The sequence below is a fragment of the Brachyhypopomus gauderio genome, chromosome 3 (assembly GCF_052324685.1).
Source record: "Brachyhypopomus gauderio isolate BG-103 chromosome 3, BGAUD_0.2, whole genome shotgun sequence".
NCBI lineage: Eukaryota > Metazoa > Chordata > Actinopteri > Gymnotiformes > Hypopomidae > Brachyhypopomus > Brachyhypopomus gauderio.
This window is the reverse complement of record NC_135213.1, coordinates 24,477,055-24,621,233: the sequence shown is the minus strand read 5'-3', so window position 1 is coordinate 24,621,233 and position 144,179 is coordinate 24,477,055. Positions and strand designations below refer to the sequence as shown.

General features: G+C 43.0%; 3 protein-coding genes and 1 long non-coding RNA gene across 5 annotated transcripts; 2 read left to right on the top strand and 2 right to left on the bottom strand.

Annotated features, from left to right (window-relative positions):
• Window positions 1-18,126: 18,126 nt before the first annotated feature.
• Window positions 18,127-26,062, bottom strand: tmem26b (transmembrane protein 26b). 2 transcript variants are annotated; one of them, XM_077000593.1, is made up of 6 exons: window positions 25,631-26,062; window positions 24,993-25,089; window positions 24,684-24,779; window positions 24,096-24,301; window positions 23,592-23,671; window positions 18,127-19,538 (listed from the first exon to the last, which is right to left on the bottom strand). In XM_077000593.1, the coding sequence occupies exons 1-6, from the start codon at window positions 25,816-25,818 to the stop codon at window positions 19,288-19,290; spliced, it is 918 nt and encodes a 305-aa protein (XP_076856708.1). In that variant the 5' UTR covers window positions 25,819-26,062; the 3' UTR covers window positions 18,127-19,287. The 2 variants fall into 2 exon arrangements, with proteins under 2 accessions (XP_076856708.1, XP_076856709.1); XM_077000594.1 differs by lacking the exon at window positions 24,684-24,779.
• A 181-nt stretch (window positions 26,063-26,243) lies between these two features.
• Window positions 26,244-34,194, top strand: cabcoco1 (ciliary associated calcium binding coiled-coil 1). Its single transcript, XM_077000592.1, has 8 exons — window positions 26,244-26,376; window positions 26,726-26,811; window positions 27,100-27,269; window positions 27,422-27,569; window positions 29,159-29,231; window positions 31,046-31,159; window positions 32,198-32,344; window positions 33,850-34,194. The coding sequence occupies exons 1-8, from the start codon at window positions 26,290-26,292 to the stop codon at window positions 33,931-33,933; spliced, it is 909 nt and encodes a 302-aa protein (XP_076856707.1). The 5' UTR covers window positions 26,244-26,289; the 3' UTR covers window positions 33,934-34,194.
• A 9,508-nt stretch (window positions 34,195-43,702) lies between these two features.
• Window positions 43,703-114,130, top strand: arid5b (AT-rich interaction domain 5B). Its single transcript, XM_077000591.1, has 10 exons — window positions 43,703-43,768; window positions 44,057-44,311; window positions 50,433-50,667; window positions 66,416-66,646; window positions 89,505-89,626; window positions 90,698-90,899; window positions 93,364-93,416; window positions 96,287-96,384; window positions 107,329-107,524; window positions 110,020-114,130. Exons 1-10 carry the CDS (start codon window positions 43,748-43,750, stop codon window positions 112,153-112,155), a joined length of 3,549 nt encoding a protein of 1,182 aa, XP_076856706.1. The 5' UTR covers window positions 43,703-43,747; the 3' UTR covers window positions 112,156-114,130.
• Window positions 114,131-127,825: 13,695 nt separating this feature from the next.
• Window positions 127,826-129,540, bottom strand: LOC143510819 (uncharacterized). The gene is made up of 2 exons (XR_013130089.1): window positions 128,102-129,540; window positions 127,826-127,931 (listed from the first exon to the last, which is right to left on the bottom strand). It is a non-coding gene; the product is annotated as an uncharacterized LOC143510819 (long non-coding RNA).
• Between the last annotated feature and the right edge of the window lie 14,639 nt (window positions 129,541-144,179).

Below are 144,179 nucleotides of genomic sequence, written 5' to 3'. Positions count from 1 at the left end.
ATGTGTCTTGCTTATTAGAACCAAGAAAAATTGACAAATGCACAATTTGAGGAACCTGGAGCAGAATTTTGTAATGCTGAAAAGCGAGGTAGCTGCCGTATCCATCCCTTTAATCCAATTTTATGTGAAGTGACTTTATCGGTTTACAATTTCAGTCCAGCTCGTGTGAGCTAATCACATCAGTGAGTTGTTAGAGGAAAGTGCCAATCAAGTAATGACGGTGTTTATTGACTGAGCTGCCTGTGACTAACACTCTTTGGCCAAGATACACAGAGCTTTGTAGCTTCACATCCTACTTTCTTCAGGTGACATCCAAAGACAGACAGTCTCTCTTTCTCACAAGAATCCAAATATCAGCTAATTATTTCGGCCATGTAATTATAACTGTTGCGGAAATACAGATTTTGTTGTTATTTTTAATCATGAAGTTATTAGTACATATGAATTGTGTTAGGGGAGTCTGGTTTAAATTGTGCTCTGGCACTAAGACCACAAAAACATCAGAATAATCTCGGAGCTTTGCCGTCCATGTAATTTGTTAATAAATGCCTCCAAACAGATTATTTTGGTTTTCTGTGGACCTACGAACAACAGCACCACCTAAAGGTCAGAAGTAAAATGTGAATTGGCTAGAATGGGCTGATCTAACCACAAGCTGCAGATTCACACAGGCCTGTGAAAAATCACATGCCTGCTAGCGTCGTTTTTGCGGACTGCAGCAGCAGGGTCATACTCGCTCTTCATTTCTGGCAGTGATGGTAGAGGAACCATGTGGCGTGAACGTGAGGTGTTGGAAATCTCTGCCTGTTGCTCATTAACCAATCAGTTCATCTCCATCTGTTTACTGTTAACTAATTGCATACGGTAAGTGCTTCCAAGACAGATCTGCATCCATAGCAGTTTTGAGTAGCTGTTCTGCACGTGAGCCATTCAGCCTATCTGGCGAGTACGTATGTGTCACGCGGTGAGATGCCACATTATCCATGTGGGCTTTTTTGTTTTTCATAGCCTGTCTCGAGCTCCACCTTCCCTCTGTCTACATTCAGTTACCATTTTAAGCAGATGGATAGATTTATTTCTAAATAAAATGTTGAATCATATGATACATGTAATGCTTGCAATCCATTGTTTAAAAGGGATTTATTGGCGAACAATAAAGAACAAAGTTATAAATTACCAGTCATTTCAAACAGAGTCACTGGCCCCAGCCTGACTCCCCCTCCCCAGTGCCACATCCCCAGTTCAGATGCTCTAGCCTCCACTGGTTAGGCCTCAGTTGAGTGTGTAGCAGTGTTCTGGTTACAGAAGGAGAGGAAAGGGCCAGTTCCTAATTACATAACAACATAATCAGCAGAGAGAGAGAGATGGAGGTAGTTGTCACATTTGATGGATGGCCACCAGTTGTAGAACTCAGGGTTTTTAAATTGGCATGAACAGTTGTATCCAGCCCTACCCTCAAATTCTCAACAACATCTGTTGCATCTTTAAAAATAAGTATTTTGGGAAGGTCCAGAGAATAAGTAAACTTCAAGATTTAAGAATCTTACAGAGCTTTAAGGATGATTTTATATCCTGAAGCTCAAATAAGGCTGTGTGTGTTATCCAGCACTAGGAAAATAATAAAACTCATTCTTTTCTGTTGTTGAGGTCAAAGGGATATTTCTTTGATGCTGAAAGGGGCAGTGTTCCCTTTGTCGACAGTGGGTAAAATGTGTTGGCACAGAGACAGATTGTAGAACATTTCAGATCATTCAGCATGGAGGACTCCATAAATGTGAAGGTGCTGACAGTAATCCATGCAATGATGATTTGTTATAATAAGAAAACATAAATATGTAAAATCAGTAATTAAAAGAACAAAACTCTTTACATGATGTGAAATTTTGCAATTTTATGTATGACTGTCTTCACAGTATTAAGAATCAGTATCTGAATCTGGTTTATTGGCCAAGTGTTGTGACACACACAAGGCATTTGGTTCCAGTTGTTGAGCAATATGCACAATATACATACAATACACAGTATATAAGTAATATACACAAAGTGCAAGTGTAACATTGGTAGTGCCTATGTAATGGTGAAGCAGGATGTTATGGCTACCAGAGAAAGCAGATGGTACTCTTCAGCTATTTATGAGGTGATGGCATGAGGAAAGACACTGCTCATGTGACTGGGAGTTTTAGTACACTGGGTTCTGTAGTGCCAGCTGGAGGGGAGGAGTCACGTTCATGGTGGGCGGGATCTAAAATGGATTCCCCTGCCCGTTTCCTGGACCTAGAGGGAGGGCAGGGGTGTGCTAGTGATCTGTTCTGCTGTCCTCAGTGTTCGCTGCTGTCCGTTTTCTGTCCTGTTTAGCGGAGCTCTGAACCAGCGAGTGATGGATGCACACAGGACAGATTCAGTGACTGCGGTGTAGAGCTGACTCATGAGCTCCTCTGGTAGACCATTCTTCCTTAGTTGAAGAAGACCTGAGGTGGCAGACCAACATCGACTCCATCCTCAAAAAGATCCAGTGGGGGATGAACATCCTGCACCAACTGAGAAGGAATGGTCTGACAATAAAGTTTCTCCATGTCTATATGAACATTAGCTCTAATATTATTTACAGTCTGGGGAGCCTATGTGTCAGGATTCTCTTCTGAATGAAAACGTCTGGAATGTTGTAACAAATGCTCTGCTTTTCCCACTCTTTACATTTCTCTGTTCCCCTCAGATATATTTGTTATTTTTCAACACTCAGAAAATCACTTTGAAACACGTCTGATCTACTCTCTTGCCCAGTGAAAATCTCTGGACAGCTTCCCTATAGGTTCTAATCTTATGGACTTTGGACCTAGTGGTCTTCACTACTGTACTACTGCAGGCTGAAGCACCTCCATATGGGAGGGGCATAGCTCCAAAAAGGGAAGGGGGAGGGGTGACTGATTCCACGTGGCTGTAACTCCAAATGGGTGGGGCATAACTCCAAATGGGTGGGGCATAACTCCAAATTGGGGGGGGGGCATAACTCAGGGTGTTTCACTGTTGGTTACTGAAAAGTAAGTCACAAAGTAATGCATAGCCATAATTGGATTGTGCTAAACAGAGTAAATTCATTGAGAGCTCACACACAAGATTGTCTTGAAAGTAACAAGATAAAATCAATTCTTCAGCAACAGTGGAATATCTTAAAGACTGAGACTACACTTCCGTAACAGACTCCCTCTATTTTCATTTAGGAGAGCATCACTATGCATAAGGCAGACTGGTACATACCAACAGTTACCTTTAGAAAAGTCAATACTCACTGCAGGCTGTTTAATTACCTGTAGTGCCCCAAGCATATAATCTGGTGAAAACAGTTCCTTTACACATAAAGCAAATTATAAAGGATATCCAGGAATAAATTTATTGAATATTTGTATTAAATATAATTATATGAATGTTATTTTTATGTTGTCTGCTCAATGGGATATTTTGGACAGACACAGTAATCACATAAACACTGTATCAGGGTCTTGTTTCAGGACTCTGAATTCAAAGCTGAACTCTGGGTTGACAAACTTAGCTGTCAAACTCAGGGATTTTGATTTCAATTAATTGATTCAACTTTGAATTAATCCTGTTAACCCTGGGTTACCCACATGCATGAAGAGAGAGAAAAAAATCCCTAATCAGTGGAACACGGATAATACGATTCACCATGGTAACAGTAGAAGAAAAGGCTTCATCCTCCTATTTTGCCCCATTGGAGTTAGAACTATTCAAGAATGTGTATGCAGAATATGTGTATGTATTCAAGCAAAATGCAGTCACAACAGCAAGAGTGTGAACTGCTGCAGAGGGAAATTGCTGATTGAGTTATTACATGTGCATTAACTGAAAAAAACTTGTTTCATTTATTTAATATGTGTGTATTCATACTTGTGCAGGTGCAACCCAAAAGGCACACAACATACCTGGCAGCTTCAAACAGGCTTGTTTTATTACAACCAATTGTGATATTTAGTCTTTCCTACCTAATTCAACAGCTTTCAGCAGCTACATTCCAAATGTGATATGACCATCATTTATTTGTGCAACTCTCCAAATTTGTGTTTACTATATATGTTCAAGTTTGACCTTCATTACAGCCAATTGAAACAACATTGAGGCTTGACAAAGAGGGCGGGGTTCACCACCACCACCACAGGGGCAAAAGAGATGCCCACACTCCAAACTCTGGGTGACCTATTGCTGAAGGCATCCCTGGAGGAAGCTCATCAGACCCAACCAGCCCCAGGACTCAAGAGCCTGGTTTTTCAAATGAATGATATATGTATGTTCATCCTTTTGCCAGGGTTAGCTCATCCTTCAGTTCAACAACTTCAGGTTGCTGCCTATCCCTCCATTGTAGACATGACATGTAACACTGATGTTCTTGTAGCAGTAGAGTTGACTGCTTTTTCAGATTCTTCTTTGTCCTTATGACTTTGTCTAATTTAAAGTTAAAGTTATATATTAGGCATCTAAGCTTCATCTTCTAGCAGTTACAGTTACAGTCATTAGTGCAGTCTGTTGGAGCCTTCTTTCTCTTCTTCTTCTTCTTCCTCTTCATTAAAAAGTTGTTAATACTCTTAATGCTCCACAGATGTTCATTTTCATTACAGGAGTATGATGAAGACACCTTGTAAGCTACCACAGAGAGAGAAGATACAAAGAGGCCTATTGAGGCCTTTAAAAATAACATCTAACAGTTGATGATAGCATTGTACCAAAATAAAACTTCTCAACAGAGCAATGCTGGATATAACGAGTCTGTCCACGCCCATAGCACAACTTACCTCAGTAAGATGTTCAGCATTGGCCCATGACTTGAAACTAAGTAGTCCTGGCACCATGGAATTCAATGTCATATTTTGGTCTTCCTGTAGCTCTGTGTGGATCGGCTGTACAAAGTATACTTCGGGGAATGAAGTGCAAAATCGAATTTAGAAAAAGCAGCACATATGGCAGCAGATTGTAAAGACACAAATAGAAATGCATCTGCTAGAACATCAGTTAAAGGTGGTTGAGGTGCCCCAGGTGGGTGACTTCACTACTGCAATACATAAAGACTCCATAAAAATGAAACGTTGCTATTTTGTCTTAATTTGTCACAGGGGAGGTCAATCAGAAATGATGGTAGCAAATTGTGTCTCCAATTGCTCATGTGTCAGCGGGGTGATCAGCATGTTCCTAATCAGGTTCTTTATCTGGTCAAATTGGATACTGTTCTTCATTGTTCAATGTTATGGAGAAACACACATGCGACAGAAAAGTCACATGGCCAGTTTGGGGTGACCCTGAGCCTACAATTTGCACATTGTGCACAGATCCACTTTGCTTCCACATTACTGATGATGTGTCCTTAATCATCACGTGACCTTCCCAGTACAGAACAGTAAACAGGTATAACAACTGTATTGTGAAATATCCCTTCATTTAGAATACTAAAAAAAATTCCTCTTCATATAATGTCTTTGTTTTACTGAAGGTGCTATGATAGGAATGCAAGTGCCATCTGTGCAGCCAATCATACCTAGAAACCCTAAAATATAGCAAAATGTAACTGATTAGTGGTTCTCAGAAAGTCTCAAAATGTCACACTAAGTAAATGAATCATTGCTTAGACTAATGTCTTTAATTCTGGGGAATTTGTGTGTCTGTGCCTGCAGAACAACAAAAAAGTATACAATAAACATTTCAGTCCAAAGTAACATTTCTGAGAGCCCCACAGATGGTTGCCTTGGAAATGCTCTTCACATATGTTATTAAGAAAACTCTCAGCAAAAAAAAAAAAAAAACACATGAAAAATGTGAAGGCTGAGAATACTGCTCAGATAAAGGATCGATTGTGCAGTAAAACACTAATGCCTGAACAGATAATCATCAGCAAAACATTCAAGAAGGTTCTAATATCCTGATGGAGAATTCTGTGGTATTTGGTCTGAAGGTCTTAGGTGGTAACCTGAGAAACCTTGGTGGGGGCATGGCTCACAGCGCTAATCAGAATAGAAGGCCGATAGGGTCTGTACAGCGCTGAATGCTGCTGAAAGGAAGGAAAGAGATATTATCTGTGGTCAAGGCAAGGAATTGTAGACGTGAAGAGAGCCAGCAAGCTTAAAGGGAGAGCAACAAAACTTGAGACAAGACCAGAATGAACACTTGGCCTTGTAGAGGTGGCGAAGCTTCATTCAGCTCTTTGACCTCAAGGGGTTCAGGAATTATGTTGAGTTGGCATTTCATATTGCTTACCAGGTAAATTGGTGGTGGTAAGCTAGCTAGCTACGCAATAGCCAGCCAAATTATTACTGCTGGGGAATTTAATGTTACCCTTGTAATGTAATGTAATGAAATTAGCTGATTACTTTGCTAATGGTGTCTTTTTGACTTCAGAGATTGTACTTTACTTGACACACCAGGATAGCCATTATTCTCAGATCATTTCTAGTGCTACCGTGTCTGTCCTTATGCCAATAATGCTATATGTAACATGCATTCTCATCACAAAAAGCAGCGAAAGGAGAGAAATGGTGATCAACATTGAACTCTAACAAGCCAGACATAGTGGGTAGGGTTTGTTCTGTTTGGTCAGGAGGTGGCGAGGCCAGTGTAACATGGAGGGTGGGCTGCAGGGGCGAGAGGAGAGTACAGCCCAACATATAAAGCAGAGGGATTTTTATGCAATCTTGCATTAGGTGGCAACTACCTTCCTGTCACTGCAGTTTGTGGGCACACTCTCTATATTGAAGTTTTAAAGCATGGTGACGGCCTCCTGACCTCAGGACAGTACATTATGCAGAAAAGGAAACTTTTATTGGTTTGGCAACAGGTCTGTGAATTGAATGCTGGCGTCAGGTGTCTTGCTTTGGCAGTTCAAAAGAATTAACTCCAGTAAAAGCATGCAGATTTGCTCAGTGGGTTAAATCTCATTTTGACAGTGTGTGTACTGAGAAACTTCTGAGCATCAAATCCACATTTGAAAAACTGGAACTGGATAATTGTGTGCTGTTCCAGTAAATGCTTTTAGTGGGGTTTTCAGATCTGTGTATAGTTCCATAATTACTGCAAAAAAAATGAAAGTATTAAGAAGCACATGCTGATGCAGATGATTAAAAGTCCTGATGTTGGAGAACTCACGGGCAGTGCGATAGATTCTCCTTTAGCAAAGGCTTTTTTCGGATTTGCTCAGTGGGTATCTGTCTGGTTATATACTGTGTGTCTGGTTGTGTTTGTCTGAAGATCGTACAATAACCAGAAAGAAAGTTCATTCTAAAAAATATATATATATCCCCCTGACTGTAGCTAAGTGCCATCTGAGGCTGAGCAAATCTACTGCATCAAAGAAACACTTGCATCACAGGTTACAAGACAGACACATTCTAACATTAATATTTTTGTTTTATCAAATGTTTTATGAATGAATGGCCTACTTCAAAGAATCACAGTCCCACTGCTGATCTCCCTGTTCCATCATGTCGTATGCTGAACATCTCCAGCAAATAAATGGTTGGCATACAAATCCCAACATAGTGGTTCATAATTACCCACATTATACAAATCGAAGTTCCGGTATTATTCAGTTTGAAAGGACATAGCGTTTTATTGCCAGTACTAGGATAACTATCATTGGGACCCTCGATTAGGTTTTCCCTCGATTTTAATGTCCTTAATATTCTTATAATTTTATTATTATAATTAAATTGTAAATGTAACTCTCAAATGTATGTTATAGTCTTTTCTGTTTCTGCTATTATTGCAGACATTTGCTATTATTTCCTGATTATCTTTCAGTAATATTTTTGAAGATGCTATTGACTGAAAACAGCATAATGGGTACTAGAGCTTGACAGGCATAGCAACAGTAACTAAGGGGGTCAGGACTTAGCAAAGCATCTTAATGATAGCTAGCTAGCTTGCACAATTAGCCTAACTGATGGTTGTTGGGCTACTGGCTCATGTAAGGTTATGTTACTTTACTGCTGAGCTAAGTGTGGATAGCTAATGTCTATTCAGCCAAACAGACAGAACATCAGCTTGTAAGCTACACTACTCACAGTACTGATGATAGCAACACATATAGATAAACCAATACACCAGGGGTTCTCAAACTCCTTACACAAAGGACTTATTCACTGTTCTTCAGTATTTCAGGAGCCACAATGCAGATGAAATTAAAACACAGATAAATACATAGATGTCATAATGGATGCATTATTTGGGTTCTGAATATTTGTTGCTGTAATAATGCAGATGTGTGCTGTTTCTAATCATTTCCATTATCCTACCTCATACAGTGTTTCTCAGAAATCAGTGTGAACTGTGAGCCATTTTTATTATAATTATACATGATGCAAGTGTTCAACAGTGAGTCTAGATCTTGTTGGAGACTTGAGGTGTGTCAACCTCAAAAATGTTCACCCTCACCCACAGATGTAGATTCTTTCAAAAATAGCTGTTATTTTAAGTGCCTGTTTTTAAGTTTGCCTCTTTTTGAGTGTGTGTGTAGATCTCACTGGAGGGAGAGGAATAGAAGTCAGTTAACATGCTTGACTTGAATGTATTGTTAAAGTTGTGACATCTTTGCAATTCATCCAAATGCAGCTGGTAAATCAAATCAACACAATTAATTAATTAATTAACACATTAATGTCTGCTGCAAAAACGTTCTGGAAAAATCTGGTGTCTTTCACATGGACACGAAGCTCTCAAAATATCACTTCAACAGACTAGTCTGTAGGGAATGCAAGTTGTTGACAGTTTCTGAGTAGTGGGGAGATGCCAAATGTTTTCCTCCTTTACATATTTAAAGAGACCCATGTTTTACTTCAAATGCTTTTAAATGTGAATACATATCAGAGATGCATTTGCTTGTTTGCTTTTGAGCTGTGCATTAAGACTGAAAAGTTCTGTTAAGAAAGAAAGGTTAAGAAAGATAGGTTTACATTCTGTTTCAGTGAGTCATGGCACTATTTTGCTTGTGGATAGCATAAACAAATTGATTTGGGTGCATTTGGTGGGTGTTGTTTCAAACTTGATCTCAGCATGGTAAAGCACATCTTTGTAAGCATTAGTCAGCTCAGACAAAAATTCATTGCGTTCATTTTAATGAAATTAACAAAACATACCTAAGCTTTTATAATGGAACCTTACTTAATTACATTGCTTGCTGGAGGATCTTTGGCAATCAGACTGGTGGATCAGGTCATCTTTGGCAATCAGCCTATTGGTGGATTAGTTAAACATTGGCAGTCAGACTATTGGTGGATCAGTTAGTCTTTGGCAATCAGATTATTCACCACACTGTTTATGTGCACAATCATTTCTTGCAGAACCCTTCCTTCTTGGCGCATAATCAGTTTAATGCTCGTTAACGTAGCCCAGTGGAGACCAAAATCACCCAATTTGGTCAACTGTTCATAGATGTCCTATCCTGTTGTTCCCATGACACTGTGTAGTGCAGTAGGCCCCTCTGTCACTTCTAGCTTATCATTAGTTCCACAGATGAAAATCAGAAATGGTGCCTTGTTGTGCATATCCTGGCCTTCATCTAAACATTTTGTCTTAGTTTGCAATTGCAGATGCACATTGTCTCTCATTTCTTCTAGTATTTGTGTAATTGTTGATGTGAACCGACTCAAAGCACCAAACAAGTTTGTGTTCTCTGGGAAGTCTTCTCTTCTCTCCTCCTTGACAACCACAGTCAGTGAAAAGAATTTTGCTGAGTTGTCAGTACATGTTTAAGTGTTCATATGTTAACTGTCCCAGCAGTAATTTGCCTTCATGGCATGATTCATATTCTTTAAACAGTAGCTGGCTCCTTAAATATGAAAAAAATGCCCTTTCCTTGCTCCACACAACAAAGTAATCAGAGGTCCACTGTTGATTAAATATGCACTCAATCAATTATTCTTTTTTTTTTTCTCACACCCACCTAATAAATTATATGAGTTGTGTGAGGAGGAATAACTGAAGGTGAAATGTCATCCCATCTTCCCTCCCCAAAAGGACATGTGTTTTTATGTTTACTGTTGTTCCACTATAGCTAGTACTATAAGTTCAAAGATTTACAGTGTGCATTGCAGCTTTAGTTAAAGAGACTGGTAGAACGAAAGCATTGGACCATATGTGCTCCATTGGCTGTAGTTCGATTTCTGTGGGCAAAGCCGCTGGCTCTGCAGGATCTGAACATGCAGCGTCAGAGCAAGTTGGTGGGTCCACCATGGAGGGGCACACCGTCAGGCAGCGAGGTTGTTCATGGGTGAAGCCACCAATAGAGGAGCTGAACACACATATACACTGCTGGGTGGCAGAACCCTGGAGCCATGTATAATGTACACATGCAGCACTCTCATCAGCATTGACAGATAATATAGGATGTGGGAAGAGTTCAGCAGCAGCGGGTAAAGAGGACGTCTTCCTGAGACAGGAGGCAGTGAGAGAACTGTGGCAGTGGAGCAGATCAGGTTTAACATAACCGGGCCATTATAGAGACCATGATGGAAGACTGTAAGTACACAGCCTGTTCTGTGGAGTGAGTACTGGCAAATGATACTTGCTCTAGACAGCAAAGAAAAGTAAGTAAATCTTTATTTATATAGCACTTTTCTAGGACAAGTCTTAAAGTGCTTTACAAAGTGCTTACAAGTGCTAGGAAACACAATAAAAGAGAGATTAAAAGCAGGAGAATAAAAATAAGTATTTGTTTAACACATGAACTAGGGGTGAGTGCTTGATATCAGTGGGGAGATTGTTCAGCAGTTTCAGGGCACAACCTACAAAGGCCCGGTCCTCCTTTAAAGCTAATAACCTGCTATTTGAAGACCTTAAAAATACTCACATTATGAAGAGGACAGAAGAGCTCAATAATGTAATCTATGCTGGAACCTTGTTATAAAAAGCCTCATAAGTGAGCGCTAAGATTTTAAAATCAATTCTGTGACTTATAGGTGAGTAGTGGAGAGAGGCCAGCACTTGTGTAATGTGCTCCATTTACCGTGACTCATCAGAAGATGGACGTCTGTGTTTTGAATAAGTTGCAGGTGAACCACTTCTCTGTGATCTAGACATTTGAACAGGGCATGAATATATTTTCAGTGTTGATAAGTTGAAAAGACAGAAATGAGTAAGCCACTTAAGTAAAACTGTATAGTAAAACTAGGATGCCTGTCAAAGGTCACATCTTAACACAAGAGCTAACTGCACTTTTTTGTGAATGTCCTCCAAACCACAACTAGGACTTCTGTTTTGTTTTTGTTCATATCGACAGGATTTAATATTCTTCTGTTAACCTATAAAGTGTTAGATGATCTTGTCCCATGTAGTGATATATTGATTAATTATTAATTATGTGCACCATCCTGATTGCTCAGGAACCAAGGTTTTGATAACGGGAACATGTGGAATATTGTTGAATCTCCTTACCGAAGGGTGGATTCTGAAGCTGTGCAGTGACCTAATACCACGGACCAAAAATATGTATTTACTACCATGACCAAATTAATGAATAAATGTTAAAATTTATTTAATGATTTATATCACAATTATAAGCGTTACAAGGCCTAATGTGTGGGATGATTTGACTCGGAAGAGTAGCTCATTCTAATAGGTAAGCTTACTAGCATAAATGAAAAGGAAAACCATAAAACAACTGACTATTATATGAATATGAATGGACTACATCGCTAAAGTAATCCTTCCCAGTACAAGGTAGGACCAAGGGGAAAATGACGGCTTCTGGAGAAAATCAGAAAGAGCGCCGACAGAGGCTAATGAAGAGCACTAGCCATATCAAACCTTATATAGGGAGAATTCTACCAAAACAGACGATTAACGGCTGGCACCCAAAACAACATGTGACTGCAGGCTTATTTTGAGGATGAAAGAAGAACCTGTCTGTGGGCGGTCAACTGTTGAAATTTTTGAAGGCGGACAGGAATCGACGTGCTGGATTTGAGTGCGGATCTTGGCCTGGCAGTTGGCACTTACACGAGCTGGGGACCTTTCTCATGTTCAGCTCTAAGGCGTTCATTCAGCCGGCCTAGTTCAGGCTTCTCCCAACTTCTTTGGTTAGTGAAGTCTTCAAAGTCACCCACAATATCTGAGTGAACTCATTGCATATTATAACCCATCTCGCTTGCTGCACTCTCAAAATGCAGGTTTTCTTAGTTCCAAAAATTAGCAAGACTACAGCCAGAGGCAGAGCCTTCTCCTTTATAGCCCCTCAATTATGGAAAAGTCTTCCAGTTCCAATCCAAGATTCTGACCCAGGTCCTATATTTAAATCTAGACTTAAGACTCACCAATTTAATCAAGCATTCAGTTAATATACTACATATGAATGTATAGAGCTGGGAGGCCCCCTGTCATTGAGTCTTCTGGTAATCTGAGATGTTGAGGCTGTCATCCAGCCATGTCATGCATACACTGTAGTTGTAACAATGATTTGATGATGGATGGAAAGCAATAACTCAGTGAGCCCTCATGACTGTGGTCACCTCCTGGCTCCTCCTGCCAGAGCCGCATGCTAATCAATGGCACGTGTGCTATGCATATGGAAGTTCAATTTCATGTTTACATATTTAACCTGAATTTCGCATCTTGGTTACATGATTGTACAATGCCAATTCCATAAAATGGTCTGACTTGCCAGTGGATATGCTGATGCCATGAATGGATGTGCCAATGCCACCAGTGGATGTGCTGATACCACCAGCAGACACTCTGATGCAGACTCCTACCTGGTGCCCAACATCCACATGGTAGGAAATGATCTGCCTTGAAATAGAACTATAAATATGGCTAGCTGGGCTGCGCATGGAGGATGGTTTCCCTTTTGAGTCTTGGTCCTCCCAAGATTTCTTGCTAATCCCTGCCTAGGGAGTTTTTCCTTGCCACTGTCACCCCTGGCTTGCTCATTACGGATCTGGACCCATTCACTTGTAAAGATGCTTTGTGACATGTGTTGTAAAAAGCGATATATTAGTAAAATAAAAATATATAAATCTGCCTATAATCAGCATTTAAGTGAAAAGAAACAGTAAAACTGTGAATAAGATTGCCCAAAGGGAACATTTACAAACAAAATAAGACCCAAGATAGAACCGTGAGGCACCGCTCTGCTAAGAGACGTGGGGGCAGACATCACCAACAGAATGTATTAAAAGGTCACTCTCAGTGCTATACTTTGGACAAAACACTATTTTTTCTGCATGACAGGCGAAAGACCTGTTGGCAGTTGCAACAAAGCCAGGCCATTTACACCCCTTACATCTATAGCATCCCTTTTCACCCTGCATACTAATCACAATTCACTGAGTTGGCTCATGGAGTTCAGAAAGCCTGAAGCAGTGGTTCTACTGGCCGGGCTGTTGAACAGAAGTAGATATATACATGCACTGCTGCATCCAGTGTATAGTGAAGATCTCTGTAGATTTGCCGGGCCACTTTCACGCCAATAATGCTAGGAAACACTATAACTGTGTTCTTGTGGCCATGCATTATTTCAAGACTGTGTTCAAGTGGCATGAGTCATACGCAGTCTCAGACCAGACGGGAGCCATAACAGCCTGATGGCTTGTGGAGGAGATATTCTGTGTGAGATTCTGCAAATGGCTGGGTGTCCAGAAGATTCAGACTACACCACTCCACCCTCAGACCAGAAACCTGGTGCAATGAATCTCCTGGATTCTTCCCCCCCATTCCCATCCTCTTCCACTCATGTCTCACTCTCATTGTTAACCTCACTGACACTCGTGGACATTCTCTCCTTTAGTTGTTGCCACTGTGGGCATACTGTAATATCATAAAGGCAGTACAATCATGGTACTGCCGCTAAAGACTCAGTCCTGTCTCAGAGCACTATGGGCATATTGCAATATTTATGAAGGCAGTTTAATCTTGGTACTGTCTCTAAGGACTCAGCCCTGTCTCAATATAGATCCTCAATGTATTATCATGTGCAATATATTATCCTATTTATTATATACTCCATATACTTTATATTAATATTCTACTTGCACATTTGTATAACCACCTTGCACTGCTGCTTCATCATTTCACATTCCTATGTGAGTGAATGCAAATATCCACATTGGGGATAATAAATTATTATTCTATTCTATTCTATTCAATTCTATTCTCACTGTCCATAACTAATGCACACAACTAAAATTTATAGATAATCTGTTCTGTTCTATTTCTATTCATTTTTGTTATTATTAACATGTGTTGTGGGCATATATATAAATTACACAGACTACAGAGACCAAGCTAGTATTCCATATTCCTTACTCATAATCATAACTAGATGTGACGTGCGGGCAGGGCGAAGGACGAGACACGGGAATCCTTGCTTAGCGAATCAGACGTCACTTTAATAACAAAGATTGCGCAATAGTGCACGGATAACAAACACACTCACTCAGCAACTTCACACAACGACGAGCACAGGACACTGCGCAAACGCACATTAAATAGACAAACCACATTGGCCCCACGTGATTACGAGACGATTCACAGGTGAGAGATTATCACACGACATAACGATAACCACGGAGATCCACTGACGCAGACAAAGCACGTGGACAACGTTAACACACGCCCAAAAGGGAGGGGCCGGGGTCCTCAACGTGACACTAGAGCACATACACACTTACTCTTTATTTATATATATACTTACACACACACACACACACACACACACTCTCTCTCTCTCTGGCTTTTTTCTTTATATATGCAAATAAAGAAAAAGGCTGAATAAAGACATACAAGAGAAGCCTTGAACACAGTTAAGCGGAGAGCAATGCTATATTCCTTATGAGAACACAAAATTCCACACTGACACAGTTACAAAAGAGAACAAGGTGCTCCAAGAAAATGTCTTCGGTGATCAATGCTGTAGCATGTGAGGAAATATATGAAGAAAATATAAATGATGACCCTGAACCTCTTTAACATGTCAGTATAATCAGTTTCCACCATGTTCACAAGAACAACTGACAATTGGGAGGGGGGGCTATGTATGGGCAGCCAGAGAGGATTCCCAAAATACACCTTTCTGCATATGCTTATTAGTTCAAAGCTGAATGATTCATATGTTGTTTATAGTTGTCACGTCTACCAACGATCCCACATCTGGCCACCAGAGGACCTCATCTCCAGAATTCTAACCTGACACCTGTCCCTCATTACCACACCCTATTTATGGCCCTTCAGTTCTCCTTCTCATTGCGAAGTATTGCCAAACTTTTAATGACAGCATACCAAGCGTTTCCTCCTGGCATCTATCTCTAGTTTTTTGATCTCTGCCTCTGGTTCTTGTCTCACCCCTTGCCTAGCCCCTTGGAACCTTAGCCTGACTCTGTTTTCAGATGTTGGACTGTGTTCATCTGCTATATGATATATTTATATTTAGCAATAGCACTAATAGACATACGAAACAACACAATGACTGACAAGGGCGTTGACCAACACTCATACTTAAATACATAAACACAAACAAGACACAAGTGCAACACATAACATTAATTAACAAGACAAGCGACAGGTGACACGAATCACAGAGACAAACTAACAGAGGCGAACATACACACACACACACAAATGTAATCACACATAGGCACGGACGACCGTAAACACACACAGACGCCTGAGGGAGGAGCCAGGGGGCTGTGCCATGACAGTTGGTTATGCTGCTCTAATGAAAGAATATTTCATTGTGATTGAAGATGTTGATTGCTGATTCTTCTTCTGCACCAATGCTATAATAATAAACAATTTATATGAACAATAACTTGGATTAGAACATTAACAGGCTTTAATCATGTAGTATAATTTACAAGAAGGGCTACTCCCATGAGAAGCAACTCCCCTCAGAAGTAAATAAGTATATAATGCAAGTAAATTACTTCTGGAGTGCTACCATGCTTGAGAAAAAATACAAAAAATCCTTTTCACACAGGACATAATGGAATATTTACTGAAATGGCAGTTCACATGTTACCAGATGGAGTTGTCTGAATGCATCATATGGGAGATGCTACACCAGTCTGTCTGCTGAGAGAGCACTTCTGAGACTCCCTGCAATTAGTTTAAACATATGTCTTTGTCTTAAATGGATTTTTATCCACTAGTTCGTCTTTGTGTGTCATTTATTTGGTTTACTTTGTGAATATATAATTGTTTAGCCTTTAGATGCCATCCTTGTGCCATTTGTGTTGTTTTTAGTTACCTTCCCTGACTTCAGTTGTTCACAATATCTGTGTATAACTCAATAAACAACATGTTCATGAGCAGAAATGTGATCTCTGTCTCTTCTTTACACTTGATGCTACGTTAGTGTCAGAAGTGGGATAGAGTTGCTGAGCCTGATACAAGCAAGCAGCACACCAAATGACTGGAGAGTAGACAGAGCACAGAGCAGGCTGCAGAAACGGGGTACGGACCAGGTCAGTAGAGCAGCGAGGCTCAGCAGTGGATCCTGGCTTACTTCCAGTGCAAAAGAGTTGACAACTGTGGCAGAAACAGCAAGCATTCGTCTTCCATAATAGTGAAGGCTCTTGAGAGCCATAATCCACAAAACTGTGGGTGGTTAAGACTCTGCTATCAGATAAATGGCTGCTTATGGAGAAGCAGAGGCTTAAAGGAAACTCGTAAGCAAGATGATGGAGAATCCGAGCTGGTTCAGCTAGCAAACTTTGCATAGAGCATGTTCCACAGAAAGAACTGGTACTAGTCTACTTCCTGAATGCATTTCTAACAAAGAAGCTGTTATGGCAAGTGCACCTCAGTGCACCAGCCAGCACCCAAACATTGCCAAGGCAGAGCAAGCAGGAATTACCTTAGGTGATGAGATGCCAACAATGAACAGCAGTGCTACGTGGAGGAATAGATTCACAAGGAGACAATGTAGCAGAGGTGGTTGAGAAGAACACAGCGTCTCCCCACTGTCGTCAATGTGTTTAAATGTACTTATTAAAAGTGCTAAATATGTTATTTATTATATTTAGTTCATTTGTTTTAGGTCAACTGGCTATCATGGTGTGTTTAGTTACCTTCCCCCATATCCTCTGTTTAAGTTGTTCTTGTTTTGACTCTCTGCACCCAAAATGACATACTTATACAGAATGTACTAGATTAGATTCAGTACCCTCTGCTCAACCGGTAAAGCAGTAGGTTTTCAGTATGCAAGCATGCAGTATGCACACAACCTCAGGACATATGAGACAAATTAAAATGCTGTGAGCCTCCTTACTTCACATTAAGAAAAGCATTTAAGAAAAGCATTAGTTTTGTAGCGATTTTACAGTGCCTTTACAGTGGCACATTTTGATGCTCACAGCAGACAGAGGGTGTCGCGTTGTTTATTATTCATTTTACTATTAACTTTTTACTTGGGTATGTACATAACCATAATATTTTTAATTTCATACTATTTTTAATAGTCAAATTCTTTGTTAACTATTGGCTTGGTAACTCTGGGTATGTGAGCAAATATGTCCATGTCAGAGAGACCGGCTTATGCATTTCACATTCTATAAACATGTCTGTATCATATCACCCTGCTACAATTGTTGTTCCTATAAATAAAAGTCCAACCACCAAGCATGAAGAAACTTAAGTGGGACTTAATATCTTTATGATGACAGCTGATTTTAAAAATTTAATAAAAATGCACCATTATGGGGTTGTAGCTTCTGCAGACTGTCTGTGATCAGCGATCTTGGCCAAGTAGTCTAGTCTAGTGTTTTTACTTAATTATTTTCTTTTTCTAACTCATATATTTATTTGCATGACTACTTTAATTATCTGTAAGTATTCATTTCCTTTTGAAATATAAATTGCATGTGTTGACTGATACATGCATGCCACACATGCATCTACTACCATCTGCTCTCTAAAGCCCTTACTCCCAGTTTATCACAGTCATTTTGTGCTGTTTCATTCCACACGGCCTGTATCCCAGCTAGAGAATCTCAGTAAACAAGCTTTATTGGAATCTGATTCAGGCACTTTATTGCTTCTGGATGAAGCAATAAATACAGTCCAACAGCACTGTGTGATACAGTTTAAACCAAACCTCCCATGTACATGTTATGTGAAATACTGCCAATTAAAAGTGTTAAACCATGAACAAAGGTGTACAAAATCTACTAGGCCCATTTTCATCAAGGCCAAGATGTGACCTACATTTCTTCATACACTTCACACCGCTCTGCTAAACTACCGGTACATTACATTTTAGCATCACTCCCTACGGCCAACAGCCAAGTCAGTAAGAGAGGAGATTGTATTCATTTTAATAAAGATACAGGGCTAAACTTGGTAACCTGCAACTACACATGACAAAATGAAGCAAGTGCAATGAATTCACCACTTGTATGAACAGGGAAAAGGGTTCAAGTCTAACACATTTTATTACTGGTAACAGAGATTAGGCTCCTATAAGGATGCATAGACAGCTACCAAAATCAAAGTATATGAAGTCTTTAAAAAATTAATTAAACAGTGAAAACAAAAGTAAGTGCACATCATATCTTTGACATCTTGCATTGTCAGACTTCTCATTTTACTTCCTCACCATCTATTTCCTTTGAATTAACATAGAGAAGTAATCTACACCTTAACGTACACTTTAAACCCTTGTGTTAATCTTCCTTGCATTCTTATACAAACAATATATGAACTTTTCTGTGTCATGATAATATTACATTATACATAATAGCATGAAACAGATCTGCATCAAATTTTTAAATCTCTGTATTTGCTTACAGATGTTGTTTATATCTTCCATAGCTATTGAGGCAATTCTTTACAATTAATTAACACTGACACATTCCTGCTCTGTGTGGAGTTTGCATGTTCTCCCTGTGCCTGTGTGGGTTTCCTCCGGGTACTCCGGTTTCCTCCCACAGTCCAAAGACATGCGTGTTAGGTTGATTGATCACTCTAAATTGCCTGTAGGTGTGAGTGTGTGCGTGTGTGTTGGCCATGCAGTGGACTGGCGACCTGCCCATGGTGTACCCTGCCTTCGCCCGGAGATGCTGGGATTGGCTCCAGCCCCCCCGTGACCCCGACTAGCGGGATTAAGCGGTTGGATGGATGGATGGACATTCCATCTCAATAACATTATCTTTGTCTTGTCCAGAAACAGTTCTAGAATGTAATTTGATGTAGATGATTTGTGGATGGCATTCAAGCAAAACCTCCACTAGTATATGAAGCAACTTGCTCCCATTTATCACCGTGGGGTTTTGACAGAAGTACTTACAGGTGCATCTTCATCACTCACCTTGAGTCCCAAAAAATGACCCACAGGCGGTACACATTTAGAGATACCACCATGAAGTTTTTGAGTGTAAAAAAGACAAGCATTTGGTGGATAATCTGATAACGGATCATGACAATCAACCTGACCAACAGGAATGGGCCATCCTTAATGAGGAGGTCCTCAGCAGCACTCCAGAAGTCCCTTCTGTGGGTCAAGAGGAGAGAGCCACTCTGTGTCTCTATCTCATCATTTGCTTCTGGGTTCACAACTGTGGAGAGAAAATGGGCAAACACAAAAGCAGATGTATCAAAAAGCAACTGGGTCTGGTTAACAAATTAGTTTTTTCATATAAACTGGAGATGTAAATCAGTTGAAACATGTTTACAAGTGACATAGAAATTGTACAGTGAGACATGACTTTAGCTAAAATTAAAATTCTCTGTCAGACTGATAATGTTAGCTAGCTAACTAGCTTTCTGACAATGTAAGCTTGAGTTGTCTTTCAAAAATAATATAATTTCCACTGATCTACAGCCAGCATAAAAATGGAAGCAGGATTGTCGGAGACAATGGTTTATGGCAATGATTGGCTTAAATGAACTAACCTATAGGTTGTCATGGACAGTGTGATAGCAAGATAGCTAATGTTTTTTTTCCACTACATATTGTTAGTAATTGATTTATTTCATGCAGTTGAATATTCTTTACCCTGTAGTCCAAACAGCTGTACATGGTTAATGGGGACCAGTGTTGGGAACGTTACTTTAAAAAAGTAATTAGTTATAGTTACTCACTACTTGTTCAAAAAAGTAACTGAGTTAGTAACTGAATTACTCTATAATAAAAGTAACTCGTTACCAGGGAAAGTAACTATTTGCATTAGCCTACAGTAAAAAAAAGTTATATGCCAATGAATAAGGATTTTAGAAAAAGCAGTTTTCACAGTCGGTTGAAATGAGTAGATCAGAAAGGTGTTTAACTTTTGATATTTATTGCACATCAACAGACCAGTGCAGGATAAAATCCTTAAAAACCCAAATCTTTGAGAAAAAAAGCAAAAGTAAAGTTACACTATATAAAGTGTCACGTTGTGGGGGGGGGGGCCCTACCGGTCGCCCCCGGTTACAGCGGCAGCGGTTCTGTTTTTGGTCACGTGATGTTCGTCCCTCAGGTGGGCGGGACCCGTGATCCGTCTCACCTGAGGGTCGTTTGTTCGTCTATATACGTCTCGTCTTTGTACCAGTTGACTGCTGGTTATTATTTCCTTCATTTGGAACAATGCACGGGTTTTTGGTTTGCACACTTTCTATTAAACCATCCTCTTTCCCTGAGACTTGGCGTGATCGCTTCCTTTTTGAGTTGCTCACCCTGCCCGTCACAGAATAACCAGCCACCTTTCGGAAGCCGCCAGTCTCCTTTGCTTTCTCCTTCGTTCGTGGTCATGTCTCGTGGTAAGTGTTTGTCTACGTGCTGTGTGTTTGTCGTGTATTGTCTGAGAGAGTGTTGAGTCTGTCCCCACTCGTCCCGCCGTGTTTAACTGTTTGTGTAAAACCCGTAAAATCACACGGCGGTGACTAGAGCTGGGGACCGGTAGACTCCGCTCTCGCCCAGCGAAACTACCGGTGCCTCACATTGCGCACGTCCGTTGTCCGTTATCGTCTGTATGTGTGTGTGTGTATGTACGTTGTACTGTTTTGTTTTAATAACGACGCGGACGTGAGCGAGTGTGTGTGCGCCGTGGTGTGTTTCGCTGGTGGTGTTTGTGTGTGTATGTAGACGGGTCCACCGAGGCGTGCTGCGCGCTAGAACGCGTGAAGCCTGGTTTAAGCCTGGTTTATACTCGACGCGCCGCGACCGGCGCGAGGGTCCGCGCGGCGAAAATGACGTAATCGCTGTGGCTCCGCCCGTGCGCGAGGGCCTCGCACGCTGTCGCGGCGCGAGGTCGTGCACCTCTCGAATTTTGTAACTTCGCGCGCGCGCCGCGCTTCAGCGCGATGGACAAAGTCATGTTTGCCGGGTTCATACACCTATACAAGGTGGAATTAAAGCACTTGTACGTCACTTTAAAGGTCCATTTCAATATTTCCCAGCACGTTAAACTTAATTAAGTTAAATATTTATACATATACTCGAAATGAATCGAAATAATTCGCTTTTTTATCACATTATTTAATGGTTGTTTATTTTCAAAACGCCCAATCTTAACGTCTTCACGTTCTCTCATGTTTCGTCCTGGAATTACAAGAGGCTCGTATTTGTTAACGTAATTTCAACATTTTAATGTACTTTAGCCTAAATTCCAGCACTTTTCAAACCTGAAACACAAAGCAACATTAAAATGCGTCAGGTAAATGTTCATTCCCTTTTTTTTGAGGGGTGTTTCTTTATACTACCACATATAGTTTCGGACAACATTGCAAAGTCATATTTATGTTTGATGCCTGGTGTATATATACGGTCTCTGGTCAGGTAAAATGTTCTTTCACCGGTTTTGCAGGGGTTTTTTATTCTCCACTGCCACCTATCGCCACCTATCGTTTCGGAGAACACTGCAGCGACGCTCGCGAAAGTATAAACGCCTACACCGCTCGCGCAGGGTCGCGCGAGGTGGGCGGAGCCGCGCGCTACAGTCACTCGCGAAAGTATAAACCAGGCTTGAGACGCGTCTCCCGGCTCCTTTCGCCTCGCTCACCCGATATCCCGCGGTGACAGGGGTGAGCGACTGCGAGCCCGAGAGACACGTCGCTGTGGGCGTGACGCGCAAGCCGCTCGCGTATAGCTCTCTCTCTAAAGATCTGTGGATCCCGTTGGGAAAACGGTGAGAGAGAGAGAGAGCTGGAGTAGGCGCGTCGCGCTCCACAGAGCGCGCGCATCGGTGGGTCCTGTCCGTTTGTGTTCTGTCTTTGCGTGTTCGTTTTGTCCTAGAGTGTAGCGTGCTTTGTTTTATGTAATTCCTCTCTTGCACCCCTCTTCACGGTGTGTGGGGAGGGGCCCATTAGAGGTCCCGTGCCACTGGATGTGGCACGGAGGGCATCCTGGGTGCGTGTATGTTGTATGTTGTGTCTGTATTTTTGTTTTGTTATTCCCCAGAGGGGCCCCCCCTAAATATGTTTTTGGGGGGGAGCTATGGGGTTCCTGAGCCACGACATGTGGCTCAGAAGGCACTGCTCCATCAGGAGGCCTGACCGGTTGGGAGGGACCCCTGAGCAAAGAGGAGCCCCTGTACCCCTTTGTAGGCGGAGGATGCCTGGGGTGTAAGGACAGGGTGTCTCCTCATGCCAAGAAGGGGTCCCTTCCCCCCTGTGTAAAAGGGGGGTCAGTGGTCGGAGCAGTGCGCGTTTTGTGTTGTGTTGTCTGTGTGTGTGTGATGTGTTGCAGGTCGCTCCTGGTGGTGGACTGCGGTACTCCCGGACCTAGTGGGGTCTCCAGGAGGAGACCCTCTCCTTCGAGCTCGGGGTGACCAGCGTGTCCCTGTTGCGGATTGCCAGGGCCCTGGTCTCTGGCGCTCCTGGGTTGGGTGGAGGAGTCCACCTTGAGATGAGGGGCCCCGGGGAGGGGTTCACTCCCCAGGAGTCTGGGGTGACCCCTAGCGAAAGGGCAGGGGTCAGCTCCGAGCGAGAAGGTAGGTTCGGGAGGTGTTTGTGGAAGCCGTGGCCGCACCCCAGTGTGGCGGCCTGCACACATCCACACCTGTGACGTCTAGATGCGTCTCGTCTTTGTACCAGTTGACTGCTGGTTATTATTTCCTTCATTTGGAACAATGCACGGGTTTTTGGTTTGCACACTTTCTATTAAACCATCCTCTTTCCCTGAGACTTGGCGTGATCGCTTCCTTTTTGAGTTGCTCACCCTGCCCGTCACAAAGTGCATTTACATCTATTAAATTAAATTCTCTCAACCTGAGACAACTGGTTTGTTCACAACAGAAGTAAACTTAACAATAAAACCTCTATTCTTAATTAAATAAATCAAATACCCAGTCTGGTAGACATTCAGGAACTTCAAGTATTTTCTTAAATAATGCTTATATCGCCACCTTGAAAATGCAAATATTTCTTCGGCTTGCTCCTGACTCGCCATTTCTGCCTCTTCTCCGTGTCGTGTGTCACTGGCGTGCTTCGGCACGCGTGTAAAAACACTGGCTCTGATTGGCTACCATAACGCTGCCTTAGCCAATCGCTTACTGACTTGTTAAGTTAAACAGAACAAGAATTGAAAATTGTGTTTTATGTTTGTGAGCCTCTTTCTAGCATACATGTAAAAATGCAGTATTCAAATATTACAGGGTAACCAGGTATGTAGTATTTACATGTATACATACCTGTGAGGTTAAAGGGGAACTGAAGCATACTCCATGTCCATATCGATAGAACTACATACACCAACTCTTGGTTATTATTTCTGTTATTGAGAGAATCAGAAAGGGTTAGAAGATTATTAGCAAGGCTATGGTGTGATGTTAATCATTAGCAAGGCTATGTTGTGTTGACTCTATGGTCTGTTGTTAAACTTTTGTTCAAATGATCTTTCATGGACAAAACCAACATTAAACAACTTCAAAGTGGGACTTCAAAGTGTTCACAAATGTTCACAAAGATTACTCTAAGTCAACATTAAATGGACAGGATAAAACAAAATAGCTTAAGTCAGCAATATAGGGGTGTTAGAGTGAATTGATGCCTTGATTTAAATATTAAGTCCACATACGAATCATTCCATCCACAAAACTACAAATACTGTACATAGAACATGAGAAATCCCCATGGCAGGCAGGCTGGGTATGGGGCAACACTAGTGCTCGTGTCCAGTCATGTTTAGAGCTTACTTCACATCAGATAATGTTTCACTGGTGAATTCAAGGATGTCAGCAGATGTTCCAACAAAGATGAGCAGGAGCTGGGAGAGCTGGTCACGAGTGATGCCTCCAGTGGGCAAGATCCACTTTCCAACAATCAGCAGAATGATCACAATCTGATGTAGGGCCAGGATCCAGTCATTGGGACACACCGATGAAATGAGCTTTGCAGAGTTCTGAAAAAAATGCATGCAATTACAGTTATAGGTCCTGAATGCAGAAGGGATGTGCACACTGATGTGATGCACAGTGACATCATCCAAATATCTCCTATGTGTTGCTAGCAAAAAGCTACAGAAAAGCCACTCTGTGAGACCAATATGAGATCAGGTGAGAACAAGTAAGCCTGTGTGTCTCAGTAGCTGCTAGCTGTTTTTACTGAAGGGTGGGGGAGTGACATTTTCAGTTACAGACCAAAGGGAGGGTAAGTAAACCATGTTGCTATATTTTACAAACGTTCCATACAGGAGAAGCAAAAACTAGTTTACTGTTAAAAGTCTATACAAACTGTCTGCACAGGAAATCCAGAGAGCACTATGAATGAATGAGGCAGGGTACCATCAACATTTCCATGCTTGTACTGTTTTCATTTGTAGAATTCTTCAACACAGTTACAATGTCATTGATGCTCTCTGATGAATCAAGGCTTCTACACTGAAATAATGTAAATACTGAAATTATCGAACAATCTACTGCAATGTAGGAAAATGACACAGTCACACTTTAACAATAACAACACACAATACTGCATTTCACTTGGTATATTAAGTATTGCATTAAGCTAATTAAGCATATACTGCTTAATCTATGAAAAACTTTAATTAGTAGTGCATCTTTTGGAAAGATTCTTGTTGTACAAGATGTTACCTTGTTAGTATTGAGTGTATTTTGCTGATGATGCAGCTCAAGAATCCAAATGGTGGGTATAATACTGATGAGGAACAGGAAAACTGCAGGAGAGAACCTGTATGGAGTCAAGGCACTTTGAAGTTAGGTTCTATCCTCTATTCAGGCTAGACTGGTTCCCCCACTGCATCCCAAGGGTGTGCTCACGGCTCCAGGTTCCCCTCCCTCATGCCTCTACCTACATACACTATTCATTTGTTTCAATACAGTTACTGAATAATTTACTTTAGTTAATGAATAATATGACTTATGATTAATAACCACATAATTAATAAAATGTAATTATAAACACTTTTAGTTTAACTCATTAGGGTAAAGAAACAACCAAAACAACCACTAATGCTCTGTTTTCACAAACCAAACCCACCTTAAAATGAATTAAAACTCTAATAGCTTTATTTATTCAATAACTGTCAATAATTTAATCAGTTATTTTTAATACATAACGTATCCCTTATCAAAGCTCACTGAATTATTCATCATAAAGTTTTTTGGTATGCTGCACCCAGTGCTGATGTAGTCCATACACCATAACTTTATAAACCACAATCCTTCATTTTAAGAAAGCTTTTTTGATCAGATATTAGCCTGCCACTTACCACTTATAATCCTTCCCTTTTCTCCGCCTCAAAGTTAAAATCAGTTCCACTACGAGGGGTAAAAAAAGGATGATGAGAAGCCAGTACAGCGTATTATTTTTGACCCATGTTACTCTCCAGACACCAATGAGCGAGACTAAAATAAAGAGTGATCTAGTGATCACTGCGCAAAGAAAATTTACAAACATGAGTATGCGAAAAAGGGCAACTGATGGGATTTTGCAGAAGTGTGCAAACTAATTTTGCATTAACTTTTTATTCACTTAGCGGTACACAGCACGGTACGAATTACTCACGACGATGAGGAAAGTACGCTTGTTTTATTTTGTATGTACCGCCTCTCCCCCGTCTCCCCCTCTCAGTCTCATAGCGGCCATGACTTGTTCGTTTTCATACTAAGAGACACTTCCAAGGAAGAGTGAAACAAAATGCTAAAGTTTTGTTTTAGCAAAAACCCATTACACGATATAAGACTGCACATCAAATCACAGGACTTTAATATTCTCTCTAACAAATGCACATATTATTATGGATATGTGCGTGTTTTTTTAAATACCCCGAAACCAGTTCTCGTTTTCATTTTAAAGGCGCGCGCCGGTCGTGTAGTCTTCGCGCGACTACTCGTTACCTGGGCAACGGTAGCTGCCAACATTTCTGCCATGTCTGGACTTGAAAGGGGACGAGAGGGGAAGAAATCACATGAAATCTCAAAGAGAGTTACAGATAAGAAGGATGCTCTTTCAAACGTATGTTATCCCCCCGCAGACGAGAACATGTACAAGTTAAACTATAATCGATGTGAACGCTGCTGGTTTTATTTTCATTTGCAAACATGTCAAAGGGAGTTTTAACTGGACAGCTAGCTTAGCCAGCTAATGCCTTATACTAGTAATGGCTATGAGGCCCAGCATAAGGGCTTGCATTATAGCCAGACCTTTCACACATTTAAGCATTACAATGATTTATTCCTTTCGTTTTTGTTTTCCTTCTTTCTTTGTAAGTATTGTATTTGTATTCAGCTAAAATGGTAAAAGTTTAAAGAGCTTGGTAGGCAAGAGGTAAGTGTCTTTCTGATGTAGCTGTTTTGTATTCAAGGAAAGTGAGATCCTCCCCCAGTGGACACTTTTACCGCATGAACAAATCAATATGCTGTTGGATCTCTCTGTGGACGAGGTGCAGTTGTGAGTAAACAGTGTCCAACGGTTGTAAAGCAATTTCCTATTACCAAGTCCTGTCCTGAGGGCTACACTGAGCATATTCAATGAAGGCTAAATGTGTGTCATTTTAGGTCTAATTTGTAACATGAACTTTAGGCTATTCAGTGGTTTATCAGTCTATTTATTCTTTGTTTTCATTCTGTAGGCTATATCTCAAACATAGCCTGCATTTTAACCATGTGCTTGAGTAGGCCTATATTGGTTTAATCAAAATACAGTTTTCTGCTGTGGTTTTATCTCTCTTGTATTTAGGCAATTTGAGGATGTGCTCAATCTGAAAAGGCATCAGACATGTTTAAAGGAGGCAGTGCTGTTGGACTACTTTGTTGCAGGATTTTGGTGGGCCAAAGAAATGAACTTTACTTGTCAGCAAATCTCATTTATCATGGCCTTGTTACAGCTGTTGCTTGACAATATAAAAAGTAAATTTAAAATTATTACTTGCTTACACAAAGATTAGTGTGATTAATTAGAAAGTCATAGATATGCACTCCTTGTCATGAATTGCAGTGTTACATTACAGTACAAACTCAGTGGTGATTTCAACATATTGCCCTGGTTTGCTGTATTTCAGAACAGCAGATGTCATTTATTGAGAATTTCAAAGAGTTTACCAAGACACTGCTTGCCACCAGAAAGTCAACATCTTCAGTTGACACTGATATTAATCTGTTATTTAATATGGATCAAATCAGATCCATTACAGATTACTTCAAGAGCAGGTAATACGTCTTTCTTACTATCACATCTTTTTATTTAGCCTTCCTCTGAATAGCCTGTAATTATCTTTAAATAATGTGTTGGAATGATGAATATAAACGAGATCATTCTATTTTTCCTGCTCCTATAATTAATGACTGTAAGATAGTTGTTCCTTTGCCTATCGACAACAAGCAAATTTGATACTTTTTTGTATCCTTCATAATTAATACTATGCATAATTCATAAACCAGTGAACTGTGAATCATGTAGGCAATGCATCACAAGACTTTGTCAGTCTTGATCATGAAATATGGTCCCGTAGCTGACCTGCTAGAACAGGTAGCGAATGATGCTAGTAACACCAAGATCATGGGTTTAATTCCCAGTGAGCCGCTTTTTTTCTGAAAGCCCCAGGACACTCTTATTATTCAGGCTTTCATTTAAAGCACTCGTTTGTGGCTGGGTCTTATTGGGTCATGCCTGCAGTGTGCTAATGCTTTCATTGTGCTCTATAAAATGGTCTGTTTGCTGCTAGATGTTGAATGTAGATGAGTGACAGCACGAGCCAGTGCTTTTCCTTTGGCAGACCTACCATTAATCTTTTATGGCTGATATGCTGCAGACGATATTATTGGACTTTTAAATGGACCTAGAACATTTGGCCCTATTAAGTTTGATTAATTTCTTTGGTGTCGCTATAGCTATGATTTTCATTAATAATAACATGGCTTTTAATAATTAATATGTTCATAGTAAGTAGTTGTTTATTATGTATTATTTAAGTATATGAGTCATATTTTGCATGTTCTGTAAGATTAAATTTTGTTAAGATTCATGAGCCTCTGGAACCTGTTTCCAGGTTCAAGTTTCCAGGCAGAAACAAATTGTAGTAATTAATATTTTTCTTCTAACAAATCTACATTCAAGGTTATTTGAATCAATACTAGCTTTTGTTGAAGAGCCGAATTATCTCTGTTCCTGTTTATTATGTACAGACCTGATGTTAAGAGAACAATCAGTAAGACATTGTCAGTCTTGCATATGAAATTGCAGCTCACCTGGTAGAGCAGGCAGCTCATGGTGCTGATAATACCAAGATCATGGGTTTGATTCCCATTGAGTAGACTCACTGTCACACTAATAAATATGTAAGAGTGTCTGCTGAGTGTTAGCATTTATTAATTCTGTTAACATTAAATAAGACTATATTAAAAGACTATATTTAAGTACAGTAAACACTTTGGCATTGTTAGTAATTGCAGTTCAAATAAGGAGGAGCATTTGAAAAGCATTTTAAGTATTGCTTAATGCTTAAGTATATCTTTAACCTTTTCTGTTGGGTTAACATTATAAAGAAAGCTACTCTTTTGCTAGCTATGTTGCATCATCACTGTGAGATATGGTAACTGAAGTGATGGAAAGTTATTTGTTTATTTACACACAAATATTTGCACAGCAATGTAAAAAAAGTCCGCCTCCCGGTGGACAAAACCAGATAATGCTGCTCAAACAGTTAATATACACAAGGGCAACCTCCACCACAGAATTAGTTAATTTTTACAAACTCTACAAGTTTCTATCAAGGATCTTCAAATGCTTTGTGCTTTAGTCTTTTTCAGCACTACAGACTGTATGAGTTCCTCTTCAATCACCCAAGAGATGAAAGGCTCCTAGGAATGGAGGTGATGTGTATTGTCTATAATCTATAATCTATGTTTGTGTTGCTAAGCACTATTATTACACTAGTATGAGGAAGTGTCTTGTAAAGACAGGAACCTAAATAGATTTACTAAGGCAGTGACCTATGAGGACAGAGACCAGCCTTTCCTGTGTTTGTTTCCAGTGATATGCTATCACTCTTCCACAGTATAACACAGCTCACTTGCAAGAGCTTTCCTTTTCATTTAATTTACTTAGTTTTTACTGGGTTGCCATGGGCTGTATATAATAACTGTTGCTGAAAGTGTGCCAAAGCTTTTCAGAGACAGGAGCATACATTTGTCTTTTATTGTCTTTTATTTTGGGTGTTTCAAAGTGGATTTATTCTTATACTTATACTTGAAGCTGGCTCATTTAAATTTTTATTTATTTATTTAATATTGTCTTGTGCATTTCAAGACATAGATATGGTAAACTGTCTTAAGTGTGACCAAAGAAATAGAGAGTGTGTCAGTGGCCTCAGATATAATTGCTTGTTTCAGTTTATTTGTCATCATTTTAATCACCGTGCAGCCATTTAGGAACGTCACCCCTTTTAGAGGCTAAGCGTATTTGCCCACCGGTTACTTCTAAAATAAGAGAGCGCAGATGCTGTTTGTGAATTAAAAGCACCAATAATTTGCTTTCGCGTCTTGTCTCCGCGCTGGAGCCGCAGCAGAGCGCACGCTTGTCCCCTTGTCTCCCTCAGCTCTCCATTTTGCAGGTGGTGAGCAGCATTAATGAGAGCTGTCATCTCGCTGTTTGAAATTCAGCTCGAGCGTAGCTGGCTCTGCCTCTCAGCTGATTTGCTCGTCCATTATTAAAGTGCAATGATTATGTTCCATACACATTTTCAAAATGTCAGACAGGAGGAAAAGCATATTGCTAATATTTTTTTGTCCACGTGGCCATTAATATTCATGTTGTGGTGTACAGTTCCTGTCTGTCTCCTGGAACATAAAGTGGAAGCTCCTGAAATGGGGAAACTCAATACATCAAAAACCCAGCGTCGGAAAACGAGCGGCAGATTTGTTTAGCTCCTGAATGGTGCTTTAAACTGCTGTGAGCAAATAATGATATTTGCTGTTGAGCATCCTGCAGTGAAACGGGATCAGAAACCAAATCTAGGTCAGGCAATGCACCACAGATAGAATGGGTCCCGAATGTCACATAACACACGCGATTTTTATTTGTTTTGATGGAGAGTTCAAAGCACCGTTTGAATATTAATGTACTCATTTTTCCATGCTCTCTCTCTCTTTCTCTCTCCCTCCTCTCTCTTTATTGGAAACATTTTAGTGACTCAAGATGTTTAACAAATTACACAAAAGCAAAACAGAAGAATGAACTGCAGTGAGCGTTCTATTTTTTGTTGCATTAAAACGATGCCATTAACGTTAATTCATTTATTGCGGGAGATGAAAAAGCATGAATCATGTCAGCGGGAATAATGTGAGGCAATAGTGTAATGAAGGAGCATTGTTCTTCCTCTCTCCCTTTGTTTGACATTGTAATTATCCCCAATATGTAAACCATAGAGCCTTTGTTTTTCTTATTTAGCTGAGTTTGGCTTCTTGCTGCCAAGTGAACTGTAAAAGTGTTCCAGCCAAATGATGAGAATATGTAATGCAGGCCTAAATCTTTTCCAGGATCCTTGAAGAAAATAGTATTAGTGTAATGGAAAATGAACTTTGAGTACATTGCTTTCCTTATTTTTATGTAGACCGGACATGAACATGCTGTGCTATGGATATATGCTACAACTGACATGTGCAGTACTTTGTGTCTGACATTGCAGAGAAACATTGAGGTGGTTAATTGCACCAACTTTGCTGCTCCTCTAGAGGAGGGCATGCCAACAGACGTGTACTTCCGTTACATAGCCCCGCCCCCCGCCAGACCCCCTGATCAGGTAAAAGGTTTTTCTCTTTTCTTCCAAAGCAGCTGCTGAGCAACCTTACAAATATAGATACTGAAACATTATCCAAGCCATAGAAGAGAGGCCAGGCGGATCTGGGCGTGCGGTTTAAGCAGTCACGTTGGTAATGTAGTTAATGTTTTCTGGGCTCGTGATATGAACAGTGAGCGAGAAAATGTGTTTCACATGTGAATCATTTCGAAGAGGAAACATGAATTTGGTTCCAAGTATGAGTAACATTTTTCCTTTTCGGCTCAGATGGCGCGGCAATCCAGCTGGAAAACACAGGCCGCACTCCATAGCGAGGGAGTAGAGGGACTGTACTTCACAAACAATCCGCTCTCTGTCCTCAGGCCAAAATTCCACTCAAAATCCCCCTTTGATATATTAAAGTGTTGTTTTTTTAATATAAGAAGAAAATATTGTGTCGCATTTAGGAAATGTCTAATACACGGCATGCACACGCTGATTCTCCCGAAACAAGAATGTTATGAAAAGACACACCTGAAGTAGAAGCTGCTGAAAATACACTGTACTGTTTCCTTTGACATGCAGTTCAAAGCAAGGCCACAAGTTGGTGCTCTACTTCCTTTAATAGCTTTCTTATGAGGTCTTACACTAGAACAGATTTTCTCCTGTGTGTCAATGCGGTATTTTCCTGTATTATTGCCTTGGGTGTAGTTTTTCATGGTTGTTTAGAATCTTATCCAGTGAAGCCACAAGTATGGTGTGACATGAAAACACTGTTTTCCTAGTATCGAGTTTATATTCCCATAATAGATGGGTTATTTACATTACATTAGGAATTTCACATTACATTATGTATTTCACACTTACATATTGACCAGTTTTCCTGTATTTTGGGAATGTTAACAGCTATAGTTTAAAGGTTAAATAAGTCCAAACATGGGTCAGGTCTATGTTATCGGTTTCACAGCTGGTTTTATATTCTTCTTTGTATGTTATATACCATGCATGAGCTGCAGTGTGTTAGACCTGTATCTAGTGTATAATGCAGTTGAATGCCTTCAGGGGCTGGGTGAATGTCTGGAGAAGAACGAGGAAGGGCCTGGTGAAGGCGAACAAGACAAGATGCATGAAATCTTGGAAGACTTCAGCGTGGAAGATGTGCAAGAAGTTCTTGGCGAAATGGCTAAAGAGATGCTGGCCAAGCTGCAGGTATGCTCTACCATACAAGGAGCCCCTTCTCAAAGGAGCATAGTTCCCCTTCTGTAAGTAACGGCACCCATAATTACTGCAATGCGAGACGCTTTGTCCATATATTTAAGACTGCTCAGGCAGCAGCTTCCTTCTGAAGAAAAGTCTGTAAGTTAAGGAGATCCTCGGATATTGGCGGGAATGTCATAAAGAGAAAGGACCAAAGGGAGAAGCTGCAGGCTATGCAGAAGAATGATATTACTGTGTATATCAGGTCTGAGCTCATACCTTCTCTCAGACCTCCTCCCACCAAGTGATTATGCCAAAAAAAATGTAATATTAAAACTTGAGTAATGTTCCCCAGCTTAATATCATTGGTATTCTCCACATAACATGGACTACATTAGACAGCTCCTGGCAGATATTCTGATTAATTTTACGGTAGACTTAAGGTGGAATCGAATTACTGGGTGTGCTGCGTTGCAGAAAACAGCCCCAGCGGATTGCTCAATTGTGTCATCCCCATCGTGGGTTTTCACTAGCCAAACAATTTTGTTTAAGAGAGTATCACATAGGCAGGAAAAAATAGGGGGTGGTTCATTTTGACAGGATTAATGATTGTAGAGACACTTCATGGTTCATGAAGACCTTTTCCATCCCTCTGATAATGTATTTCATATGGTGGGCACTCTGTAATTTGAGAGGCCATTTGTAGGGTCTTGTGTCTGAATGATCTGCTGTAAGATTGGTGCTATTTCCATCAATTCTCCTGAGTTTACCCCACTTTAATGTCTGTGGAAGGTCAATTACATATTTCACTCAAAGCTAAATTTATCCTTGTGCGAAGCGACTGGTAAGACATCTTCCCCAGCTTAAGTAGATCACATTGGCTGGCTGTTGTGCTCTAGGTTTTTTTTTTTTTTGTTCTCATTTGTGGCTTTTCTCTGGGGAACGTGTTAAGTCATTGAACACTGTGCTTAGTATCACAGTCTGCTCCATCTAGTTTGAAGCGTTTGATTTTGATGTGGATTAAATCTGCCACTAGAACAGCTCCTCTTTCTCTGTTGAGCGAAGTTTAATAACATCCGTTTTTTTTCCCCCTCTCTGGGATATTTTAGTTGCGAAAGTTCCCAGGGGTGTCATAACTCATGTGGATCTCATCATACCTTATATGGTAGAAACTCTGAAAAAGGCAAATGCTGGAAATGCTGTGGGTGACTTCCCAACCATATTGTTACCATTCCAGATGTGCACTGGAGGCAGTTAATGGGCCTATGTGTACAATGAGAATCAGGAAAACAACATCTCCCCCTCCCTATTAAAGATTAGACCATTCAGAGTTAGCTATTTTTTTCCCTGTGGTAGACCTTTTTGTAAATTGTGTATACATATACACATAGTATGCAGATTTGAGTCAACTCTGTGACCTCAGTGTCCACAACCGCGCATCCAATATGTTTACCTTCTGATTTCAGCCTCCTGGCTGGGGGGTGTTATGGATATGTGCATTGTTTTGTGTCCAACAGGAAGATTTTGCGGAGAGGCTTCGGCTGCAGGAGGAGGCTTACACCGCCAGGTTAGAGGGTCTTAAGCGAGTGGCTTACAAATGAGGCTGCTGAAGACTGGGAGAGACGTCTTCTGCCAGCTCCTCGCTAATTAAATCACATAACCATCTCTTCCCCTGTTCTTTATAAAGCAATAGAATGTAGCATTACGAGACTGCTGAAAGCTCTTACATTCCTGAGGGCTTACACAATCAATAGAATATAATCTTGATTTACTGAAAATGTCTGTGTGTGTGTTTTTTTTCCCTCCGCATACTTGATTTATGATTATTTTTATGAAGTATGAATTGAATGCTTTGAATTATGTCAGTCTCTCCAATGTTGACAGCAGTTTGATTACACTTCTTTCAAAGAAAGACATTCATTCTGGATTCATTAAGAAAACCAAGGTAAAATGCAGAGCTCGAATATTCTGTTAACAGCCAGTGAGCAAACGGAATATCTAATTGAGTGGTTTATATAATGTTTGTGTGTAGCTTTTCCCACAAGTCATTAGCTGTCTGAAAGTAGCCCAGCACTATGGCAACGCAATGTAACTCACAAGCTAAATAGCTGAGTTGCCATATAAAGTGATGTATTATTAAAGCTGAATAGTGGCTTTTCCACTGCATTTGGGGGGAAAAAACAAAAACAACTACTTATAACTATAAATACACACCATGCTCTCGCTCAGAGATTGCTGATAAAATGCTTTCTCCCATTCTCTTTGGTCCCCCCTTTCCCCTCCATTTTCTCTACACAGTTCTTTTCCTTTTTCAAGCATATTGTTCAGCCGTATGTTCACTGGGTTGCCTCAAAGACACATTATTTATTTCATACCCTTCTGCTTGCCGAGAGGAGAGCTGTCTAATTTTGCCCAACAATATACATTTTAACATACCGTGATTTATGAAGTGAATAAACTTTAACATGCATGTTTAGTCGACACAATATCAGTTTACGTTAATATTCGCCCCTGTCTCTGTCACGCTCCTTTTTATGCCCTGTTGATTTAGCTTCTCATTAGCCAGTGGCCCTTTATGTTGACACAGTGGGGTAAACCAAGATACTTAGCTTGAATTCCTGAAGAACATGTTCGTGCAGCTTGTTGTTTGGAATCATTCTTTTTGTTCCCAGCCTGATTGATAGAGTCGTTACCGAGCCAAGAGCTCAGTGACCTTTTCCTTAGTTCACTGAGCAGATGAAAAACAGTCCCCCTGCTGGCCGCTGGTGCACATTACACATACATCACCTACTATACATAGATAGATAGCTTTCACCTGCTGTTAACATTGGTAAAAGAATGTTATGAGAGAAGATCTAGCTTTGTGGTCATTGTCTTATGAGCAGCATCAAAGCAGTGCTAAAGAAACAAGCTCTGCCAATGAAACGAGTTCCTTTTCAGTCCAGTGTGTAATCTCTGTCTTCAGTGGCCTGCTCTTTTGAGGCAGGGTAAACATGTTTTATGTGATATGTTTGCATTTCTCTCTTCAGCAGTTGGTACAGGCCTGTCTCTCATCACTGCCAATGGGGATTTGCTCAATAGTCAAATGTCAAATAGATAATATGTTTGCAGTAAAAGACACATATGTGGTTAACCATAAGACTAATCAAAAATAGATGTTATTATTCTTTTAAGTATTGTGTGTCTTACTTGAGCATTCCTAGATGTTATATATATAAGATTTATGTTTTTAATCAAGACCAGAAATCCACATGAATCAACTGTTTTACAGCAAAGATCTCCATGTAAAATATTTCGCAACCACCTTGCGTCAAACAACAAAGACTTTGTTGCTGACACTTCAAGACCCAGCCGATCATGCTTAGCCCTTCAGCGTCCTAACCAATGGATCATGATGAAAAATAGCAAGGTCAAACTGGTGGAAAAGGCTCCTGTCCTGTTTATCTTACCTAACTCCACACTGTATCGGTATTCATCAGCGTTTGGATTTAGGCTGTTTTCTTGTGTCTGCACCAGGCTAGGCATTGCTCCCAAATTCCATACTGATCATATTCAGAATGCTCTTAATTGTGATCAAATGCCTGAGTGTATACTTCCTGCTGAACATGAGCACATGTCTATACAGCCCTGTGAAACATAATATGCTCATTTCTCAAGTGCCTGCCTGTGACAGGCTCAGGTTTGCCAGCAGAACAAGACCTTGGTAAAAATGAGAAGGCCTCCAGCTTCAGCCATGATAATATGCTTAATGTCAGAGGGCGTGGAACAGCGTATACAAGAAAGAACGTTTAATCGTGTTTACTTGTTCTTCCCTAAGCAAATGATTACGAAATACCCCTGTAATTCGAAATGTGAGTCACAGGCTTTTTGTGGCCTTTGAATGACTACAGCCATCTGGCAGACTCAACACAATGAAGTCCAGAATACTGAATTGTAATAATTTTCCTTCCTGTTGAAAGTAATTCTAGTGTTGGATTCGGGAAACAAATGAGAAAATATCGTACATTTTTTACAGCCCTTTCAAGATTGCATATTGTCAGCACAAAATAACTCACTGTTGTGTTATGGAATGGTGTAACATTTAATATGTTTAGAGGGTAAGTTGGATGTAAGAGCTTTGAGAGTCCATCATTGGTCATGGACCTGGGACCAGATGTTAGATTTTCCTTGAGCAGAGGAAAGTTATGAGGGCAATCCAGAATGCCTTGACTGGTAGCCTTTTGACTTTCCACACATTCCTAAATTACCATGTAATTTAAGACTGTGTTTTCATTGCAAAATACTGGAGAGCTACAGTCAATTCACTGCAGTTATAGCCATGTTGCCGAACACAAAAATAATGTTTGCATTGTTGGGGGAAACCAGGCAAAACTGCCGTTCTGCGGTGGTAATAAAAAAGTGGGGACAATCACGCTGTGATATAAACTCTCTTCTGAATGAACGGGTTTGGCCCCGATTATTGCCCTGCTCTCATATCCATGCAAATGCTTCAGATCACTTTGTTTCCATGGAACTTTCAACTGCCGATCCCCATATCATTTACATAAAAATAGTTCCTCTTTAGAAACCCGATACTTTAACACTAACAACATGCTTCCTCTGTGTTTCAGCCAGATTCAGCAAGAATGCAGCCTGTAGTTCAGTCCCATTATCTTGTATGATAGTTTATATTCTTCTCAAGTCCTGTTAGGCGCCATTAACGTTGCTTACATAATGAAATTTATTGAGTGTATAAATCATTAATTCCTCTCTGTACAAGCTGCAGTAAAGCAACTCCACCTCTGCCTTCATTTTCTCCTCTTTCATACAATTATCTATTCCTCTGATTTAGCAGTGGTCTTATCTGGCTAGATACTCTGAATTCATATTTGCCCTTACTTATGTTAAACAGAGAAGAGCACTGGAACACAAGAGACAAAACAGTTGTGGAGGTCAGCTTTTATTGACATTCTGGTCCCTTTCAATTTATATCAAAAGAATGTAGTGTGTCTCCACAGAACACAATGAGAAATGTTCTTGCGTATGTGACAAATGTCACATCCACTTGCCCCTGGCTGCGACTCTGAAAGTGCTGCTGTGTAACTGATTGGATACACCTCTGTTTGCTCATATATCACTAAGAAGGTCAGAATTTTTTAGGTCAGGATCTTGCGAGCAGTACTTGGTTACGCTGATAAGATAAAATCACCCATTGTATTTGAAAGCATCCAATAGATGTGTTACATTTATTCGAGCCAAGAGTGTACACTGAGCACTTTATGTTTCCTGTCAATAAACCAGAAGCCCATAAAAAGGCCATTACAGCTGGAGCTAGACAGTAAGTTTCTTTGTCCTGTGATTAGAACAGTGTGGTGCTATGTCATTCACACTCCGTAATGTGACAAAACCTTAAGTAATTACAGTAAGTCTGTATATAAAGGACATGACTTTTAGGTTGTAATATCAACTTGCCAGGGTTGATATCCAAGTACATAACTGTACCACATAAGTAAGTTGAGCTGTTATGTTTGACACGGCCTCTGATCAATGCAAGGAGTCCCACATTTGCACTCCCGCTTGTCAGCAGAGATGTAGGAGAATGCTTGAAGCCTTTTCATCCATACTGGTGAAATCTGTGTGTGGGTGTTTGTTCATGTCATAACCGGGGACACCAAAGATGGATATTTGCTTTCAAGAAAAGTGGAAATAGTATATCAGGGTGGCTGAGACTAAGCACAGAACCCAAACAGGTGGAGTTTACAGCATAACTGACTTAAGATTTTGAAACCACAAACCCTGACTGTGCTGTTAGCAATGTGCGGTTACGCTGGCTTCCAGAGCCTCTTCCTCTGGCCTGGGTTTTTCTTAATCCATTTACAGTTACAGTAATGTTAAGATTTATATAATGTAAAGCAGTCTTGTGCCTCTGTGTGAGATGAAACGTGTGTTGTATAACAAGCCGAATAATGCATTTTTAATATCAATCCTAAAAGCACAGGGGCTCCTCTGTAATGAATTGCATTATTACATGCAGGAGTTTGAATTATGCAGAGGTTTCAGTAGGGCTTGCACTGTATGGTAATGACTATATCCACCGCCTGCGCAGTTAGCATATTCAGAATATGATCCATCATAACCATATCATAAAAAAATAAAACAATGTCTCCAATTAGCTTCATTTCAAAGGAAGGGCCTTTAAGCAGTAATATAATAGAATCCAATATGTGCCTGGATGATGAGGAGCAAACGCAGCTGAAGGAGCAGACACACATATTGATCTAATATTATCAGCCTGGTGTCATATTCTTCAAGGCACACATTGATGCTTGTCAGCAAATAGATTCATCTGAGTCCTGCAGTGTTAGGGAGAGACCAAAGGGGGCGCCAGTCATGTGGAACAATGTGTCCTCTTCTCTGTTAACCTATGATGTCTATGAGTCAGAAGGGTTGTTTTCACAAGTTGAAATAATTGCCCAAGACTAATATCTCTCCTGTCAGTCAAGTCAGTGCCATGTCACTGTACTCTAATTACTGATCTTACGTATCTGTTTGTCTTCACTTACAGTATTTAGATACTTGATTGCTTGTAGTATGACGCATCAAAAGAAATTTCAAAATCTTTTCCAAATAGGAGTTCACATATTATAAAAACAATACACCTAAATGTTTAACTGCTTTCATTGTACCTAGTTAAATGCGGTGTTGTTATATAATTTTGTTGAAGCTACCAGAAAATTACCAAGAATTCTGCTGTAAAGAAATACTCGAACTGTTCTATATAAGTATTCAAACGAGAACCGGCATGGCATAAAGTTCTCATTGAATTCCTCTGTCGATCCACAAATTAAAGCCATCCATCCATGTGTTAATGATAGCCCTCCGTCAAGTTGAGTTGATGACTATTACTTTCCAGAGCTTTGCAGATAGACCAAGCCCCATTAACAACAGTATTTATGGTGTACTTATGTGTGTTTGCATTTGCCAAGCCATATTGTCTCGAACTGAGGTATTCCTCTCTTACAAGCAGCAACCTGCCATTGGTTTCTCAGAAACCTGCAAACACGAATCAATTTCAAGAGCACAGATACCGAGTTGTTACTGGCTGTAATATCCTGTAAGAGACCATGTCGTTCTCATCATTATTGTATGGGGAATAGCAAAAGTGCTCTGCCAAATCATAATATAGAATTGCTGAAAACAGAATGATTTTATCTTGAGAAGGGAAATTAGTCATGAGTCATGTTGCTGAACAGTCTTTCTTCTTAATGACCAAGATCAAGAAGTAACGGGGGAAAGAAATTAATATAAAACACATGTGTCCTTCACATGAAACAACACTGCTGTTTGGTAGCGGAGGTGGATTTTACACTGCCAGGGAGAATTCATCTGTCCTGTAGTTTATGTTGAATATGGCCTGGAGATAAGAGTGATTGGTGACTGCCTTTGAGGAATATAATGATACTGCTATTTTTAGGGTGTACTGATCTATTGCATTTACTGGCTGTTGTCATTATGCTTGCCAGTTCAATATATCATCCTGTTTATTTGTGTCATGGCATCCAAACCAAAAAGGAACAGATGGAGCTTATAAGGATGATTGATAAGTAGTCTTAACATCCCAACCATCTTTTTTAACAGTAAATTGGTGCAGAGAGAGATTAGGAAGATTTGACTCTCATAGCTAATAAATAAATAAACAACATGGAATGAATCCAGAACACGGGCAGTCTGTTTTTATCTGATCTTTTCCTTATATGGCATTCACTGGCCTGGCATGCTGCTCTGCACATGTGCTTTAAACATATATGCATCTGCTACTCAGATCTGGCAGGCTGGTTTTTGGCCCAGCTAATGACTGTTCCATGGATGGCATGATTTCTATAACCAATTGTTTGTGGGTGAGCAACTGAAAACAGGCTTTATTCATTTCAAATTATCTTAGCGAGCAGGCATATAAGCTACTAATCATCAGTAGAGGCATGATAGCAGGACATACATGGTCATCAAATTTACACGTAAAAAAGATTTATATAGAAACATGAGATATATTTTAAAGGACAAAATGCTACAGGGTATTTTTTCTTAAGACCAAGATAAGCGAGCACTTTTTAAATGTCCACCTGCAATACAGGTAATTAATCATAAAATTAAATAGCTGTGAGTGTACATGATTAAAGATAAGTTTGCAGTGTTTTTTGGATGGAACTGAAATTATGGGAGAGGGGGAGGGATTGCAGTGTGTGATTCCTACCACCAGTGGCAGTGTGGAGCTTGTAGCGTTTTGTCATTAATTTATCTGTTATCTCCAAAGGGAAGAAAAAAACTGCTGACATGGTTTTTGCTCCCACCCTGTGAATTACTAACGGTTAGGTGAGCAGCATTTGAATGCCCTGAAGCAATCTCTTTAAATGCTTCTACTTCTAATTCAAAACAGGCCTTTGAAACCTGAGAGGACAATGTATAACTATATCACTTTTGATAAGTAAGAACACTAATGCTTCTCAGGGAAATGATTCTCTATACATACCTTTTCAACTTAAAAAAATAACAATACTGTCATAGAAATAAAATATTTTGTTTATTATGTTGTACCAAAAAAAGAGATGTGGATCAATGGACTGTTAACCTGGAGAATACTTATCCGTCTCGCATAATATATCGACAGAGAACACACACACACACACACACACACACACACACACACACACACACACACAGAATTCAATTTTTTCCACAAGCTCTCAAACTGCAAATGTGGCTTGGAGCTCAGAAAGAAGGATTAGACTATCAATCTACTCTACTCATATTGTCACAAGGCAGCAGAAATCCATGCAGCACAGCAGATACTAAAGCACACAATCTGTAAGGCAAATGATTCTGAACATTGTTGTCATTCTCATTCATTATAAGGACAGGCAGAGCGATCAGGAGGCAGTACAATATTTAGAACTGCTTGTAAAGATGGTGTATCAGCTTTTTAAGACATAAATACCCCAAGCAGCTCAACTTCCACATACTAAAATAAGAAATGTAACACTTATGACCTATATGGAGCCTACCTAGAAGAACAGATATACATAGAACCCACAGTTTAATCTTAAAACCTGATATTCTGGTGGCTAAACCTGTGTACATTCTTTGTGCAAATATACAGTAAATCAGTCTGTGTAGCTACATAACTGGCCTGCAGCGTTTTTCATTTTTCTTGTAAATAATTCTTTGATCTCAAAACACCCTGGGCCACAGCTATCGAAACATTTAGCACATCTGTAAAACTGTTTGCACATGCAATTTCAGCGTCATAGTCAATGATTACAGAATCATGACAAATGTCTCGGCCAATCAATGGCCCGCTTACTCATTTTGTTCCAGGAAAATATTTCTTGCGTGTGCCAAATGTTTCAGTAAGTCAGGGCCTAAGACGAAGTAAACCACTGCAGTCTTCACCTCGTGTCCGCGTGTGACACCGAAATGGCTTAGGTGTGTTGGAGATGATTGATGGTGTAGTAGAATGCTCTTGGTATTACCGCTCACTGTCTCAAATAAAGAAGCTTAATCATTGTTTGACATGACTGCGCCATCCCTTCCACCAATCACAAGCGTCAGCCATACTATCGCGTCCACTAAAGTATCGTGTTACAGTGTATTGAGTATTGATGGGTGTTATGCTGTTGTCACACCTAATATAGACAGACAGTTCTAAAATATTCATAACTATTGCTTACGCTGAGCTATTATGGAACTTTATCTCCAATAACCTATATTACAGTAGGAACGTTAGTCATTTTTACATAAGCCTATGTGAAACTTATTTTATATACGTTTCCGTAAAATAACATTTCCTGTAGCGACATATAAAGGTTTCTTTATAATCATTATTACATTTTGCTTTATCATTTTTCTATCGCTAATACGCCCACTTCTATTGTTTTTGGCAGACTTTTCAGAAATAGCTGCTTTGAAGGCAAGCTCCCTCCCCCAACCGGAGGATTACCACAATCTAAATATTCATATTTAACTTCACAATTTCTGAGGACAGAGTACGCATGCCCTTGTGCCTTTTCCACACAATGGTTAACCTATCATCTCAAGTTTCTTGTGACTGCCATACAGTCCATAATTACAAGCTTCACTCCTCGTGACTTGAGATAAAACATTGCATAAGACATAAAAAAGCTGACGTATATGTTACATCCTGTAATTTAGGCTATAGGCTACTTGATACACTATAACTTTTTCATGGTGTGGCACGGCTAAATAATTGCGTTTAAATCTGTGAGATTTATAAATTCATATCACTTTAAATGCACGGTGCAACTCATCGTCTATTCAGTTGGTTATTGATATAATACGATTATGTTTCATGGCTATGTTATAGGTTATCTTCATGCCATCACTGTTCGAAAGCGCGATAGCAACAAACCTATTTCGAGTTCCTCCAGAAACCGCGAGCGTAGGCTGTAAAAAAATACCTATATTCGCCTACTCTAAATTGTCATTGTGAAGTTATTCAGCTAAACACACACATCTCGATCACGAAACATATAGAAATAAATTCATCAAGATTATCTTAGAAGGAATAGGCTACATGGTTCGAACAAACAAGGACTATCCAGCTGTTTTTCAGAACCAGCCCTATGTTGGTTTATCATAATCAAAAACATAATGGCAGAAATTCAGAAAACAATGTTTCCATTGCGTATTAACAGTGAAAGCCTACGTAGCCATAAAATAATTCACGATGGCATAAAATGTTGCTGTTCTATGCTTTCTCAACCTGACCACAAAGAGCTCACTGCATGCTATCGCGGAAGTACGTTAATGGTGAAAGAGTTATCTTACAATATTCGTGCGAAAATAGTTACAGTAGCCTACAAACATACTAGAAATAGGAAGACGAGCGCCCCTGAATCTCTGCAGGTCTGCAGGAAATGTTCTTTCTATTACACATACAAACGTCCTCGACACAGGTCCTGTTAGAAACATAAAGCTATATTTTTACATTTAACGATATTATTAACATATATAAGGGCTTTAAAATATTGTTAGTAAATATTATGTTGGTTCTTTGCTTCTATCATTGTAGTGAAGTGTCATTTTGGAGCATAAAATGTCGACAATTTTTTCTGAAGCGAAGTTGACTCGTGAACAGCATGAAAGAGACGATCGTCCATATTGTATTTTGAATTTAATATGAGTATTTTTAGCATAATATGTTTGCAAAATGATGAGAAACGATACAATAATGTTTGAAAAAATATTAGATCATAAATGCACACATTTTTTGTCAGTTAAATTTCTTCGGTGTCGATTTCATATTGATGCTTGACGAACTACTGAACGCGCAAATATTGTACCCTTCCAGGACCGTTAGCAATCCATTCAAGCCAACAAGTTTGGAGAGAATGTTGAGTTTAATCAATTCAGAACGTCGAGATGGAGCCCAACTCACTCATGGTATTATTATCCACTCCGCTTGTTTTATTTCTCTTTGATTTTAGTGCAGGAACAAATCGGCTGCGTACATATATTTATCTGCATACTTTGATATTGAGTCAATGAAAGAAACTTTAAAAGTTATTATTTTATTATACAGTATTATGTGAATGTGTTTATGTCTTATACATTGGGTTTTTATATAATGGTTATGTGTAAAATGTTGTTAATATTTATATGACTTTGTCTTTGAATCGTACATATTAAATGTAAATGGTTTAAATTAATTACTTATTGCTGTTTCCGCAGTGGGTAGGCTCACCTTGTGGTTTACACGGACCGTACATTTTCTACAAGGCATTTAGATTTAACCTTGAAGGCAAACCAAGAATTTTGTCCCTTGGCGACTTTTTCTTCGTAAGATGTAAGCCAGAGGACCCGATTTGCATAGCAGAGCTCCAGCTGTTATGGGAAGAAAGAACAACTAAGCAACTTTTATCCAGCTCCAAACTTTATTTTCTCCCAGAAGATACTCCCCAGGGAAGAACTGTCAGTCACGGAGAGGTAATTACACATTTTTCGTGTTTCCTGCTTTCTGTGCGGTGTCCGCTTCTTCGTAACGCGTTTGATATAATTTAACACTGGTATCGATGAAATATGACCTATATGTTGCTTTCTGTCTATTCCGCTTTCTGTTCACTATGTCATTGAGACGTAAGATGATTTCCTTTCATTTAAGTCATTTGATCGTGTTATTCATACCATATCGTCCTTCACGCGAAACAAGAGAGCATATTATGTTTGATAACAGCCTGTACTCTATAGACCAATAATACCCACGTCTGAATTTCTCCTCTGGCCGTTGACGTATCAGTGTTATGGTATAAATTTAAAATAGCAACTTGATTGTGAAGACATACGGCGTGGTCGTGTAAAGTTGTCACAATATCTTTCGCATGTCTCATCTGATACAATAGTGCGGAAATTGTAAAAGGCAAAAGGTAGATCAGACGCCTCGTAGCGTGGTGCGAGCGCCTGACTGAGGTAATACAGTATTTCCATTGCTGTGATAGCCTACATATTGTCGATTTAGCAAAATAGGCAAGGGCGAGCATTTCACGCATTCTACGAAAGCTGAATGCTGTTTGAAAGCTTGCAGTTGTAGGCTGTACAAACATTACAGACGCAGTGCTAAATGCCCTTTGTATATACAAGATTAGAAGTATTGTACGTAGACATTTCCCAGCGCGCGCTCAAACGCTTTCGGTCAGTGAGAATTGATTAATAATGGCAAGCTGATAAAGCCAGCAGTTGGGATGCCTTAAAGGGAACGAGCGACATTTATGAAGGTTATTATGTCAAAGGGCTGCGGACTTGTTTCATTTTACAGATGCATAGTGCATATTCGAACATTTTGCCGAAAAGGAAAATGACTATTTTTCATGGCCATTTAACCCGTCATGTGCTAAACGTGTTTAGCTTTTCTTTATCCGATGCGCCTCCCCAATTGTGTTGCAATACGCAACTGCTTTTTTAACACAGCTGCCGGCTTACATGGCTAATGTAATGAGGTCTATACCTGTTTTATCTTGCACTGCTAGTGTAATCAGTGAGCCTGAACACAAAAAGACAACTCCTCTCTGCTGAACTTTTATTGTACTTTCCTCCCCCGAGGAGTCGAGTATCAAATTTTCTTTTCATAATAAGCAACAGGTTTTTTTTTTGAAGTCGTATCTCGGTTAAATGTCAAGGTTATTTCGCGAAAAATAATTATGAATATTAAGAGAAGGCAAACTGTCGACTGTATCGACCTTGGGCGCTCGCTGTTTACACAATGTAACGAAGCGGAATTGAGGGGAAAAAACATTAGAGTTAACGCTCTGTTTGTTCAGTTGATCAGAGTCTGTCCTCTTTCCAACTTGACACCCCCCCTTCTCTCGCGACCTGCTCCTCCCCCACTCACGAGCAATGCCAACTATTTGCTTTTCAAATTTATTACGCATACACGATTGCTGATCTTGAAACGGCAAAGGAGATAGGATTACAAGCCCAAGGACAGTGCTCGGCTTTTAGACACAGCCTAGTGAACAATACAGAGCTGGAGTATGGCGAAATAGATTTTTATCTGTCAGCTGCTTAGGAACTATTTTAGGAAGTATAACGTGTTTAGTCGCGATATATGGCCTGTTCTAGTTCTAGATAGGGGTGTTTAATCCTAAATGTGGAAAAAAAGAAATTGGGGATATGCATGAGTCTTTTGTACTCAGTGTCCTTTATGTAGTTGCTAAATGAGACATGCAACATTTAAATAACAATGAGATTGAGTGTCAACCTAACCACCTGCAGTAATATGAGCTCCACAACGCCTCTGCCTTTCCAAGGCGATGCACTCAGCAGATTGTCCAATTAAATTACATTTGCATTTTCACAAAGTAATCCACACTTCTCTGCATAAAGTCAACTTGGTTGCAGAAAACAGGCAAGTCTCTGCAAATGATGAGACATTTTCTGTGTTTTGCATTGCCCAGGGACATCTTATTCTTGTCATAAAGGGTATGCAGCGCTGTTTAAACCATTCTTCCTCGAGCATCTTCAATGGATTTGTTTTTAGCCACAACTGCATTCCGTCGTGAAGCATTTGCAGGAATAGAACCGATAATGGTCTTTTACCCAAAACGACAGCCAATGTGCTAATGTTTAGCGAGCGTGGGTGTATGCGATCAGTAAATAGCTATGATTGCCGGGATAAAAGCGGGGCACTGTGTTTCCAGATGCCTTTTTGTTTCTACACCCAGGTGATGTAATTTCCCCTCTGGCTGCAGTTAGTCATTCATTAGGAGGATAGCAGTGGTGGCTGCAACAGTGCAAGGCCTGCAGCTTTCTCTCTCTCTCTCTCTCTCTCTCTCTCTCTCTCTCTCTCTCTCTCTCTCTCTCTCTCTCTCTCTCTCTCTGCTGGCTGTTGGCCTATAGAATTTAACACTTAGGTCTGGAGCCTAGAGAGGGCAACATTACACTGCCGTTCAGACACGTGACGCTGGTACTTTGTGGAGCTGACTGTATGTGTTCTCCCAGGGCTCAGTGAGCATGCGGTCCCAGTGCCCCCCTGTCTGGGCGCTCTTGATATTCTGCTTGGTGCCTCTTGCGGGACCATCCTGCTTCTCTAATCATTTCCCTCTCTTTCGTCCGTATGGATTGAATTTCTTCTACAGCATGCGATTGTGTTTTTGATGTTGTTGCTGCTTCTTTTTTGCTTTCTTTTTAATGTTATGAATAATGTTTGTGTGCACTGCCCCCCCCCCCCCCCCCTCCCACCCACCCATCGATTACTCTTTGGAGAGAATATGTCTAATTTAGAGAGAAAAGCGTTTATGGTGAGTGGAGAAGACTACTCCCACAGAGAGGCTTTTTTCCCTCCTCCGTATTTAATTGGTGCCAGTTGTGCTACAGCTTTGTTACATCGTTGCTTGTAATACCAGCTCTTTGGCAGGAGAGAGAGCTGCATCCACATTGGCAGTGCTTTTGAATTGCACTTAAGTGACATAAGGGCAGAACTAACTAGGGTTTGCACATTATAAATAGGCTCCATATCAGATTCCAGCAAGCACCGAACACTTTCTCTATCTGCCATAGTTTGCATAGCCATGCGTAACCTTCGGCTTTGTGCGCAGTCAAGCATGAGGCGTGGATCGATGGCGACCATACGTTTAACAAATGATCCCAACATAGACCGAGCGCCCCTGCGTTCTGCTGATCTCGAGAACAGTGGTGGATCCTTAATTATTCACATCTCCTTGCTATTAATTTGGATGACAAAACAGCCAGGCCTCTGAGCGGGGACTGTGGCGGAGGTGTATGGTGGCAGAGATCCAGACCTATCCTCACTTCCTGGCACAGGGCCATGCTTGTATTTTGAATGCCTGGGACATATTTATAGTTCATATGAGATCACTGCTCTCTTTCTTCTTCTTTTTTTTCTTTCGTTCTTTTTTTTTCTTGAAAGGCAACATTCTTCACCATCGGCTGCAGAATGTGGCACTAATATTAGTTTGTCACCTTGCTGTGTGTCACAGCCAAAGTTAAACAGGATTTCCCAGCTTGCTTCCAGGTACGGAGTTTCTCAGTAATCAGACCTCTGGAAGGTGGTTGTCTGTTAACCACAGGGCCACCAAAGGAAAAAAAAAGACGCTTGGCCGTTTACCTTTACACCTCCGATGTTTGGGCACCAGACATTTGCATTGCAAGGCAGATGTAGTGTTTCATGACAAATGGGTTTCATTTGGTTATATGGTGTCATCGTATTTCACAACTAAGCCATTGTAGAGGCGTGTTGTTCATTCACATACAAATTCACTCAAATACCGTCCACATGTTAAGTGGCACTGAAAGCAGATTACAGTTGCACATTTGGTAGTTATTTTATGTTCAGACAAGTGATGTTTCCACTGATGGAGCTAGTTTCAAAAGTACAGGTCCTGTATACTGTATACTGTTACCGGGCAGCACAGGTCAGAATGGAATGTGTGGTGATAATACTGTAGAGAAGTGCAAGGTCTCGCCTCAGGAAATCACTCACTTTGTAGGTATTAAGGAAGGAAGTCCTAACATGAACTAAAGTTTCTAAATGTGTGGATACTTGAAGTTCTATCACAGAAGAGTGGGTTGTTTCATATCAGTGCAAGTTACACCTGAGGACCCTTGATTGCAGTCTTTATTCGGTTTTGTTTATAAACCCACAATTAACTTGAGCTTAGGGTGATAGCAGTTGAAAGCAACTCACTTTACTTAAAACAAAGCTTCCTCTGGATCTTTTGAGGCACATTTTTTCATGTTACCAGGTCAATAGTTGAATAGGCTTGAAAACAGGTGTACAAATCTGGAGTGACCTGGTGAATTCTTAGCCTGACCCCCTTGACTCAGTGAACTAAGATGGGTTCAGTGTGATGGTAATCGAGGGGCTTCACTGAGTTCTTTTGGTTCTCTGCTCTAGGCAGCTAATGCACCCCCCCCCCCCCCCCCCCTTTAAAGTCTAATTACAAGGAGCAATTGTTATTACACACAACCTCAAATTCTGAACATGTGTGTATGTGTTTATATATAATAGACACAATTATGTGTGTTTATGGGTGTATAATATGGGCGTGTAATAATGTGTGTGTGTGTGTGTTATGCAAGTTCTTTCAAAATACGAAGACTTGCTTTAATATTCCAATCAAAGCCTACGAGCAGATCTTCAAAGGAGTCGACTGAAGCACATGATCTCATAGTAAAGTTTGCTGCGTCGCCATTAGGATTAACAGTGTTTGACCCACTTAGCTTTATAGGGGCATGGAAACAGATGCCTTTGCGCTTAAGTGGTTATTATGCACAGAGCTGTACTCGGCACTGTGCTGCAATAACTTTAAGGTGCGTAATGTGGAGAGCCCACAGGGAGGCCGTTTCCATTTGTGGGGAGAATGAAAAAATGTTGTTTAGACTGCAGTAATATGCGTACGTGGAGCAGGAATGCTGTGTAAACCTCTTGGAATGTGCCCCCCCCCCTGGAAAATTAAAGGAAATTAGAGACATCACATTCACATCCTTGTTGCTTTTATTAAGGGCTGACCCCACTGACATTGTAACTTAGTGTTTGGTATGAGACAGTGGTATGAAATTCTGTCATTGATTATATTGTTTTATGGGGTAATTTATTGCGCAAACCAGTAGATCTTTCAAGATATTACTTGAATAAGACTCTGGAGTCCATATGAGTCTGTTTTAGCCATAAGCGTCATACTGTTTGTTTCAGTGAAACAATGGGCTCTTTTGTTTGGGAGCTTAGAGAAGATTCTCCTCCCCCATGGTTCGACCTAAAACAGCACTAATTGCATACGTTCTGATCAGCAAAAGCATATTATCGTCTACACATGCAAAAACGACACAAAAAGAAAGTCTGCTACAATCAGCCACTGTAAAGTAAGCTTTCCCTGTGATCTGAGTTTGCTTTTATTGGGTCTTGTCTGGAAAATATCACATGGCCAGGAAGATGTTTGTGACTGTAGTGCTACTCCAGTAGGAGAGAATGTTGGAGAATAATTCAGAAGTGCTTGATCAGTGGTTCTGGGAAACACTGAGGCATCAGTTCCTGAGATCCCGTTATTTTCTAGGTCCTCTGTTATCCTCTGCCAGGTCACAGACACAATCCTCCCCTTGCTGTTTTTCTGTTTTATAGAGGAAATAAGGTCTGTTGGTTTACCAAAGCAATGAGGAATTAGCAGTGCTATTGCAAGGTTTGATTAATAGTAGGCTTAGTAAAATAAAGATGTCTGTTTTGAAAACCCACTTATGCGAGATAGGATCATGGAAGAAATAAGTTATCCAAACCAGTCTCTAGCCTTTTGTGTTATTGTGATCCGTTTGTTTCTGTGCCTCAGTCTACTTTCAATTAAAGCATTACATGGTGTTCTGCTGGTGTAATTACATCATTTTGCGAGCGGGGTCTCACCGCCTACAGCTCGCTCCATGGCTAAGGAGTCCACACAGTTCCTTTTGATTGCGATATTTTCATCTGATGCTGAATTTATGAGAAATAAATGCATGTATCCACACTCAAACACACAGACACACACAGTGTGTCTCTCCCCCTCGCCAAAATGTGCTCGATCATTCACCTGCAGCCAGCCTGAACTGCCTGTCTTTCTCCTGGCAGGATGAGGTGATCGCAGTGTCCGAGAAGGTCATCGTGAAACTGGAGGACCTGGTGAAATGGACCGTGTGGGACGTATCCTGCTGGACCAAGGGCCTACGGGCCGTGCCCCTCAAAGCCTCCACACTGAAAGAGCTGGGCAGAAACGGACAGAGGGAGGCCCTGCACCGCTACAGAGAGTCCACGCTCAACAGCGGCCTCAACTTCAAAGACGTCCTGCGGGAGAAGGCAGAACTCGGTAACCTGTCAACAGGCTTTTATCACAGACACACCTCACATTTTTTTTTTGTGTAGACAGTCCACATATAAATGAGGAATTGGAGCAAGGTTTTGTCTGTTGTTCGATTGCTTCCTAAAAGTACACAGGCTCCATGTTTTATGATTCTGCGTGGTTCTGAGCTGGGCTGGCCATTAGAGGGCTGAGATGCTGAGGTGACGATGACTCCAGCTTGGCGGTGTTATGGTTCTCGTTCACTTCGAAGCTCTCTTGAGAAAAAAGAGGCCCATCCACTGAGGCTTTATGACAGCGATCTCCGCTCATAAGCACGTGCTGGATCCAAAGACACGACTGTAGACAGAGAGCACGGCACTTTGGCCAGTGTTTACTTCCCGATTGCGGAAAAACGTACTCCCTAAGACCTGTGATCAATCATCGGGATCTCTTAATCCTTCAAATATTTGTGCCCCGTTTCAAGTGGGTATTTAACCTGCGTCCGAGAGTAAAGTCGTGTTTGTAGTTAGCCGCGGTGGACAGGATGTCTTCACAGAGATGAACACTGCACTCTGCTTGTCCGGCTGATACAATCATCAGTGGCGGGGAAAAGGGAATAGGTTTTACTTCCCTCTGTGTGAAGAAAGCAGCCAGCGACTGACACCATGGTCGTTAAAACAGGCACGGTGCCACCTCCTCATCTGTATTCCCTCCATCTTGTGTCTGTCTTCTGTTTACATCGCTTATTGGCACTGAACAATATGGTGTCTAAATGTTCATTAATTTAGTCACAGACTATTCTCACTTGTGATTATGCTCGCTCACTGATTGCACTGTTAAAGCAGTGTCATTTTTTTCTACCATGTGAAAGGTTACTGTTGTATTCGCTTTACTGTGGTGTCGAGTGGCAGTCTGAAACTACATGACATGCATTTATACATCTGTAACATGCCTAAGTTATTGTTGAGTCCTTCACTGTCAAGCATTAAAGCCTCACCGTGAGCTTTATGGCCATATAAACATGTCATTTTGGCTGCATTCCTGTGTAGCAGATACTAGCTGCAAGCCAAGAAACAGCAAAACAAGAATATCCACGTTCTTTGGAAGCGTCTTATTTCAGTGCAGGATTTGGTAAGGAGAAATGTCTATTTGCAGTCCAGAGCATTTAGGCTCGCAGGCAGACTGAAGGGACATCTAAGAGAACTATACTTACATATTTCCCCATTTAGAAGATGGAGTAATTATACAGCAGGCCACAGATCTTTTTTTTCCCCTGACTTTGCCAGTTGCTAGAATTTGCATACAGCTTTGTCTCTGCCCATGGAAGCAAACGTTAAATTGTCCTTGAATTGGCTGATGTATTAGTTGCCCAGGCCGAGATTAGATAGGAGAATCAATAATGGATGCTTTGTCACTTAAGCTTACATGGAGGCTACAGCTGCAAATGCAAATCAATAGGAGGGTGACCAAAAAAGGCCTGTGATTTATTTACTGTCACTCTTCTAACCTTATTATTTGCGCATATTGCCAGTGCACATTTCTGTATTGTTAATAAGTCACTTTTTAATGACTATATTAGCCTTGTTTGTGTTGTCAGGATTCTAAATGCACTTACTCAAAGTGCCTCCAGATCCACTTGGTAAGCAAAATATTCTGGCACAGAACCAAAGGCCATCTCTCTCTCTCTCTCTCGCTCTCTCTCTCTCTCTCTCTGTCTCTAAATCTCTCTCTCTCACACAAATACACACAAACACACTCTCTCACTCTCCCTTACTCTCACTCTCTCTGTCTCTCTCACTCTTTTTCCCTCACTCTTTCTCTCTCTCAATTTTCTTTGTTACCCGGAGAAAGAAAGGGATCATTCAGCAGCAATGCAGCTCTTTTCAGTAGCAGAACGCAGCCTTAAAAACAGCTCTGCTGATGGGAATAAACCATTAATTGAAACCGCCATATAAATTAGACATGTCAGTTTTGGGCTCGGTTTTGACCTTTGAGAAAGTCTGTTTACATTTCTGAAGGGTTGAATTAGTGCAAATTGCTGGTGACATGGAATAAACTCATTTGCTTTTTAATTTGTAACCACGGCAGCGGCTGCAAGGTGCCTTTGGATTTGGGATGATGGCTTTACCAGCTGCTTTCTTGGCCAGAGCATTTTAATGCCACTTAACTCAGGTGAAGAAAGGGAGCAATTGATGGGAAGATTTGCCTTCTTCATAAGTGAAACAGCTTAGTACATGCAGAGAGAGAGAGAGAGAGAGGGAGAGAGAGAGAGAAAGAGAGAGAGAGAGAGAGTTTGGCTATAATTGAAGCCCCTAAATAAAAAAGCAATTGTTCACCTGCAGAAATAGGGAGTGTTTTAATAATTAAACGAGAGGATTTTTTCCAGGGGCCCGTGTGGATGAGATCCTGCTGGGTTGTGTGCCAGACGGAGACTGAGAGGGCTCCGTGACAGAAACTCCCTGTAATATCTGTCCAGAGAGATCGTTTGCCTTTGCAATCAGTTTTGGCCGTGCTCATCTCTGCCGCGATTGGCCACCCGTTTGGCCAACGATGAAGCCGCAGAGAGTTTTGGGACGTGCATTGGAACATTGCATGTTCTGATCCAAAAGGCACGGCCTTCCTGCCATAATTAGACTGTAAAAGCCTTGCCTTGCTAGGTGGATTTAACAGCGGCATGAGAAGGGGCCGTTATAATTTGAGCCTTGTCTCGGAGGGGATGGGAGGACAGCTATAAAGATTTTGCCATATTAGGCTACAGTCGGCACACTGGGGGAGGCCGTGCAAGTGGGACCGGTACAAGTCTAGTTAACGATGGCCTGTTTCAATTTCAATCATTCTCAACCCAATGTTATTTCAAGGCCTTCAGACATCTATAACTTGCTCGTACTACCTGCCCTAATTCTGCACTGACACGACTTTGGCCGGTTCATGAATGAAAATCCTCAACCAGTGGGTTCCACTCGCTGCCTAACATAATTTCTCATAGATAATGATCTCTGCAGAGTGGCACTAAAAGCGTTTCCGTATAAAGACTCAATGTGGTCCAGTAATGGAAAACACAGTATAAGGACACTTGCTTATACATGCTCATATTTCTTATATGAGCTGCCAAGTTACTGCCTTAGATGAAGGGAGGAGAAAAAGAAGTTTAATGACTTTCACTGAAGCTGAACACAGGAGGGGGGAGGGGGGGGGGGGAGAGAAAAACAACTTAAAAATTGACTTGATGCATTCCTGATCTTGTAATTAAAGTATCTCCCTTCTGGCCTTGTTATATTCAGATGAAGTTTGACTTTGTGTCTTAAGGATATATTTTCCCTCATTAAATCCCCAGATGATACAGATAGCTTGTCTCCTTCAGCTCATTACTTTGCACGCGAATGGGATTCAGGTTACAACAGGAGTCTAACAGGAGGAAGCGTCCGTCCGTCCTTCCATCCGTCCGTCCTCCTGTCTGCCAGTGTATGTAGCTTTAAATAAAAACGCTCCATGCTGACTTCGACTTCAGCTGTATTTCATCCGGCTCCCCTGCGATGCGGCGAGGGCTGGGTGTGATGTCGTAAGAGAGTAGGTGCTTACCCGTACACAATAGACCTCTGTTGTCATGTTTATGGGTAGTTTCGAATCACGCCCTGTCTCAGGATGATATGTGTGATGGAAACGCGGCGGCAGAGGTGGAATCCAACACCAGGCGAGGGATTTCGGAGCTTAACGAGGGTTAATTTGGAGGAGCGAAGCCCAGCATTTACATGGAGTGTGAAGGTATTTGAGTAGGCCACAGCTGAGTGAGGGTGATATATTTGAAATGTCTTCTCTTTCACAGAGGATAAGATGTACCCTCACAATTACTCCACCAGCAGCTGAACAATACCTCTTAACAACCTGCTTGACAGATCGTACCCACAAGTACACAGGGAGGGGTTTTCTCTCTTGGTTAAGGGAGATGATATTAATGCATGCTGACAACCTGGTAGAGGTGTAAATCGGAATATTTATTTGCCTTTGCGTGTTAGATTGAGGGAGTGGTGTGAAGAGTTTGGGGGTTTGGCTTGTCAGTAATGTGATACTGGCTCCTTATTGAAAACTTGAGTTTTCACAGCATTAGGTTTGGAATAAACTTGTGTGCTTAACCTGATGTGATAAAGGATTTTTTTTTAAGTTTATAATAATAATAATAATAATAATAATAAGTTCCATTTGTATAGCGCCTTTCAAGATGCTCAAGGACGCTTTCCAGATGCAAAAACCAAAATACGCAAACTAACAAACAATACAAAAAAAATAAATAAATAAATAAAAAAAAATAATACAAAACAAGCAACACCAATACAACAGATTAAATAAATTGAAGCCGGGCTAGGATGAAGAGTTTAGGTGAAAATATTGAGAAAACAGGTGAGTTTTTAGCTGTGTTTTGAATGAATTGAGAGATGAAGAGAGACGGAGTGATGGCGGGAGAGACTTCTCTAAGCCTTTACTTCCTGTCATCTTTGTTTTATCAGGCAGTAGTCGTTTATTTCAAAATGTTAGCATATTTAGAGTATTATGTATTTATCATAATATTTTGAGTTGAATATTGAGGTTGATTCTGCACCCTAACTCTTTGATAGGTCTGTTGTTGCATGAATTTTTTCTGCATCTTTTTTAATGGCCTTCTATCCATCCACCATCCATTATTCCCTTCATTGTTCATACATCATTCATCCATTTATACATCACTCCATCTATACATCGTTCCTCCATCTTTACTTTGTCTACACATCATTCCTCGGCCTGTCACTCTGTCTATACATCACTCTGTCTATACTTGACACTGTCTAAACATCACTCCATCTATATGTCACTCCATCTATACACTGCTCTGTCTATACATCACCCCATATATCACTGCTTATATGTCACTCCATCTATATGTCCATCTACAGTATATGTCGCTTTATCCATACGTCACCCCGTCTATATGTAAATCTGTCTATATGTCACTCTATACGTCACTCCGTCTATATATCATTGCCACTTCCCTCACTGGGTTAGGTGTGATGGAGCAGTACCAGCACCCACAGGCAGCTTGTGGATGCTGTGGTTCCCGCATCTCTCGGATGGAGCCCACATGACAGCATCCCCAGGAAACCATGCCAGTCCCACATCACGCCTGAATTCAGCTCCAATTCGTGGCGATAGGCCCGAGTCATTGGCGCTAGCCGATCGCCCGTGCCAGAGATGGCAGTAGTGGATCAGGCATAAGAACAGCTGGCCTGGGCCCCCTCTCTGGATCTGAATGGAAGGAGAAATGTTTCAGGACACTCTGCCACTGGGGGGCGATAGCGAGGCCCACTGATTAAACGCCATTCATGTCAAAAATGCTTCGGTGTCGCACTCGATTTGGTACAGGGACCTTTCTGATGTTCAGTTTTCATACGTCCTGGAAATGGCAGCCCACGAAACATTTGTGCTGATGCAAGCAAGAGGCCAATGCCAAAAGAGGGTGAAAGAGAGAAAAACAGATCACATGCTAGCTCTTGCAGTCAAAGCAATATATTCTTCACTAAATACAAATTGTGTTGCTACATGGTTATTGCAAGCAGGAAACTGGGTCCTGTATTCTGGTCTTGTGTAACAACACACATTATTATGCAGATACTCTAAGCATATTTCTTTATGTTTCAAATTATACTATTTCAGCTGCAGTGCTGACTTTTTCCATCCATTGTTACCCACAACAAAATGGATTGTGGTTATTACTATTAAAGACAGTGTTATTGTACAGTCAAAGGAAATGAACAACACACTTGGATACTGTGTTTGTAGTCTGTAACCAACCCAAACAGTCGTCTCATTTTTGTTTCAAATCTGTTAAAAACAAGTGTATCAAGCCTCTCTTAGCCTGCCCCTTTTTTTTATAGGCATCGTGTTTTGATTATTGGCAGGCCCATTTGGACGATTACAGGGCTTATTGTCCATTATAACCCACTGATCTGTTCATATCGTTATTCCCCCTCTGACTAAACCCTGGCTCAGCGCCAGCCCTTCTAAACCGTTGAGCTGGGGATTGATGTGGAAAAAGTCTGTTCGTTTTCTAATAATGGCGGTGCAGGTTTTCTGTGGAATTTTTTTTTCCTCACACAAAAGGGAAAGAGAAGTGTGTGTGGGGGGTGTTGTAGTAGGAATAGTGTGCGCCGTAATCACGGCCTGGTTTCACGTCCTCCCCTGTTTGTTTTCTTGTTGCTTTGCTCCACTTCCAGCCGGCCCGAGCCCCGCGAGCAGGGGTATGTGTGGTGGGGAGATAAGTGCCGGGCCAGCCCAGCCTCAGAACAATGCGCATGGCTCCCTAGTCTGACCTTTGAGGAAATGAATAGTTTTATTGTCTGTCCATTAACCGAGGCTGAAACAACAGTTAAGTTATTGATGTGACTTTCTCCCTCTCATGACATGAAAATAGCCCCCCAAAACAACCTGAAACTCAGTAGAGGGGCAAAAAAGGCTTTGTTAAAGTTACTGACATGGAAAATAATTTATCCGACTAAATTATTGTATTTCTGTTCGTTTCTTTTTTTCCCCTGCATTTTTTAAATGGGGGAAAATTCAATTAAATGTTAATGCTGTGGTGTCCAGTTGTATTAAGTAGCCCCACCACCTCCAGGCAACCATTGTGGAACTTTACATTTGAACCTGAGGGGGCTGGCTGTATTTGTCAGAAAGCTACAATGTGGCAAGCCCCATTCAGTCAGGATGACTAATCTGTTATTATCACCAGCCAATCACTTCGTGTCGGGCCACCCGTGGGGGTGGGAGTTGCGAAACCTGAGAAGCCTTCTCTCCTTAAATATTAAACGTCGTATAATTTGCTCACTCCATATCTCAAATCCTCGCACCCGTCCACTTTCTTCAGTGATAAAGCACTACTACATGCTGCCCCAGTTGTTGCACGTGCATGAAGCATTTAATTATTAACTAATTAAATGAATCTCTGCTCCTGCCGCATCTTAATATCTGAAAACGAGTGGGGTTGCGTTATTTTAAAGCAAGTTCATTAAACATGTAGTTATTGTTTTTTTTTTTTAAAGAGGAGGATGAATTGTAGTGAGGGGCTGCTGCGCCTACCCCAATCTGTGGCAGACGTCTGGTGGAGGGGCACACCCTTGCAAGGTGGAGGCCCAAGAAATGGTGTGAGTTCAAAGCGGTGACAAATGTCCTGCCGTGCCCACATCACCTAAAGCTCTCGGGCCGAAGCTGTCTAGCCTCGCTTGACACCCACCTGCCCGGGCTCTCCAGGACCGTCATGGCCAAAACTGGACTGGTCATCCAGATGACCTTTTGCCCTGTGTGAGCGCATGGGGCCAGCAGGTAGCAGCCCGCTCCCCATCGGTGACGGTGCCCTCGTTTGCTTTGTCCTGGCGTCTGACTCTGCGTGGGTAGATAAATGTATATCAATGTGGCATCTCACAAACATATGGTGGAGGACGCATGCCAGGCTAGTAAACTGCACACTTCAGACGATTCTTCCTCCGTCAGCCCCGTTCTCGTAGCTGGAACACAGGGGGAAGGCTTGGCGGTTGTATAATGTATCGACTTTGATCAAAATCCACGAGACTTTGCCACAGTGAGAAATCGACAGAACAGAATCGAGCAGAGGAAAAAAAGTTCATCTTGTTTGCTTTTCGCCGTTTTTATTTTCCTTGTACAGGAAACCTCGGCGGACCGTTCAAGATGCTTTAAAATGTCCAGGAATCCTTCAGTTTGCATGAGTTGTTTGTGACAGCGCATACAATTATTGACTATTTCTTCTTTGAGCAGTAGCTGAAAAGGCCTTGTCTATCAGTAACTGGATAAAGAAATCGACACAATGGTGCATTGATAGTGCACATCTTCTCCCCTCTTGGCATCTACTCCACTCCTTTGTGTCACATTCTGAATACATTTTAATTGGTTTCATCGAGTAATGCCATTCTGCTCTGCTCGTCTGTCAGCTGAGTGTAAATTGTAATCATTTCTCCCACTCATGTGCTAAAATAGAAGGCTGTCGCTGTTTAAAGCAGGGCTCACCAGAACATACACCGTCCTTCCCCCTGTACACCAAAGAAGCTTAACTTAATTGTTTTGATGCCGACGTCATTTGTGTTTGTGGCGTTGTGTTTGACACCTGCTTCCTGACTTAATGCATATTTAAATTGCTTATTAAATTGGGACCAAAATATATATTTGGTTTTGCGTCGTGAAATGGAGTGGAACTGTAGATAACTGAACAGCCTGCTAGATTTTTGTGTTTGGCCAGGGATTAGCTCTGAGATATTATCGGGGTTTAACACAATTCAGTTTGGGTCATGTATAGAGATTCATTACCGGAGCATTACCGGAAATTAAGTTGGCTTGACAAAGTCAACTTTCTTTTCTTATTATTATTCTTTTTTTATTGTTATTATTAAGTTGGCTTGACAAAGCCAATTCTCTGGTTTCAGATTTCTTCATCTTATTATTACTATTCTGATGCTAAAAAAAAACAGAATGGTATGTCGTCTACAGCTTAAACCACCACACTTTGCAAGAACCTCCGTCCTATACCTGAAAGATGTACTTGTGCTTTTCACAGAGATACACCACTTGCATACAACTTTTCTATGACTTCAACCAACCATTTTTACCCATAGATTTACACATGGCAAATTTTTAACCTTGTCCCATTTTGTCCTGTGTTGTATGTTATAACCACCAAAATTACTATATATAATAAATCTGGACATCCATTTATTTTTCTCCACTCATTCTTTATTCATCCTTCTTTCATCACTCCATCCTCCCATAGGAATCCATTGATTTAATAACTCCATCAGCTGTATAGATAGTACAAATCTGTAGTACGGAATCAACTGTATGTAAGCTACATATGGTCTTATATGGTTTTAAACAGTCCTTTTCATCCTTTTCCATCCCTTCATCCTTCCTTACGAAGCCACAGATTTTATAACTTCCTTAATGTTCAAGTTACAGTGATCCAACTTGGTGAAATTTCACAATAGCTAGCACTAAACTGCATTTCATATTGATTGACTCATCCATCTATCCATCTACCCTTTCTATTCTTTCATTTATCCCTCTGTCCTCCCATAGGAAACCATTGATTTTATAACTGTTTTTGCTGTGAAGAACTAAATTTGCTGTCCTTATTGAACTACTAGGCTCTACTGGGAACTACGATACTGATTATCAGTAAACATAGTTAACATAGTTTTCATGCTGTTATAACACAGTAGTTTTCATGCTGTTGTTCACAAACCTTCATTTCTAGCTAAAATTTTATACTCTGTTTAATGACCTAATTGGAATCAGTTACATTTAACCATTTGCAACTACTTATGAAAGGTTTATTTGTGTAACTGTTTTAGGGTGTTCAGTAGAAAATAACTAAGCAATATCACCTCTTAAAACCTGCAGTTACAAAGACAGAATGTATAAAGAATAGATACATTTTAAATATTTTTATCTCATTAGTTTCCCAAATTTTCAGGGGCTTTTAGAAAGGCTGCTATCAAAGATGTTTCACTTTAGCAGCTTTTAAACAATTCATAAGACTACGCACGAGACCTTCGTTCATACGTGATCAAAAATACATACGCATCCTGTGACCTGCATTTATTCCCTCTTCAGCACTACTCCTGTCGGCCTGCCGTGTGCTTACTGTGTAACACTGTAAATATGCTTACTGTGTTTCATGAAAAATACTTTTCTAAAAAACAAGTCATCTGTTTCATTAGGTATTTAGGAACCTAGTAATATGCATCTTTGAAGAGATTTAGTGAGCTTTGCTTTGAGTGTGAACGTCCAGAGCAGCAGTGCTCACAGTGTTATCATTCTCATTTGAAATTCCAGCTCAGTTACTGCTGTACCAGCGTAAATCAACATTTCATCTTAATTACAGGCCTTATCTGTGTAACTCAGAAGCCGTAGCAGTGTTTCATGGAAGCCTGAGTTAAATCTTCCTGCAGTAGTCTGAAAAGAAAGCTTGCTATACAGTAAACCGTGAGATGCAGAGTACACTCAGATAAAATAAGATTGCCCTGCGTTACAGTCACTTAACTTGCGTTGCTTTACATGTCTGAGTCATTCCCTATTTGGTGCATGCTGAACAATCCTAACCTTTACTGGAACGGTATCTGTGAGCGTGGCCTCATTTTATACAAGGATGCACATTAGATAGACAGACACATGACTAGAAATATTGCAGGTTTTTTCTTTAGGCTATGGAAGTATTTAAAATGACCTAAGTGTACTCTGCAAAGGTCTTAGGAACCCAAGGAAAATTGGAGCTGGCACTGTTTTATCGTGTTTCTATGTGTTTCTATAACCTGTTTCTAATACTGAAAACACAGGACTCGTATGGAAGGCGAGGCCAGCCAGCAAAATATCACCAAGCAACATAAATCATCAGGCAAGCGGGTTACATGGACACTGGGGGAAATATTCCGGAACTACTTCACTTGGGGATATTTGCATGCGGACAGGATACGGTTCAATAAAAAGCAGCGTTATGGAGGCTTTGGGAGGTACGGGGCTGCCTGACTCGCCGTAGACTGGAGGAGACTGCGAGGTCTTCCATTGCTGCTCCTGCATCATGCCAATTTACCAAGCAGGCGAGAGTGCTTGCCCCCTAAACGGAGCCCTGGAACAACAGACTCCTGCTGGATTTTTCACGGCCCGTTTTGAATTGAAGTCTCCTTTGGGTCCGTGGCAAATATGATATACTGGAGGAGTCCCCTACTACCAAGTGAAAGGAAAGCCTGTTGGAGGCATAATGGTGGCGAACAGAGGGAGACGTCTGAATAGGGCAACGACGTTCTCCACCTCTTAAGATAGCTCAAAAAGAATAAGGGCCCGGTGGAAGGGGAATTAGAGTCATTTAAATATGAAAGGCTTCATATATTTAAGTAATGTGAGACCGTGGCGGGCAATCGGGTACACAGGAATTCTGCACACATGGTTTGCTGACGGCCCCATACCTGGGAAATAAAGACAAACAGCTTGAGAGGCTGATGTCCCGCTGCTCGCCGTGTCCTAGCTTTGTATGGAGGTTACAGAGACAGAGGACTATTCACCAGGAGAGGCAGTGGCATTTTGGAGTAGTCTGTAAAGGGTAAAAGATAAACCTCCATGTAAATAGTAGTGCTGCCCATAGCCTTGCCTTGCTATATTTGCTTGAAACAAATATATCCGTCCTAGTTTGCAGGCTAAAATATTTCAGGGCTGGCGTCGTATTGTTGCGCTGCCCAGATTAACGCTGTTGTGGATAGCCTGTGATACCATGCTTTTTGGCATTTGGGCTGGTGAATTATTAAAGCAGTAGTATCCTGTTAATGACCCAGCAGGGGTGCAGAACGCAAGCTGTTTGCCAAACGAACAGTACGATGTTATTTGGTATAGGCTGCACTAATGTGTGCATGATAATGATCAAAATATACATTACACTGAGAAAGGAAACACTAAAGCCAAAGCATCTAACGTCTTGTGTTTCAGCATTCCACATACCAGCAAAACTCAGCCTGCCCCCCCACCCCTTGGTTCTCAGCACTGTAATAACTCAGTAATAACACACACCCATGTAGACATTTCGATTTACAGAACACAAACACACATAAAACACAGCAAGCACATTGATTCATGGGTTTATGACCAAAATGTAATTGTGTTAGCCATTATTGACGAGAAGTATTCCATTAAAACAGTTGCCTTGGCAATGACACACATTTTCCCTTCGCCACTGCGTTTCACGGTGTGCAGCACGTTAGTATCAATAATAACACGTGCCAATAATCTTCACATCAACAGCCGTCTGTTTTAATGGGCTACAGTAACCTGGACACCTAATAACCAGCTTCTGCCAGGAATATTCTATTCACAGTCTCTCTCTCTCTCTCTCTCTCTCTCTCTCTCTCTCTCTCTCTCTCTCTCTTTCTCACCTTTTCACTCACTCTCTCATGCTCAATTTGATATTTTGACCCGCATGTTTCAAAGAGACAGGTAGCTATTAAAGCTCATTTGTCAAGCCTGATTCATTCGACAGTGGCAATGTATTGGACAAGGGTTGGTTCGGAGGGCGGAGTCCTACTGGAATGCACCTCAGCTCCTCTGTTTGACTTTCTGGGAATCTACTAGGCCATTTAGAAACCCTTTGAAGCCTCTGCATGTACATTAGTGGCCGCCGTTCACTGGAAGTTGTTTCTCTTGCAGCTCAGTCACTGCACCCAGGCGTCTGAGGGGAGATGGCAGAGCCAATGCCGAACAATGTCTTAGCAAGCACTCAGGTTTCCCTCCGAGAAAATCAAAGGAGCTTTTGATGTCGCTGGAATCCAGCGTTATCCAGATATTTGTAATTGCTGGTGAGGAGGAAAAGTCTGTGGCTCAGGCAGACACATGGAGAGAGCTAACAGGCTGACAGGTGATGTGGAGATAGGCCTCCGTAAACTTCCTTAACAAGCTCGGGCAAGTACAAGAGCAAGTTGTGTGCAGGCATTGTCAGATGTTTATCTGGGTCATGTCGTCTTTCATATGCCATACATCATAATTACAATGTAATGTGCGCTAATACTTATACAAAAAAAGATGTCGTAATTGATGGGTGTCCACGCTTTGAGCTGCATTTAGTTTTTATTTGGTCCAGTTCTGTAAGCTGACATTCTTCCCCAGTGGGAAACATTAAGGTGAACGGTGTATATTTTCTGTCTCATAAAAACAACCAAAAACAAGAGCCAATTTCCCCATACCATCTGAGATTGATGTCACAGATCCTCGAGCCTCCCTCCTAAAATTTTATGGGACAAAATAACATGAATTATTAAAATCCAGAGGCGTTTTACCACATACATCCCCGTTTTATGTTTAATTGGCCCTCTTTGGCGGGGGCGCAGAGTGGAGAGGTGTTATGTAAATATATTCCCACAGAGGGCCATTTGACATTTTGTGGAGCACTTGAGCTGTAAACGAGGAGAACATTGCCATAGTTAAAGAGTGTGAGTCTCTTCCCGGGGATCTGATAAGACACGTGAGGCTTAGTCATGCAGATACGAAGGGTTGATTTTGTGACCAATCAGAGCCTCACTCCCCCCGGTCCCCTTCCCCAGCCTCGTGGCCCCACAGTTCCTGACAAGGGACTCTTGTCGCTGGTATTAAAGTAAAATTGCATAATGCAATTTCCAGTGCCCTCTAATGATAGTGCAGCCCTCACCAATTAAATAGCAAAGAGATAAGAATGCCTTTCTTTGGGAAAGGTTACATTTTATGAGCAGAATGAGTATGTGGCAGGGGAGGTCTGCTTCATCTTCTTCTCCTCTGGCCTCATCTCTGGCCCAGAGAGAAATCTAATCAGGAGATTGTTCACAGGATCCCAGGGTGATTAACATGGGCCAGGCTGGCCCAGAAAAAGCTGGACATTTTGAGACTGACTTCAGATGTGCTAACAGCAATTAAAGAGGAGTAGCAGAAGTGTGTGTGTGTGTGTGTGTGTGTGTGTGTGTGTGTGTGTGTGTGTGTGTGTGTGTGTGCGCGTGTGTGTGTGTGTGTGTGTGTGTGTGTGTGTGTGTGTGTGTGTGTGTGCGTGTGTGTGAGAGATAGAGAGAGAGAAAGAGAGACAGCTAGACAGAGATGTCAGAGTGAAAGAGAGATAGTCTCTCATGTCAAGGAGTAAATTAATTCTTTTATTCATTGATGTAGGCAATGGAGGTCTATGCTTGTTACAATGGGACAATGGAGGTCTATGCTTGTTACAATGGGACAATGGTTCTTGCTCTTTCAGTGGACACAATGTGAGAGTCACTGTACTATGTAGAACTGAAGAGACAAATATGCACTCAGTCAAAGATCTGGAATGTTGTCTTCTCGGGGAGGTCTTTATGTGTTTGTGTCTGTCAAGAGGAGTATAGGACAGAGGAAAGAGGCACAGAAGATTTCCAATTAATCCAGCCTAAGTCACTGTATCACGTCCCATTAAAGCAAAATAAAGGATAAGCAACAGAAGTGAAAGGGCTCTGATTTCCTGGTTGCGCTGTGCTCTTAAAGCACCCTAACCCTGCCTTTTATTTATTGTGGAGGGCGCACATGCATTTATAGCCATTTGGTCATTTGCTGGACAGAAATAAATGCGGCTGCGATAAAGTGGGCAGGGTAGCACAGCAGGGGGGTGTGGCATTTCAAATCCGCCGATGCGGTGTTTGTTTCGAAGCCTTTTCGGCTTAAACCAGAGCTCGTACCACCTCAGACCTGCTCTTATCACAGACGGGAGGTTTTCCATACTTCAAGCAGGCACATAAAGACATGCCCAGCTCCTTACAAATGGTATTTTGACCAGGAACATCACTGTAACTGATTTTTTAAAAGTATTATTTTCATAAGGCAAAACAAATCTAGTGTGACTATCAAATGTGAGCCAGACAGTTGGAGTGTCATTATGCACGGAAAGTATATAATTGAAGTAATTTAAATAATTATCATATCATATGTATATAAATATTAGTTTTATTACTCATCTCAGTGAACAACTATCGACTCACTCTTTTTAAAGTGAATGAGAACAGTTCATTTGATTGGATATTGCTGTGGTGCACCTAACCGCACCTGCTGAGTATGTATTCATGTATTAACCTGCTCTCTTTTTGTAATTACACTGCTTTGTGCTGGATTAATGCCTCTGCCGCCGGTCATGAAAATAGCAAACAACTCTTCTGCCATGCCCACACGTGTCTGCACCACGGCCTTAGTCCTTATTCCCGCACTTGTGCTGTGTGCATGAAGTTTGATATTTTTCTGTCACCGTTTCTGCAGTCAGGTGCCCAGGCACATTTTATCTCATGCAAACTGCTAAAAACAAATGATTGCACTAGCAAAACCCCAAATTTGTGGGCCAATCGATATCAGATTTGCAACCGTCAGATCACTTGCAGTCCTGCAGAGATTCAGTGTCGGGGCCTTTTCCTCACCCGTCTGTCCTGCCTCCTGCAGACAAGGCTGCCTCCGGACAGGCCGGCCTCCGGACAAGACAGCCTCCGGACAGGCCGGCCTCCGGACCAGACCTGTGACTGTAAGCTCTCTATTCATGTGTCTCCAGGGTTTTTTCTGTTCTGAATGACTCTGGAGTCATTCAGCACCACAGCATGGAGTTTGGCGGTGTTGCAACTGCATTTGTTTGATCTGTATAGACATTTGGGAGTGGGTTCTGTCAGCAGAGCCGTGGGTCTTCTGTTTTCGTTGTAGCCGAGGGGATGTCACGGTGGATGGAGGAAGACGGACAGGCACTTGCTTGGCTCTCTGATGGTGCGGGCTTGAATGGCGCGGCACTGTGCCTGAAGTCGTTCGTGCCATCACTCCTAACAGGGAGCTGTCATACTGAAGAAGTGGTTTTGGCTGCAGCTATATCTTATATCTATCTATCTCAGCTTTATTCTGGCTTAAGCAGGAGTCTGCCTGGTTTATTGTGTCAGAATCAGTAAGATTTGGGTTCCAGTTTCCAGTTTCTCCCACTCCAGGCAAGAGGTCTTTTGTCGAGTTAAGCAACATTCAGACCCCAGGAGCATGAGATGAGTGTCAGTAATGACCGTTTGCTCCCTTGAAACTCACACAGTATTGCACATAGATGCAAAGCAAGACCACTACTCCACCCATTAGAAGCACCATATGTCACCAAAGCAATAAGAGCAGCTCCTGTGCTTGTCAATAGGGCAGCAACGGAGATTCGACATCGCACGCGATTGACCGAACATTCCTGTCTAACTTCTCTCGCCACATGTGCTTGCAGGTGACGACGGGGAGGAGAAGAGGGTCCTGGTGCTGAGCTACCCACAGTACTGCCGGTACCGCTCCATCGTGGCCCGGCTGCGCGAGCGGCCAGCGGCGCTCCTGACGGACCACGTGGTGTTGGCGCTGGGGGGCATCGCCTCGCTCAGGGGCAGCACGCAGATCCTCTACTGCAGGGACACGTTCGAGCACCCCACGCTGCTGGAGAACGAGAGCGTCTGCGACGAGTTCGGTAAGCGCCAGCCACAGTGGACATGAGCTGGGATGAATGAGTGACAGAAGGCATGAAGAAGCGAATGACTGAATGAATTGTTGATAGCCGGATAAATGAATGAACCGACGAACCGACCCAACGACCTGTTATGCTTCAGCTCCAGAGCTGAAGACCCACTGGCGTTCCGTTGGCAGGGTGATGAGCTATGCCTCTAGCACAGGAACAGGAACAAACACCCGAGAGCATTTCTGATCACACCGCCCGTAATCGAAACAGACAGACACACTTGCTTTTAGTGGCTGGACCGTCGGCCCCGAACCAGAATGAGGGAGCGATGTTGGAGAGGTGTAAGCCAGGTCATTCTCCACAATGGAGCTTAGCGTGCAGCCCAACTGAGCGGGGGTGTTTTTTACACCCGGGGTCAGAGCCGGGGCGATGTAGTCTGTCAGCCACGTTCTACTGACCCCAGTCTCCTTACAGGGCTGCCTCGATGACGGAAGAGAAGACACCATCTGTCCTCTTGCTGGCTCAGTCGTCCGAGAGCTCGCCACAGTCGTGTAATTGCACACTGACGGCAGCGGCTTGGACGACCTGTCTTTGAAATTGAAATAGCCGCTGACACACCGAAGGGGGTTTTATTAGAGCTTGAAGTGGTGCTCGAGGAACTTTCACGTGACAGATTACAGGTGCACTCACTAACGGCTCGGTACTTTCCTTGTAAGCCACATGCTGGCTTGCTGCTGGTCACATGACTGCTGGACATGACCCATGCAAGACCTGTAGGAAATAGCTTTCAGAGTTTACTAGTCGAACAGTGTAACCACACTATGAAAATATAACCAAACCTCATGTTTTTTTTTCTTTTTTACAAACTTGACGAGGAAGAAGGAGCAGAGTGACTTCCAAGAAGCCACTTTAGAAATAACAGCAAGAGATAAGGTGATTAATAATGCTTTGCATCTCTAAACTTGGCAACCAAAATACAATGCTCTTTCATTGAAATACAAATGAGCAATTTTGCAAGACCTCTACATGACTAAATCCTTAACAATAACATGAATATTTCATCACAAACTGTGTGTTGTGTCTTTGACAGTGTACTGTACTTCATCCTCACTTGTTGGACTTCAGGCCATGTTCAGGCAGACTGCTCTTCCACTCGAGTTATTTTGCCAAAGGGTTAGCTCATGTGTGAGCAAGAATCCAGATCAAGCCACCCTCACCAGCCAAATTCTGAGGCGCTAGCTGCTTCGCGCACTAGAAAGCAACACTGTGGTTGTTTGCATAATAATTTGAGCAAGAACAGATTTGCATGAATGCCTCAAAATGTGCTTAATGGTTTATCTGTTCTATATAAAGGACACATGAGCTGGCTGTGAATAGCACGAGATGCCTTTAATTACTTGAAAATATCTAATCCGCCATCTTAATTCTGATATAAACAGCTTTTTTTCCACCCTTACTACGCACAGTGATTGTTCTGAAATCTGACAGCTTGTAGATAAGAGTTTCATACTTTGATTAAAATGCCTTTTCTTCCAGCTCAGGCTCTAGGCAGAGCTCAAACACACTGTAATAAGGACCATATAACAAGCTGTAATTTTATTTAACTTACAAGGGCGTGTTATTTATTAGGTACCGAACGCAGCCGTATGAAGTCATTGCTCATGTGAGGTTTCCCAAGCACTAGTCCACTCACAGAGGGGATAGATTTGATTTGGGCCGTTTTCGAAGCACATCAGAGACAGATGAGAAAGCCAGCGCGGAGGGAGGAGAGGGCCAGAGGAAAAAGGGAAAGCGGCGAACACGTTTTACGCCCCTCGAGATGGTCAGTTGGTGGAAAATCTTCCGTGTTTAGCCCGGCCATTAACTTTCTGAAGCGAATCACTGGGCTCCCAACTCCTTGGCACTGGAGCGGGGCGTCCGACAGTTTTGAGAGCGCTCCAAAAAATGGCAGAGGAGAAGCCAGAGCGGAGGGGGAACGTTTCAGGAGAACGTTTCAGGAGAACGTGGCAGGAGTAAGCAGAGCTCGCTCTCGTTTGCACATATTTTTAGTAAGTCGATTCTGGACATCCCCTGCCAATTGCAGTTTCATCTGCTCTGTGTTTTAATGGAAATATCCACAGGGTTTGCCTTGCCTGCCTGCTCCTTTGGCCACATGTCAATCTCTCCCTCTCTCTCTCGCAGACACACTCTCCTTCTCTCTTTCTCTCTGTCTCTACTTCTCCCTCTCTCTCCCTGAGGAAAACAAAGGGTGGTAAATTGACTAAAGTCTTATCCACACATGACTGGGTCCTAAGCCAGGTGGATGCAAGCTGGGTGCCCTGTTTAAAATTCCCAGTTAATCCTGTATTAGAAATGTAATTAGAATAAGTAGGAGTGTGTTCTAATGGAATCATAATGCATAATATTGTGTGTGAGATGTTAAAGGTTGCTGAAAGACCCCTGAAATCCCAATCATAAACCTTAACCTCAGCATGACCTAACCCTGACCTCACCTGGACCTAACCCTGACCTCAGCATAATCTAACTCTGACCACAGCAGACTAACACTGAGACTCAGCAATCCTGATCTCAGTAGGACCTAGCTCTGACCTCAGTGTGACCTAACCCTGACCTCTGCAGGACCTAACCCTGACCTCAGCAGAGCTACTACTTATAGCCTGGAGAGTCACTTCACATTCCTTATGCCCCCCCCCCCCCCCCCCCACCCCCCAGCCTTGCTCAAGGCCTCCAGTAATGAGCCCTCTACTCCCACCCCCCAATAAACAGGGATGATGTTTGCATGACTCCTACAAAGGCTTTGGGAAAGAGAGAGAGAGAGAGAGAGAGAGAGAGAGAGAGAGAGAGAGAGAGAGAGAGAGAGAGAGAGAGAGAGAGGAAGGGGGTCGAAATGCCTCTTTAGAAAGTGTGGTTAGTGGGGGGGGGGGGGGTTAGTTGAGAGTATTTGTACGTGGATGCTCTGTAATGGTCACACTGTTTTTCTACCCTCCTGATTCATTTCCTGTCTCTGAGGAGGTTTATTTTTAGGAAGTCGCTATTATTATGTAGGCATATGCTTAATGATTGCAGAGTGAAGCACAGCTCTACTGCATAATAACGGCATTATGGAGTGGAGAGGAGAAAATGGGTTACGCAGGGTTTTTTTCTGTCTTTTTTTCATGTCAGAGATAGAAGACATTAATGTTCTCTGTGTTCTCTGATTGTTCCCATTGTAAGGACACATGTTTTGTGGCGAGCATGATGTTCTCTCTCCCCTCTCTCTTTCTCTCTCTCTCTCTCTCTCTCTCTCTCTCTCTCTCTCTCTCTCAATGCCTCTTAAAGCTTTATCTTTGCGCTCAGGCCTTGGGACTGGTTAGCAAGTCAGGTTAAGGACACACGGAATGGAATGATTATGGCTATGAATAAAACCACTCTACTTAGCACGGTGGGATTTGTTGTTTTTTTTTTGTTTGTTTGCTTTGTTTTTGGGTTTTTCCCCCATCCTGCTTGTCGTACTGGCCCGTCAGCGCGGTGTGAGAAGAATGCGGCGTGTATGATTACCCCTTTGATTGGTGCAGAGCGATGAGGAGGGAAATTAATGATAGCCTGTTGTCTAGTGGAGTGGGGGGTGATTCACAAAGGGGCCCATTGTGGTTTAACTTCAAGGGGCCTCTCCTATCACGGCTATTGTTCAGGAGTGTTCATAATTTTGCGCTAAGTAAATACAACGCCGGGGCCGATGGCGTGGTCCGCGGCTGTGGAACTGCAAAAGCCGAGCGGCAGATGAGCGTTTCCGACGTTTACCGCATATGCTGTAATAAAAATGGGTCATTTATTTTCCTCCCGTGAAGGAAAAAAAATGGTGTGTGTGTGTGCGCGCCTCCGTGCCCAGATCTCTGCAGCTGCATCCATACGGCCAGGAGTGCATCTCTGGAGATCCGTGGACATTTAGAAGAGACGGTGGAGTGATACTATGATTTGAGAATTTGAGAGAGTTTGTGTGCGTGTGTGTGAGTGCATTAATATTAATATTTCGGCTGCGTTGTCAGGACTGCACATTGCTCTGTAAAGGAGCACATCAGGCAGAGCGGTGCGAGGAAGGCCTGGGAGGAAGTGGGCACTGGCTTCTTCTGTGAACATGTGGCTCACCGAACATTTGAATAATTAGATGCAGGGAAAAGATTTATCATCCTGGCCATGTGCGGAAGAGACTGTTTGAATATTGAGAAACATTGTGCATACCCCACTGCTCCGTGCCCATGCTGTTGGGGGGGCAACAAGGGCCGGGCAGGTTACCTATTACCCAGTTCCTTTAGCAATCAGAGCCGGTCCTCAGGCTTTCTGCTTAAATAAACAAAGCTTGCTCTCGAATCTGATTCAGCATTAAGACTTTCCAGAGAATTTGATGCACTTCTCTCGCTCTCTCTCTCTCTCTCTCTCTTTCTCTTTCTCTCTCACTCTCTCATTCTTCCTACTCTCTCACTCCCTCTCTCTCTCTCTCTCTCTCTCTCTCTCTCTCTCTCGGTTCCTATTTATAGTGACAATATCTCTTTTACCACATAAGATATGAAATTCGTAGTCATTTTCTAATGTTCTTTGGAAATGAAAGTCTAGCATTTTGTTTGCTGTTTGCGTCCCACCAAAAAGAGTCTTTTCACTACAGTGGGAAAAATCTCCTAAATTCCACAAGAGACCTCACTCTCTCTCCCTTGCTCCCTCCGTATATGTGTCTCTCTAGGTCTCCCCGTTCCTATGTCTCACTTGTGCTAGCCTGTATTTGGCTGTGCTAGATTTAATGCAGGTTATTAATGCCATCCAGATGTTGGAGTCAGATCTATTTCAGCACTGCATGTTGAACACTTGAACAAGCTGAGGCACTCTGCTCCATCTACACTAATCCCCTTCTACACTCCAGAAGGATCGCACCAGCACTTAGGTAAACACTATGTAAAATGATGACTGTTTTCTGTGTGCAAACCATACGATTAACGCTGACAACAGCCTATACCGTGATCGTTTGCATTAAACAGGAAAAAAGACTTTTGCTACAACGGGCTGTTATTTGTCCTGGGCCCAGTGTTTCTCTGTCTCTCCCTGCATCTTTATGGGCTGCTTTGGTTTGACGTGTGTTCTCAAATGCTGTTTTCTACATTAGGCTTGATGATTCAGGTCTTTTTTTCCCACTCATTTCACAATCTGGATTGAATTACTAAAGGCCATGCATTTTTTAATAGCCCATATGCCTGATCCATGTGTCATATTAAGGATTGGAGGCCAAAGGCTGACTCTTTCTCCATCCATTTCTGTTTTTCCCCCTCCATACTCTCTGCCTGTTTGAAATAAAAATACCTTTTAGAGTCTGAAAACATTTTGGCCCTGGGTGAGATTTGCATAATTGTCCAGAGAAGTACAATATTCCTCCGAATTTGGTAATGAATAACATGAAAGCCAGTCGGATGCACATGATTGCAGGATCAGCGTGCAGAGCGGAGCTTTGAGAATAAGGGCTTGTTGCTAACCCACTGGCAGGAGGTGAGGTGGGGGTGGCTTTGGGGGGTGGGGGTGGTTTTGGAGGGAGGGGGGGGTTCCATGTGCTTTGTAGTGCTTTTTTTTACTGCTGCGACTTTGTTGGTCAGTTTTATCAGTGTGAGAATGCTACAGAGTGCCAGGCTGAGAGTCGTCGTGACGGCCAGATTGTCTGGTGGCTGTTTGCTCCACGCCATCCTCGCCTTGGTAGCTCCTCTATCTGCTGCAGTTCACAGGGTCACGGCCCACGTCCTCAGGACTCCTTGAATCCGTATTGTCGCCTCATGTAGTCGAAATCTGGAAATCTGGTGAAGCTATATGGGGAGATGACCTTTGACCCAGTCCCTCGTCCATGTCATGACCTCTGGCCGATTTATATGGCTTTTTCCACACCAGGATTTGGATATTGGTCAGATCGCTTGACTCCTGCTTTGGTGCCTGTTTGCTTCCCCTTGGGCCTGCTATGCATTCATGAATGGCATAGAAAATTTGGCCAGGCAGCCTTCCCATATGGGTGACTCTTGCAGGGGAGGGGGGTGGGGTGTGTGTTTGGTGGGGGGTGGGGGGGGGGTGCTCCTCCAGAACTTTCCAGCAAGTGTTTGTAATGCATCATGTTAAATTAAAACCAAATTGCCATTATTTGCCCCTAATGTTGCTCAGGGCCTGCGAGCCTTTGCGTTCTGACAGCTGTGAGTGGTACGAAGTGCTTTATTGAAGTGCTGAGAGCCCCTGAACACACACCCCCGCACATTCACGTGCACACGCATGCTTGCATGCATGCATTCACTTAAACAGCCACCTCCAATTCCTTTTTTATCTTTAAGCCATTGCTCGGAATGACATCATCACCGCAAGCCCACGATTGTCTGTCAAGTGAGCAGCAGAGCATAGAACAGCCTCCTGTGGCCAAACGCATACAAACAAACGGAACAGTGCATGAGAGAGACTAACTGACAAGCATCCAGCGTGAGCCATTCGATTTTTCTGTGAAAGACTTCAACAACACCATTTCGTTTTTGTTTAATGTCCCTGGCAGACGGATTCAGGTTTGCCCTGTTGGAAAGGATTATCTGTTAGGCTTTGACATTTGAGGTTGCACTGATATTTTTAGTATCGCTCCGCAGTGATTTGGACTAATTACACTACTGGCTCCATTTCTTTATGAAAGCTCATTCTTGGCAATAAGCCCTTAGGAGAAGTGCGAGGACTCAACGTTTCTCCCTTCAAACGCAACTCCAGTTTCTGGCTTTTTCCTTCCCTTCCCTTTGCAAAAGGAGCTGTGGTGTTATTAAGCAACTGCATAAACGTAACCATTGCATTGATCTGGAAGGCTATGCAGCAAAAGAAAATATTAAGGTTGGTTTTAAGCTCGCATATCCCCAGTAGACTACTTACAAGCTAAATAAATTATTCATACTAAAAATCTTCCTTTCAGTGCTGCCTCTGTTTAGTTTATTTATTGTTACCACACTGATACAGCAAATGTCTGATATATACAGAGAAATTAGAGCTCTAATGTCACTTAAAGACTTCTGCAGGTTAATTCCTGTTTCACGGCTTTTGTGTCCACCGTGATTCACGGCCTCATTGACGTTCTCGGCGCGTCTAGCCATAAACACTTAATGAGACTGTGGTGGTGGATGTGAACGAAATGCACAACAAACTCTCTGATAATCCCTTTTAAAGCAAACAGAGTTTCAAGGACTCGTTATGAGTTGCGAGACCATCGGGAAAACATTACTTTCTCGTTACTGTTCTGCTCAGTTGCTGTTTTCGTTATGTGTTCTCTCTCTCTCTCTCTCTCTCTCTCTCTCTCTCTCTCTCTATCTCTCTCTCTCTATCTCTCTCTCTCTCCTAAAGGCTTTTACTGAAGGAATGCAGGGGGTTGGTCAGAAACTTGGCCCCCAGTAAAAGCTTTTTGCTTGCGCATAATAGTCAGGCGGATGGTGATAGATGGTGTCACGTTTAAAGATGTTATTATGCGGGCCTGCCACAGGCCATGTGAAGTCATTTGAAATTGTAATTTGATATTTTGGATAACGTAGGCTTTTTTTTCACATTGCATGACCATATTTGATCGCATCAGTTCTCTAAACAGTAAAACCCAATACAGCTGACACCCCTCCCCCACGCCTTCCTCTCTCAGTCTCTCAATATTTTTTCATTTATGGCCTAATTTTTTTTCCTTATTATGTTTGGTCCGCAGTTATTATAGGTCATTCGTGTTAAGCACAACATATAACTATGGATTCAAGTAGAGTTAACTGTAAATTTTGCATATTGTGAATGCCAATTTTCTGAATGTTTACGTTCAGCGTGTTTACCAAAGTATTTATCTCTTTAGAGCCACTCCGTGAAATTGCAACAAAAGTGAAAGTGGGTATCACAGGCAACGCTTTTTAATTTGCAGCCATGAGAACAGCGGATCCTCATTTTGATTTCAATTGTACCCTATTCATTTTCCCTCAGGAGAAAATTGCAGCTCAAATCCCCTTTGCATGGTCTAATACCTATGTTTAATATATATATATATATATATATATATATATATATATATATATATATATATATATATATATATATATATATATATATATGTGTGTGTATGTGTGTGTGTGTGTGTGTGTGTGTGTGTGTGTGTGTGTGTGTGTGTGTGTGTGTGTGTGTGTGTGTGTGAGGTGTGTGTTTCTATAGGTTTGTGTGTGTGAGTACATGAGTATGTATGCACTTTCTAAATGTGTTCTTCTTGTTTAGACTCGTACATTATGTAATGTTAGTGAATGTCACACAGTGTGGCGCTCTGTTTAGAGTCTCAGTCTTTTTTGACATCAAATTAAACCCTTAAAAGGCTTTTCTCCCTGTCCAAACAATGGCCAATGAAGGCTGCAGCTCATGGCTAAGCTCTTCAAAGAGGAACTTCTAAAGCATGTGCTTGTCACTCAGATGGGCTTGTCACTATTTATAGTGTTGGGCTCCGATGAATCATTTTTCTCCATTGCCTGTTTTCTCAGATTTATATTGTGTTATTATCATAGGAACTGGTACAGTCTCATTTTAGCTGCTGTTCTGCTGTATCTAGAGCAAAACAAAAGCATAGCCAATTACCAACTGTCACCAAAAGAACTAATTGGGAGTTAATGTGATTGTCTTAGCTGGTTTATCAGTAATCGGGAGATGCAAATTGCCTTGAGTGGCAATCACTTTCTCGTCTATTTGCATGTGTGCATTTATTTAATTCATTATTTGTATGTAGACTAAGTTTCTGAACTGCGTCCCCCACTCCGTTGAGGGCTCTCTAGTGGTTGTCTGTGCTCTGTCGGAGGGGTCACAGGGTGGAAGGCAGATTAAAGGCTGGGGGCCCTGAAGGCTCCAGGATGCAGCCTGGGTTAGTGGGCACACGATGAGATCGCAATTCAGGTCCCCTCTTGTGCTCCTTCTGACTGCGATGTGTCTTAATGAGGAGTGGGGACACTCGACCCCCTTCTCTCTGAGTCTCTCACTCGCTCTTTCTCTCTGTGTCTCTCACACACACTCACACACACACACACACACACACACACACACACACACACACACACACACTCTTGATCAGCCATGCATGGCAAAGAACAGAGAGGCATTAGTGTTCCCAACTATACTCAACCATTGTTTTACTCAAGAGGCATCTTTAAAGTCTTATTCCAGTGGGATGCTTTTGATTTTACTCTCTATCAAGGCTTAAAGTTTTGCAGTATTTTCAGATCAACCTGTATTCACTTGGTACATGAATCAACTTGGCTACTAAAGAACTGTACATTGTAGAAGCAGCAGGCAGTATGGAGACATTGGAGGGCTGTTTACGTATGATGGATGCTACAGCAACATTTGACTTTGGCTGGGCATTCCTGGCATTAGATGGGGCTTAGGTTACTCACCTCACATATGGTTCAAACATATAGGAACAAGCCCAGTTTGAACAAGCCCTTCAAGTTTATATATATATCAAGTCACGGGAGCAGTAGAATAAAAAACTATATATATATATATATATATATATATATATATATATATATATATATATATATATATATATATATATATATATATATATATATATATATATATAACTTAAAGGGCTTGTTCAATATATATATATATAGTTTTTTATTCTACTGCTCCCGTGACTTGCTGTAGTAAGGCCATTTTTCTGACACACACACACAGTTCTGTTGTTTGTGTATACCAATTATGTATCCAGTGTGCCCATGGTCCCTGTCTCAGGAAGTACTGCAGACTCCCTACAGATTCTCCCACAGTATGGCTCCTTCAATATACTTTTTTTTGCCACAGAAGCCTTCTGTCTGTCTCTTTTTATGTGTGTGAATGTGTGCGTTGGTTTCAGTGATGGAAAATAATTTCTTTATTTAATTTTTTAAATTTCTTCATCATGTCCTTTTATAAGAATTTTCTCTTACAGTCAGAGCCGACACTATGCCCCTGTTCTGTTCATCTCGTATCACTGCAGCCGGAGACAAACACGTATACACATCCTTTTAAAGACATTCCTCCAGTTAGCATTTATCCCTTTTAGCTGCCATTCCTCACAGTACTGTGACTCTAACATTGTGTACGCTGTGATAGAGCCAGAACCATTGTTCCTTTGCAACAAGCGTAGCCTTCTATTGTCTCATAAATCAATGACTAAAAAAGAATTCATTTACGCCTTGCCAAAATCTCTCTCTCTCTCTCTCTCTCTCTCTCTCTCTCTCTCTCTCTCTTTCTCTCCTTCTTTCAGTCTCCCTCTCTCATTTGACTTTCCTATTATTGCTCCAAATATAGAAGCCATTTTAGAGGAGAGGATCGTCGTCATTTTCCTCTAGAATGTGCTGCACATTTGCTAATAATGTCAACATTACAAATGGCCAGTAATCTGCGTTATTGTTGTGACAGGCATTGCATTGTGTCGACTGACGTGTCTCTCCAAAAGGTAATTAAATTTGTGTTGACAAGAGTTCTGATGTGGACATGTGAGCGGGCCGCAATACGGTGGCGTTGTGAGGAGCTCCATCACCGTCCTGGGTGACATCCTCCAGCTCTCGAACTAAATGAGGTGTGATGGAGCAGGGCCACTCTGTTCCCTGGCCACACACCCCCTTGCCCTAGCCCCGCCCCAAGTGCCACACCCCCAGCCACTCCCGCCAGATACAGGCACTGCCGTTACACCCACCGCTCTTGTGCGCCCTTCCAGGCTTTAGGCTGCATACACACTCCTCTCTGTGTACCATGACATATCAGTAACCCAGGGGACGCATTCAGCCCGTGTTGTATTTCACTGTAATTAACTGTCATTATGTCGAGTGGTTTGGGCTGCTCGGGAAATTAAAAAAGGGGGTCTTCCATTCCAAATAAGAGGGTAATAAGCCTCCAATTTGGTCTCCGAGCCAATTGTGTTTAATTTTTATTGTATAGGTTTGATATTTATTAGAACACTAACCATCAGAGGCGCTGGATTGACTTTCGGGAGAGCTCTAATTTGAGATTTGCACAGCGCAGGGCCATTCATGCGGAAATAATAGACGACCATTTTGAAGAGCGGTATAGTCGCGGTCTTAATAGCCCTGCCGCTTCAGTTAAACAATTAGTTGGTGCATTGTGCCTCCCCAGCCGTTGTGAGCAGAAGAACCAGAGTACAATCATACATCATTCCGTGGATGCGAGCGTGAAGGCACCGTCTGCCATTTCAACAAGGTCGTTTCAAAAGCATGTACAGAATAATGACAACACACGAAGCTCTCGTTGAAGAAAAAAAGAGGTAAAGAAGCCAGTGGTCTAAATGAGATGGTGCTGATCTGAGAGATTAGCATTTGAGCTTCGAGTTGGATACTCTTCCTGGCTCTTTGGGTGTTTTTTTTTCCACAAGTGACCTTTTTTCCGGCCCTTGCACTTTTTTCCGGCCCTTAGAGAAGACAAGGTGAAGCGGCATTGGGACATCGCACAGCAGAGTGTAACAATGAGGACAGCACCACTAAATGAGTCCAGGATCTCAGAACAGCACTCCGAAGACCTCTGTGTACAAAGACCCGGTGGGGGGGACGAGGGGGCGGGGTGTCCTCCAACAGCAGCGTAGAGAAAAGAGCGAAAATGAAATCAGTCGTCAGCACCAGCAGTTACAATCTCACATGGCTGGAATGTTGGTATGCCTTTACCACTCCCACCCCCTCACTGATGCCCTCAGGATAATTTCATTTTGAGACAGTGGCGTTGTGCTACTTCATTATTTTGACATGTAGTGATTAAACACTCCTGGAGTGGTTGCAGCTTTCACGGCTCTTGTGACAAACTATTATTTTACAGCTCTCCACACTTTAGTCATTTTAAAGGTCAGCTCTGAGACCTCATGACACATTCTCTTTGCCCGGCTCCTGCAGGGTTCCGCTAGAATAAACTTTACAGAGGCGGCAAGATGGTTTATTACTGGCCAACTAACTACATTACTCTTCATGTGCTGAATACCAATGCTCTCTTTCTCTCCCTCTCTCCCTCATTCCCTCCCTTTCTGCCACCCTCTCCCTCTCTCTCTCTCTCACTCAGTTTACTGTCATCCGGTGGCTTATCAATTGAATGTTTCCTCTGCTGAATTCCTGCTAACAGTTATATACTGGGTCACACTGAGAGCCAGTAGAGCATATTCAGTCCAGTGCAGTGTAGTGCTGTGTTGCATTCTTACACATACTCATGAAATTACAGGAACAGCCCATGGCCTCCTGCTCATTTAAGAAGAGGCCCTTCACTACAACCCTGTTGAGCTGAGCTTTTTAAATATTCAGAATTTAAATACAGATACTGCCTGTTCAGTTTCCGTCTTGAAGTTAAGGTGTAGTGTAGCATAATGTGCCTTTTTGATGTATTGCTTTAATATTGGTGAGGTTACTACCCACTGAGATTCCATCTGTTTTGTTGTGAGGACCTTTTTTTTCTACTGGAATGAATGAGCAGAAAGTGAAACAATCGTTCTTTGAGTTGTTTAATTACCTCTTCCTGGAGAGGCTTATGTAGCTCTGGCATGTAAGTGGAACATGAGCACAGAAATTCAAATGGTCCTTTTTAAGCGCTGCCCTTATTTCGCTCAAGCTCAAGTGCTTACAGGGATACCTGACATTGACTGTAATTGTTCTTCATAGACTCTAATTAATTCCCCTATAAACAAAGTAATATCTTAAACGGGAAGTCATGCGTTGACCCAATATCTTGCCTTCCGTTTTTTTCCAGCCTCATTAGAATGTTTTATTTATATTTATGCAAACACACATGGAATTATGCAAATATACCCTGTCAGCCAATGGAGCGGATCCATTCCTGGGCAGACGCTTTGCCTATAAGACAAATGGAGGCTGTCAGCACCGGTGAGACTGTCATCCTGCCAGGCCCTCCTGGTCCACAGGGGCACAGCAGGTTAACTGCTGACCCATCGCACCAGCGGGAGAGCGGAACTCGCTGATTCAGATTTTGACAGTGATATGCAAATGAACCGTCTTGTGAGTGGTGGAGAAGATAGAGAGGGGAGAGTGGAGGGAGGAGCTAGGGAGTTATGAATTGTTCAGGTCATGGGGAGGGGAGGGGTGGGACCCTGGCGCTAGGAGCTGCTCCCTTGTTATCAGATGTCCCTGCAGACCCGATCTACAATGACATTAGTGGGCATGGATCCATATGTGTGGGGGCCCAGTGAGCCTGCATCTCCTTGTAGAGGAACTGGGGCAGGATTTGTATCCATGGTTCCCTAGTTAAACCCAGTGCTATGCTATGATTGTACAAAAGAGTGCATGTGAACCCTTGACTTAAAAAGACGGTCTATACGGGAAGCTTTCAAGTGCCATCCCAGAATCCTCTTGCTCGTTAAAAAGAGCGCTAATGCCATTTCAAAAATGTCACAAGTCAGCGGGAACAAAACGACGACCTTGAATGACGTGGCAGGACCAGAAAGCAACGTTTGTCGCTGCCTGCAGATCCGTGTCGTGAAGAAGCAGAGACATTTCATAGAAAAACGGGACCACAGACTTTCTTCTGCGGGGACCAGGAGCTTGAAGAGATAGAAACAAATGCCTATAAATGATCACACACTTACCATGTGTTTCATATCTGCAGCATTATCCTGCATTGGTCCCATTTCCTCTCCATCGCTGATTCCTAAGCAAGACTGTAATGTCTAAGTCTGTAATATTCCATTACTCTGTGGGAGCTGCAAGATCAGATCCGTCCCATCCAGCCTCTTCAAACAGCTCACCTATAGCGGGGCGCCCACTTCAAAGTTCTATTAAGTTTATGGTAAATATACATGCACTGCCGGTAGCCTGGTTGTCATGGGGATCTTGTGGATCAGGGTCTGCAGTCAGCTACATAATTATGATTAGTGCCTGGCCTACAGCCAGCCAATCAAAAATCACGCATGCAGATGAGAGGAGGCTCCTCCTCTTTTGGGGCCTTTCTCCCTCCCACTTCCTGTGCATTTCAAGGCCCTAATAGGTTTAAAGAGTGGCGCTACTGTGTCATGCAAGCAGTGACATTTGCAGGTGGATTGTGTGTGAGTGTGTGTGAATGCGAGATGCGTTTATGTGTGGATGCGGGAGCATGCCCCTTCATGCGGGGACATCAACCTCACACGGGGACATCTTGCCTGCGTTGTAACCAAAGTCATTAGTGACTGAGGCAAAAGGGCCCATGGTTTGGCCTCCTTTTGTGTTGACTTTGACAAAGAGCACGTGCTGGGCCATGTAATTATATTCATCGCAAATCAAAGTTTGAGAGGCAGGAAGAAGATCTTTCATATGCTGCTCTATCTCCCTGGTAATCGTAGCCACTGTGGAATTCACATTATGTCAGCAGGAGTGAACAAACAGCTGTAGTAACATTGGGTCTCTCTCTCTATCTCTCTCTCTCTCTCTTTCTTTCACACACACACACACACACACACACACACATACACACATACACTTCCTCTCTCAGTCCCTGTTTTACCCTCCCTCCCTCTCTTTCTCCCTGCCACTCTTTTGAGAGTGACAACCTAAATTGGGTGCATGTAAAGAGAATAGTTAATGGCTTGAGGGACTTTCTTGTAGTTAAAGCCAAAAAATATCTCCTCTTTTGTGGAGAAAGGCGGCCTTTCGAGCAGCCTGCGTGGTCACTCGTACATTTATAGCCTCATTTGTGCTCTAGCTATTTCTGTCATGCTAACCAAAGTACTTATTACTGAAACCTTAAGCGCCCTAATCTCAATAAACATCCTATCGTGTTAGGATCCCTTGTCTCTCTGTTATCATCTCTCATCAGCTCTCCAGAAACCCATGCAAACAAAATAACACCCTCAATTACACTGCTGAAAAGTTTACTTCAGATTGGCCCATGTACAGCATCAGAGATGCAATATGGTGGTGTGTGTTTACGTGGGTGTTTGTGGCGTGGTTGTGGGTGTGTCCACGCATGCATTGGTGCTGTGGATGCGATCACACATCCGCCTGCATCTTCCATAATGGGCTCTGTCTCTGCTTGGGATGACAGACACTACTAAAAGTCTGACCCAGCATGCTCCAGGATGCTGAGGGCCCATGTGCTCCTGGGGAAGCGCCACAGCCGCCCAGGCAGGTTCACGCACACACCAGGGCCAGCAGAAGCGCCGTAGCTGGAGGTAGCCATCTGTGCAATACAGGCCCTCTTCTCTTTAGGCTCACTGTGCTTTGCCCCAGTAACGTCAATTCTGATGCAAATCTTTTACTCCGCATGTTTTTCCACCTCCCCACGGATGCCACACCATTTATTTTGATGAATTTACCTTGGAACACAGTGATTGTTTTCCACGTTGGATGTTCCACACTTTTCAGTGCAGGAAGGAACTTTATCTCATCCCATGGGTCCTCACAGAGAACTGTTTGCATTATATATATTTTTTATCTCCGTTATGAATTGCAGATTACAGTCATATGTAGATGTGAATCCATTCATTTCTGTTACTTAATTATCTGATTTAATCAGTGATTTTTAGACTGCTCTACTTTTCTTTTTCTTTTTTTCAGAAGCCAAATTGCTCTTGCCGCTTCATGAATTTATTTCCCGACCGCATTAAATTCCATTGGAACATAAGTGCTAACTATCCAATACATTAAGCACCAACGCAGAGGACCGACGCTCAGTCAAACCGCGCTGAACATTAGTGTCTTCATTTAGGAGCGGAGCAGAGTGGGGGGGGGGGTGGGGGGGGGGGGGTGGGGGTCGTCGTGAGGGAGAGAGCTGTAAAAATAAATGAGATTTATGAGAAATTGGTTTGGTGAATATTACATACACCTAGGCCTGGAGTGGATACCCTTACAGTCCGCAGACCCCCCGACAGTACACATACATACACGTGCACCCACACTCTCTTTACTAACATACTGCCCCATGTTTCATTTCTGATGAAATGCAACCTGGGCCAGCGCACGAGGTGGATGTGGAGCACTGGGATTGGAGGGTGGCGTGATCTTTTATTCGTAGGGGAACGTTCATTTGCTCATGCATAAATCGCACCCTCCCCCAGGTGGACCCTCCCCCAAACCCCCCGCCAGGTGCCCCAAGAGCGGGCAGAAGCCTGCGGTGTGCTGGGGGCAGCCAGGTAAACGCAGCCAGCTTGGATTAAGGTCTTAAAGGGTCTAACTGGTCTCATAGATTAGTGTTTACACCATTGTTAAATGGGGGGGGGGGGGGGGGGGTCATTTTAATATGTTGTTTATTTTAACCCCTTCCCGCCAAAACACTATTTACGCACTTAAACACACATGTATCTCTTCTCACTTTTACTGCTAAGCCAAAAGTCATACTTTAATTGCATGTATCAGTGTTAAGGTGGTTATTGTAACACACCATCCAACATTATATTACTGTGCTAATGTGATCAGTGTTTGTGGAGAAAGGAAGGCGTTAGTGTGGAACTGCTGTCTGTGTGGCTGTGCTAAGTGCGTGTGGTTATGTGAGGTCATTATTGCTGGGAGTAATACCTCTCAGTGACACTAGAGGGCAGCGAGCTGTCAATGAGATGGCTCCTCTAACATGACAGATATAAATAATTCAAGGCAAATCTCCAGCAATGCTGGCATTTACTCCCATGGTTCCCCTTTTTAATATCAGAGTGTGTACACTCACAAAGGTTCGAAATCATCAGAACCACCTCATGGATTTTGTTTAAAATAAAAACAAATGGTAAAAAATAGAGATGTGGATCAATCATAATCATGATTTGTTGTAGGAATGTAGAGAGAGCAAGCGAGCGCGCGCGAAAGAGAGGGAGAGATAAAGGGTAGAGAGAAGCTGAGTCACACTGGATTATTTTAGGTACAGATCAAATAACTGTTAGTCAGAAGTTAATAACACCAGCTAAAATATGCATGGGTCGCATTGCTGCGCAGAGCTGTACAAAAGCGCTTCTGTGAAATAAGAACAAAGGCCAGATGAAGCTGTTGCCATAATTGGATTAGTCATGTTGTATTTTTCACTCCCCGTACATAGTTTAGTGGCTGTAAATGCTGTCAATGCTGAGTTCATTGGCACTTGCGCCATGACGCCGCCACCTCTCTGAGGGTAGCAGGCTTGGACAGGCTGTTACAGTGCTCTGGCAATGGCGCTTGGAGCTCAGCATTGCTGTCGAGGTTTATTTGCGACAGGGGACAATAGCGATTAAAGACCTGGCTGCTCAGAGTAATATAAAAAAATGCGCGCGAGTACGGTCAGCTAGGTATTGATTTTGAGATGCTGAGGTAGACTGGGTGAATGAATGGTCCTAGGACTGCAAGGGGAGGGGGGATAGGGTGAGTTACAGCTGACACAGCATTCTCCCGCCACAACCGGGAACCGACGCGGTGACACTGCCAGCTTCAGCAGAAATAAACAAACCCGGCAACAAATAAATAAACAGACAAACAAATGAATAACAGCCACCGTGAGCAACTAATGTGATAACGGCCAGCTAGGTGTCCTAGCATGTGTGATTTATTTCTGAGTTTGCGCGCGAGACCGTGCGCGCGCGTGTAACCGCAGTCCTCGCGACTGGACGACTGTACCGCTCGCTCCCTCTTGAATTAGCATCTGACCTTGGCGCGTGCGTCACCGGCGCACTCACGCCGCATATCCCGCCTCGCGAGGGACGCGCCACTGACATTGACTCATTGTTCGGCCTCCGTCTGTTTGCATTGCAAAACCGTAAACGCTGCCGGCCCGCTAGCCGAGAGAGTTTCTCTGTCGATCCGTCTCCTCGTTGGTGCCCAGCACAGTCTGAGATTAAAAGATAGAACAGTTGCCGTCTCATATGGGGATTTAGTAGCACACAGCATTATTTAGCGAGGACGATATCATTTATTCATCGTGTATGTTTTGCTCCTTCTGCGCCTCACACTGCCATCTGCTGTATAGTGTTGTATTAAATCAGACCGTTTGTGGGTTGGGAATAGGTGGAGATTTATTTTCTCCTGTCTCTTGTACAGATGGTGAGCTGTGTGATATGTAGATAGATTTGAAGGGGCAGACCACTCCTTCCTGCTCTAGTACATTGGTATGAATGTTTCTGTCATGTGTATATTCATATAATCTATCTAGCCCAGCAATGCTTGGGTTCACATTATGAACTGAATTATTGGGGTTGAAGCAGCAATGATGACAAAGTACAGGGTGTCTTGGGATTGGCCCGGTGGGAGGCTGGGACATCAAAGCCTCTCTGTGCTGCTAGGTTAAGTAGTGCCTGTTCAGGAACAGCTGATTTTGCCATATGACAGGACCCAGTGGCAGAGATAGACAGCGATAGCTATATTTACAGATAATGAATATCCGAATATATTTTTTACAATATAAACATGTTCATCCTTCCATTTTTCAGTCTTTCAGTCGGTGTTTCTCTCTGTCTGTTTACATAGTTTATGATCCAATTTGTTACTTGAGTTTGTGAAAGACTGTCGTAAATGAGGCTATGAAAAAAATAAAAATGCTCAGTATGAAATATCTGACATTTCTGTATGAGCTCTTTGGCAGCACGTTGAAATTAATTGACCTCCAGAATAATGTGGACAAATTTCCTGCTAACCACAGACGAGAATCAGAAGAATGCACAAGAGAAATGCAGCGCTGCATTATAGATGAAGTTGAGCCCTTCTGTACTGATCCTAGCTGCGTTGCATTTGTGTGCTAGTTACAGCACCAGCAGAGCAGTACAGATGTGACTACACAAGAGGCATCTTGTACTAAATCCTGAACTGCATAAAGGGCTCAGATCTCAAATGCAAACACGAACACTCGGATGCTAATGCAAAGACAGCAACCAAGTAGTATTTTCAGATTGCACAAGCATTTTATTAACATCGGAATGCTGCGTATCTGGTTATATTTTATGACTGTTGAAAGGACAGTGGGGAAGTGAAAGATTAAGATGTTTGTAGCCTTGTAGGAAGGAGATAAGACACAGGGCATTTTTCACATACTGTTCTGTACTTGCCTGTGTGTGTGTGTGTGTGTGTGTGTGTGTGTGTGTGTGTGTGTGTGTGTGTGTGTGTGTGTGTGTGTGTGTGTGTGTGTGTGTGTGCGTGTGTGCGTGCGCGCGTGTGCGTGTGTGTGTGTGTTTCTAAACGGGGAGGTGGTTGAGTAACACTCTGTGAGGCAATTCATTTAATTTGGTTTCCTTTGAGACTTGCCTTGAGCCTCAAATGGCTCAGTCCAATCTTTTTGCAGGAGAATCCACAGATCTGCTTCAGACATATTCGCTCAAGGAGCAAACGCAACGGCAGGAATGTGTAAGCAGACATTCGATCTGTTAGAGAACGTATAGTGCTGCATGGACAAAGGATGGCAGGGTCCTGTTAGAATGGTCAGCTAACGGTATTTGTCACATGGCTACATGCTGTTTAATGGAGGAAGAGATGCGTGATGGTGTGTATGGATGGTGGTGAGGATCTTGGGGTGTGTTAGAGTCCTTTTTCTTTTATGGCAGAATCACTTACTTTGGCTTTGTTCCTCTGAGTTCTGGAGAGCTGTGTGTGTGTGTGTGTGTGTGTGTGTGTGTGTGTGTGTGTGTGTGTGTGTGTGTGTGTGTGTGTGTGTGTGTGTGTGTGTGCGCACTGAAGGTACAGTGAAGAGGAAAAACAGCTGCTATGGCAGTCTTAAATGGAAGGTGAGTGAAAGGCGGGACATGGAGTTCTGCGGAGGTCGGGTGCTCGTGGGTGCGTGGTCCTTTACATGTGTGTGCTGAACCTCAGGCCTAGTTAAAACCTCCAGCCTCACAGTGGCCATGCCCTGCAGCCGGGCAGGTACAGCCCCTGTCATATGCCCACATAGGCTGCCCAGCGGGGGAGCTGACCAGAACAATAATACAAGATACAGAAGCAGGAATAACAGATTCTATCTCTCTTCCATCTGCTTCCTTCTCTTCTCCTTTGATGTAGTTTCATGGTAGGCTGGATGGTGAGGAAAGGGGGCAGATGTTTGCTGCCATCCATATAATCCTGCCCCCAACCCCCCCCACACACACACACACACACCCCTCCCTTTACTGTAAACACCACATTAAACCCGAGACGCCACTCTTTGTAATACATACATCTGAAACTGTGTCCTCACACCAAGCAGCTCAGAGAAGACAAAACAAGCGTGAAGAATAAGAAGGAATTCATTCCACCAATCAGAAGAAGCACATTACTCAAAGGGCTGGAATTCAAATTACGGTGTGACTTGTAGTATAGGGGAAGCAGGCTAGGGGAGAAGAAGGAGCGAAATAAAAGCGAAATAACCGTGAGAGTACATTAATCTCGGTGACAAAGACAAACTGATATTTGAGAAAGAAGCACTCTGGTTTCCCAGACGTCCCCATAACCTCAGCGGGGTGCAGCAGGACCTGCGTTTGATGTCTGTGCAAATGTGTTTGTCACATGGGCAGCATGAAACAAGCGGTTTTTGCCTGTTGCCAAGGTGACAAAAAAGCTTCTTACATAAATGTTTATTCTTGTAATTCAGGGTTTAATTTGGGGCCGCTGCTTGCTGAGAAATTATGCGAAAAAATGGCATAATGAGGATACATAATGGGGAATATATTATGATATGCGTGTGTGTGTGCGTGTGCCTGTGTGTATGTGTGTAAAGATGTGATTAGAGGTGATTAAATACACACATACACCACGTGTGTGTGTGTGTGTGTGTGTGTGTGTGTGTGTGTGTGTGTGTGTGTGTGTGTGTGTGTGTGTGTGTGTGTGTATACACACACAGACACACTGAAAATGTTCTCACTTTTCTAACTTGATATTTTCTTATTTTCTCGTTTTCTGATCACACATTGTAAACCCTCAAGATTGTTGTGCATGAAAATCCCAGTAGATCAGCAGATACTGAAACACCATCCCATCTAGCAGCAGCATGTTCAGAGTCTCTTATGTCACCTCCCCCTTTCTCATGTTCTGTTTGAACTTCAGCAGGTTGTCTTGACCATGTTTACATGCCTAAATGCACTGAGTGGCTGACATGTGATTGGCTGATTAGATCTTTGTATTAACGAGCATTTGAACAGGTGCACCTTATAAACTAGTGGCCAGTGAGTGTATATGACTACATACGTATATACACCTACATATGTTTTCTACAGGTTTAATAGGTCAAAGTTAAATGCCAAAATCTGACTTTGACTGAGTACTCTGATAAACCTTTATGTTCCTTTCCCTGGGCAGATTTTGAGCAGGTTTGTTTTTGCTATTCCTCAAACTCTATTAGGAGATTAGAACTCTGTGAACTGGCTGGGGCCTTGGGCTTGGACTAACCTTGACTGGGCCTCCGTCACCAGCAGACATGGAATCTCCGTCACCAGCAGACATGGAATGTGTCATCAGGTCACCCCACTGACCCAGTACACACTTGAGCATCGCCCCTCTGGGCTTTTTTCACTCTTTTTGTGTCAGAAGGCCCGCCCGTCTCAGGCCGTTTGATTCGTTGCTTATGGCTGTCATTTTCCGACTTGACGCACTGAGTGGTTTAACAGCTCTGATGGTGAAAAGCAAAGGGAAGCTCGGCCTCCTGCCTTCAACAACTGCCGGAAATGTGCTCCAGTGTTTCTTTTGGCGTCCCTTTTGGACTAAAACATTCCGCTTGACAAGCGGACCTTTAAATAAAGATGCTCTGAGGTGCTTTGGGTCTAACACACACACACACACGCACACACACACACACACACACACACACACACATACACAGACACGCACACACATACACACACACACACACACACACACATACACAGACACGCACACACACACACACACAGACACACACACACACACACATACACAGACACGCACACACATACACACACACACACACACACACACACATACACAGACACGCACACACATACACACACACACACACACACACACACACACACACACACACACACACACATACACACACACACACACACACACATACACAGACACACACACACATACACAGACACGCACACACATACACACACACACACACACATACACAGACACGCACACACACACACACACACACACATACACAGACACGCACACACATACACACACACACACACATACACACACACACACACACACACACACACACACATACACACACACACACACACACACACACACACACACACATACACAGACACGCACGCACACACACACACAGACATGCACACACACACACACACACACACACACACACACACACACATACACAGACACGCACACACATACACACACAGTCAGATGTGCGTGAACAAGCACTAACTTTACTCCCAAATGTTATTTTGAGAGCTGGTATGTTAGGAATTTTCTCAGGTGCTATTGAATCTCACATAGCTATTGACGCCTAGTTTCACAGCTTATACTACTAGGATATTTTTTACACTTATGTTGAAATAACGTTGGCAGTGAGCAAAACTAATAATAAAAACTGCTTATATCATAAAGAATGAAAGTAAATAAAGCTAAGAAAGCTAAGCTGGTAATATCAAGTTGTGTTTTAGGTTAATGGGTGCCAGATTCAACACTATCTCAGTGTATTATATGAAAGCTTGGACATCTTCCAAGTCATGAGGGGGAAAAAAAGTTGTTCACAAAATATTCCAGCAGCACCATATTATTTCAGACAAGGCTCGTGCCTGCTACAGTTGATGTCCCCATTTTTAGACGAACCTCATCATTACTCTATTTTGGTCTGTGGTGGCGTCTCATTTGCCCCTGTCTTGCGGCCGTATGGGGCCCATAAGACTGGGAGAGTGCGTCAGGCGCCTGTAGGGTGAGTGGGTGTGTTGTCGCAATCACTGTCACTGCCTGCTGGACTGTAAGTGGCTGCCTCCCGCTCTCCGCAGCACCAAACCTGAAGGGCCGGCCCCGGAAGAAGAAGCTGTCCATCTCCCAGCGGAGAGACTCACAGGGCCAGGGTGGCTGCACCAAGGAGCCCAGCATCGTGGAGCCCAAGACCCCGACCAAGGTAGCGTACTCATTATGCTCTTTACTGTGAGTCCAGCCTTAAAGGGCCAGACTGTGTGTCCTCCCCAACCCCACACACACACTGTTTCTGTTTCCTCAGAACTGCATAATATTTAATTAAGTAACTACTGTTAAGCCTTTGGAAATGTCCACAGCTGTGTTTCCCCTTGTTATGTCAGTGACCTTTGTACACACGTGTCATTTCCTGCCATTTCCCTTGCCAGCACATGGCCACGCTGTTTCACACTTCCTTTTTGGCGCACCCCTCCTCCAAACGGCGGCTTGCTCACACCGCTCCGGCGAGGCGTCTACCCACTTGCGGTTTATGGGGTCAAGACTGGGGCTTTTCTCCCCTACCAGACAGCCCAGCGTGCATATCTGAAATATTCTGCTGTTTGTGCTCAGGTAGAGTCCTTCTAATAAACAAGTGTCCATAAAAAGCGTCAGGAACTAGACCGCGCGGCCTCGCTAAGGCTCGCGTGGACGGCGGCACTGATTCCAGGTTGTGTTTATTTAGTGGCGACATGAGCTAGCGTCTCCGACGCTTCCTCTCTTGCTCATTCACGCGTCCCCGCCAGCCTTGATGGCTCCTTTTGGAAAATAAATGTGCCCGATCGTCCGGAGCAGATGGCTGAGCAGACGCGTGTGGGCCTGCGCTGGCTGCCGCGTGCCACGCCGCGGCTGAAGCCGGCACCTGGGATCTGACTCCAGATCAGGCTCTAGCCGTTCGCCCGTCGGGTCACACGCCCACTGTGAGTTCTCTGCTGCTTGGAAACCGAGGATCTGGTGGCGAGAATTTCAGCGGGTCTCCTTTTTTTTTTTATTGCACATCAGAGCTCCAAATACTCAAGATGTTTCAGAAGCTCTCAACCCATGGCAAAGCGATTTAGATTACAGCACAAAGTAGTTCAAAAGTAGTTTAGTAGTTTAGATTAGACCTAAACTACAGGTTGGATGGCACTCTATACCTTATGTGGTCAATACAAACTAGACTTTATGACCCTGCCTAGCCAATGGGAATGGTTCTAACATTACTTCTCCTGAAACCTTCTGTGTGGCCCTCTGTCGACAGGTGAAAGGAGAGGCAAAGACGGCGGTGGCCAGACCCAAGAGCAGCGGTGGGTGCAAGAAGGCGGCGACAGAGGACAAAACCAAGGACGAGGCCGGTGAGGAGTGCCGCGCTGAAGAGCAGGCCTTCCTCGTGGCTCTCTACAAGTACATGAAAGAGAGGAAGACCCCCATCGAGCGGATACCCTACCTGGGCTTCAAGCAGAGTGAGTTCATTATGGCCTCTCTCTCTCTTTCTCCCTCTCTTTCTCTCTCTCTGAGGATCAAGCTCTACTTCGCTTGGCCGCTGGCTGGCAGTCAGCATCGCTCATGAGCTGACGGGTCAGCTGGAAAAGCCAAGCGGGCCAAGAGTGTCAGCTTCCCCCACTAAGTCAGGCCTCTGCATTTTCACCCTCAGACCACGCCGTAAACATCACGCTGCATCCTGGGAAATGTCCGTTCCCTCACTGGAGGCCATTTAGTGTTCTTTTGAAGAACCAACGCCAAAAGAAAGCTCACAGTCTACTCGGCTGAGCTGAAAAGTAGGTCAAGGTAACTTAAGAAAGTGTCGAAACAGTCATTGCTGGTCAGCTCTGCCCGTTCCGATTTGACGTCTTCGGCTTACGACTCAGTGTTCATGACATGTGTGGGCAAGCGGCTGAGCATCAAATGCAAGCTCCGAATTGTGCATGAAGACTCCCCCTTACTATCTAAATGCTAAAAGCAAAAAATGTTAATATTCATCTTCATTTCCCCCCTTGATTTCGCTGCCATCATCAGTGAAAACATCCTTCCAGTTCATGAATATGGAAACGTGCATGCCATGTCTGACCTGAATTGACAAGCAGTTTATGGCAAACCTAATTACTCAGATTCAAGTCATCTCTGCATGATGGAAGCCTTTGAGCAAAAAGTCGCATTTCTCGCTCCCTGTTTTGTATTCCTGCACTCAAAAGCAACAACAGAAATTTTTTCTGCTATTTTGTATTCCTACAGACACACAAGAAATGATGCACCTCCTGTTGTTTTAAACAGTGTGTTTGTGTGCTGTGAATAGGCATCAGTAACTCATTGATAGTCTGCCAGACTACATCATATTATTTCAGTTGTGTGCCAAGACACCTTTATTGTTACTGTTGCTGGATCAGAGTCTATTGACAGACTGACACATGCGCGTGCGCGCGCACACACACACACACACACACACACACACACACACACACAGTGATACCGCTGTCATGGAGGTGCCGTTGGGGTTTGGAGAACAGATAAACGGTTGAATGGGACATGCACAGTCATTAAAATCAGAGACCCAGGAAGCGCGTCACTACATTGCCCTGAAAAACAGCTCCAGATTAAGACGTTCTCTTTTGTTATGAAATGCAAGGAAGTGAAAAACACTTGTTACATGCAGGCTGGATCACTCCCCAGATGGGGTTAGGGTCAATTACAGAGAGGAGGGAAGCGTGCAGAACTGTGCTATTGTCTTCGCGGGCTGCCCTCTACGCTGGCTGCTGTCAGTGCTGGCCCAATATTAGCAGCATAATTAGACTTTCATTCTGGAAGGAGCAGTACTAAGCAAAAAGGCAGAGGAACGGTGAAAACGAGCTGCAGCTGTAGAGCAGAAGGGAAATTGCAGTTTGGATTTTAAAAACATGACGAGAATGACATCAGAATGACTAATCGTAGAATTTCAGAGAGAGACTTTAATGTGAGCAGTCCTTCTATAAAAGTTATACTCATTCTACTGGAATTTCATGATATTTCGTATCAGGTATGACCCTCAAAAACGGTAAGATGTTACACCATATTTGAACAATGTTTCAGTCAAACTGCTTTGCGAGCTAATATGTTTAGAATAAGGATATAGCAAAGATATAGCTCTTTCATGGTTTCAAGGTTGCGTTTCATAAAATACCCCATTAAAACACTTTAGTATGTGCAGATCCATTAGCGCAAGCTTTAACTTAAGTGGTCATATCAAATATTTAATCAGGGTTTGTGCTCACATAGCCCACAAACTGTATGTGTGTGTGTGTAATGAGAGAGAGAGAGAGAGAGAGAGAGAGAGAGAGAGAGAGAGAGAGAGAGATAACACTGATGCATGAAAGCCTCTGTATTTGGAGAGAGCTGAGCTCTACACTATGGGCCTATTGTCATTCACGGGGGCTAAAAAAGAACTCACAGTGTAATCCTGCAGTCCATCTGAAATTGCTGCTGGGGAGGAGGTGAAAAATCAATAGTGCAGGCATGGGGCTGGGAGAGTGCCATTCTGACACACGCGGTGGGCGCCGCGCACGCGCATGCCTGGTGGTGATTGAATCTTGATTGATAAGTTTCCTCAGCAGCACAAGCCTGTCATTAATTTCAGCGAACCTTTAACTATACACATAGAATAACTGCATCATTAAAATGACTAACCTGTTGTGATCTTTTTCTCCTATTTGCTGCAGGGCCCCTACTTTGCATTTAGGACTTTAAAAAAAACAACAACAAAAAAAAAAACACAAAAAAGCAGGGATTGGGTTTTTGACAAGTAACAAGTGCTTAGAATCATGTTTCAGTTCCTATTTGAAGTTGGTCAATTGGAATGGCATGTGATTGTGGATCTTGTCTCCAAACTACTCCCCCCCCCCCCCCCCTTTTCTGCTCCTGTGGTATTGATCTATATACTTATTTTTCTCCTGACAGTAAACCTTTGGACTATGTTTCAAGCTGCTCAGAAGCTGGGAGGATATGAGTTGGTAAGTATTCACATTATCTGTTTGAAGATTTCCTCCGCACTGCTGCCAGCAGCCCTATTCCCCCCTCCCCCACCCCCAGGCACCACCCCTCCCCCACCCCCGACCCTTGGCTCGGTTCAGTTCCCGCGAAACAGGCGGGAAGATTTCGGCCGCCGAGTCCGCGTCTGCTGGATTTGTGCTTGCGCCTGGCCCGAAACCTGCACTCGGCTGCTCGTTCTATGAAATTTTCGAGTGGAAAACATGTGTAACCCTGTTTGCCGGGGAAGGAAATTGGCTGGGCCTGTTGGGTACCCATGTTGAGCCTCTTAAGGGGCTATTATTCTTCGAGTGGTGAACCGGGAGAATTTGTTTGGCAGCCCCTCTGACATCTGTGCGGTAATAATATGGCGAAAACATTAGGGCCCTTTCCATTTAATCAGTGAAGGTTACCCCGAGATTCTCGGTGACGCAGCGCGTAGTTTCATGTGTCACTGCAGAGGCAGGAGGAACAAACGAGGCAGCCAAGCTGTTTGGATCAGGAGTGAACAGGAAGCCTCTCATGGCCTCTTTCTCCCCCTGCTCTTTCATTCTTTCTCTCATTCTCTTTCATTCTTTCTCTCTCTTTCATTCTCTCGTCTTTTGATCTAGCTTATCTAGCTTTGAGTCACAGGAAGTGGGGTGCTTTGCGCATGTCCCGTGATGAGATTAGTCCTCCTCTTAGATGCCGCGAGGCTGCCATCTGGGACACGGCGGTGCTGCGTTCGATGCAGACGACATCTGTAGCGCCGATCGGCGTGGTGGGAGCACTGGGGTTGTGGGAGGGGGAGTGATGTCATTGAAAACGTTTCTGTGGCGTACAGTGATGAGATTACACATCCCCGTCGCGGATGACCTCTCTGTGACTGCGTTTAAGACCACGGCTCCGGGCCCCGGCCCTAGGCCGGCCATGTCCACAATACCCATGTTAAAACAAACAGCAGTCAGGGGATATTAGGAATGAAGGATTTTCACGGCGAGCAGAGGAGAGCAGTAAGCCAGCCTTGGTGGACCGATGTAATGACTGCAAGCGCCTCTTTAATTGCTAAAGGAGACAGTATGTTTCTTGCAAACTAGCCCAGCAGCACCACATAGCAGTTTCACTGATGTCTTGTGTGAAATACAGACCTAGATTTCAATGGGATTTTCAATGGGTGGCAGATATTACATTGTCATGGCACTAACAACCTAGAGTATATAAAGGATGGCTAGTTATCGTGTGTCCTGATGCACCATACATAAATGCAGCTTAGTGACTTGGGGTTTATAAAGCATATACCTCTATGTTGAAAGGCTGGTAGCAGGAATGGTCATTAAAAGTCTTTTAACCCCATGCTGTAAGAATGCACTGAAGGTCTCATGAATATCAGCACTATGTGTTTTCATTATGCTAATCGCGTGTTGGAAGTCTTGTGGTTCACTGGTTATTGCAGGTTTAAACAGGTTAGACTCGAATCAGATGTGTTGTACAAGAGCTTAAGCATAATCACGTTGTTAACAGGAAATGACGTCTATTTGCATGCGCGGCAACTCATGTTAAACACCAGTCACTTGTTTGTGAGCTAAGGAGGCAACTGCATGACAGTGTTAGAGGCGAGTCACTTTTGCAGAGTCAGAGGTAAACAGAAGCGTGAAGATGTGAATGTTCCCAGTAAGGAATCACGATCTCTCTGTACTTGTCCTGAAAAACGTTTGATGTTTTGAACACATCACATGAGCCATGAGAAGTTATCTATGGGCTATATATATTATTTGGTTTATCATTTGATCCACAAAAATAAAATAAAATAAAACATTTTCGGGTGGTTTGAAAACAAAAGTAAGTGGTAAACCAGGCATTTAAATTCAAAGAATTGTGCAGCTTCACAACATATGTTCAGAATGTAGACTTGCTCGAGTTAACAGCAGCATGCCGTTGAACACGCGTGTTTTGACACTAGGTGCACTCGAGTAGAAGGCCCGGCATGGCCCAACTACAACGGTTGCTGATTCACACCGGACATGATTTACCCCGGTAATCTAATGATGGGAATGGCGATGAGATTGACAGTATCCCGTGGGAACGATGATAGAATATCTTTCAACACCACAGTATTTTTGTCGCTTCTCACACTCAGCAAACCGACCAAGCCTATTCTTGGAATATCAAGAAATCTATGACCATAACCAAAACAGAAAAGGCTTTATCATATTTTACTCAGCACTATTAATAGAGACCTTGAGAAAGGCCTAGGACTAGAGAAGACTTTTAGTATTTTTCACCATAAAAAATTAATTTGAAAACCTGTAATAAAACTAATCATAACATAATTTGAAAACGTTTGGGTTAAACCATGGGGAGGAAAACGCAGTCACGTTAACACTGAATTATATACCAAGGAGAATTATCACTCCCACTTGAGTGTCGTAAAACTCATACATTTTCCTGTTGTCATTGTGGGAGCTATTTATTAATTTTCGTTTTCATTGGAGTAAAAAGAAAACAAAGAAGTTTTATTTGCAAGTTGTTTATTTCTAATATGTTTTATAATACTTTGTTTATATACAGCGCGTTCTCACACATCGTTTAAATGCTGATTACCGTGGTGTGTCCCGTCCAGTGTGAAACCGTAGTTGCGATTTATCGCACTTGCCGCATTGCTACTGGTGTAAAATTGCTTCAAAGTCCTAAGTCGTAGTCCGAGTCATGGGAATTAAGACTCGACTTAAGTAGCCTGCTACAGCTGAAATCTAAAACACAATAATTAGTTATGGATAGGTTGTTTATTTCGCTCGTGCTGATGAGTTATTGTAGCGTGCTGTAATTGTGTTTGAAGTCGTTCTTGCTCATTCACGGTCAGTTTCCATATTGCCAGATCACAGCACGTCGACAGTGGAAAAATGTATACGACGAGCTGGGTGGTAATCCGGGGAGCACCAGCGCGGCCACGTGCACGCGGAGACACTACGAGAGGTAAATTCAACATTCACACATTACTGTCACGCCCATTCATAGAAAACTCACCAGATTACTACACCAGACAAGTACTTTTGATCACAACAACTGCATAAATGCGTGAGGCAAATGGATTTCCTGTGTGGAGCTTCACACATTCTGAATGAGTCATTTCTGACGTCTCTTAATTAATAGTCAGTTAATGAATCATTTAGAACGTGTTAATGAGGGGTGTGGGTTACAGTTAATACTAATATATAGCAGGGTATCAGATTCACGAGCGTTTCTTTTTCTGATGTCTTGTCATTTCGTCTTTGTTCGGCCAAGCTGTGCCTTATCTTGTGTGTTAGGGCCTAATGATTTTCTGAAGATCTGAGATCGTCTTTGTGCTGTCATTATCTTAGAGAGTGACATCAAGTGAGAGAAGTGGGGGTGGCTTGGGGTGTTAAATCATGCCCTGTGGGAAAAATTCTCCTTTATCGTTAAAATGTTAATGTGACTTAAAAGAGAAAAAAAGGAAGTCTTTTAATGTCCTGATTTATGAGTGTCTGTGTTTATTTTATACTTGTGTAGCACTGTGCTCAATATTGGTTCTGGCACGGATCAGTGAGTATGCTGTGGCGAAAGGGCTTCTTTTAGTTATTTGAAAAGCAATCCAATGCGACCTTTAAGATTCGTGAGGAGCCTCTATGTACTGCCGATGGTCTGACTGAGGGAGCCGAGAGTCGGGGTCAGGAAAGTGGGCGGTGAGGGCGGCGGCATCTGGCCAAACGCCAGCCGCGCGGCCCCACCGTTCCTAACCTGGTGCTCGATCAATACCCGCGAATAATATCTCTACCCAGTGAATAATGCGCTGTCAAAGGCCGATGGAATATCCTTGACCAAGCAGACGGGTGCGTGCCGATGTGTTCACTTGTGCAGCTGTGAGCGAGAGTAATTAATCGAATTAATTTCCCCGGCAAATGAAGCCATTCTGTCGGTCCCGAACTCAAAGACCCGTTCTGGCCGCACTGAAGCGCGGTATTATCCGCGCGCGCTCCCCCGGCACGTCTTGTGTTTCGCGCCACGGGATCGGCCCATTGTTCCGCAACGAGCTCCGCGCTTTGGATCCGAGCTGAAGTGGCTTTTCGTTGGAATTCCTCTGGCGGCGTTGCTGCCAAGAAAAGACAGCCACAGATGGGAATGAGGTTTCTCTTTTTTTTAACAAGAGGACCTCACTTATGTGAAACAAGCTGAACACGCCTGTTTTTTCCTTTCTCATCTCTCTTTTTTATAGAGGTTTAACCGAACTCGTAAAAGGACTCCGTTAAATATTCAGGGACCCTTTTAAATGGCGACCAAGTAAACTCGCTCAGTGTGTCATGTGGTTTGGAATTGGGAGTTTGTGTCAGTTTTGAATTGCAAAAAGTTACGTGGTGGCAACATGAAAAGTAAGAGAACACAATCACTTCTGGATTTACACAGGCACGGTTGGTCATTTGATACGTAAGCACAACTGAAGCGATGTCATTTAAGGCACTAAAATTGGTCAACCCACAAAAGCTGCAAATCAATATTTACCATCCTCTGCAGTCCTGTATTAAGACTCTTAATGATATTTATTTAGCTCTCTCTTCAGGTTAACTATCTGCCACTTGGAGAAAAGAAGAGGGGTGGGAGATGGGGGAGTATGAAGGAAACATAGATTGCAAACTGGGTCATAAAAATGACATGAATAACCTTGAGAAAGACTGTAACGCGTCTCCCTCCCTTCCTGCTGCTTTTTAATTATATAGGTCAGTGGCACTGATCAATCAGGCTCCGCTTATTTATTTAACGCTCCTCCTCCTCCCAGAGAGAGATCTTTGTTCCAGAAATAAGCCGCCTGCAAATTCTGCTCCACAGATAACCACGTTCCCAGGCTCTTATCTAGAAGTGTAGTATCTGGCACAGGTGGCGTTATTGTGGCAATGTAAACTTCTACTATCCCATTTTAAAGCTTCCAAGTCTCCGTTCCTTAAACGTCCGCGAGAGGCCCAGGTGAGGAAGGACGCGTCAGCCGCTCTGCATGGTGTTAATGTTCGCAGTCTCAAGTAACAGCACTGCGGTATTTTGCTATTCGTTTAAAAAGATCAACGCTAAACTGGCGTATGACAAAGTGCATCGTGGCATTTAGAGGGGAGGGGAGGGGGCTGGAACACAGAGAGCTAAAAGAAACATGTCAGTTCCTTCCAGTGCTTTATTGATTTTTTCTATCCCCTTTGGAATTAATATTTGCTCTAAATTCAAACGAGCCACGCTTCACTGAATGCTTCCTTGAACTTATAGCCAGTATGACAGCATTTTAATGCAAGCCCTTTAAGTAAATTTTAATGATCTGTCTTTGAAGTACCACCATTTCCTGTGAGTGTTGCATCAGCTGTTTGTGTCCCTGGAGAGGTCAGAGCTTGAGATTTCAGGCAGTGGTAAACAATAGCAATACTGCATGCATTATCCCATGATATTGTTATGCAAAGCGTATAGCATCGCTTCAGGATCTTTAAACTTCACTGCTGTGCACTCATTTGGCTGTCACATCAGAATGATTTACTCTTACAGACATGCAGAGTATTGATCAGCATCTATTTGTGATGATCTCTGTATTTGTATTTACACCCTTGATGAAATCTGTCTAATAGAAAGGAGCCTGGTGTGACATGGTGGGTATACAAAGCTGAGAAATCCTAATTAAATCCTTGATTGATCTAATTGGTTTATCATAGCAATTTGCATGGAGATTTGCAGCCTCATTGGCCCTTGTAAAATGCCGTCACTTCTGTTCTTTCACGAGACAAAAGCATCTGATTTAATAGAAGCAGCCTGACAGTGAATAATAGTGTCAGCCATGTTTCCTAATAAAGATAATGTGGTTATGTGTGTGTGTGTGTGTGTGTGTGTGTGTGTGTGTGTGTGTGTGTGTGTGTGTGTGTGTGTGTGTGTGTGTGTGTGTGTGTGTGTGTGTGTTTCTGTTCTGCCTAGAAAGCACGAAAGGTTCTTAATGTTAAAACAGTGGACTCATTGCACTGCCAGTGCCCCAAGTCCTATTGAGGTGTCATCCACATTGGTCAAGTAGCTTTAACAAATGTTCTCATTCAGCCTACCCAAGGACGTGTAACCGACCCATATTAAACATTTACTAAAGTTAGTCTTTGCTTTCATAGGTGCAACGCCTGTACTGCTTTATGAACAGGTTCTTTGGCTATTTATAAAGTGAAGATGAGAGAGACCCTTTCTCAAGGCTTTGTTTTGGAGCAGCCATTTTTCCTTCTCATTAGCCGCAGAAGCAACAATGTAGTTTCATATTCATCTGTGGAGTTTATTTATGCTTTTATCTCTTTGGATCATTCATAGAAAGGGAGGGAAAGAAAGAGAGAGGGAGAGAGGCAGGCCCATGTTTGTTTTGGGCTGAAGAAGCCAACATGTTCAAAGGAGCTGGAAGGAGAAAGCACAGGGCTCCGCTTTAAATCATGACTGAAGAATCTGGCTCTCATTTGGATGGCAGCCAAACAAATTCCGACAACGAGATATTTTCTCGCTGAGGATTTCTGAGCATTCAGGACATATAGTACAAGAACTCAGCAGTCATTACATATTATTCATCTGGCTTCATAATTGAAGTTGGCTTTTGGAAGTTAATGAGTTTGTGCCTTCAGGGAATGAATGAGGTAATTTTAGGTCTAAAAGCCAGCAATGACAAAGGACCTACTCTGGCTTTCCCCGCCACCCTGTTTAACTGTGCGAATCGAGATTAGTTCAGGGGTCGACTTCTCCACAAAACCTTTCAGGGATCCAACAGAGCTTATGGAACAATGTCTGTTTCCCTCCCACCCACCCTCACTCACACTCATACGGAGTCCAGCATTCTCTCTCCCCGTCTGTCTTTGTGATTAATGCAACGTTTTCCCCTGCAGAGAATGAGGGTGAGATGCTTGCTTTCTTTCTCTTTTTTTTCTTTCTTCGAATTGCAACGGATTATGTGCCATTTTGAGGCTGGGAGTCCGATGGCATCCAAGCCACTCGAGCAAGCAGCGGGTCCATAGGGCTGGGGAGGAGTGGTGCGAGACCGGCCCGGGTCCACCGCTCAGCTGTTCTCTCCATTACGTTCGGCCACAGGCCTCTGGTTGTTTGTTTTACATTTATTTAGCATCAGAGGGAAGCCACCACACTGACATCCAGCTACCTACCCCCCCCCAACTTTGTGAGATTTGCAGGAAGCAGCATTTTGACAGCCAATCAGAGCCAACTTCACACCGAGAGCCTTGGCTCTATGAGTTAACTTTTTGGTGACTTCTTTAATATGCAGTCATGTCTGATCCAGGTCATGCTATCCTGCATTGATGCCAAAGGCCCGGAACTAGTTGAATGGGAGAATACGATTGTTGATGTCAGTAACCGTTTGTCTTAGGTATTATTGTAGTGAGAGGAGGAGGAGCAAGAGGTTTGTTTTCTTTCTTCTCACACACTGCTGCTGTGTGAGTCTCAATAACAAGGATGCTGAAAATAGAATTGATTAGGTTGGTATGAGTAGTTGTAATATTTTAGTCCTGTAAGTTGACTCTCAGTGCTGAGAAGCCTGCCACCTTGTGCCCAAGCAGTAGAATTACACCATCAGTATGAAGCATTGCAGAGTAAGAGGGTTGGCAGAGAATCAGCTTGGCTTCGTCCATGTAATTACATTCATTAGGACAAAAAGGACAAAAACAGACTCACTCTAAGTCTTGAATAACCCTTGCAGTAACAATAATTGTACATTAATAATCCACCTACAGAGTCTTTGTATTGTATCAGTTATTGTATACATGTTTACTTCATGGTCAGTTTTTCCATTATGATTTATGTATTTAATTGGGAAAAATCATCTTTGTTATTATATTCACGCTTAAGTAGCAGCCCACATATGGTTCAAATGTCAGTTTATGTAACACCTTTTATGACTCTGATAAATGTGTGCTGTGTATTTGTCTGTTACTGTGGCAACATTCAGTTGTCCGGGAGGTTTTTTTTTCTTCTCAGATGTGATCTTATGGGATTACGTAATGGTTATATAAACTAACAAAGCTGTTTGCTCATGCTATTTCAGTTGACAAAAGCAAGTGAAGTATTGATTGTGGGACCTTGTGCTAATAGCAGAGATAGGGAGATAGGGTTCCCAGTAGCACTGTGAAACGCCAGTAATTTAGCTTTGTGGCACAGCAAAATGAAAAACAGCTTCTGGACTTAACCAGCCAGCCTGTGCATTTCTTCGCACATGTGTGAGTGGTAAATAGAAATGAAATTTGCCTTTCAGTTCCTAGGCACAAAAACTGGAAAAAAGAAAAAGGAAGAGAAAAAAAAACCCATGAGGTCATTATTTTGAGGGCCACGAGTATGTGACATGAATTTAGAGCGGAGCCATTTTTCGCTGTCATCTGATTCAAGGGCTGCACTTAGCCAGATGCTGGCCGCCTATTTTGAATCCGACCTCCAAGTTTTGCAGTCTGTCTGTGGGCCAGTGTATGCAGAGCCTCTCAGTCCTGCCACGCATGTGCACTTGTAGTGGGGTGTTGTTCTTAAACAAGGCCAGCAGAGCATGGGGGGGGGGGGGGGGGGGGGGGGATGTGTGAAGGTGATTAGTTGGTGTGCCCTCCCTTGCAACACAGGGCTTCGCAGACCCCGCAGTGCAGAAAGAGTGACACTTCAGCCCTGCTTCCTGGCCCACTAATAGCCACATGCCCCCAGAGGATGCTGCAAATACACAACACAGCCCAAAGCCGCATGGTCTTGGGCCAACGCGGTCTCCCTGCAGTGGGCGTGCACTGCCACTCAACAGGCCCTGATAGGTGCAAAAGTGTGCCTGTCATCTGACTCCTGTAGCAGGATGGCATGTTAGCCACGCCTCGTATCAGTGGCCTACTTGTTCTGGAGAGCCCATTGAAGGAGACCTGCGCTTCTGTGACTTATTGGGACACCCCCACCACCTCCGACACTGCCCCAACAGCACGGACTTAAACAGCCGATGTGGCAGCAGGTGGAGAACGCAGGTGCTTAGAGTCATGGTGCTTTTTAAGCACCGTTATCGCTCGCAACCAGTGTTTTTTGGCATCCAGAAAACATTTTTTCGGGACTGGTCGCCATGGAAATGGCAGTTATGTAAGAGGCCAGATTAGAGGCCACAAGAACAGTGAGATGCTGCAAGAGAATCTTATTACCCACTCAGTTGCACTCACAGGGGAGATGGGCACACATACCATGGGGTACCCCATACCCACAACCACACGCAAACACACATACCCCATACCCACAACCACACGCAAACACATACCCCATACCCACAACCACACGCAAACACATACCCCATATCCACAACCACACGCAAACACATACCCCATACCCACAACCACACGCAAACACACATACCCCATACCCACAACCACACGCAAACACATACCCCATACCTACAACCACACGCAAACACACATACCCCATACCCACAACCACACGCAAACACACATACCCCATACCCACAACCACACGCAACCACATACCCCATACCCACAACCACACGCAAACACATACCCCATACCCACAACCACACGCAAACACACATACCCCATACCCACAACCACACGCAAACACACCCCATACCCACAACCACACGCAAACACACATACACCATACCCACAACCACACGCAAACACACATACCCCATACCCACAACCACACGCAAACACATACCCCATACCCACAACCACACGCAAACACACATACCCCATACCCACAACCACACGCAAACACACATACCCCATACCCACAACCACACGCAAACACACACGCTTTTCAACCAGGATGCCATCTCTGTTGCAATGCCCTTATCTGTCAGCATTATGAAGAGGCCTTTATTCTCTCCACGATTCCTAAAGTAATTACGCGTTTGAATTAATGATGGAGAACTGTTATGCATAAAAGAGTCACCCCATTGCGGGATGATTTCAATTTAGAAAAATTCATGTAGGCATACTAATCATTCAAAGGCCATGAATATATTTATTTGGCTTTAAAATATGCAAATGTGCCTGATTTGTCTGTCTAATAAGATCTATTCATACATGTATTCAAATTTGCAGCATTACCCCAAGCATGGTCTGGTCACGCTGATTTATTTACTCTTCCAGGTGGTTTGGGTACCTGATAAATACGCTCTAACCTTGAGACGTTGGCATGTGTTATCATGACATTACCCCATTGATTACAGAATTGGATTCATAAATTCAGACATTGATAATATTACTGTCAGGTGAGATATTGTCTGTGTGCCATCAGGTTAAACAAGCAGGCCTACTGCTTTGTTGATGCCAATGGTCATTATTGACCTATGACCTCTAGGCTTTGGGTTGACATTTCGAAGGTCCTGTTCGATGAGCACCAACTTGATGCATATATATCCTCCCCACTTCAGTCCTCCACCGAAGCCTTCATCTTCCTGCCCTTCATCTTTTGGAGCATGTCAAGAAGCCCAGAGAGGTGGCGACCTCGCCCTCTTGCAGTGAGGTCTTCTGGGAACATGGAGACAAGCGCGCATGCTCTTAGCCAGCAGGCTCACGCTTGAAGAGCCGCTTCCAGTAAGAGAAGGCTTCACCGAGTGAGCAGTAACGTCCTGCCGCCGATGGCGATGCTGCGTTTGTCCAGCCCCAAGCTGAACCCGGCCAGGCGGATCGGCCCGAAAAGAAGGACTTAAAATAACTCGGCACGGTCTGGGATTACAGACGGCTCCTCGGGCCACGCTCAGACTTCTCCTTCTGCACTCTGCCGCCATGCATCTTAAGGCCCCTGTTACTGAGAATGCAGTGGCCCCATCCAAGACAACTCTCGGTGTTTTTTCACCGTGTGGGAGTGCGATTACAGAGTCCAGTTCTTGAGTAGTAGTGGTGGTGGTTGGGGGGGGGGGGGGGGGGGGGGGGTCAGGCAAGAAAAAATAAAAGAAATCACAAGGGAGCTCATGATGCCGGGAGGAGTCCCACCGCCTGTGGGGTAGCCGTGCGGGCCAACTCTAATGGACTGACAAGCGGCGGCTGATGCGAAAGACTCACTCAGCATGCTGTCCTACTCTCCTGCCCCCCAAGTTTGCTGGCAGACCCTGCTATCACCGTTAGGTTAAACTCATGCTCAGAGATGTAATCATTCACTCCGGAGATGGTGTGCCGACAGCTGGTGGGGGTGGGGCGGGGTGAGGACTGCTGTTGCTCCGAGTTTCCGAGTACAGTAAATGGAATACTTTGCGCAGGCACTTGAAGGGGTTTTTTTTTTTTTTTTTGCGTCTCTGGAGCGAGTTCACATTAGGACCATCACAGCAGTTCTGGTTCATTTCCTGGTGAAATGGATTTCTGCGGCCCACTTTGCGACTGAGACGTGCCTGTTCCTGACAATCAACAAACTCGTTATTTATTATTTATCTTACCAGGGTGGCTGCAAAGGCCAGCCCATTGGGCTAGTCCCTTTCTATTGACACCCCCCCCCCCCCCCCCCCCCCACCACCAAAAAAAATAATAATTCTCTCATGATGTTTTCTCTTTTAGATCAGTTGTTCTCTCCCCCTCTACTCCCCCCACACCCCCTGTCCTTTCCCTCGCCCTGGTTCTCATAAAGGAACATTTAATTGCAGATTTCCTGTTCTTGGCGTAATGCCACTTACCAGCTGTATGGAATGTTGTTGCTATGCCGCTGTCTAGTTGCCAGCTGCTGAGCTCAGTAAGAACAACAAAAATACAAAAATTGAGGTTCTGCAGAACCTCTCAGCCTCTTAAAAGCTCCCCCTCCTCCTCTCCCTCTGCCTCTTTGGGTTCTAAGTTGGAAGAGAAAGATTTTCTCTCTTATTTATTTTCTGTTAAGTGAAAAAGGAAGGCACCGGTTACTTGGCATAGCCATACATGGACATGTGGTGAAAATGGTGGGGGGGGTGATGGCTTTGCTTTTGTCAGAATGTATTCACTAACTTCTCACCAGAGGCTATTTCTATTCTTATCTCAACACTCAAACATATGAAGTACCCACATATAAATACACAAATTAAGTCGTGACATTTGATATCAATTATCCCCTGGAAAACAAGGCAAAATGAGGTCAGTGTCAGCCTAATTTTGGCAATTATACACAAACTAAAAGGAGGAGTCATAAGACTGCTTACAGCTTATAGAGGGCTCCTGGGGGCTGAGGTGGGGGGAATGAGGTGGGGGTATATTGAAGATTTCAGAGGATTAGCTGCAAACAAGATAAGTCATTGTGCGCATTATTATGCCTCTATTATATAAACATGAACTGAAACATTACAGTGGGAATCAGGTATTTGGCAGCTGCCCGCTATTTTGATTTGACCGCGTGGAGCGAGCCGTTTTCCAGTTTTAGCAGCTGTAACATGTTTAAACTCTTTTGGTAATGGGATCTGAAGATGAATGTTCCCTCTGGGCTCCTGCTTAGCTCCGCCGCTGGCCGGCTGCCAAACCCCAGCCGGCAAAGCCCCCCACCCCCTGCACTCCACTCCACAACCCCTGTGTGAGCATGCTCAGTGTGTCCCTGCTCCGAGAGGCCTGGGTGGCTCACTGTTGAGTAAACACCCAGCCGAGCAAAATAGCGGAAATGAATTCCTTTGGAGATGCCTTTTAGATTTTATTAAACAGGAGGAAAAAAGAAGAGAAAGGGAATGAGAGAGAGTCCATGGAGGACGAGGCAGATTCCTGCTGTTTTGAGCGAGAAAGCAAGAAAAGAAGAAAAGCAAATGCATCTAAATAATTGAGACAGAGCGGGCTGTCATATTTAGCGCATCTCCAGTTCTGTCAGCTCCTCTTCGCTGTACCCAGATTACAACGCACAAAATGTAAAATGTATTTTGATTATGGCTGCCGTCTTCCAGGTGGATATTTATAATTCCGCATGCCTCTGACAGATCCCAGCCGGCCTCATTAATCACGGCGAGGCACATTATAAAAACTTCAAGCCTCACGGGGGGAGCGGTAGATTACAGCGCTGTGTATCACCCCGTCCAATTACCAGAGTCTCCATCAAGCTTCTCCATCAGCAGGAGACAGAGTGAGGCTGATAGTGGCGGCCTGGGTCTGTGTCCGCTCGCTTCACGCACAGACAAAGAGTAATAAGTCCTGCTGCACGTGTAATCGTACCTGTGTCCACTTGACTTCAGCTGGGAGAGGCAGGTACAGGTTAAAGAGTCAGGAGTGTGGAGAAACAGAACGCTATGGAATGGAATCCATATGTCGTCAGCTGCCAGGAACCGGAATGCTTTTAATTAGGATCAAGTGCATTATATCCCATTTGTCCCACATGCTTCACTGAGGATGAGGTATTTGTGTGTGTGTGTGTGTGTGTGTGCGTTTAGGTCTTCTGGGCAGATTCTCTGATCGTATAGGTATTCAGGTTCAGGAGGAGAGAAGAGTGGCGGAGTTCTCCCTCCCCACTCACTAAGTGAATACATGGTCCCTGTGATCAGTTGGCATTCTCTCTCTATGTGTGTCTCACAGCACACTCTCTATGTGCTGTCTCACCTTCAGTTTTTAAAGATCCTGTGACTTTTGATGTAAAATGGAAATATGCTAATATGAGAGAAATTACCAAATACAGAATAATAAATATTTGCTCATTTGCTTGCTTGGAAAGTGTGACAGATGATTCCAATGTCAGCACAGAATATCATTCTGAAAATATCAAACTATGTTACTTTTGATAGCAGCTGTTATCAGTGGACAGCTCTGGGGAAATAGAGATCTCAGCATACTAAATGTTTTGATTGAGAAAGCAGATGCATTTTCTTGGAACTCCTCATCCGTCATTGTTCCAGAGAATGAAGACAGGGCTGTTTAATGTGGTGAGAGAGCGAGGCAGAACACAAAGGCAGTCAGTGAGTCAGTCTGTGGTATCTGGGCCAGAGTGCTAAACCTGTCTTCCTTCCCTTCTCCCTAGGCTAATTCTGCCCTATGAAAGATACACGAAAGGAGAGGAGGACAAACCACTACCCCCCATCAAACCCCGAAAGCAAGAGGCCGGCTCCCAGGAGGGAGGAACCAAGACAAAGGTCCCGGCCACCAAGCGACCCAAAGATGACCAAAATTCGAAGGGACGGAATGAAAAGGATGCCTCGGCCAAAGTCCCCGAGCCGGTCAGTCCCCCCCAGTCACGCACTGAACCCCAAGATGCTGCAAAGCAACTCTTTCTTTTTCAAAACATGCAAAGGGTGGGGGGTATGACAGGCCACTTCAGGCTGACCGCCTTTTGTCTCTTTAACAAATAAGCCGTCAAATGCCTGTAAGAATAGTGCTGTCAGGAGCAGCTGGTTTTAACATAATTATTTGAGCTGAATCGTAGGCTCTGACCGCTGTGCCACAGCGTGGTAAATCAAACAGTATTTCCCTGCCTCACTGACTCCAGGCGAATTTTTACGCTTTGCCTGATTCTGTTATACTCTCCCTGTGAACCTCTGGACCGGAGAACAGTGGGTGCTCAATCTCTCTCTCACTCTCTCTTTCTCTCTCTCTCTCTCTCTCTCTCACACTTTCAGCCTTCTAGTTTTGCTTCACAAATCAAGTGAAAAAAAAGATCATGGCCAAGTTACTGTTATTGACAAGACCTATTGTGCTCGTAGCAGCTCTGAGGAGAGTGCTGCGGTGGAAATGCCTGCTATCACATCTGATCAGCCATTCTATGCCAAATGAACAGATTCCATATTTTAGCTCTTGTATAAACCGCGGGCTTATTTTTATCCCTGAAAAAGCCAATAAATCCATGGTGATTTGCAAATGTCTTTCCAGTTAAGCAAAAACATGAAATAAAAGGGCTTGCGAGCCGTGACTCTGCGAGGGGAATGAAAATTGAGTTATTATTTTCACATGAATAACCAAATGATTACAGAGAAGATGAAAGGAGCGCTTGAATTTTTCTCTTGAAGTGTCAGATTTCGACACGTTTCAGAGGCGCTGTGCAGCGCATTCACTTCTGCTGCGCATGAAATGAGTGATCGGCTGTGGGGTAGAAACAAAGAGGACTGTTGTAGGGGCTGACTGCTTTTCCAGTGGCATGCCTAGCTCATCTGTCTGGTATGTTCTGTAATTTGAAAGCCCTCTCCAGATAATTGATTGTACATTGTACGAGGGAGAATACGAAAAAGGAATTCTCCATTTGAGGCAAAGCCTGGGATTGAGGGGGTATTTGGTGGGGGGCACAACATTTCAGCCAAAGTTATAGATCTCAGATGTAGGAGAAATTTTGAGAGGCAGATGCTGGGATTTGTCTCATGTATCTCATGTAAGTGGAATATAATCAGGACATGTACAAATATAGGCATGCTGCTCTGGTAAGAATCAGAGCATTGTAAGCTCTGTTAATTCAGTCCTTCCTCAGGCACCAAAGACAATCAGGGCTATTGAGTGATACGTGCCTGGCCAACAGGCAGTCACACCCCATTACGACTGTGTAATCTTGGCTGTTACTCACCACCCTCTAAGACCCCCATTCGGCATTGTATTAAGGGCATGTCGGAGCAAAGCCCCTGGGGCCAGAGACTCAGTGATCCTGCAGGTCAAGGGTGATCAGCTTCACAATGCCTAATGTGTACTCACACTTTTCATCAGCAGAAAAGACTTACAAAAAAGGTATGAGTGTATTCAACTGCCAGATATACCCTGCCAGATATAGTGCCATACGAACTGTGCAAAAGTATGCGTGAAATTGGACACCAGATAAGGGTATCATTCCTTTTCCACATCTACAAGCGGTACCTGCTGTTGGCGGAATGTGATGCACGCTCAGGCTATTATTCACAAGTGGTCGCATATTTATCTGGGTTGAGTAGGGGAACATGTTAAAAAAGACGAGGCAGAGCTTTTCTTGACACCAACTCATGTCAAACATCTGCGCATTTTTCCCGCCGATGCCGGTAATGAACGGATGGAGTCAGGCCTGTTTCTGCAGCAGAGCCATGTGGCTCGTGTTGTAGCACAAACGCGCTCACCACCCGCGTCTTGACGTTCGCCCACCGCGCACAACCTGGATGGTGGCGTGGGGAGCTTTAGGCTGTCTGCACATCGGCTGTCACTCTCATTCTGAGCAGCTCTGTGCATACGCTTCGTTGTCTTCTTCCTTATACAGTGTTTCTGTGATTTTGGAGCTTGTTTGTTTACTAGTGAAATGGAGGAGGTGGTTCAGCAGCGTTTATACAACCTCGCTTAGATCCCATTTATAGAGAGTGTCTTTTTTTTTTCCTTCACTGTTTCACATTAAACTAAAGAGGAATACACTTGAGAGGCTAGCATTGTCGTGTCAGTTAAATATTCAGCTTAGCTCCTGGTGCAGTCGACAATCAGGTCATCCTTCAGCCGGCAAGGATTCGCACGACTTGTATGCACCTATCGAGGGCTTAGATGTCATCTGTTTGTAAATGGAGCTCACGTTTTGTTCTTGGCGTTGGCCACAAGGGAGCAGATTGTGCTGAGCTTATCCCTCCTGGAGGGCCTCTGTTGAGAGATATTTTGCGAGAGCTTGAGGGTGAACCTGCATGAATTAGCATAAAGAGTACAGTATGGTTAGATTGTGCAGTACTGCAGCACAAAGCTCAGTGATTAAACAGCTTTTTGTTTCCATGCGTGTCTGTGTCTCCAGGGTGTGGAGGACGTAGAGGACAAGGAGCAACCTCAGGAGGAAGTTCTGGCAAAGCAAGCGATGCAGAGATCCCAGCTTCCTGTACAGAGGGAGGGCGAGGTGAAGAGTCCAGCCACAGAGGATGACGGCGATGTGGCACTGGTCATCAAGGAGGAGGAGGAGAAACCGGCACTCCAGAAGACTTCCTGGGATGGTGGCCCACATGAACCAGTCAATCAGAGCAAGCATGCATCACTTCCACAGGACAGCACACCACTCAAGTCAGAGGACTCTGAGGTGTTTCCAGCTGCTGCCTCGATGCCACTACACCACTCACACCCCCAGCCTCACGCACAGGACCAATGGCAGCATGGGACAGCAGACCACAAGGCTCCTCCACAAACCCAGGCTGAACAGACCGGGACAAAAGACAGCCAGAACCATGTGGGAATGGTGCTACCCACTCTAAAGCAAAGACCTCCACAGCCCATCCCTGTGCCAGAGATTCCAACCGAAAGGGCTGAGCTCCCCACCAAAGAGGAGAGTTTCAGCTATCACCCACTACTCTATCCTAGGGGCAACCCTGGCATCATGTCCCCCTTAGCCAAAAAGAAGATGCTGTCCCAGGTCAGTGGCACTAGCAGGGCTAATAGTTTCCCCTTCGGTCCTCCACCTCCATTAGTCAACAAAAAGGCATCAAGTAGAAGCACAGAGGAAGCAGCTGCCGGGCAGCAGGGCCCAGAGGTCCCTACCGCTGCAAACGAGTGTGTGGTGATCAAGCGTCCATCTGTCATCCAGCATGCTCAGAGCTTCAAGCCTCGAGGCAGCGAGGACAAGAAGCCTTCTGTGGAACCCACCCAGAGGGAAGTGTGTGGAGAGGGGGAGTCGTACCCTTCAGAAAACCCCCAGCACCAGCCACTACACCAGCCCCAGCCGAGCCCTACAGCAGAGTCCTACATGCCAAGGGCCAACTCTCACTCCAGCATGGAGAAGTCTATAGAGATCCCTCGTCCTGGGCAGGCACCCAGCTTCCTCAGTGACTTCTACTCCTCTCCACACCTGCACAGCCTCTACAGGCAAACCGAGCACCATCTGAGCAAGGAACAGCTGAGCAAGTACCTGAACAGAGATACTTACCCACGGGACTGTGAAGCCACACATGGTTTCTCCCAAAACCAGCACCCTGACAGTGGAGGCCTGACTTACTGTGCTCGATTGAATCATAAAGAAAAGGGCCTTCCCATTGAAAGGGTGACAGAGGAGCAACCGACAGACCTGAGCCTCCCAAAGCCCACTCCACACAAACTGCCCCACTCCACTTCATCTCTCTGCGGCCTCCCACATTCCATGATGCAACAGGATGTTAAAAGCACTCCTCTCTTCCAGGCTGGCAACAATCAGAACTCGAGCCTAGACTACCACCCCAGAGCCTGCCGTGTCCCTCCAATGACTGTGTCCACTCCCAAAAAGGTGGTTGAACCCCAATCCAAAGCACACAACATCCGAGGAGAAGAGACGATGAGTTTCAAAATTGAGGAGATGGCTCGGCCTATCCTGAGCACCAAAAGCAGCCCACAGAACGTCGGCGCTGCACGGCCACTGAAGAGGAGCCTGGAGGAACTAGAGAACGGACCCACGGAGAAGAAGATCCGGGCCGTGACGCCCATGCACTGCTCCACACCGAGAGACATCGTGGTGAAGGTCCGGACCCCAGAGCCCGACAGTGAGTCGATGAAGCCGGCAGAGCCGGCCCACCCGGTGCACATGAACAGCTACGTGGCTGAGGGACACAAGTTCCCACTGCCCTCGCCCATCTTCCCAGGGCTGTATCCTGGGGCTTTTGTATCTCAGGTACAGGACATGTGTGACAGCCTGGGCCCCCACGTCCCCCCTGGATACTCTCATCCACTGCAGTACTTGAAGAACCAGGCTGTCCTTTCTCCACTCATGCCCCCCTTCGCCATCCATTCCATAATGATGCAGAGACAGTTCCTGGCCCAGGCGGCCAACCCAGCCCACTTGTACAGACACCCAATGGGGACTTCGTATGGGGACATTCTCCACCATGGCCTCTACCCCATGTCAGCCCTCAACCCCCAGGCGGCTTTCAGCCCCCCTCAGCTCTCCTCGGTTCATCCCAGCACCAAACTTTCCTAGATAGAGTGACCAGACATGCCTCCAGCTGGAGAGGCCTAGCAGACACTCCAGACTCACACCCAAATGGTCTCTCTTCCCAGGAAGCATGGCCTTGCTGTCTACCACACGGCTAGCATTGTTCTGTCAATGCTTTAAAAAGAAGTCCGTTTCTGTTATTTGTCCCTTCTTTTGCCACTTAATTTTATGATTTGCACATTTCTTTGAACACGGTCCAGCTAGGTTGATTGTGTCTTGTTCTCGCCACACTGTTTGCAGTTGTCAGTTGTCTGGTTTCATTAAGTGTTGCCTTGGCACGGATGCTGGAGTTGGTGAAGGGTATTATGTCCCGATGGAGGAGCAGTAACTCTCACTGAACTTCCAGGGCACTAAAAGGATACAAACAAGGCGAGTGACAAATCAAATCAATGCAATCGTAGCAATGCTATTTCAATCAATCTGCAGAACTCCGGTTTGAAACACTATCGTAACATAATGCAGGAGTGCTGCTTGGTGAACTGTTGTACTTTTTACGTATTAATCCTTACTGTGCATCTTTTTTATGTATCAGTGTGGTAGTTTAGTGTGTTCATATTTCAAGCCTGCAAGGGTTAAACTAGTAACATCTGAAACTTGTTTAATCCACAAGAATCACAAGAGATCAGAACATTGCAGTTTGGTGTGTTACACAGTTACATGTAAATAAAACTAACTAAGCTTTCCTTGAAAGAATCTTAAACTTTGACGATAAAATGTGAGTTAGGTTTCACACGCTTTTCTGACCACCATCCACTGGCATCCCTTCAGTTCCTCACACACAGTGACGCTCCCTCCCATTTACCAGGGCAATGTGGAATGTGTTTGTCAAATGTAGGGCCGAGGTGCTTGTACATAACCTTAGCGAACTGAAAACACTTTGTATCATATTCACTGGCTACTGTAATTTCTGACTGCGCTGAACCGCGAGTTCCAAAATGGGATTGGATGACTTCGCTTGTGACAGGATGAATTTCCATGTCCAGAACTACTTTCTCGTGTCAGAAAATGGCTTTTGTCTTTACAGCCACACACTTGTGATCACAGTTTACTCAGAGAAATTCCTTTCAGGAAATTTGCCCGAGTTTGAGACCAGGGATGCAGGGATGGTGAGGGGGGAGATTTAGGAGCACTTAGTGAAGCACACACATAAGACCCTTGCTGACTGTTTCTGCTGAAAGATGTATAGCAGTGGTTGTTCAAAGTTGCATAAAGTATGTTTGGGGGGAAAACTGTATTGGCAGTGGTCAGTTCATAACAATTGTGTGTTAAATGACCTGTAACACAAGAAAAAGGTTGACAGTAGAAAACAAATTATAATTTTTTTGCACAAAGGATTTTGGAAAAGTACCAACATAATTTGAAAGTGACACAATCTTCCTAGGGGTAATCAATTTTTTATATGTATTAGTAGGAGAAATTAAACTTAAAAGTTCAAGAAATGTATTTGCTCCAACACCGTTTGGAGTAGCACTCAAGGTTGCTATGTAACATTTTTAATAAGAAATAAACAGTTTTATAACTTAAAGTCTATACTTTATCCAGACCTGCTGTGTGTTGGCTATAGGGGTGGATTATGAATAAAAATTTATATCACTGTATTTTTCAAGATGATAACAATATGGTATCAACATATACTACAAATTATTATATTTTATATGCCCTTCAAAACTAATAACTCATAATACATCTTAACTTACAAGGCTAAAACATGAAAGTGAGTAAACTGCAGTAGACCTCTTGCTTTTTTGCATTTTCTTGTGCAAATGGATGTTTACACTTGAGGTAGCACTGTGCAAGCATGAAACATAAACAGAGGTATTTAATCAAATAAACTCAAGTACTTGGGGAAATTAAAATAATTACTGTTATGTTTTAATGTTTTAATTACTGTAATGAAACATGTTTCCCTGAATTCAAAAAGTGTGTTTTTCCATCAGAATAAAGTATTACTTGGACAGGATTAGTTTTCCAGACATGTATCTGTAAAGTAATTTTACCACAAGACTTCTGTAATGTTTATGACATATGGCAGAAGGAAATCTCAGCACAAATTACAGAGATGAGAGTGGCTACCACTTCTTTATTTTCAGATCAAATGGTGGCTACACGATATATGCATTGCCAACACAAAAACAAGTCCATGTGTAATAGGTACCTTTTACTGGTCACAGCTGGCCAAGACAATATTTTTGCATGAAATATTAATGAAACATTATCTATCTAGAGTTATTATGAACCAGCAGCATCTTCAATGCAAAATGGTGCTATTTTGAACATTAGCAGGCTACATTTATGTAACAGAATTCACCTAAAGCTAACTGAAGTGTCGCTCCCCAGATAGGCCTTTGGCAAGTGTATAACACAAGTAAAGTGAGAAAACTAATTTTCCTCATGATATGAGGAATATTTACTCGCATAGCAATTCGCTGTGGATTCAAATCGCCTGGGGTTATTTTCCTGTCATTTTATAGTAGGTAAAAGGCACCAGAATCTTTATTGATGCAGGAGAGCACCGTCCATAAAGATGACTGACATGGTGAATTCAGACGCAACTGAAATCACTGAAGAACGCAGTTAATAATTACACAACCCCACCTCTCCATGTAAAATGAATCCCGTCCGAATAGGGCTGACAGCAGTGATTATTTAAGCAGCATTTTAAATGTTTTGGGTTGTGCATAACTGCTACTGGATCTGACTGTTTCATGTGCCCTTTTACCTCATGCTTGCAGACATGTGGTTTTCAAGTGGTGAAATAGACTGCTGGTGTTTCCACCTTTAGCTAATACAAATAACACAAGCTTGCACAGTATAGTTTGCCGGCTATGGTTGGAATATTTGAGTCCAAACCGATTCCAAACATCTAACCACTTTCCCTTTTTGCAGGTCATTCGTTGTTGGGGTCTGTTTCATCTGTGGTTAGGCCACCATCTCCCTCCTCCCTCCGCTTGGTTCCGCATGTCTTCAAAACATCGTTTACCAATTGACTTAGCAAAGGAGGCTAAATTCCAAATGTGGGTATTATAACATGCATTTTGTCCAGCAGAGGAGTTAAATGGAATCAATGAACTTTCTGCCTACCCCATTATTGCAAATAGCAAAATGTAAAACTTGTTTTTAAAAACAGGAAGTGGCATTTCTGTGCGCTTGGCAGTGTAACCAAGGCAGAGGGCAGCAACTTCACCAGGACTCAAACCAAGTACCACAGGTGATAATCACGTTACCTGACCACCAGACCCAAGAGTCGGCTCTACGGCCAGAGCAACCGTTTCACCTGCCTGAGATGACGATCTCTGTCGCATCACCCTCTCTCCTCCAGGGGGTGATGGTATCTGTCACCTCAACCAGTAGCAGATACTCCGGTCCATGTTTCAGGTCCAAGACTGTTTCTGAGTTGCTATTTTTGAGCGTTTCGTGGTATCCGTGGTATGGCAAAATCCATATCATGGAACTGTGTTTTACCAGTATTCACTTTAATACCGGTGAACCACCCAACATTAGCTGTCTATAGTCAAATGAACCTATTTTGAAACACAAACACAACCAAACATCCATAGAAATAATACAGAACAATGTCATGTTCAGCCCATGACATTCTCAACTTTCTCTTTTTAATTGAAAGAAAAAAACACATGCTGCATGTGGATGTTGATTAGCATAAAATAGGCTTCACAGAAGAGTGAGGGAGGCCTATTTAAGGTTGTTATTTTTCTAAAGCGGCTACAGGAGGGGAAAGTCACCCCTGGCTTGATACTGTACACACCCACACACAGAAAAGGCCCTGTACTAGAGCACATCTGCTCTAGTTTACCATGTTCATTATAATTGTAATGAGCGCTGGGAATTTCGAGGCCCCCATAATTAGAATGTTTGTCAGGAGCACTTTAAGTACCTCTTTCAGTGTTAGATTGTCACAGCCAGCTGCGCTTAAGAGGTTAGAGTTCAGAGTTTGGCTGTTCTAGGTTTTTTCTTTCTTTCTTTCTTTTCTTACAAAAAAGTACAATGACTAACGTCAAACGGCTGACCATACGGTAATATTTAATGGGCTTATTACTAACTATAAATGAGACGATCCTTGAAAATACATTTAAAGAAGCACTGGGCAAGCTCCTGATGCATTAAAAGTTCTTCAGATTGTACTTTCATTGTCATCCATTTGTTATCCTTTCAAAAACACAGCTATTATTTCGGCTCCACTCAGTATTTAATTAAATAATGTACTACGTATGTGCTGTAATTAATGGTAAAATAGCAGACTACTTTGGTTTGGTTTTGAATGTCAGGAGCAGCGTATTTGAACATATGTGGCTAGGCCGCAGCAAACATGTCCGATTACAGCGTAGCCTACCACTTAAAGTATTTTTAATAATACATTCAATATTTTGAGAACAACATGTCAACCTTGAAAACTGCACTTCATTAAAATGTAAAATATCCCACGAATGTTTTCCATGCTTTTGATGCGCCCTCTAGTGGTTGAATCAAATTTAGTCAAAGGATCAACAACTTAATTACAGGCTGCTTGCTATGCGAGTTTGGATTTAAGAGGCCCAGAAAATGTTTTTTTTAACTAAGTAGAACGCCAGTAAAATATATATGTAACGTGTTAAATCAGATGGCACTACAAACCGTTTAGCCTACCTCTGAGGTTATTTAGTAGCGAAGTCAGTATATTCATGCGAGTACACAGTAGTGTTTTTAAATCGTCTCCAGCCACCGTGATGCAAATAGTTCTGCCTAGCGGTTTCTCAGTTGCACACAACGTGACTAAGAAGGGCACTGGACGCCATAGCTGTTTCCTGCCTTTGAATGTTTTCGTGATTAAAATATACATTTGCTGCAATGGGTGGAAATAACTCTTTCCCGGTCTGCGTGACAGATTTTCCGGACAGGAACACAGAGTTCATATTTGTCCAGCACTTCTCCTGTTGACCTGTGAATAGCTTTATTCGTGTCGATTACTCGTGAATATTCTATTGACATCTGCCCTCTTCCCTCCCGTTCTCATAGGATCGCATTGTAGATTTCCGTGTGCATTTTTGAAGAACACCATGCGAAACGAGATCCTGTCTGTTCAATAATGCTGGAATCGTACTTTATAATGTCGCTTTGTCTCGTCTTGCTTACACCTTATTTGAAGACCTGTGCAAACTGTAAAAATTTATTGACCTGAAAATCAATTTGGAATGATTCGTTAAATCTAGCGGGGATGTGAGTAAAACAACCTTGAGCAGACATTCCTCTGGTAGACACAAGGCGGTTCTGCTTTGCCGGTGTTATCTTTGCCGAGTCACTAAACAGAAAGGAATGAAGGAACTGGTGCGTTGCCTCTCGAAATGATACTGATACCATGATAACTTCTTTAACAACATTATTTCAAACATTTTATGTAATATTATGGAATATGATTTTCAAAAGGAAAATAACAACAATGACAACAACTTTATATTGGAATGTTGAACCAGAAAGCAACATATCCGTTTACAACAATCCAGAACAAGAAAATATTACAGAGCTTGAGTGCAGCGATACCTAGTGGAAAAGAGAAGACACTACAAGCAGAGACACAAGCCTGCAAGTATCTTATTACACGCTGGGGGGGGGGGGGGGGGGGGCGTAGGAAGGCGTCCAAAAGCTGCATATTTTTAGGCAGTGAAGTCATTTATTAACTATCAGCATGTTTCTGGAGGGTGTGAGAAACAGTTGAATGAAACATAAAAACAACCACAGCCGGTTTGTTAAAAACAGATATTCATTCTGATATTATATATCCAATATAAATCACAATGTAATTGTTTAAACCCATAGAAATGACAGAGCATGCTGTTCCTGAAAACGCTATTTCCCCCATCAATTATAAAGAAGTGTGCACATTTCGTTGTTGGGGAAATTCCTGAAAACCCAGGTGGAATTTGTCTCGCTAGTTAACTATTTGTCTGACATGTTCGAGATGCACAATGCACTCGCGCCGATCCAGTGCAATACTGTAACATGCCTGACCGGCACAGCTGCTCGCGTTAGTCCTACTACACTCAGCAGCTGTGCTCCAGTAATCTGCTGGCTTGTGCAATACTGCACCAGCTATTCATCAGCGATGCCCACTACAGGTTTTCCGTCCCCAATTGTCTTTATTCGGTGCTATTTTCTCCAGTCATGAAGGAAATCGGGCGACTTCGGTGGCTCGACAGTCGTGGTGCCTTTCCCAATGTGTTTTGTTTAGCTGAGTAGGCCTGCGGGAGTTCAGAGAAAGTCACAGAGCAGCTGCTGCAACAGGGCTACATGTCTCGAGCACAATCTTGTTTATTTAAAACCTTCACGAGCGTCGTGATCCTGTTCTCTGTTATTAAATCCGCTTATTAGCCGGATATAGCCATGCCAGTAAAAGTGCGATTTCTCCTCATTGGCTGGTGCAATATTCTTTAACGAAGAGGCTGCAGATGAAGGCGTTCTCGGAGTATTGACTCAGGACAGCCACAGGAAAACCGCCAAGCACGGAAAATAACCTCGTGGGAAATGCCAGATGTATTTTGCACAAAAATAGCTAAAACCTTAACAAGCCAAGTAAATCTATCAAGGAGAATCTGAGAGCTACAAAACATAAAATTTCTACAGAAAAAATGTGCTTTTTGGTTTTGGCATTTCCCCCTCCTTAATAAAAAGTGTAAGTCTATAAATGCTACCTTCTGTCATTTAGCCTTAAACCTGTGATAGCATTTACTTGATCTGAGTATATAAGGCTTGTGAAGGCTTATGAAACAATTCAGTGATTGTGTTGTAAATGTACAATCTTGTGTGCTCAAGAGCTCAATTTAGTACAGTCTTAATTATTTCTTTGACTAGAAGGTGATATATAACTGCTTGAAGTTTTTGCATTTTCTTGGAAATATGCAATGAAGTGCAACACCTCAAATGACCCATACCCATAGTTATTATTTCTCACAATCAGTTGAGATTGACTCTCCTTGATAATGATTAGCCTGTTGGCTAAAGCCTTCAAATTCACAATTAGTAAGTCTGTTTCAAATCAAAACAAAACCTGCCATGACTGTGCTCTAGCATTGGTCCAGTGCTGCAGGGGCGTAGCTGATCACACATGATGTGTTGCAGGGAACCCGCGCAGCTGGGCGTAGTAGCACGCCAATTCCCCTGACCTTGGGACCAACTGAAAGTCAACACCTTTTCTATTCACCCCAACTGCTGATGTACTGCCTCACTGTGTGTGTGTGTGTGTGTGTGTGTGTGTGTGTGTGTGTGTGTGTGTGTGTGTGTGTGTGTGTGTGAATGGAGCTGGGCTATTGGCTCTGGAATGGACAGGGCTTTCCTCTGGGATACGACCTCAATCTTCATGAGCTTGCAGACAGAGCTCCAGACGTCTATCTGGACCCTGGGCATCGGAGGAGGCGGTGCGTGAATCCACAGTGCTGCCAGGCCTATCTGAATGTCTGAACCTGGGATAGAACCCAGACGGCATGATGAAAGAGAAGGCAGCGCAACATGGGAAGGAGCAGAAATGATTTATTATATACAGAAAAGAGCAGCAGACATAAGCTCTCCTGGAAAAATAGGGATTCCCTGGTGCCTCAGCACAATACATATAAATATAACTGCTTGTACCTGGAAGTGGCAGGATTATGTAATATTGAGCAGCATTTCCTGTGGCAGGGAGCATGGCCCTAGTCACTGTGCCCTGCTCAAGTGGGTGTTACGTAAAGAACAAGACGTGTTTGATTAGGTGCCAAATTCCTGCTGATTTTCCTTGCATAGCTTTGCACAACAGAGAAGCTCAACGTGCTTCATGACTTTGTTTGTCACATTTCTGGCAATCCTTTTAACCTGTAGAAAAGTTTATGTGATTGTGTGTATATTTCTGTACAGTGAATTAAAGGTCTCTAAAGATATGACCTGAAATGGTTGAAGTCTTGGTCAAGGCCTTCTTTGGAATTTCTGGAGCCTTGGGCAGGTGGGAAGTTAAATGGAGATCCCTGAAAGGCCCTGCCTTTTGCTGCCTTGGGTTACTAACCACATCTCTTCCCCCAAGACAGCTGTACATACAGAACAGACACAGCTTTACATAATTAAAAAAGAAAGAGCAGAATCGGTGATGAGGGAAGAGTGGACTCAATCTTCCAGGATCATGGGAGCCTCCTGTTTGCAGAGACAGAAGGAGGTGAAGTTTTCACCCTTCGTCTTACCTGCTGACGCAGGAGTTACCCCGTCTGCCACCAGCCCACCTGCTGGGACAGAGCCGTGGGGAACCGGAGCTGCCTGCCAGGCTCCGGCAGTCACCACCTGCTCAGCCACAGGAGAGCAGAGGGGACCCAATATACAGACAGACTCCTACAGCAGCACTGGGTGACACAAGAGGTGCAGCAGACCAAGAAGGTTCTTGGTGTCCTGTTTCCTCTAATGCTGATAGTTATTGCCACTGATTTAAAGATGTTACTGAGAATCTGTATTTGTTGACTTCTTAAACTCGGTGCATTGTGGTGCAGGGTCTGTATGGGCTTATTGTAGTACGCAGTGTCCTCAGTTCATGTCTCATCTATGTTATTTTGCCAGGCGTGTTTCGTGCACACCTGGTCAGTCATATTTGTAGCCCTCGATGTCGTCAAAACCCGATGAGGCTACAGTTCTCATCACCGTGTCCTCTCCTTTCCACAGCCAGTTCCATAACAATTTACAAACAGATTTCCAGTGGCACCCAAGTCAGTGTCATGAGGCAAACGTCCAGCAGAATCTGAAAGGTGCTGAGCCGATACAGCGGTCCAGATGGCATGTCATGCGTCACTTCAGTCGCAGTCTGGTGGAACTGAAAACAGCATCTCTGCCCACATTGCTTTTTTAACCATTAGAAGCTGAAACTTTAGCATTTTAGAGCACATTCCCATCACATGGCCTTGGCAGAACAGGTTGGCCAGAAGTAGAGGCTTTTGGTCATAAACCAAAGTGAAGTTGGAGTTCAGTCCATAACTTCTCTCCTTCTGACTTTGGCAAGTCAATGATTTGAGAAGTTTGCCTCTTCAGCTAATTAGTCTAAAGATACTTGATCCACAACGTGCACCCTGAGTCTAAGTTTTGATTTTATTTATTATCTTTTTTTTTATTAGCCTGTTTACAATTTTATTGCGAGGCAAAGTAATTCAGGACATACAGGATTAGACAAGCCCATAGCAAAAAAAGCAGGTGTGTAAGGATGTGTGCTGCCAATATATTCTAAATAGAAATGTAATTATAAATTTAATTTAATTATGTTAACATATCTATAATATTTATTTTTTGGGGGGAGGGGGGCCAGACAGCTGCAGGAAACTACTAAGACTACACTCATTTTCTGATTGGGTGATTTGATGTATATACTTTCTCCAGGTATATATAATCTGCAATAAATTATAACTAAAATCTCAGAGGTGCAACAAAAATAACAGTAAGGTAAAGTAACAGGTCATTGTAATGTATTTACATTATATAAATTGCCTAATCATAGAACATTCATATTAGTATAGTACTTGCTACAATTTTCTATCTGGCAAAAGTTTATATGTGGTTGTTTACAATAAGACTGACTCTGTCAGTAAGACATGAATAAATAGATTTATACTTGTATCCATCCAAACTTTTATTCTAATTTATAGCCTATGTTTATTTCAGTATTGATAAAATAATTATTTCTTTTATCTGATGCATGCAATTTATTAGACTGCCAAGTGCTTCTCTTCCACTTATGGAGAGGTTTATCTGTTGTAAACGTGCTTGAACTTTATAATGTGCTTTTTCAGAAATCCACTGCTACTGCTGTTACGTTTCCTGCATAATTGTTGGTCTTCTGTTTGGATGCATCCTCGACTACTTGAGTGGTCAGAACACACTGTATCCCAAGTGAGAGTCTGTTTGAGTCCAATTACCTGCCAAACTGATCAACAGTTTTATTTTGATAATTAAATCAACTGCAACATCAACAGTAAATCTGTAGTAAATCATACCTTGGATTCTGTTTGATTACAGCAAACAGCCCTTTAAGGACTACCCACCTTGCCCACACACACACACACACACACACACCACACACGGTGTTTTGTATCAGTACTTCTAACAGTGAGAAAGGGAAAAAGGCAAATAGATGGCCAAAAATTGAAATAAAACAAATAAAAAGTAACATTTATATATATTCAAGTGACTAATTAATAATAATAACAATAATCATCTATTGATAACCAGTCAAGGGTCTCCACTACACAGTTTTCCTGTCATAATAAGGGCATTTGGTCTCCACAAAGCGTTAAATGCTGAATACATGCATACCTCTCTTTACAGGAAATATAGAATATACAGTTATGGCCAAAATGTTGGCACCCCTGAATTATTTCCAGAAAATTAAGCATTTCTCCCAGAAAATTATTGCAATTACGTGTCACGGTGAGGCGGCCCCCTACCGGCCGCCTCCGTCCACAGCGGCTGTTGTTGTTGTTTGGTGACGTCCCGTGATCCGTCTCACCTGAGGGTCGTTTGTTTGCCTATATATGTCTTGTCTTTGTACCAGTTGACCGCTGGTCATTATATCCTTAATTTGGAGATTTTTTAGGTTTTAGGTTTGCGCACTTTCTATTAAACCATGCTTTTTCCCTGAGACTTGGCATGATCGCTTCCTTTTAGTTGCTCACCCCTGCCCGTCACAGAATGACCAGCCACCCTTCGGAAGCCGCCGAGTCTCTTTTTCTTTCTCCTTCGTTCGTGGTCATGTCTCGTGGTAAGTGTTTGTCTGCGTGGTGTTTTGTTTGAAGAGCTCCGCCGTGCTTTTGTGTTTCGTGTGTGTGTGTGTGTGTAGCACGGCGAGTACCAGGGCAGTCTGCCCTGAGACAGCTCTTCGTGTCCGTTGTATGTTGCGAGAGTTCCGCCGTGCGCTTGTGTGTGCGTGGCACGGCGAGGACCAGGGTGTCTGCCTGGGTAGACTCTCGTGTGTGTTATGAATGTGTGTACATGTCGACGGACGTGTGGACCAGTGTGCGTGCTCGTTATGTTCTATGTTGAACGTTTTATGTGTGACGCGGTTGCCGCTCGTCACTGTCGCCTCGCTCCCCGTGTGTCGTGTGTTTAATGTGGGGAGCGACTGCGGCTCTGAGCGGCGCGCGTCACTGTGTGTTTGTGTAAGCAGAGTGCGCATGTGATGGGTTCCGTCTGTCTGTTTGTACACCGTTTTTTGTTTGTCTAGTATTTGCGTGTGTCCTAGCGTGTTGTCAACTGTTACATGTAATTCCACGCATGCTCCTCCCCTTAAATGTGTGTTTGGGGGGGGGACCGGCTGTGGTCCCGTGCCACTGGGTATGGCACGGAGGGCGTCTGAGGCGCGTTTGTGTGTTATGTTGGTGTGTGTTTGGGTGTGTGTGTGTGTATATGTGTTTCTGTGCAGGTGCTTCCCCTTGGCGGTGTTGTGGTGTTCCTGGACCTTGTGGGGGTCTCCACCTGGCAGGAGCCCCCTTGTGTTGTGGGGTGACCGGAGCCTGGTCAGGAAGAGCCCCTCCCTAGAGGGATGGGGCCCCCGGATGTTTGGGGACCATGGGGCTCCGGTCTGAGAAGCTCCTGCTGGGGATGGAGATCCTCCCTCCTGCCCGGGGTGACCAGGAGGCCCTTGGGGCTGCTCCCTAGCCCGCGTCGGGGGTGCTCTGGGCCTCGGTCTCTGGCGCTCCTGGGTTGGGTGGAGGAGTCCACCGTGCGATGAGGGGCCCCGGGAGGGGTTGGCTCCCCAGGAGGCTGGGGTGACCCCTAGCCAAGGGCCGGGGTCAGCTCTGGGAGGAGGTAGGTCCAGGAGGAGAAGTAGCCACGCCTCGGGGAGGTAACCTGCACCCACACACACACTAAGGACGACAAAGGAGTCGTAGCTCCTCATCCGCACACCCTTGGGGCTCTCTGGCTAAACGGCAGTTAGGGCGTGAGGGCCCTGTGACCGACCGGGGCGTGGTTTTGTGTTGTTAACGGCCCGGTCGGTCCAGGGTCCCGCCCGGGGAGGTGAGCTGCTTTTGTGTTTTATGTTCCAGCTCCTGGACGGCAGGAGGTGTGTTCCTGCCTGTCTCTGCCTTCCAGCCCCTTCATGTTTTGTGTGCAGCCGCTGTGTGCCACAAACCCAGTGGAGGGGAGTGCGGCTTGGTGGGGGGGTCTGTCACGGTGAGGCGGCCCCCTACCGGCCGCCTCCGTCCACAGCGGCTGTTGTTGTTGTTGTTTGGTGACGTCATGTGCGTCCCTCAGGTGGGCGGAGCCCCTGATCCGTCTCACCTGAGGGTCGGTTGTTTGCCTATATATGTCTTGTCTTTGTACCAGTTGACCGCTGGTCATTATATCCTTAATTTGGAGATATTGCACGGGTTTTAGGTTTGCACACTTTCTATTAAACCATCCTTTTTCCCTGAGACTTGGCGTGATCGCTTCCTTTTAGTTGCTCACCCCTGCCCGTCACATTACGCACGTTATGTTATAAATGTTTATTTTGTTTGTGTGTATTGGAAGAACACAAAAAACAGACGAAAAAAAGGCAAATTGACATAATTTCACACAAAACTCCAAAAATGGGCTGGACAAAATTATTGGCACCCTCAACTTAATATTTGGTTACACACCCTTTGGAAAAAATAACTGAAATCAATCACTTCCTATAACAATCAACAAGCTTCTTACACCTCTCAACTGGAATTTTGGACCACTCTTCTTTTGCAAACTGCTCCAAGTCTCTCATATTTGAAGGGTGTCTTCTCCCAACAGCAGTTTTAAGATCTCTCCACAGGTGTTCAATGGGATTTAGAGCCGGACTCATTGCTGGGCACTTTGAAACTCTCCAGCGCTTTGTTTCCATCCATTTCTGGGTGCTTTTGAAGTATGTTTGGAGTCATTGTCCTGCTGGAAGACCCATGACCTAGGATGCAAACCCAGCTTTCTGACACTGGGCCCTATGTTGTGACCCAAAATCCTTTGGTAATCTTCAGATTTCATGATGCCTTGCACACAGTCAAGGCACCTAGTTCCAGAGGCAACAAAATAACCCCAAAACATATTTGAACCTCCACCATATTTGACTGTAGGTACTGTGTTCTTTTCTTTGTAGGCCTCATTCAATTTTAGGTAAACAGTAGAATGATGTACTTTACCAAAACGCTCTATCTTGGTCTCATCTGTCCACAAGATGTTTTCCCAGAAGGATTTTGGCTTACTTGCATACACTTTGGCAAATTGCAGTTTAGATTTTTTATGCCTCTGTCTCAGCAGTGGGGTCCTCCTGGGTCTCCTGTCATAGCGTTTCATTCCATTCAAATGTCGACGGATAGTTCGAGCTGACACTGATGCACCCTGCGCCTGCAGGACAGCTTGAATTTCTTTGGAACTTGATTGGGGCTGCTTATTCACCATCGGCACTATCCTGTGTTGCAACCTTTTATCAATTTTTCTCCTCTGTCCACATCCAGGGAGATTAGCTAGTGCCATGGGTTGTAAACTTCTTGATTATGTTGCACACCGTGGACAAAGGAACATAAAGATCTCTGGAGATGGACTTGTAACCCTGAGATTGTTGATATTTTCCCACAATTTTGGTTTTCAAGTCCTCAGACAGTTCTCATCTCCTCTTTCTGTTCTCCATGCTTAGTGTGGCACACACAGACACACACAATGCAAAGATTGAGTCAACTTCTCTCCTTTTTATCTGGTTTCAGGTGTGATTTTTAAATTGCCCACACCTGTTATTTATCACAGGTGAGTTTGAATGAGCGTCACATGCTTCAAACAAAGTTATTCATTTTTTCAATTTTGAAAAGGTGCCAATAATTTTGTCCGACCCATTTTTGGAGCTTTGTGTGAAATTATGTCAAATTTGCCTTTTTTCCTGTTTTTTGTGTTGTTCCAATACACACAAAGGAAATTAACATGTGTAAAAAAAAAAACATGCGTAATTGCAATAATTTTCTGAGAGATATACTTCATTTTCTGGAAAAAAATCAGGGGTGCCAACACTTTAGGCCATGACTGTATATACAGTTGTGATCAAATTTATTCAACCCCCAATGCTGCGAAGGGTTTTATGGAATTCAGTGCACATTTGTAATTGTGTTCATAATGAAATCTTACAAGGACTTGTTAAAGAACTAAATGCAACTAAGATAGCATCAATTTTTTTTGTCATAAAGTATTAAATGGCCTTTTTGTGATTTCTTCATTGACACAATTATTCAACCCCTTTACGACTACCACTCCTAAGAACAGAGGTTCATTCCAGTGTTTTCCATCAGGTATTGAAAACATCTGTGGATGTCAACGAGCAGCAATCAAGCATGATAAGCAACAATTAGGCAGATTTAAAAGGACTGTGATACTCAGCTCCTTCTAGACATCTACTGGTGTGTTTCCAAGCATGGTGAAGGCAAGAGAATGGTCCCAGAAGACAAGAGAAGAGGTTATTGCTCTTCACAAGAATGGCAATGGATATAAAAAGATTGCAAAGTTGTTAAATATTCCAAGAGACACTATCGGAAGTATCATTCGCAAGTTCAAGTTAAAGGGCACAGTGGAAACGTTACCTGGTCGTGGCAGAAAGAAGATCCTGACCGCGACTGCTGTGCGCTACCTGAAGCGTAATGTGGAGAAAAATCCCCGCGTGACTGCTAAGGAACTGAAAAAAGACCTGTCAGATGTGGGCACTGAAGTTTCAGCTCAGACAATAAGGCGCGCACTGCATAACGAAGACCTCCATGCCAGAACGCCCAGACGCACCCCCTTGCTGACTCCAAAGAACAAGAAAAGTCGACTGCAGTATGCCAAAAGTCATGTGGACAAGCCACAAAGGTTTTGGAACAGTGTACTGTGGTCAGATGAAACTAAATTAGAACTGTTTGGGACAATGGACCAGCGCTATGTTTGGAGAAGGAAGAACCAGGCTTATGAACAAAAGAACACCTTGCCTACTGTGAAGCATGGCGGGGGGTCAATTATGCTTTGGGGCTGTTTTGCTTCTAATGGTACAGGAAAGCTTCAACGTGTGCAGGGTACCATGAATTCCCTTCAGTACCAGGAGATCTTGGAGGAAAATGTGATGGAGTCAGTCACAAACCTGCGGCTTGGGAGACGTTGGACCTTCCAACAGGACAATGATCCGAAGCACACATCCAAGTCCACTAGAGCAGGGGCGTTGCCTGGGTATGTAAAGATCCGGGGCTCAGCCCAATTTTATATATATATATATATATATATATATATATATATATATATATATATATATATATATATATAGTAATATATATATATTACAATGCGTACCCTGATATATAATGTTTAACACTATAATATGGAGTTTTTTTTTTTTAACAAAGGGTGCACAAAATCTGCAGAATGACTGTTGGTGACCTAAAGATAGTGAGCTTGTACTAAAGGACATGGACCAGGTATATTCCATTAGTAAATCCATTCCTCAATAAAGTATGCAAATCAGTATGTCAACAATGGATTTCATGCAACTGTGTAATAATGTAAACAATTCACTTGTTTCTAAATTGTTCTTTTACCTTTTATGACACACAAACAAATTATTGAAAGAAACATTAATAATTATTAGTGCTAAGGGGTCTACACAATTAATACTCTTTAAGAATTACTTATTATCTATCCTGTATGTTTTTGCACAGTCTTTCTTCTCCTAACCTGTTCTTTCTTTAGATCAGTCCAGTCCTGATCAGTTCATTTCAGGTCTCTCCACATTTCATATTTCCTCTCTCTCCACCCTCTCTTCTACCCTGTTAAATAGTAATTCAAGAAAGTATGCTTAAAATAAAGCTGGAAACAATATTTTAAATACAAAAGACTGTGCTAAAACAAACTACATCTGGCATTATTTTGCTAGTCTTCATACTAAAAACATGTGTATTTTATTAATAATGTGTTTATTAGACATTGTTTTCCATACCACTTGTATTGTCTTCTCCCATCTCCCATCTCCTCTCCTCTCCAGTTCTCTCCTCTTTCCTCTCTTGTTGTCTGTTCTCCTCTCCTGTTGTCTGCTCTCCTGTTGTCTGTTCTCCTCTCCTGTTGTCTGTTCTCCTCTCCTGTTGTCTGTTCTCCTCTCCTGTTGTCTGTTCTCCTCTCTAGTCCTCTCTAACACTTCAAATTCCTCAGGTTGTTCTAAGTCACTTTGCTTTTCTCCCTCTTCTGTACTCCCTTTCTTGTCTGTGGTATTAGGAAATAAATTACACCACAATACTTGAGATTTGAACAAACTCTAACAAACCCTAACCCTCAACTATTAAAAGTAAATTATTTTTTGTGATATGCTGTGCTGTGTAAACTCAATAAAGGATTGTTTATTAGCTGATCAGCTGGCTCCAGTGGAAAACACACAATTTTAGGGCAGTGACCAGGGTTAAGAAACTGCTTTAAACTACCATCATAAAGTATTGTACTAAATTCTGGCTATCCACAACGTCTACCTTCTAGCTAACTAGTTAGCTAAATTGAATTTCATTCATTATAGCTTACAGTCCTACAATCCTAAATTATTAAACACAATTTGAAAATGAAATAGTTATTAGCTTATCAGGTACATCAGGGCACGTTGAACATACTAACTATAACTATAACTAGCTATAACATAACTAGCTATATAAGTTTTTTTTTCCACAAACCTTCACTACCTAAGCTACCTAGGTTAACTATCTATGTCGGTTAACTAACTAGGTTAGCTAACTAATTCCGAAGCTGACTAGTGACAAGCTGCATTTTATTAAGCACACAGTGGGTTTGATCTGTGTTTTGATTCGGAGACGTGTGTTTTTAACCAGCTATCAGATAGCTCCACAAACAATGTCATCACAGTTTACATAGTTCACTACCGTTACCTTTCTCCAAAATGTCATCACAGTTTACATAGTTACCTTTCTCCACAATGTCATCACAGCTTACATAGTTCACTACCGTTACCTTTCTCCACAATGTCATCACAGTTTACATAGTTCACTACCGTTACCTTTCTCCACAATGCCATCACAGTTTACATAGTTCACTACCGTTACCTTTCTCCTTGAAAAAACGCCGTATATCCATTTTCATTCACCCTCAGCTACCTGCAACCTGCTGCCAAAAATGGCTAGAGCGCATGTGCGCTCCCCCACGGGGGTGGGGGTGGGCTCTCCTCCGCGCCCGCAAAACCAGCAAGCTGATTGGCTGTTTCTCCTGAAAGGCGGAACTTTATCCTTGAAGCGGCACTGTGATTGGCGTTAAGAGATTTCCTATTCTCACAGCAGCACTGGCCTCCTCATTAATAATACAGCTGAGCGAAAAGGTTCGGGGCTACGGGATAATCATTCGGGGCTGAAGCCCCGGAAGCCCACCCCAGGCGACGCCCCTGCACTAGAGCATGGTTGAACATGAAAGGCTGGAACATTCTAGAGTGGCCATCGCAATCACCAGACTTAAATCCAATTGAGAACCTCTGGTGGGACCTAAAGAAGGCAGTTGCAGTGCGCAAGCCTAAGAATGTGACTGAACTGGAGGCTTTTGCCCATGAAGAATGGGCTAAGATACCCATAGGTCGCTGCAAGACACTTGTGTCAAGCTATGCTTCACGCTTGAAAGCTGTCATAACTGGAAAAGGATGTTGTACTAAGTACTAAAAAATAATGTCACTAGGGGGTTGAATAAAACTGATAATGATGTGAGCACAGTAAAGACATTTGTGGTTATTCCATCATAAATATTATGTTATGTTTGTCTAATTTATAAGTGCCTCTTTGATATAATTGTAAATAAGATGACTGAAATGATCAAAATCAATGTCAAACTGGCCAAAACACTTTATTTCAGTGGGGGTTGAATAAATTTGATCACAACTGTAGGTCAGTTACATTTTCTTTATTCATCTCTTATAATCAAAGTAATGTGTGTTGCCTCAAGGCTGAGGGAACTACTAGATGATAGAATGTTAAATGGAAACCCAAATGGAGCCATCAGACCATCTTCAATACTGCAGCCAATCATCTGGATTCACTTTAGCAATAATATGAAAACACAAATGGGGTGTGAGTGACATTTTAAAGTCAAACACTGCAGTGGACTCTGGACATGAAAGCTGCTTCCAATACAGGATCACAGACCCTGCACCACGGCAACTGTACCTGAAAAAAAAACAATGTTTCCCTTACAAGTTCGACAATCCTTAAAAAGTGTATCTGACGATCTGTACAAGAAGAATGTCCTGTTGTTGTAAAGTTTTCCATTAGTGCAAAGCTACAAGCAATGGAAGCTGACATATGGAGCCAATCAAGAGGGCTCCCAAGAGAGGGGAGGGGTGGGAGGGGGGTGGGGGTGGCAGCCATCTAATAATCTGAAGCCCTGCAACAAGAGCACTGTACCAGTGTACCAGTGCACCACTGTACCACTATACCAGTGTACCACTGAACCAGTGTACTGGTGTTCCAGTGTACCACTGAATCACTGTACCAGTGTACCAGTGCACCACTGTACCACTATACCAGTGTACCACTGAACCAGTGTACTGGTGTACCAGTGCACCACTGTACCACTATACCAGTGTACCACTGAACCAGTGTACTGGTGTTCCAGTGTACCACTGAATCACTGTACCAGTGTACCAGTGCTGAAGTGGGCTGCAGGAAACTCTAAACCCTGAAATGTGTTGGAGTGAGTCGTGCTGCTCTCCAAGCTTAAATAACGTCACGCCCCATGCTGCTTTGAAATGGAAATATTACCCCAAAACACACTAAATGCAACATGTCATCATTTTGGGACGTCCCTTTGGAGAACATAGTGAAACTAGAGTCACTGGTCATAAAATGTAGTAAAGTCTATTCACACACAGGCACTGTGCACGCATGCACCTGAAGGCCTGGCCTTGCCTGTGAGCTGAGGGTTGCAGTCACATTTAATCAGAAATGCTGGATTGAATCAGGCAGGCATGTTTTATGTTCTAGCATCATCAAAATCACTTTAAGTATTTCATTTAAGTAGGCCTACGGCGTCTGTCATTAACAGGAATATTTTACACAGTTATGTTGTGCTGCTTTACTGTAATTTGACAGCATGAATTTTGCAAAAGGATATTTAATACAATATAGCCTACAGAGCTACTCAGATAAAAAAAAAAAACTATTCCATACATTCTATTGACAGCATTATTCAGGGTAACCGGATAACTATTTGTATAAAATCTTTGTATGTGAAATCAGATAGAAAAACAACACAGCTCAATTACTGTTATTTGAGTAATTCCCCTTAAGGGTTTCGTTCTTGGATCTGACACATGTGGTCTGGAACGCGTTCTCTGTTCACTCCCTTGCCTTCATGGAAAAAGTCGGGCTGCCAACAACACTTATTCTTTATTATTACCTTGCCTTTCATCCAGGCGTCCGTTTGGCCCCCAAAATTTCCCGATCTTTATTAGGTACTGCGGGCATGAGGGAAACGATTTACCATATTTTTTGTTGGATTTTCAGGTGACCCACTTGATGGGCTTTGGTCTACGGTTGGTTGTTGAGTTTGTTTTGGAGTGCTTTCCTGATCATTTCATCAGGCTATGTTTGACAGATGTTTTATGTTTGACAGAATTTGAACTATTATTTGTCTTATGTTGATGTATAATGTGGTTTGTGGTTCACTGGAAATGGCACTCATGTAAGCGTTGTTCTTGTTTTGTCAATGTGCAAATATTTTCGAAGTAAATAGCTAGCTTATTTGGCACAAACGCACACGCACAAACACACACAGAACCGCGTGTGTCCAGGTGGAGCCGGCTGTGTGAGTGTCCCAGTGTGAACACAGTCAGTTAGCGGAAAGAGCAGTGAGTCACAGGCCGGGTCTTTTACAAGTTGTTCATTCAGTGCCAAGCAGCACAGGACATGGTGTTTTCCCACACTGTACGCCACAATACCAGCCTTTATCACGCGCCCCTTTGATTGGGGAGAAAAGTGAAACAAAGAGAGCCTTGCAGATGTTAAGGTGCATTGCTTTCTGAAGGATCTGTGCCTCCTGAAAAGGGTCGCTTTCAAAGATCCAGATTTCTGAACGTCTGTTACGGTGTCACATCCTCAGCCCTTGTAAGAGATTTCAACAGCTGACATTGAAAGACAGCGTCGATGAGAGGGGAAAAGGTTCCTTGTCCACAGTTGAACGTAACAGAAATTGCATTGAGTGAAGTTCTGTTGGAAATGTCATGACTTAATGAGAGCGTTTGTTATTCGTCCTCTTTCATATTGGCCTGGCAGAACATCTAAGGGAACCACAGAACCATCTGAGCTTTTCTGTTTCTGCTTACTGCAAGACTCCGAACAAGTCTTGGAGTAACAGTGCTTGTTAGTCTAGTCTTGCCTTTTGGCCTCGGCTCCCCTCAGGAACCTCTCGTCTTTGTTAATTGTTTCCACGGATGTTATCATAATTCTTTACGTGCTCGAGAGGACTGGGGACAAGTAGGAGGCCCGTGGGAAAGCGCACTCAGCCCGTTTCATTGAGAATCTCGCTAAGTTCCCTTCGCTGGAACTCATAGCGAAGTCGAGTTAAATTTCTGAAAACTGGAAAAAATTTGAAGATTTCCTTTAAGAAAAAAACAATCTAGTTCATATCCACATGCAGTGACTTGCTCCAACACCACTTAAACATTGTGTTTTCCAAACATAGAAAACTATGGATTTCATGAAATATTATATGGTCTCTAAAAAGCTGATTTATTAGCCACAGCAAGCCAGGGCCATGGGTTTGCGGATGGTGTAGGAATATTTCTAGGGCCGGTAGGCAGCCTGTGGGTTGCTCGTTTGACTCAGTCAGGTTCCCACAGTGGATAAATAAACCACAAAGTATGGATACACTCAGAACACTACACAGAAACGACTGCCTTTTACAGGGCAACCGCAGGAATGTCCCCTCTACACCGACAGCCCCTATTACTGTAATCGGTCAAAGTTTGGGTTGTTTTATAATTTCGTATTTACGCTAAGAAAATGTGATTTAGTGCATCTTTTTGATGTAGTTGTTAATGGCTCCAAGCGAATGGTTGGAATGTGGATTAGTGCTTTTTGTGTTTGCATTGACAGCAATCATTTAACAGAACCAACTGGAGAGTGAAAGAATAATACAGTATAACGATGTGAAAACTTATATTGTTTTACTCGATCGGTCAATGAACACGTTATGACTCACGCTCATATCTAGCAAGGCAGGGTGCTATAATCACTTCATTTCTTTATTTATATAGGTACTACTACCTACTTGTAAAAGTTAAAAAAGCTGAATTAGAAGGTCATATTAAATATGCTTTGTATCCATTACTCACAGCATCAGTGATCACACATCCGGAAATGGATGTGTCCCTTGTTTACTGTAAGTCAGCTCAGTTACACAATACACTCATTTAAAAAGCTTTATGAAATATCAACCTCTTTTCAAGATGTCTGAGCTATTGCCAGTGGGGTATCCAGTAACTCTATTTGGTGGTGTTGAATTTGCTACTTATGTTCAGTGTTAAAGATGCAGGCCTGCCAAGCGCACTCATACAAAGATGATTACTCTACCTGTATGAAGCATGCTAAACGTCTCAGCGCCCTCTTTCTGGGCAAAAGCTATATGACAGCAGAGGAATCTGTAAAGCTCGTATCTCAAATTACGAGAACAAGGAGTACATGGTTTGAGTTACTGCATCCTGGCAGAGAATAGATTTTGAGTGAACAGCAGAGGTGGGACCAAGTCAGTGTTTTGCAAGTCTCAAGTAAGTCCAAGTCTTTATACCTCAAGTCCCGAGTCAAGTCTCAAGCAAAGACACTCAAGTCAAGTCAAGTCTCGAGTCAAGACAGGCAACAGTCAAGTCAAGTCCCAAGTCTGAAACTTGGAATTTCAAGTCCTTTCGAGTCTTTTTTTTATTTTTTTTTTACCAATGTTGCAGGTATATTTTAAATGTAAATAATAGACATGCGTTCTTTTTTAAATCTGTATTTTTCTCAAATCTTGATAAAACATGTGCAACTGAAAACACGAAGTATAAAAAAAATTAAGATTACACCTCTTTATTGCACAGTTCAATTTGTTAAACTTAGCTGCAAAAATATTCATACTTTAAACTACAATTTTCCAGAAATAAATATTCTGTGAAAAAGTCATAAGTAGAACTCCATGTTCAAATAAAAAGTGCTGATATTTTCACAGTACAATACAAAGAACCATAACAGCATTTTCCCTCTCTTCTCTTATCTGGTTTCTTGGAGAACATGTGTGAGTGACACAAGACAAACAAATATAAGAACTGAACAATTAACAGGAATCTGCAACTTTAGACATTTCAGTAAACTATTCTGCATTGCATTTGCTGGCCAAAAGTCTGTATGTCATTTGTGCACGATGAATGATGTCCCCATAGCTGAAAACTCGCTCCACTTTTGTCAATATATTTTTTTCTCGACGTAGATGTCTTCAAATACACAATCCATGCTGAGATAGAACTGGATATTATGATGGTGACAGAGAGAGGCTCTCTTCCCCGAGTTCAGATACAGAACCCAGGGTTGCCAACTCTCACGCATTGAGCGTGAGACACACGCATTTGACCGTCTTCACACGCTCTCACGCCACACATCCGATTTCTCACGCCGGAAAAAATCTAGTTTATTTACCTCTGATCCACATCTATGATTCAATGAGTTACTAGTTCGCTCTGGCACCAACCACTGGCGATCGATCGATCGCGATATAATACTTAATTTGTGTCCATTTTACACCCCGCCCGGTAAAAATTTACGTTCGCCAACCCCCCATTTGATTGGTTGTGCTGCAGCTCATGCACACACACACACGTACAGAGTGTGGAAAAGCAGAGGACTGGTCTGCGTCAGAAGGACGGAAATTAAATTAATGGGGCGCACTTTATAAATATTAATATGCGTTTTAAAATTTAGATTTGGGGTAAAAAAAATCAAGTCTTTGCAAGTAAACAGGTTCAAGTCCAATTCAAGTCCCAAGTTATTGGTGTAAAAGTCCAAGTCAAGTCTAAGTCTCTGAATATTTTTTCAAGTCAAGTCAAAAGTCTTAATATTAATGACTCGAGTCTGACTCGAGTCCAAGTCATGTGACTCGAGTCCCCACCTCTGGTGAACAGGCCCTGTACGGAAAATATGTAGTGTCTTCATCCTCTTGAATAAATACCAGCACCACTGAATTATTTGGAAAGCTTGAGCAACTAAAGTGAATATCTTATAGTTAGAATCAAATATAGTTTAAAACAGTACACATAATAATATAGTAGTAGTAGTTCTATAATTAGTAGCTCCTGTAAACGCTAAAGTGCGGTGTGGATGTTGAAGTCACTCTCTAACATCAACAGGTTTGACCTAGCTTGTATTTGTTTGAATTCCTTGTTTGCTTCTTCAAACCACTGCACCAGAAGCGCTTTCGCAAGCTGCGGTCGATTATCCAGAAAGGCCATATTCATCTGAACATTTCCACTACGATGCACCCTGCGGTGGCAAAACTGTCAGACTGCTGCTTTCAGAGAACAGGAGCAACAGTTCTGCATGGAACAATGAGACCCACACCAAAGACACACCGAAAGCAAAACGCGTTTCTTCTATGTTTTTTTCTGAAGTAACCACTAGATGTCGCCATGTCTACACGTTTCATTTTCACACATTTTCAAGCGAATTTACTTTCGCTTTGAAATCTAATTTGAACATCCGCATACTCAAAGAGAAGAAGATATTTTGCACATCACACTAACACTTCTGCTTAACAATAAACTGTCTGCAGAGTAACTCTGGGTCCATGAACGCCTTAGACCTTTGTGTAGATTACATGTGTTTTAGTTTACATTTCAGGCTGGTTATTTTAAGATTTTTTGCTGCAACGTTAAGGCCTAACCCGCAATTCCTTAGTGTCATAAATCCACCGTCATAATTGTCCAGTGAGTGCAGAAGGTATTTTGTTAATTTCGAGCCAGATGTTTTCACTGACTAAAGATGAGCCCATCCGATGTTTCACAGTTCTTCCCATTTTAAACGAACCTACTATGCAGCCATGCATTAAGACAACCATTAAATCATACCTGGATTAGATTTATGTTGATATGGCCTCAGCATCTCCCAGTACGTCTTACCTCTGCCGAGGGTTACAAATGTTATTAGCAGACATTTGACGACTGCATTCTGTGCTCTGGACTCCTCAAACCTTATAAGCTCTGCTGATGGTGGTAGTGCATTCATAGCAAATAACCCCGCCGTACACCACAGCCATCTCCAGCTCACAAAGGACATTGGAGCCGCACGTGTGCCGTTCATTTTCTCCATTACTGGGAAGTAAAACTAGTCCTTTCACTGGATGAATCAAAGGAACGCCGTTCATTGGCAATTATAATGGTAGTCGGTGAATAAATGAATAGGGTTTATTTGCAGTGTCTTTGATCCGAGATCAGCAGCAAAGCAAATGAGAGAACTGCTGTGTCTTTATGGTGTTGAGATTTATTTGTCTTTTGTTCTACGTCTGTTTCATAGAAAGGGAAAAAAACAACTTCCTCGTGTAATCATGTATTTGAACTGATTAACGCCACCCCCAAACTAATTTAAATGTAAGTTAAATCCGTTAGTGCTGAACGTTTGCTATTTAGTGAGTAGAAGATGGATAATTCTCAGGTATGTTTCTGTAGTCTCATTTCTGAAATTCGAACTCCGCGCTTGGCAATTAAATGTGTTGTGCGAAAGATGGCGCTACTGGATAACTATGAACGACAAGACACAGTCAGAGTGTTCCTTACACAGACGCTTGAGTGCCCCCCTAGATTTTAATTTAAGCTTTCTTCTACTTCTCTTCTGCATTAACGAAGTATTTTGAGTTTATCGCCTCAAATCGAGCCTCATTTCAATAACTTTAGCGTAGGCCTGGGAGCTCCATCAAGACTAAACCAACAAGACTAGCAATGATAAAACATTTGTATTACAGGTAACTTAAAAAATCAAAATGTTTAATTATTTGTAGTCAAATACATTTTTAGTTTTGTCAAAATGACTTGTTTTTAAATGTAAACATAAACAAATGTTAGATAGAACCGTATAGTTATTTTAGCTAATTAAACTGAAACTACTAAAGTTTTATATAAAAATGTAACTGAATTTTGTGGAATATAGTTACCATGTAAGTTCATGTAGTTATTTCTCTCTGAATTCTGCCCCTCAATAATGGTTGAAAAATTGTGTAATGGCTCGGTGGTACCTTTTGTTCAGTTGTAATTGTACCTCGTTTTGCCTTTTAAGTAAATTATATTATCTATGCTGAAGTGTCAAAGTATTGACGTCCTTGCATTTTTGATATAGCAAAACCTTCTGATGTATGTATGACTTTCCGATGTGCATCTCAGTCATCTGCAAATGTACATACGTAGAACAAGATGCATTAACAGGAATGCTCGTAGAGCTGTAGGGCATAGGCCTGCCTTGCTAATGGCTGGGTCCTCGGTTTGCTAACCTCCCCAGTCCTTCACGCCATGGTGCAAACCGGGCTAGAGCCTTCCACATAAGGAGGATTTCAAACACAAAGGCCCTCAGAAGTCTGCGCCCCGTTCTCCGAACTGTCCTCGACTCCCTTCAAGGACTCGGTGCCACGCGTTCACTCCTACGAGGGCCCTCCGCAGGCTCGGCTTTTTAGCCAGGAAGCCAAACGCACCTGTCTCATCTCTGAAGAGGCCCTCATGTAATTAGCGGTAGTGTGGCTATTTGGAGCAAAAAAAATGTAAGTGTGTGTGGGGGGGTGGTTCGTCTGTTCGCCAATGGCTGGGACAATATCTATGCCAATCCTTGAGGGAACACTCGCCTCAGCAGGTCTTGGGAACGTTGTGCTAATGAGGCCAGCGTGCGATAAGGACCTGGAGCAACCCTGCCTGAGGAACAGGGTTTTGAAGAACCTGCTGGAGTTTCACTCTCATCTTCTGGAGGATTAATGTTGTTTTGTCTCTCTTTTTATGTCTGTCTCGCCTAACACTGATATTACATGGAAGTGAAATATTTGAGTAATATCAAGCCACGTCCTCCAGGGCAGTTTTACACATCGTTCCTAGACAATATTCAACATGGTCACTAATAGTTTTCAAAAGCAACCACTGTTGCCTACACAAATGTGATTATTTTAGACGTGTTCAAATAAGTAGTGAGCATACAGTAAGGTATTCTAAATAAAACTAAATACGAAGTGCTATGGTTCTGTGTCCATATGCAGTAGTAAAATGTTTACTGAAGATAGCTCTCTTTATTTGTTTGTTTTGAAACATCCACAGTATTCTGGCCTTGTTGTTGTAAATACACCAATTAAAAAGGGACATTTAAGGCCTGCAGTACTTGCTTCCTATCAGTGTTGACTGGTGAAAACCCAGGACACTGATGTTGCAGCTATTTTGACAATTTAAATATTCAAACTGTTACTCTGTTATCTTATATACACTTGAAAAGCTGGAGAATACTCTCACAGCGGAATATAGTCACATTATGTCACTGATTAGTGAGTGATCATCAGTAAACAACCCTATAAACAGACTGGGGGGTGAGAGGTTTGGGGCCTTAGTGAAGAGTCATGGCAGAACACAGTGAATTCCCCGTACAGACACAAAGCACAGAAAAGCAAAGCATTTGTAAGTGTGACACTTCGTGGTCTGTCTGATTTCTTTAGCTGTGTTGTCTGCTAGATTTCTGGTGTGACAATCTGTAAAAGGCAAAAACGCTCTATTCATAAGTCACCTTTACTGGGTTGACATAATGGTTAATTTATCTCATTTGGCCTGACCATGATGAGTGAATCTTAGAGCTGTTTTCAGATCAGTTGCAGTGGGCTATTCACGTTTAGCTGTGAGCTGTGTGGGGAGGACTGGCAGTCTCTGTCTACGCTCCAAAGTTCACAGCAGCACAGGAACAGCAGCAGAAGCCCGTCCTACGAGCCCCGCAGACCTGCACTGCTGCTAACAGGACACTATAAGAATTAGCACGCGAAGTCAGATCCACTGATTTGTCCGCAGCTGACACACCCCAGTTGGAAAATAGTGGTAACATATCGAAAGTAAGCGTTCTGAGAACAGAGTAACCTCGGGCTGCGAGTTCAGAAGCAATTCTGTTTCCTGCGTATACCCAGTGGAACTGCGTCTGGGGATGGGAGCGCGCGCGCTTTCAAGGCAGCGGAACACAGCTGGCGGTCTCGAGCGCACGATACGCGGCCTCGGCTGATTCGCACCCTGAATGTGGAGCACGTTTTTCGCTTGGCGCATTTATCGCATGCGTTCCTCACACGACGCCTGGCTGATTGCGTTCTGTAGACTAAAAAAGTATTGGTAAATACAAGCAAAAGAGAGGATTACAATTTATTATTAGTAGTAGTAGTGTAGTATTGCAGTGTTGTTGTTCCTATTCTCCTTCTTATAGGAAACTCTGCAAATTGCCAGCTTACCAAAAGACATTGTTTGGTTAAGCTGAAAATGAAGACTTAAAGGAGCAAAAAGCTATTTTTAGGACCAAAAAATATGCAATTTCTATGAAAGTGATTACTTATATTTTCTATTTTAAAATCTTTGAAACATCCAGGCCACTAGGTGTCAGCATAATGACTGTTTTACAATGTGAAAAAGAATCATTGGAAAAAATACGTATTTCTCCTTTATTATTAAAGGGCTGTGGATGTAAGCAGGACCTAGTGTGGGCCTGTATGCACAATGCCTGCAACTTGTCATTTCTCCTGACCAAGCAGTTCAGAACTAATACTGAAGTTTTCCCTGTCAGTATCATCATGTCTTAAAATGATTGTCAATTGTGATCTTCACCTCAATCAAAATCTGTCCTCCACATTTACCCATCTGTGCAGTTAACACACACTAGCGATTAAATAGGGGGGTGGGTAGCCGTAGCCCAGAGAGCAGTTGGAGTTAGGTGCCTTGCTCAAAGGCCTCAGGTCTGGGAATCGAACGCACAACCCTCCGGTCACAGGACCGGTTCCCTAACCACCAGACCATGACTGCTATAAAACTCATGCTACAGAATAAGATGATGTGCGTCTTCTGAGAGGGTGATTGGGCTCTCATTGCACTCTCAGAAGACTCAGGAAAACAGGAAAACAACACACACATAAAAAAAACGGGGGAGGACCAATCCGTTATGTCATGGAAAAGAAAGTCTGCATGCCCCCCTCTCACCCCCCCCCCCTTCCTCCCCCCACACACACCTCAGCAACACTTCACCTTCGTTCTGATGAATTGGGCCACTTTCACTGTAGTAGCGGTTTGAGGTGGGCTGATCACTCATTTCAACACGATGACCAAACTCCATCAAACACATGCAGAGTGGTGTGAACAGAGATGAATGCTGTGGTTTCCACGTCAGTGACCCAACAACACTGTCTGACTTAGAGCAATGCTGAACTTGAGACAGGCTGCTTACATAGTGGTGAAGCCAGCATATCAAAGTGTGCCATCTCCAGCCTACATACATTATATATAAACGCTCTCAATATATGATCCATTTAATGAAAAATATGTTTGTTGTTATGGTTAAGCTGATACTGTGACATCTACACATTAGAGAGGTTTAAACACAGAAGGTTTAAAGGTTTAAACAGCTTGGACTTTTTTTTTGGATTTTCTCTGACAGTTTCTAGGCCTTATACAGTTTCTATTGCCTTATACGTCATTGTGTAATGTGGTAAGCACAAGAGTAAATATGGTTTATAGTTTGTTGCACTGCACTATTAGTCATTCTTCTCTTAATCATAGCGTTGAGATATTAATTTTAGCTGCATAAGCAGCTTTAGCAACAGCCTTAAAAGGGCAGCCTTTGACCTTTTGCGGAGAGAGTTGTGCCTGGCGGGTTTCAGATCCATGTTTAGAGACCTGTGGATTCCCCCTGACTGCTACGTGCCCTTCTGCTCTTTGCTTGACTCACTGCCCCCGCACAGACCTCTCTGGGGCACTGGGACCATAAAACCCCATCAGAATGGAACCATACAGTCGCATCAAAACAAAAAGCTTGCTCTCCTGTTCTCTTTGCTTCTCTCTGCCTCCCTCTCTCTGCCTCCCCCTCTCTGCCTCCCCCTCTCTGCCTCCCTCTCTCTCTCCCCCTCTCTCTCTCTCCCTCTCTCTCTTTGTCTCCCTGTCTCTCTCCCTCTGCTCCTCTCTCTCTCTCTGATTCCCTCTCTTTTTCTCTCTCTCCCTTGCTCTTTCGTTATCTCTCTCTGCTGCCCTCTCTCTCACTCTCTCTCTCTCTCTCTCTCTCTTTCTCTCTCTGCTTTTGTCACTTTCACTATTTTCTCTTTGCTGTGCCTTGGTCTTTTCCTGTTACGTTTTCTTTTTCCTCTTTCTCTCTCTTTTTCTGTTTATCTCTTCCCCATTTGCCTCCTTCTCTCTCTCTCTCATCGGGACTCACCTTGTTCCGTGATATCGTCATCATGCAGCCCTTGAGGCGCTGTAGCTTCAAGTCCCCTGTGACAGGACACTTCCTGTGAATAACTTAGAAAGAAGTGAGAAAGGATATCATGTGCCATTAATAAAAGGGGAAACCAGCACATCTAATTTCAGAAGTGCCTTTTATACTTAGGGAGGATGGAAAGCACCGTTACACTTCCACTGAAAAGAGAATATAAGAAATTCATGGATTCACACCAGAGAAATAAAAATGTCAGCATATCAGTTAAGCAATGGGCAAAGATCTTTATTTCCGTATACCGTGCCACACAATATAAATGCATTGTTATTAATTGTACTTCAGTTCTAAAGAATCTATAAATCTGCATTCAGGGTATTACCTGTGCCTGCAGTGCAACTCACCTTGGTGATGGCGCCATGACACTCAGCCATGACACTCAGCCGTGACACTCAGCCATGACACTCAGCCATGACACTGCCATTACAAAGCATGGACACTTATTGCAGGAAGTGCCTGGTGAAAAGAATTTGCAGGCCGGATTAGTCAGATGTGGAGAAGGAACAATACAGAAGTAAAAACAATGAGTAAGAAGCAGAGAGCCTGTCAGTTCCATGTGAAGACAGCTCACAGCTCCAAAAGGTGCGTGGCAGTGTGGATGGAGGGATGGATGATCACACTGTGTTTCTCCATTTTGGTTGCTTCTCCATTACAGTTGATTCTGCTTCAGTCTTGAGAAGAAAAAGATCTGTGTATGTGCAGGAAACCGAACAGAGGAAGGAAAGTGATTCAGGCCATCCTTCTGGGAGCCATTAGAAAACATTTTATTACACTTTATATTAATTCAAACATCTCAGTTGAAGTAATATGGTCGCCTACTTTGATATGATGGCAGGAGATGATTCATCACCTCAACACTTTTCTTATTCAGATGTTTGTGTATTATTCCCCCTCTCTCCCTCAGAACAGTGTTTGATTAGAGTCACGAAGCATCGTCCACTTCATTGTTCCAAGTTCACGTCTGTTTCCTGGCAAACATCCATTATTCTTTGACAGGCACTTGCATACACTTTCTCACAAGCACACTCATTAACACACAGGCACACACCCGCACGTTTATGCACACACACACAGACACACACACACACACGCACACGCACACACACACGCACACGCACACGCACACGCACACACACACACACACACACACACACACACACACACACACACACACACACACACACACAGCCTATCTCACATCTTCTGCCTCACCAGCTGAAGGAAGTGAAAGGGCTTCGCAGATTAGCTTCAGCTGTCGCTGCTGCACTGTCCATCCTGTCCCAAGACTCTTCCTAACGGGAGGTACGACAGCCGAGCCAGGGGGAAAATGCCAGGAATGCCTCTCAATGCCGCAGAGGAACCCAGCGCCCGCCAGTGGTCCTCTGAGCTGTCGCCCCCAGTGGCTGTGGCTAGAAGGCCACCAGCTAGGGCAGCGTGCCCAGCAGACGGCAGCTGCCAGTTGTATGAGGTTCTTCATACGAAGGTCCCCATTTCAATCTTGGTCCACGACAATAACCGGGAGACAGGACAAGGCCATCAGTCTCCATTACAGGGACGGTGTTTTCTCTCACCTCGGCCTTCTCTGTCGTGTTCTCCTCAGGCTCCAAAGGAGACGCTGTCTCATACATCATTTTCCTCACAAAGCTTGAAAGCCCCCCGGAGTGGGGAGACGGCTCCTTCCTGCCCACTGGCCCCTCCCTGCATGTCGGTCCACCTTGACAGGGGCAGCTTCCACTGAGGGGAGGGGAGATTAGCATAGCAATGGGGAGCTCCTTAGGCTCGGCAGGCACTGACACTGTAAGTGACTGTGAGTGGGGACGCCATCCCGGCCTCCTCCCCTGCACCAGGACCCTTAGGTCCAAGCTGTCCTCCACACTTCCCAGTACTCTCTGTATCCTTATGGCACAGAAGCTCTAAGCACATGTAGATTTACCCAGGCTCTCTATCTCCCGAGCTCTCACCACTACTGTTCCACCTGTTTGCGGGATTTGGTTGAAGACATCTGGGAGTCAGTGGGGAGACGCCAGTGTTGTAAATCATATCAGTGCCCATATATGAGTGCCTTAGCAAGGAGTCCTAGTGAGGTGCCCTACTGAGGCACCCTAGTGAGGGTGCATGCACCCAGTCTTAAAAAGATGGAGCTCAACTTATTTTCATGCAGTCAGGAGTTTACCTGCACCAGCCACTTAATACACCCTTAATGCACCAACTAGGGACACAGAGCACACATACAGATACCCAGCAAGGCACGCTAACATGAATGCATGAGTCAACCCGAAAAACCTTTGACTTTTCAAACATTTTTTCAGTTCCCTAACTTTCCCTTGTTTGAAAAAGAAAAAAAGACGTTACTTTCCTAGAATTACAGCCCTTTTGATTCCAAGCATTTACACAAACACATTCTGTTCCACACTAAAACATTTTAAATGAAAGATTAAAAGACACAAATGCTTGAAAACATCAAATGATCAGGTGAACATTGTCATTCTGTAGTTGTTCGATGGCTACCACTTCACAATAAGAGTACCCTTATTTGGGGTAGGAATAGTTTAAGAATGG

What these genes read in the sequence shown, in the direction of transcription:
- tmem26b (XM_077000593.1), bottom strand. Translation starts at nt 25,818, where the DNA reads ATGTTTGTAAATTTTCTTTGCGCAGTGATCACTAGATCACTCTTTATT. An exon ending in CAAGCATGGAAATGTTGATG is followed by an intron (nt 24,302 to 24,683) that starts GTACCCTGCCTC and finishes CATTTTTTTCAG; the next exon opens with AACTCTGCAAAGCTCATTTC. An exon ending in GAAACATTATCTGATGTGAA is followed by an intron (nt 23,672 to 24,095) that starts GTAAGCTCTAAA and finishes TCTCAATAACAG; the next exon opens with AAATAATAACCAAGAGTTGG.
- cabcoco1 (XM_077000592.1), top strand. Translation starts at nt 26,290, where the DNA reads ATGTCTGGACTTGAAAGGGGACGAGAGGGGAAGAAATCACATGAAATC. An exon ending in CCGCCAGACCCCCTGATCAG is followed by an intron (nt 31,160 to 32,197) that starts GTAAAAGGTTTT and finishes GAATGCCTTCAG; the next exon opens with GGGCTGGGTGAATGTCTGGA. An exon ending in AGATGCTGGCCAAGCTGCAG is followed by an intron (nt 32,345 to 33,849) that starts GTATGCTCTACC and finishes TGTGTCCAACAG; the next exon opens with GAAGATTTTGCGGAGAGGCT.
- arid5b (XM_077000591.1), top strand. Translation starts at nt 43,748, where the DNA reads ATGGAGCCCAACTCACTCATG. An exon ending in GAACTGTCAGTCACGGAGAG is followed by an intron (nt 44,312 to 50,432) that starts GTAATTACACAT and finishes TTCTCCTGGCAG; the next exon opens with GATGAGGTGATCGCAGTGTC. An exon ending in ACGCGGAGACACTACGAGAG is followed by an intron (nt 96,385 to 107,328) that starts GTAAATTCAACA and finishes CCTTCTCCCTAG; the next exon opens with GCTAATTCTGCCCTATGAAA.